This window comes from Pseudophryne corroboree, chromosome 2, assembly GCF_028390025.1.
Source record: "Pseudophryne corroboree isolate aPseCor3 chromosome 2, aPseCor3.hap2, whole genome shotgun sequence".
NCBI classification, from domain to species: domain Eukaryota; kingdom Metazoa; phylum Chordata; class Amphibia; order Anura; family Myobatrachidae; genus Pseudophryne; species Pseudophryne corroboree.
This window is the reverse complement of record NC_086445.1, coordinates 611,827,329-611,971,507: the sequence shown is the minus strand read 5'-3', so window position 1 is coordinate 611,971,507 and position 144,179 is coordinate 611,827,329. Positions and strand designations below refer to the sequence as shown.

At 44.2% G+C, this 144,179-nt stretch overlaps 1 protein-coding gene across 1 annotated transcript; it reads right to left on the bottom strand.

Moving 5' to 3' along the window:
* Nucleotides 1-37,138: 37,138 nt before the first annotated feature.
* LOC135051018 (uromodulin-like) lies at nucleotides 37,139-101,947 on the bottom strand. The gene is made up of 10 exons (XM_063957217.1): nucleotides 101,698-101,947; nucleotides 99,713-99,895; nucleotides 92,013-92,120; nucleotides 89,321-89,535; nucleotides 82,406-82,563; nucleotides 80,778-81,026; nucleotides 69,562-69,721; nucleotides 69,389-69,455; nucleotides 40,162-40,200; nucleotides 37,139-37,352 (listed from the first exon to the last, which is right to left on the bottom strand). The coding sequence occupies exons 1-10, from the start codon at nucleotides 101,708-101,710 to the stop codon at nucleotides 37,282-37,284; spliced, it is 1,263 nt and encodes a 420-aa protein (XP_063813287.1). The 5' UTR covers nucleotides 101,711-101,947; the 3' UTR covers nucleotides 37,139-37,281.
* Between the last annotated feature and the right edge of the window lie 42,232 nt (nucleotides 101,948-144,179).

Below are 144,179 nucleotides of genomic sequence, written 5' to 3'. Positions count from 1 at the left end.
ATCTATATTTGTTTTTTGCATATTTCCTTTTTTTTTTTTACCATGGTGCTAATTATGGAGAAGTATGTGGCCAGATCTGCCAGAGGCACTAAGGGGGGCTAGACGGGCAAGGGTCGAGGCAGCGACATGCCATCTTCCGCATCACCTGCCTCTCCTGGTAATAGACGGGGCAATGTTGCTAGAGAGCAGGCCTCTGATGACGCTCCTCGTGCCTTTGCGGCCTCTCTCACCTCTCAAGAACTGACCTCCCTTCTAGCTTCACTTTTGGATCAGAAATTGGCACCGCTTAAAGATTCTATCAACTCTGCACTCACACAACTCACGAAACACGATCAACGTCTCTCTGAAGCGGAACAGCGCAAATCGGATTTGGAAGACGAGCTTACAGCGGCTAAAGCCACTCTCTCTGATCAGGAGAAATCGGTATTGTCCATGGTGGACAAACTAGAAGATTTAGATAACAGAAATTGTAGAAATAATGTCCGCATTATTGGGCTTCCTGAATCTGTCAAATATATGGACCTCATGTCGCTGGTTTCTGAATGGCTGGATCATTGTTGTTAGTGGAAAGGGTGCATCGGGTGGGCTCGGATAGACAGACTACTAGGGATCGCCCTCGCCCTGTAATATTGCGGATCCTTAATTATGCTGACAAAGTGCGTTTACTAGACGCTTATCGTAAACATGCTGATCTTCGTTACCACGGCGTAAAACTCTTACTATTTCAAGACTTTTCATACTTAGTGGCTATGAAACGACGTGAACATGCCCCGACCTGCAAGTAAAATTATTTGATTTGGGATGCCGATTCTCATTATTGTATCCTGCAAAACTTCGTGTTTTTCACAATGGCAAACCCCATTTCTTTGATTCGCCACAGGCGGGCAAGAACTTTGTGGACTCATTCTCCTCAAGATCCTCGACACATAGATCAGACGAAGATTGAGTAGTATTGTTTGTATTGTTATCTCATCACCCCTTTTGCATTCAGGTATTCTAGTCTTCTTTTCGGTCTCACGGCCTACACTACCTGTCTCTTTATGTCTGGTATAGTGTGGCTAACTGTGAGCTGTAGTTATACTGCACCTGAGTTTTATTTTTTGTTTTCATTGCTGCAGATGTTGCTATATGTGGCTTCACATTGTTTTATTATTTTATTATTATCGCTGTTGGATTCCTACTATTGTGTTATTCCATGCTTTACTTCTCCTTCACATGTCCCTTCTTCCCTGATCCTACTATTATTATTATTCTAGATACTGGCAATCTGATGGATTGCCCTCATGGGTTCAGAAAAGTTATAAGATGTTTTGGTTATAGATTATTTGGTTTATTGTTTTGGATGTGTGGTATTTCTGTACAGGTTTGGCACAATGCTCTGGGTACTCATATTACTGTCCCCGCCCGCTCGCTGGGACGGGCTGGATACGACTATTTTCCATACTCATGATCATTTTGTGGCCTAGAGTAGGTATTGGATAATATTGCTACTCATACTGATGGCTCCACGAGGACTCAATCCTCTTTAAAATTTATCACTTGGAATGTGGAGGGTTTAAACTCCCCTATCAAGAGACGCAACGTATTGTCACATTTAAAATGCCTTAAGCCGGATATTGCATTTTTACAAGAGACCCACTGGGATATAAAGGACCCCAACACCCTTAGGGGACCTTGGGTTGGAGAATGTAAAACTGCTTAATTTTCTGCAAAACGTAGGGGGGTTTTGATTTTATTCGGGAAACACTTGCCATACACAATCAAAGATACGTGGTCCGATCCAGATGGTCATTTTCTTTTTATTAAATTATCGCTTCTGGGTTCCTTGTATACATTAGTGGCGCTTTACGCACCGACAAGCTCGACTAGGCCGTTTATTACTACTGTATATTCTAAATGGCAGGAATGGGTGGAAGGAGAATTGCTACTTGGTGGCGATTTTAATTGTGTTATTTCTAGGGGCCTGGATCGCTCCTCTGGACGAGGGGTGGAGGGAGATGTCTCCTCGTTGACCTTTTTGAAAGACTCTTTAAAGTTGTGTGATCCATGGAGATGCCAACACCCGGTCTCATGGGAATATACTTTTTATTCTCACCCTCACCATACTTCTTCCCGTATAGATTTTTGGTTACTTTCTGACACACTACATAGTAGAGTGGTGGACTCAGGTATAGGCCCCATTGCTCTTTCAGACCATGCCCCGGTTTGGGTAACTCTATCTATTAAAGGTCCCTTGATTACCTCTTATAATTGGAGATTTCCTGCCTATCTCGCCAAGTCTACTGATTTTCGTAATCATCCGACAACTGCTTTCTGTAATTATGAACAGGATAATGCAGGTCATTTAGAAGATATTCAGCTGTTTTGGGCTGCGGCCAAGCCTGTAGTTAGAGGTCAGGTGATGGAGTATGTGGCCAGGAAACGGTGGAAACTTTCAAAGATTATTGAAGATCACAGTAAATTGTTGACGACAGCTTACGATGCCATGTTGCAATCGGACTCTGCAGCTTCTCGACAACATTACTTAGATGCCAAACATTCTTATGATACCTTATGTACTGAATGGGCCCAATTTGCCCATGATGTCCAGCGTAGTAAATATTATTATGGGTGCAATAGATCGGGGAGACTGCTTGCTAACCTTGTACGTTCCCATAATGCCCCTTCTCGTATATTGCAAATTGACCCTTCTAATAGATCCCCGTTTACTGATCCGTCTGAGATATCCGATCATTTCAGGGATTATTACCGGCTGCTATATACCTCTCCAATTGATTATCCATCTGAAGGTGACCAATTCCTTTCCAAGACGGAATTGCCTGTCCTAACTGAGGAGGAGAGAAATTTATTGACTGCGCCAGTAACTGATGTAGAATTATCTTTTTTTATAAAATCATTAGCGTAAGGTAAATCCCTTTGGAGCAGAATACTATCAACTCCTTTTAGATCATTTGTTACCCCACATGGTTACTTTGTTTAATTCCTTACTTTCTGGGGAACAACCCCTCTCTAAGTTTACTGAGGCTAGGATTGTGGTATTCCCAAAGCCAGGCAAAAACCCTGCACAGGTTCAATCCTATAGGCCCATTTCTCTATTAAATCAGGACCTGAAACTCTTTACTAAACTTTTGGCGCAACGTATGCAGAGTTTTCTCCCTTGGATATTGCACCCAGCTCAAAATGGCTTTGTGAAGGGCAGAACTTCAGTCCACAATGTACGTATGTTAGTAGCGGCATTGCATCGTTATCATCAATTGAACAACAAAGAAGCCATCATTGTCAGCTGTGATGCTGACAAGGCTTTTGATAGGGTTTCCTGGTCACATATTTCACGTATACTCCATGCCCAACAATTTGGCCCGACATTTATTGGAATTTTTAATATGCTGTACTCACATCCGATGGCTTATTTAACTATTAATGGACTAAATTCGTCACCTTTCCCACTATCTAGAGGCACCCGCCAAGGATGTCCCCTTTCACCACAGTTGTTTAATTTGGCACTGGAGGTGTTAGTTTAGGCATTTCAGAGATTAAAGTATCGGCCTTTGCAGATGATCTGCTTTTGTACTTTAGTAACCCAAAACAAGCCCTCCCCTCCTTACAACATATTTTGGCAGATTTTCAGTTGATATCCGGTTTCACTATTAATTTTACTAAAACAGAAGCTTTAGCTTTACACACTATGGCTAAATCTGGATGGGGTAACTCCTTTCTTTTCCGTTGGGCCCAGGACCATCTCTTGTATCTAGGTTTACGATTTCCCAGTGATCCACTATATATACTGTTAATTAGACACACTTTGTCACCCGAATGAGGTCAGATTTTGAAAAATGGAGATATCTGCCATTATCATATATTGGGAGATGGCATTTATTTAAAATGGTTTCTTTCCCTCGGTTTTTATATCCAGTCTAGATGCTGCCATTTTTAATGAATAAAAAAGATGTTGCCACTGTTAATAGATCCTTATCCAAATTCATATAGGCAGGCAAACGTCCTCGTATTTCACTTTTTAAACTGCAACAGCCAGTATCCTTGGGAGGAATCAATCTTTCCAACATACAAGACTATGCAATAGCTTCTAATCTGAGATATGCACTGGACTGGATAGGTGAAACCTCTGCTTTTGTTAATTTAGATATTGAACGAGGCTTTCTTATCAAAGGCTCTCTGATTTCCACTCTACACACCTCCCCGCTTTCTCTCCCTATAGAGGTTAAAGATAACCCACTATTGTGCACTCCATGTATGGCATGGCGTATATAACGTAAACATTTGGGATTATCCTCTACTCGTACAATATTTTCACCGTTATTACATAATAGTGATTTTCAACGGGGTGACCCTCAAGCGATATTTGAAACTTGGCGTCTCCATGGACTTCGATTAGCATATCATTTGATGGATGATGGTCTCTCCACCACCCACACCCTGGAGCGACTCAGGGAGTTGTTTCCTGATATCCAGATTCCCATGTTTGCTTATTTTCAGGCCCATAGTTTTGTAACTAGACTATTATCTGAGCTAACCCATTCAAATCCTTCTCTGGTATTTGATGTTTTGATAAAAACACGTTTGGGTACTTCCTTCCCTATCTCTTTATTATATGAACAGGTTAGAAAGAAAATTGACCTCACTACTTTATCGACAGGTATGGCAAAGTGGAAAGACTCCTCCCCTAATATCTCCATGCACACTATTGTTACGGCCTCGACTAAATTAAATAAACAGTTACTCTCATCCTCGTTTGCTGAAATGCAATTCAAGATTCTCTATCGAGCGTATTATACTCCCAAACTGAGATTTCTAACTGGAGTAGCAGAGGACTCCAATTGTTTTAAATGTTGCCTCCCTGACGCTGTCATTCTCCATTGCCTCTGGTCTTGTTCAGTAGTTCATGCTTTTTGGACCTCTGTTCAAAATTATATAAACAATGTCCTCCACATTCCCTTCACTATAACGATGCCATGGGCATTATGGAATTATTATACTCAACCTCCACACCTTACTAGAGGCACTACACTCTTACTTGCTAAAATAGCTGCAGTAGCAAAAAAAACTATTTTGTCTCAGTGGATACACCCTATACCTATTGCGCTTTCTCTTATGTTACCGAGATTGGCTTATGTTTACCAGATGGAGTGGATAGACTGTTCTTTAGATTTAGAGTCTCGAACACAATTTTTTTTTGATATTTGGCTGCCCTGTGTGCTCACATTATCAACTGAAGAGAAGGACTTCCTTCGTGGTATAGTACATCTTACTTCTTGGTATAACTTAACTACACAGGAGAAAGGCTACCCGCATTTCTATGTAGAGATTTATTTAATGGGCTCTAGATATCCACACTAAGTCAGTCTACTTGCTCTATCCTATTATATGATTTTCTTTTGTAGACCAGACATGTTCTCACTTGACTCCGCATGATCCCTCCTTTAGATATTTTCTTATTTCTGTATATGTTTCTGTTTATGTATACACTTCCAATGTCTTCCTATGGACCTACAGTTCCCATTTATTTGCTATTGACTGCCAACCTGTATGCGAGAATGTACTCAAACCAATTGTTCTGTTTATATTTTTCAATAAACATATTTGAAAAAAAAAAGAAAAAGCAGCCCAAGGTGGGTCTTGGTGTGCCGCCACCGGTACTGCAGGCTGACCAAGGGGTACAGAACCCCCAATACCTGGACCCTTAGCTGGAATATTTTTCTCAGATAAATCCTCGGCATCAGCACTGCATGACGCAGGATCAGCCACGGATCTCCCGCCCTGTGATGCAGACATTATTGGAGAATGTAGCGCTAGGGCGTAAGCCAGACACAGTACCTGACAAAAAACCCCTGTGGAGTATGATTGCAAATGCAGGTCACAAACAGAGGATTTAAGTGGTATATGGTGACTGAAATACACAGAGAAAAATACCAAACAGTATATCCTGTGAAACACTATATATATATATATATATAGGACCCTGATGCACTTAGCCCCCGTCAGGGTACAGAATATAGGGATAGCAATATGTGTGAGATACACGGAATAGGAACCACACAGCAGCTATTGGCACACATAGTCACATGTACAATGCAGAAATTATTACAGACAACACTGGACTATACTAAGTAAAGCTATGTATGTATACAGATATAACAATGCACAGTAAATACTGGATATATATCACAGGCTACTTGTGCTAAATATCCCTATAGTTATGCACTTGTTCTTAACTAACACTGTCTAAACGACATGTAGAATATTTAAGTGTCCAGTAAATGCACAGTGCTGATGAGGCAGGCGGCTTTACAGAGGAGACAGTGCCCAGCAGTCCCAGAATCAGCGCAGCTCTGTGTAATGGTGCCCAAACGCTGACAGGGAGTGAGGGAAAGAGAGAGATGCAGCTCCAGGGCGGGAACATCTGCTGTAGTTGGTGCCTGGGGCTGGGGGAGGGGCAAGAGAAATGCAGAGGCACACTCTAGGTCAGAGCCTTATCCCCTCTGCTGGACTTCACCACCGGGTACTATGGAGCCTATACTAAATGGATTTTAGTAAATCCGACCTGTGCTCCTTGCCCTGGTGGGTATAGTGCGGTCCCTGCACAGCCACAGTCTACACGCCAGCGCCGCAGTCCATGTCTGGAGACCGTGTCTGGATTGCGATTTCGTCGGGTCCCGCCCGGGGGACCCTCTTACCTCCTCTCTATCGTGCGGCCACGCGATCCTGGAGAGCAGCTCCGGTATGTGTGCCTGATGAGACCGGAGCGCCTCCGCTGTAAGTACCCAGCAACCAGTGTGCGGGAGTATACAGCGCCACTGGGGGAGGTGAGAGAGCCACAGCACAATATGTCAGTATGACATATAGCACCAAGTGCCTATGCTGCGGTCCTTGAAGTCTTCTTTCTTGTCAGAAAAGCTCTTTTCAGGGCTGTCTAGCGCAGCCCTCCCTGTTAGCTGCCTGCACTGTAGGCACCAACTTACAAACTGATCTCCAGAGCCTGGAGGCGGGGATATAGAGGAGGCGGTGCAGTGCATCTTGGGAACAGTCAAACCTTTAGCCTGTTGGTGCCTCAGATCAAGATCCAACTCTACACCCCCGATGCTATTTCCTGTGGAATACCAGTGTATCCCGCAGCAGAAATGCAGTTTTTGGAGGTTTGGCAGCTTACTGCATATGCACCAAACTCCAGTCTAGATGCAGCATGCAACACCCTCTTTAGATGGCATTACCCATTAGAAGTCTATGGACTTATTTCTGTACTTCCCTCTGAGAGGAATCCAATCGGATACCCCCAGCACCCTCCGCAGCATATGTGTCACTTGACAAAAGGACTCCTGGGTCCATAAACCTGGAAGTCCTTCTATCACAAAGTACAGCTCTTACCGTGTAAGATGTCCTTTGTGATTTTTTTCAAACATACCACGTTAGTAAACACCGTTACGCTTGCGTTAAGTGGTGGCATGCATCGCACCATGTATCCCACCCACAATATTGTACATACACATTAAACAGTCATCGTTCCTTAAGGGCCATATTCATGGCTCAATTTGGGGAGAGATGTGTACCTATATGAATACCATTTGCTGATATGTTTCCATTTCCATTTATAAATGGTCATTTGTTGCAGGGGTTAATGACTATTACCTGTGTAGTCAGTTAGCCAAAGAGAGGGATGAAGTAGCTAACTCAGAAGAACAGTGATGTCCACTTGGCTTTTACTTAAATATACACATACTGTATGTAACATATTATTCTTCTATAATATCACATAATATGAAATAATTATTATACCTTAATGTCAGTTTACCAGATGTAATACAAGCTTACATTTTATATATGTTTATAGCTGTGTATTTGTAAAATGTGTTTATAGCTGTGTATTTGTCAACGTATACTACCTTTCACTTCTGAACCTTATATATAGTTCATATAATTAAGTAAAATATATGTGTATATATATATATATATATATAAAAGAAAGAAAAGAAAGCAGCGACACTTCCGGACTTAAGGTGTGATACGGTTCTTGTATTAGAACATTATAAACACTGTTAAATCCAATGTTTCTGGGCCCGTAGCCCCTTTGTCAAGGTGAGTCACCTTGACAAAGTGGCTACGGGCCCCGAAACATTGGATTTTACAGTGTTTCCCTTTGGCATTGCCTGCCACGTCGGGTTCTTTTACTTCGGAGCCCTCCCTCTGGGCTCTCGTTTTCACACCTAAAGGGAGCTTGGAAGCTTTAGAGTTATTGGAAGTAGAAGGTTGGTCCGCCTCGCTGTTTGAGGCCCCACTACTAGAATCAACCTCCAACGGGAAACGTCTGTTCCTATTATAGGTTCTTGACCTATAGATTTTTTGTTTAGAAGTTAAATTATTGGGCCAAAAATAGACCCTGTTTTCCTCATAACCGGATGTAGCTACACGGAGCTCCGTGAGCACCTGCACTTGTGGTGATTTGATTCTGTTATTTAAGGTAAGATGTGTTTTACTCTGTTTGTTGTTGCTTCTGAAGACGGTCAATAAAGACCGAAACGTTAAGCTTGTCTAAACGGGGTGGTCTCGTTTATTCACCTGATCAAGTCCTTAGAGTGCCGCCGACTACATTTCTATATTGCTTCCTGGCTTTGGAGGGCACCGGGCATGCTGCACCAGTAATCATTATGGAGTGCCGAGGATCTTCTTTGTGTGTGTATATATATATATATATATAGTCAACTGTACTGGTCTATTTCCTCCAGCTATGGTTAAAATCCTTTGTAGGGATAGCAAAGGCTTGCTGTATCAAAATACCACTAGAAGAATCCTGACTAGGTGTTATATTCAGTAGAAGGCTACTTGTATCACTAGTTTCCTTTTTGTTATACAAAGATAAGTTATTGTATCCAAATAAATAACTCCTCCAATGGAGGTGTAATATATATCTGAGAGGATATTTCCAATTCTCCCCACTTGATATCACTGGCACTGTACTAGCTATCTCTATCCAAGTGATAGCTATACTGTATATATATTTATATCTATATATATATCTATATATATATATATATATATGTATTCCTTTTGAGTTAGGAGGTAATTATTAAGTAATTAAGTAACAGACTTAGGGGGTGCTTATTTATAGGTTGCCTGGTATCCCAGCGGCAGGAGAGCGCGACTGAGGACCCGGAGAAGCCACCAGGGGAGGAATGCAAAAGAGCTAACGAAGCTCCCCCCTGGTGCCTCTCCCAATGGACAAGTAGGCCCTCGGTGAGGGCACCTGTCACCTACCCCCCTCCCTAGACCAACAGGGTTCGGGCACTAGGCCCATGGGTACATTCATGCCTCAGGCCTGTGGGGCATGATAGGCTGGCACTAGGCCCGTGGCCATAATCAGGCAATAGGCCTGTGGGGAACAGTAGAGGGCATTAGGCCCTAGTTCCAGTGAAGACCCTCTGTTAGTTATATAAAGGTGACTCTGGGCATTAGGCCCAGGTCACCCAACCGGCCGCACGTTAGGCGGGCGCAAGGCCCGTGGGAAACAGATAGGCCTCTGGTCTGTGCGCAGTTAGGCGGCACTAGGCCCAATTAAGCAGCAAGGGGAAGTGGGTAGGCTGTACGGTGAACACTCCACAGTAATCTAAGGCAGATAGGGATTTAAAGGGACAGCACCATTTGATCTTGTACTGTTACCGTGCAGGGCAAAGTGCTTGTTTTAAATTTTGTTTACAGTTTGTGCATAGTTGTGTCCCACCACATACACCTGAGCTAGTTTGAGGGCTCTGTTCATGTAGCTAGTGTAGCGGACACACACTAGGGTAGAGTTAGGCCCTGTACCCCCAATTCAAATAACACCACACAGTAGCACAATCTTATTCACATTACACCACATGTAGTGCCCCTGATTCATATTGCACCACATAGTAGTTTACTTTATTCATGTTACGACAAACAGTAGTGCCACTAATTCATGTTATGCAGTGCCCCTTATGCACATTATGTCACACAGTAGTGCCGCTTATTAACGTTACGTCACACAGTAGTACCACTTATTCACGTTACGCTCCACAGTAGTACCCCTTATACATATGTTACATTGCACAGTAGTGCCTCTTATACACAATTCCCACTGTAGTGTCCATTATATACATAATGTCCATAGTAGTAGTGCCACCTGTCACTCCCACAATGATATGTTAAATAAGAAAAAAATAGAAAAACATATATGCAACACACTAGCGCACACCCCATTAACATGTTCACTTGACAAACACCTGGGATCTGGTCAGGATCTAGGCGGTTGGGATCCCGTCTGTCAAAAGCCCAATGCCGGAATCCCAACAATGATCACAATGCCACAATGCATCACAATGCATCCTGAATAGGATCACAATGCCTGTGCTGGCATCCTGACAGCTGGGATCCCGATCGACTGCCTGCCGTGATGTCTCAGAGGTAAGTCATGTGGGGGACGGGGGTTTGTATTAGGCTGCCAGGGGAGGGGTTACGGTTAGGTTGCAGGAAAATGTGGGTTAGGTTTAGGCTGTGGGAGGGAGGGTTAGGTTCCCCTGGGGAGGGTTATGGTTAGGCCGCGGGAGTAGTAGGGTAAGGTTTAGGCTGCAGGGAGGGGAGTAAGTTTCTAAGCACCACCGGGGAGGAGGGTAGGTTTAGGCCGCAAGGAGAGGGATTAGGATTAGGCACCACCGGGGAGGGTTAGGCTGCAGTAAGGGAGGGTTAGAGGGGTAAGGGGGTGAGGGTTAGCTTGCTTCCCAACCCTGGTCAGTATTCTAAATAGAGGGATGCTGTAGTTGGTATTCTGACTGCCGGTATCCTGCATGCCGGAATTTCAGCCGCAATCCCTAAACACCCAAGTGAACAACAGATAAAATGGTGCCCTAGATAACACCATAAGATCTGAAAAGTAATAATCACCCTTGAAAAGTCCTTGTTGTAATATGCAGTCCAGTATGTAGAATCCCTTCTAAAATCTCACCAAGCACTAGAAACTAGAGATGAGCGCCTGAAATTTTTCGGGTTTTGTGTTTTGGTTTTGGGTTCGGTTCCGCGGCCGTGTTTTGGGTTCGAACGCGTTTTGGCAAAACCTCACCGAATTATTTTTGTCGGATTCGGGTGTGTTTTGGATTCGGGTGTTTTTTTCCAAAAACACTAAAAAACAGCTTAAATCATAGAATTTGGGGGTCATTTTGATCCCAAAGTATTATTAACCTCAAAAACCATAATTTACACTCATTTTCAGTCTATTCTGAATACCTCACACCTCACAATATTATTTTTAGTCCTAAAATTTGCACCGAGGTCGCTGTGTGAGTAAGATAAGCGACCCTAGTGGCCGACACAAACACCGGGCCCATCTAGGAGTGGCACTGCAGTGTCACGCAGGATGGCCCTTCCAAAAAACCCTCCCCAAACAGCACATGACGCAAAGAAAAAAAGAGGCGCAATGAGGTAGCTGTGTGAGTAAGATTAGCGACCCTAGTGGCCGACACAAACACCGGGCCCATCTAGGAGTGGCACTGCAGTGTCACGCAGGATGGCCCTTCCAAAAAACCCTCCCCAAACAGCACATGACGCAAAGAAAAAAAGAGGCGCAATGAGGTAGCTGACTGTGTGAGTAAGATTAGCGACCCTAGTGGCCGACACAAACACCGGGCCCATCTAGGAGTGGCACTGCAGTATGTATGTATAAAGAAAGAAAAAAAAACCACGGTTAGGTGGTATATACAATTATGGACGGGCTGCCGAGTGCCGACACAGAGGTAGCCACAGCCGTGAACTACCGCACTGTACTGTGTCTGCTGCTAATATATAGACTGGTTGATAAAGAGATAGTATACTCGTAACTAGTATGTATGTATAAAGAAAGAAAAAAAAACCACGGTTAGGTCACTGGTATATACAATTATGGACGGGCTGCCGAGTGCCGACACAGAGGTAGCCACAGCCGTGAACTACCGCACTGTACACTGGTTGATAAAGAGATAGTAGTATACTCGTAACAACTAGTATGACGACGGTATAAAGAATGAAAAAAAAACCACGGTTAGGTGGTATATAATACAATTATGGTTGGACGGACTGCCTGCCGAGTGCCGACACAGAGGTAGCCACAGCCGTGAACTACCGCACTGTACACTGGTTGATAAAGAGATAGTAGTATACTCGTAACAACTAGTATGACGACGGTATAAAGAATGAAAAAAAAACCACGGTTAGGTGGTATATAATACAATTATGGTTGGACGGACTGCCTGCCGAGTGCCGACACAGAGGTAGCCACAGCCGTGAACTACCGCACTGTACACTGGTTGATAAAGAGATAGTAGTATACTCGTAACAACTAGTATGACGACGGTATAAAGAACGAAAAAAAAACCACGGTTAGGTGGTATATATTATAATACAATTATGGATGGACGGACTGCCTGCCGAGTTCCGACACAGAGGTAGCCACAGCCGTGAACTACCGCACTGTACACTGGTTGATAAAGAGATAGTAGTATACTCGTAACAACTAGTATGACGACGGTATAAAGAACGAAAAAAAAACCACGGTTAGGTGGTATATATTATAATACAATTATGGATGGACGGACTGCCTGCCGAGTTCCGACACAGAGGTAGCCACAGCCGTGAACTACCGCACTGTACACTGGTTGATAAAGAGATAGTAGTATACTCGTAACAACTAGTATGACTGACTATGACGGTATAAAGAATGAAAAAAAAACCACGGTTAGGTGGTATATATTATAATAATACAATTATGGATGGACGGACTGCCTGCCGAGTTCCGACACAGAGGTAGCCACAGCCGTGAACTACCGCACTGTACACTGGTTGATAAAGAGATAGTAGTATACTCGTAACAACTAGTATGACTGACTATGACGGTATAAAGAATGAAAAAAAAACCACGGTTAGGTGGTATATATTATAATACAATTATGGATGGACGGACTGCCTGCCGACTGCCGACACAGAGGTAGCCACAGCCGTGAACTACCGCACTGTACACTGGTTGATAAAGAGATAGTAGTATACTCGTAACAACTAGTATGACACTATGACGGTATAAAGAATGAAAAAAAAACCACGGTTAGGTGGTATATATTATAATACAATTATGGATGGACGGACTGCCTGCCGACTGCCGACACAGAGGTAGCCACAGCCGTGAACTACCGCACTGTACACTGGTTGATAAAGAGATAGTAGTATACTCGTAACAACTAGTATGACTGACTATGACGGTATAAAGAATGAAAAAAAAAACACGGTTAGGTGGTATATATTATAATAATACAATTATGGATGGACGGACTGCCTGCCGAGTTCCGACACAGAGGTAGCCACAGCCGTGAACTACCGCACTGTACACTGGTTGATAAAGAGATAGTAGTATACTCGTAACAACTAGTATGACTATGACGACGGTATAAAGAAAGAAAAAAAAATACCACGGTTAGGTGGTATATAATTATACAATTATGGATGGACGGACTGCCTGCCGAGTGCCGACTGCCGACACAGAGGTAGCCACAGCCGTGAACTACCGCACTGTACTGTGTCTGCTGCTAATATAGACTGGTTGATAAAGAGATAGTATACAACAATATACTACTATACTGGTGGTCAGGCACTGGTCACCACTAGTCACACTGGCAGTGGCACTCCTGCAGCAAAAGTGTGCACTGTTTAATTTTAAATTAATATAATATTATGTACTCCTGGCTCCTGCTATAACAACCTGCAGTGCTCCCCAGTCTCCCCCACAATTATTATAAGCTTTTATACATTGATGTGCAGCACACTGGGCTGAGCTGAGTGCACACAGACTGAGTCACACTGTGTGACTGCTGTGTATCGTTTTTTTCAGGCAGAGAACGGATATAGCAGAGAACGGATATATTAAATAAAAGTTAACTTAACAACAACTGCACTGGTCACTGTGGTAAACTCTGTCTGCACAATCTCTCTCTCTCTCTCTCTCTTCTAATCTATTCTAATGGAGAGGACGCCAGCCACGTCCTCTCCCTATCAATCTCAATGCACGTGTGAAAATGGCGGCGACGCGCGGCTCCTTATATAGAATCCGAGTCTCGCGAGAATCCGACAGCGTCATGATGACGTTCGGGCGCGCTCGGGTTAACCGAGCAAGGCGGGAAGATCCGAGTCGCTCGGACCCGTGAAAAAAAAAGTGAAGTTCGTGCGGGTTCGGATTCAAAGAAACCGAACCCGCTCATCTCTACTAGAAACTGGTCACATAAAGCTACATGCACTCAGCAAGCCCATAACTCTTTCTCTCCCTGGGCTGTGCTCCGGAGTCCCCTGCACTCTGCTCCATTGAAGCTCAGCAGGGACACACAGAATACACTGCTTTGCATACTACTGTACCTCTGCTCTGAATTTACCTGAACTTTCATCAGCCATGCCCTGTTCTGCTAGCAGTTTTTGAGCAGGGTGACGAGTGGGGGCGGGACAGATACTCTCAGCCGCTGCAGATCCTATCCAAACTCTGGCACCACTTGAGTAATCTCCAGCCTCCCCCATCAGCCTGTCAGCAGCAGCTCTCCCAGCGGCAGTGCGCCGGCCGGGTGTACTACAGCAGTTAGGAGACGGAGCTAAAGGAACCTGACCCTGAGAGCCACCGCTGCGCTTCCTGCTGCCGGCGCTGCTGCCTGTCATACAGTGTGACAGACGCAGCGGCAGCCAGCAGCAGCAGGGATGCAGAGCAGGTAGAGCACCTCCACACCTTGGCATCTACCTGCATTGCATACCCTTGCTGAGTGGGTTGCGCCGGCTCTGTTTGTGACCTTGCAAAATATTAGACACCTTGTTCTTGACATGATCTTTGTTGGTCGGCCACTCCTGGGAGGGTAATAATGGTCTGGAATTTCCTCCATTTCTACACAATCTGTCTGACTGTTGATTGGTCTAGTCCAAACACTTTAGAGATGGTTTTGTAACCTTTTCCAGCCTAATTAGCAGATGTGTAGCAAGGGTGGCTCTGGAGGAGTGCAAACTCCGGCCACTGAAAAAATTAGAGGGTGCACTGCAACTGTACTGGCTGCCACAGAGCAGGAGGAGAAGCAGAGGGGGCGCACACTGACTCAGACTCAGAGACTAGGTATGGGAACTGGGTAGGTTAGAGGCGACAGCAGGAGACACTGACAGCCAACACATGCTGGAGATCTGCCCGCCCTTTTTGTGGGATGCGTTTAATTTGCCAGCTGTCGGGATCCTGTCGGTCTGGATACCAACAATGCCGCCAGCCGGAATCCTGGTGTACCAGGGCTATTCCCACTCGTTGGTGTCCACAACACCCATACAGTGGGAATAGATCATGTGGCAAGTGCAGCAAGCCACCGAGCCTGCAAGATGACTCTTATCACTCGCCCCGATGCCGGCATTCTGGTGGCTGGGATACCGCTGTCTGTATATTGACAGCCGGCAACCCATCCGCCAGTAAAATCATACTGCTGCAGCATCTCTATCTGCATTAGAGGTTGCAGCACCTCCCTCTGCCCCTCAGGCTGCTGCAGCAACTCTGTCTGCCCCTCAGGTTGCTTGTGGCACAGTCTCTCTGCTCCTCAGGCTGCTGTGGTACAGCTCTCTCTGCCCGTCATGCAATTCTGGGACTTTACTTTCATTGAAGCATAGTCAGATTACCAGATCTGGGTTGGCAGTACCAGGGCATTATTTTCATTGAGGCATTAGACGATTAGCAAATCGGAGGGGGTGGGGGGTTTGGAGCGTGTTGCAATTTTCAATGCATTATTTTCATCGAGAGTTTGGGGGGGTTCCGGACTGGGGGCGAGGTCACATATGGGGCATTACTTTCATTGAAGCATTGAGAAATTTTCAGATCGGGGGAGCAATTTTGGGGCATTTTCATTTACGAGATTAGGGGGTTATCAGGTCTGTGTGTGTGTGTGTGTGTGTGTGTGTGTGTGTGTGTGTGTGTGTGTGTGTGGGGGGGGGGGGTCACATTTGGGATTTTATTATCATTGAGGAATGGGGTGATTACAAAGTCAGTCAGTCAGGGTACATATAGTGTGTTTAATTTATTTGAATTAAACAAGTAAATAGTTAAATACAGCTACTTCCATAGCGGCTCTACAAATGGTGTAATGTGTATAAGGGACTCCACTGTGTGGCATAATGTGTATAAGAGGCTCTACTGCATGGTGTAATTTGAATTCGTACTATTCTCTAGCCACGCACCTTCCAAATGAAGCCATTATTTTTTTTTTATTTTGAATAGTTTTATTGGTCGATTCACAGTGATACACAAGTCAGTGTGACACATAATAACAAAAAAAATTGCAGTACACGGATACACACAGAAAATATAGCGAATATATGAGTAAATCTTTTTTGTTTTTTTGGGGGATAACAGAAGTAGTACAAGAAAAGAGAGAATCCTCTAGGTCTACGGCGTGGCCAGCCAGCAAATAGGATTAAGAAACAGAAAGGAGCAAAACAGAGAGAAAAGAGAACAAGATAGAGGGCAAAGAGGTATACAAAAGAGAGAAGGGGGGCATGGTGTCCAATTTGCGGGGTCCGCGCAGCCTAAAGAAAAAGGAGGGAAAATAAATTGATTAGCTACAGAATGGGGAGGGGGCATTTTGAGAAACAAGCCAAGGTGCCTAGACTTTATCAAACGCCGTGGCAGATTGCCTATGTCAGGACAGGTGGTGTTTGTGGATCCGTTGGACTCAGTCCAACCGAAGGAGCAGATGCCCCTGAGTGCTGAAACAAGGAAGACGAAGGTAATTCCTTTTCATATATTTATTGAAGACAACAGATAGGAATGAATCTGTAGGGAGCTGGGGCTAACTGGTTCAGGATAGGGAAACTGCTGCGAATGAAGTCACTGAATGATATGAGGCCGAGATTGTATGACTGTGAAGAATGGACGCAAGTTGATAGAAGGACGAGACTGAGGAACTATGAAGTCGAGTTGTAGAATGATGCGGTGGCAAGGTTGAAGAACAGTGAAATCTGTGATGGTATGACGACAAGGGTGAAGAACTGTAAAAACTGGATGCTGGATGATATGAAGACGAGGGTGAAGAACTGTGAAAACTGGATGCTGGATGATATGAAGACGTGGACGAAGAACTGTGAAAACTGGATGCTGGATGATATGAAGACGTGGCCGAAGAACTGTGTAAACTGGATGCTGGATGATATGAAGAAAGTGGATGAAGAAATGTGTAAACTGGATGCTGGATGATATGAAGACGTGGACGAAGAACAGTGAAAACTGGGTGCTGGATGATGTAAAGATGTGGATGATGAACTGTGAAAACTGGATGCTGGATGATATGAAGACGTGGATGAAGAACTGTGAAAACTGGATGCTGGATGATATAAAGACGTGGATGAAGAACTGTGAAAACTGGAGTCGGCGAACCACTACAGGGTTCCTGTGGAATCCGAAGGCAACGGTGAGCGAGCGGGCGACTGTGACTGCACACGGGAGCGCTGGCGGGTGTTGTGCAGTGAGAGACGGCAGAGAGCTCGGAGAGCCTGATGGGACCAATTAACAGGAGAAGCACAGAACAAGCTGCGGGAGCACAGAGCTAAGGCACAGAGTAACTACAACAAAGCACTGGCACAGAATGTAAAAATCCCAGCCTACTTATGGGCAGCAGGGAATCAGGATTGGCTGTCACTCACCCATCGCTCATTGGTGCTGCACTTTGGTCTCCAACATGGCCACCCCCATACTGCAGACACCTCAGGGAAGCTGTGGCCATTAGGTCCTCCCTCCTGCCTCCAGGAAGCCGTCACTCCCATTGCCGACTGCGCCGCACTCTTCCGCAGCCCAGAGCACTGCAGACAGCCGCGCAAGCACGGACGGACCCCAGGACTCACCGCCGCAGCAGTAAGCGCCGCTGCCTGACTGCCTAATAATGCTAGTTATATATTCCATTCTATAGACGTACCAAATACAAGCGACGACAGAATGCAGGGATAGTGGGGAGGGCAATTTCCAGGCCTTTGCAATTTGGCATGTTGTAGCAGTAGCTACATGATGCAATAACTTATTTTGATGCTTAGTCAAAGTTGGGAGTTCTAATGGCAGAAGGAGGTATTTAGGGTCCAGGGGGAATGCAGTGGCAAATAGGATCAGGAGAAGTCGAATAACATCTCTCCATAAGGGCGCTAGTTTCGGGTAGTGATGTGCACCGGACAATTTTCGGGTTTTGTGTTTTGGTTTTGGATTCGGTTCCGCGGCTGTGTTTTGGATTCGGACGCGTTTTGGCAAAACCTCACCAAAAATTTTTTGTCGGATTCGGGTGTGTTTTGGATTCGGGTGTTTTTTTCCAAAAACCCTAAAAAACAGCTTAAATCATAGAATTTGGGGGTCATTTTGATCCCATAGTATTATTAACCTCAATAACCATAAGTTCCACTCATTTCCAGTCTATTCTGAACACCTCACAATATTATTTTTAGTCCTAAAATTTGCACCGAGGTCGCTGGATGGCTAAGCTAAGCGACACAAGTGGCCGACACAAACACCTGGCCCATCTAGGAGTGGCACTGCAGTGTCAGGCAGGATGGCACTTCAAAAAAATAGTCCCCAAACAGCACATGATGCAAAGAAAAAAAGAGACGCACCAAGGTCACTGTGTGACTAAGCTAAGCGACACAAGTGGCCGACACAAACACCTGGCCCATCTAGGAGTGGCACTGCAGTGTCAGGCAGGATGGCACTTCAAAAAAATAGTCCCCAAACAGCACATGATGCAAAGAAAAAAAGAGACGCACCAAGGTCGCTGTGTGACTAAGCTAAGCGACACAAGTGGCCGACACAAACACCTGGCCCATCTAGGAGTGGCACTGCAGTGTCAGGCAGGATGGCACTTCAAAAAAATAGTCCCCAAACAGCACATGATGCAAAGAAAAAAAGAGGCGCACCAAGGTCGCTGTGTGACTAAGCTAAGCGACACAAGTGGCCGACACAAACACCTGGCCCATTTAGGAGTGGCACTGCAGGATGGCACTTCAAAAAAATTGTCCCCAAACAGCACATGATGCAAAGAAAAAAAGAGGCGCACCAAGGTCGCTGTGTGACTAAGCTAAGCGACACAAGTGGCCGACACAAACACCTGGCCCATCTAGGAGTGGCACTGCAGTGTCAGGCAGGATGGCACTTCAAAAAAATAGTCCCCAAACAGCACATGATGCAAAGAAAAAAAGAGGCGCACCAAGGTCGCTGTGTGACTAAGCTAAGCGACACAAGTGGCCGACACAAACACCTGGCCCATCTAGGAGTGGCAGTGCAGTGTCAGGCAGGATGGCACTTCAAAAAAATTGTCCCCAAACAGCACATGATGCAAAGAAAAAAAGAGACGCACCAAGGTCGCTGTGTGACTAAGCTAAGCGACACAAGTGGCCGACACAAACACCTGGCCCATCTAGGAGTGGCACTGCAGTGTCAGGCAGGATGGCACTTCAAAAAAATTGTCCCCAAACAGCACATGATGCAAAGAAAAAAAGAGGCACACCAAGGTCGCTGTGTGACTAAGCTAGTATACTTGACGACACAGAGGTAGGTAGAGCAGTGGCCTACTGTACCGTAATGCTATATATTATATACTGGTGGTCAGCTAACTGTGCAAAACTGAAATGCACCACAGGTATGGATGGATAGTATACTTGACGACACAGAGGTAGGTACAGCAGTGGCCTTCCGTACCGTACTGCTATATATACTGGTGGTCACTGTGTCAGCAAACTGCAAAACTAAAATGCACCACAGGTATAGAATGTAGATGGATAGTATACTTGACGACACAGAGGTAGGTACAGCAGTGGCCTTCCGTACCGTACTGCTATATATACTGGTGGTCACTGTGTCAGCAAACTGCAAAACTAAAATGCACCACAGGTATAGAATGTAGATGGATAGTATACTTGACGACACAGAGGTAGGTACAGCAGTGGCCTTCCGTACCGTACTGCTATATATACTGGTGGTCACTGTGTCAACAAACTGCAAAACTAAAATGCACCACAGGTATAGAATGTAGATGGATAGTATACTTGACGAAACAGAGGTAGGTACAGCAGTGGCCTTCCGTACCGTACTGCTATATATATTGGTGGTCACTGTGTCAGCAAACTGCAAAACTAAAATGCACCACAGGTATAGAATGTAGATGGATAGTATACTTGATGACACAGAGGTAGGTACAGCAGTGGCCTTCCGTACCGTACTGCTATATATACTGGTGGTCACTGTGTCAGCAAACTGCAAAACTAAAATGCACCACAGGTATAGAATGTAGATGGATAGTATACTTGACGACACAGAGGTAGGTACAGCAGTGGCCTTCCGTACCGTACTGCTATATATACTGGTGGTCACTGTGTCAGCAAACTGCAAAACTAAAATGCACCACAGGTATAGAATGTAGATGGATAGTATACTTGACGACACAGAGGTAGGTACAGCAGTGGCCTTCCGTACCGTACTGCTATATATACTGGTGGTCACTGTGTCAGCAAACTGCACAACTGAAATGCACCACAGGAATAGAATGTAGATGGATAGTATACTTGACGACACAGAGGTAGGTACAGCAGTGGCCTTCCGTACCGCACTGCTATATATACTGGTGGTCACTGTGTCAGCAAACTGCAAAACTAAAATGCACCACAGGTATAGAATGTAGATGGATAGTATACTTGACGACACAGAGGTAGGTACAGCAGTGGCCTACTGTACCGTAATGCTATATATTATATACTGGTGGTCACTGGTCAGCAAAACTCTGCACTGTACTCCTACTATATAATATTATACTGGTGGTCCCCAGTCCCCACAATAAAGCAGCACACTGAGCGCAGATATGGAGTGTTTTTCAGGCAGACAACGTATACTGGTGGTGGTCACTGTCAGCAAAACTCTGCACTGTACTCCTGCTATATAATACAGCTGCTCCCCAGTCCCCACAATTAAGCAGTGTGAGCACAGATATATGCAGCACACTGAGCACAGATAAGGAGCGTTTTTTTCAGGCAGAGAACGAATAAAACTGGTGGTAAAACTCTGCACTGTACTCCTATATTAATATAAAGCTGCTCCCCAGTCCCCACAATGATATAAGCAAGCACAAATATTTGCATCAACTCAACAATGAATAAACGGAGAGGACGCCAGCCACGTCCTCTCCCTAACATTTCCAATGCACGAGTGAAAATGGCGGCGACGCGCGGCTGCTTATATAGAATCCGAATCTCGCGAGAATCCGACAGCGGGATGATGACGTTCGGGCGCGCTCGGGTTAACCGAGCCATACGGGAGAATCCGAGTATGCCTCGGACCCGTGTAAAATGGGTGAAGTTCGGGGGGGTTCGGTTTCCGAGAAACCGAACCCGCTCATCACTAGTTTCGGGCAAGCCCACCAAATATGTATATAGGTCCTTTCAGTAGCACAACCCCTCCAACATCTATCTGAAACATCAGTACACATCACTTTTAAACGAGAAGGTACATAGTACCAACGGTATAGTAGCTTATAGACATTTTCCTTTATCTTAACACATATAGAGCTGGAGGATGCATTACCCCACATCTCTCCCCATTCCTCTTCACCCAATGTGACTGCCAGATCTTTCTCCCAGGCCATTTCTCTGTAATTACTGGAAGGGGCAGAGCTCTGTAATAGCAAAGCATAGAGATCAGAGCTGAGACCTTTCATAGAAGAGCGTCTCACACATATGCTTTCGAGAGTGGGAAGAGGCTTGGAGGAGAGAGTGGTATGGACCTTGGAATGAAAGTGTTTAGGTTGGAGTTATCGGAAAAATTCACTATGAGGGAGAGAGGATTGTGTCTGGACCTGAGCAAAGGATGGGAAAGCCGCATTAGAGGTAACATCATTAAGAAAGAGGGAGAAAGCATTACTAATCATGCCTGGAGAAAAGTCAGGGTTGTGGAACAGTGGTATGAGAGGGGATAGGCTAGGGGCCAACTGCAGTTTCCTCACTACAAAATCCCAAACATACAGGGAGTGGGCCATCACTGGGTGAGATGCTATAGTACGAGGGCAGGAGGGTCTCAGAAGCCATAAGAGGAAGCAAAGTGTGGAAACTCCCAACTCACCGGCCTCTATAGTTGTCCAAACCTTTTCCACCCCAGAACAACACCACTGAACACAGGAAGCCATCTGAGCTGCGTGATAATAGTATTTAAAGTTGGGTGTACCTAAACCTCCACACATGGATGGCCGTTGTAATAACAAAAGTTTAATTCTAGGATGTTTGTTGTCCCACACAAAATGGGACGTTTGATGCTGCAATAATTTAAAGATGTAGGAGGGGACATAGATCGGGAGGGTTTGGAAAATATATAAAATTCTAGGAAGATTATTCATCTTTACAGAGTTGGCACGACCTATCCATAAGATAAAATAGGAGGACCAAGTCTGAAGATCAGAATGTATTTGGTCCAAGAGCCGTGGAAAGTTTGCTTGAAAAAGTTGATGGTGTCTGTGAGTTAAATAAATACCTAAGTACAGGTTGAGTATCCCATATCCAAATATTCCGAAATACGGACTTTTTTGAGTGAGAGTGAGATCGTGAAACCTTTGTTTTTTGATGGCTCAATGTACACAAACTTTGTTTAATACACAAAGTTATTAAAAATATTGTATTAAATGACCCCCAGGCTGTGTGTATAAGGTGTATATGAAACATAAATGAATTGTGTGAATGTACACACGCTTTGTTTAATGCACAAAGTTATAAAAAATATTGTCTAAAATGACCTTCAGGCTGTGTGTATAAGGTGTATGTATATGTGACATAAAAGCATTCTGTGCTTATATTTAGTTCCCATCACCATGATATCTCCTTATGGTATGCAATTATTCCAAAATACGGAAAAATCCGATATCCAAAATACCTCTGGTCCCAAGCATTTTGGATAAGGGATACTCAACCTGTATTTGATTTTTTGGGTATGCCAAGAAAATAGGAATGATGATTCAAGTTGAGTCCTAGATGTAGGGGTAATATAAAAATCAAGTACTTCTGTTTTAGTAGTGTTAATCTTGTAACCAGAGTATTGCGAATAAAGATCAATCTCAGAGAGGGGAGGAGAGAGTGACGATGTAGGATTCATAATAGAGACTAACACTGCATAAAGTGCAATTTCAAGGGTGAGAGCGGGCATCCCTGCCTGGTACCATTGGCTATTTCAAAGCATGAGGAAGCGACCCCATTGACAGAGTCCCGCGCTGAGGAGTTACGATACAATGCCGAAACACCATCATAAAACTTTCCGGAGAAACCCATGCATTGGAGAACATAGAAGGCAAAAGGCCATGAAATACAGTCAAATGCCTTCTCTTCGTCCAAGGCCAATGAAAGGGAGGAGGACTTTCTCTGATGAATAGAATAGATAATATCGATTGCCCATCTGGTGTTATCAGAGGCCTGTCAGCCTGGAATAAAACCAACTTGATCGGGGTGGACCAATACAGAAAGAAGGGGGGCTAGTCGTATAGCCAGAATTTCCACATAAATTTTAAAATCGACATTGAGTAATGGGATAGGCCTATAATTACCACACTGAGTGGGGTTTCTGTCAGGTTTAGGGATCACTACAATATCTGCCTGAGTAGTTACAGGAGCAAAGGAGGCACCCCTCAAAATCTGGTTAAAGAGGGATGTAAGGTGAGCGGCTACGTTTTTAGTGAAGTGCTTATAATAGTGTGCCATGAAACCGTCGGGGCCATGGGCAGCTGAAGATCGCATGGATTTTATGGCTGCTATCGTCTCCTCTACTGAGATATCCTGATTTAATGTTTCTAATTGAGTTGCTTAAATACTCGGTAAAGGGGCCGCGGACAGATAGGAACGTAGTCCTTTGGGGTCCAGGAAAGGGGAGTGTGTGGGGGGGAGGGGTTGCCAAATTATAGAATGAACTATAATAGTCTTCAGATTCATCAACCATCTGCTTATGGTCATAAGTGAGCCCACCCAAAGATCGGGACTGTAGTTTGTCAACTGTGCCAATCACTTGTTTGTGTCTCAATTTACTTGCTAATAGGGAATCCAATTTGTCTGCCTTGTCATAGAATTTCTGATTCAACTTTCGGAGAATGAGGTCTGCACGACGAGATAAAAGCACATTCAATTGGCCATGCAAACTAGTCATTTGCGCAAGTAAAGTGAGGCAGGGAGATTGTTTATGTTGAGTGGCTAGAACAGCTATTTGAGATTCTAATAACTGAATCTCCTGCGCTGCTTTTTTGCAAAGCGAGGAGGTCCGTGCCACAAGAAGGTCCCGCAAAGTGGCCTTGTAAGCTTTCCAAATAATACCAGGAGAAATGTTAGGTGTGGTATCCTCTGTAAAATAGTGTTCTATCACCAGTTGTAGTTCCGCGAAAACTGACAGGTGAAGCAATAGGGATTCATCGAATCACCATTTGCAAACAGTGTGTACGGAATGATAGAGATCTATTAAAGTATAGACATCCGAATGGTCAGTCCACGTGAAAGGGGTCATATCCGCCTCCGTAATTCTAGAGACAATGGAGGATGAAACATGTAACATATCAATCCGGGTGTAGTGACGATGCGTGGCTGAATAATGGGTGTAGTCTCTAGCGCCAGAGTGGCAAAGACGCCATGAGTCCCGTAGGTCATGAAATTTTAGGGAGGCTGCAAGCGTGCGTGAAGCTCTGGAGGCTAAGTAGGGACCAGTCCTATCTAATATGGGTTTAAGAATGGTGTTAAAGTCCCCACCCAAAACGATATGACCCTGCGCAACTCTGCCAATGTGCCGGAAAAGGGAGTGAAAAAACGGAGGCTGATCCTGGTTAGGAGCATATATAGAAATAAATGTTGGAACTTCAGAACGGAGGGTACCAATAACCATCAAGTACAGACCTTCTGGATGTGCCACAGTTTTACTATGGATAAATGGGACATGACAATTAATTAAAATAGCAACCCCACGTTTTTTACAGTCAGCCGAAGCAAAGAAAGTCTGTGAGAATTGCTCACCGCGGAGTCGAGTATGGGAGCCCATGAGATGAGTTTCTTATAGAAAAACTATGGGGGTAATTCAGACCCGACCACTGCTGTGCATTTTCACACAGCGGGCGATCAGGTCTGAACTGCGCATGCGTATGCACCGCAATGCGCAGACGCATTGGACCGCAGCGACGGGGTGCACCGGGCAGTGATGGGATGGTGCGAATAAAGCGATCGCATGGGCGATTGCAAGGTGACTGACAGGAAGAGGCTATCTGTGGGTGGTAACTGTTTTAGAGGAGTGTCCGGAAAAACGCAGAAGGATCCAGGCGTTTGGAAGGAGGGTTTCTGACCTGATCATCGCAGTGGTTGAGTAAGTCCTGGGCTGTGCAGAGACTGCACAAACTTTTGTTTGCGCAGCTCTCTGCACATGCAATCGCACACCTGCACAGCGATTTCCTCCTCCACTGTAGGTGGCGACTACCTGATCGCAAGGATGCAAAAATGCACCCTAGTGATCAGGTCTGATTTAGGCCCTATGTCAGCTTTCTCACGTCTGCAGGCACCCAAAAGCACCGCCCGTTTTTGGGGGGAATTAAGGCCATTTACATTAACAGATAATATCATCAAGGGCATAATGGGCTAATTAACATAATCACAATTAAAGTCATAGCGGAAAAAAAGGGTACACAAACAAAGGCCTCCCAGTTCTAACCCACCAATAAGGGAACAAAGGCTAATGAAAGGGGCACCCGGAACCCACTACAAGGACAAATATGGAAAAGGAAATTGAGGGAAGAGAAGGCCACAGAAGAAAAGCAAGAAAGAACAAGAAGAAAGGAAATAAAGCCCATGCGGGCAGAAACCCTGTAACAGTGGGGCCCATGACAGGACCGCCGAACAAAGAAAAAGCACAATCAACAGAACACTAAAAAAAGGGAGCATGGAGGTAGTGGCACGAACCAACATATCGGACTGTGCAGCCTGACCGAGAACATAAAATGGCCGAGGCCAAAAGAATATAAAACAGTCCCAGTAAATGGGGCTATAACCTGTGTAAAAAAACAAACAAAAAAAAACGTAAAAGGAGGGAAGGGGGAGAGAGAAAAAGTGAGGAGGGAGGAAAGAAGGGAAAGGGAAAAGGAGGAGAGGGTTAGGGGAAAGAACTGGAACAAAAAAAAAAAGGGAAAGGAGAGGTTGGTAGCAAGGGGAAACGTGTTGCAACTACATGTAGTCCACATAGGTTAAATATCTGAAAACCAAACAATGAAATAGCCAGTCATCATGTGACCAAAAGCATAAAGGCAAAATGTGCAGTAATAAACATAGTAAGTGGATCATCATAAGAGCAATCAGACATAAGGCCTGAAATGAACAGATGGGGTCCATGGTGCTGGGACCAGCTCAATCGGCTCCATGGAGGGCCCTCAGTAAGCATAGGGTCTAAAATTACGAAATACACAACATTAATAACATCAAAGCATCGATTCAACAGAAAAAAAAAAAAAAGGAAACAAACGATAGGACATAAAGAGGACAAACGGCGGGCAGTCCATTTCAAAGGGAACCTCCTATAATCAGATGCAATGGCATAGGGAGAGCACTGGAAGAAAGGAGGGCAGGAGTTCAGGGGGGATCACAGTCCTTGTCATGATGGCAAGACACTCTTGCCCAGTCCGGCTGGGGCAGATGAGGTCACTGTGTTTCCGGGGAAGCGGATGAATTGACAGAAGAAGATGATGACTCCTGGAGAAGATTAAGTTCATGAAGCAATTCCTGCCCTTGTACCAGGGTCTTAATTGCATAGTTGGTGCCATTAACAGAAAGCTGCAACAGGAAGGGGAATCCCCACCGATATCGAATTTGATATTGGTGAAGGAGCCTAGTAATCGGTAGGAGAGCTCGCCATTTCTGAATGGTCGAAGGAGACATATCCTGATAAATCTGCAATTGCATGCCCTAAAAGGAGATGTCAGAAGAGTCCTGGACAAAAGAAATTATTTGTTCCATGAGCGATAGTAATGGAGACGAGCTATAATGTCCCGAGGAGGCTGCAATGTTGACGGTTTAGCCCACAAGGCCCTGTGCGCCCTGTCAAAGAGGAAGTCTTCATCGGATAATTCCGGGATCAAATGCTGGAAAAGGTATTTTAAGAAGGAGGACAGTGTAGAGCTCTGGACTGACGCCGCCACGTTATGAATCCACGGGATCAGTTCTCTTGGTCCTCTTGGCACTCTTTCTAGGCCTCAACTTTTGAGTGCTCTTTGTCTAAGCGCAGTTGTGAGCGACATAAATAATCCGTCTTAGTCTCCAAAGTATCCATCCGGTTCCCAAGCGAGGCAATCTCTGTTTTAAAATCCAAGACGGTTTTAGACAGCTCCTATTTGAAAGCCATTTGCACGCCCTCTAGGAGGTCGGTCATCACTGCCTGTATTTGAGGGTCAATACCCGTCTCCGAAGAATGAGGGGAGGAAGGAGATTCTGGAGAATGTGCCAGGTTTTGGGAACCTCTAGCCTTACCGCCAAAGAAGTTTGCAGAAGCCTGGAGTGCCTTCTTGTTACTTTGTGCTATATTGAAAGCAGGCATGGGGAGGACTGTCTTCTTCTGTAAAATTGCAGCATATAGGGGTAAGGTGTAGAAAAGTAGAGGATGGGAGTTGACACAGGTATGTTATTAAGTGGTCAGACCGGCCATGGGGTATTATTCATCCTGACATCATCACGACCAAGAGGAGCACAAAGGGCGGACTCCGTAGGTTGCTAAATTGAAAAGAGTATATTGCCGCTGTGGATGGGAGGTAGCACCGCCAGATATAGATGCAGCCACACCAGTACAGAGTCATGCAACACCACACGTGGCCAATCAATGAGTGAGACAATAGAATAGAGAGGAGTGCGGTAGTTGGCACTGGCTGATGGAGTCGTAGAAAATTTCCACAGTACAAGGCCAAATCTTCACCAGGGGGAATGTACAGCTATGTATCGTATAATAGAGAGAACAGTAATAAAGATAATATGAAGCTGCAATCCAGAACAGCCACAGGAGGGAGCTCCAAGAACAACAATTGCACTGATAGATAAACCTGAGACGATCCAGCTGTAGGCGAAACGAAGAGAAATTTTCTTGTTTAGTACATAAAGCCGCCCCAGGTCAGTGGGTAAGAAACAGTAATCCCTGTCTAGGACAAGTCTGATCAGCAGAGCAGGGATGCAGGGAAAATGTGAGGTCACTGAAACAAGGGTGTAGGGCATCCACTAAGGAAATTGAGGGAAGAGAAGGCCACAGAAGAAAAGCAAGAAAGAACAAGAAGAAAGGAAATAAAGCCCATGCGTGCAGAAACCCTGTAACAGTGGGGCCCATGACAGGACCGCCGAACAAAGAAAAAGCACAATCAGCAGAACACTATAAAAAGGGAGCATGGAGGTAGTGGCACGAACCAACATATCGGACTGTGCAGCCTGACCGAGAACATAAAATGGCCGGGGCCAAAAGAATATAAAACAGTCCCAGTAAATGGGGCTATAACCTGTGTAAAAAAACAAACAAAAACAAAAACGTAAAAGGAGGGAAGGAGGAGAGAGAAAAAGTGAGGAGGGAGGAAAGAAGGGAAAGGGAAAGGGAAAAGGAAAAGGAGGAGAGGGTTAGGGGAAAGAACTGTAACAAAAAAAAAAAAAGGGAAAGGAGAGGTTGGTAGCAAGGGGAAAAGTGTTGCAACTACATGTAGTCCACATAGGTTAAATATCTGAAAACCTAACAACGAAATAGCCAGTCATCATGTGACCAAAAACATAAAGGCAAAATGTGCAGTAATAAACATAGTAAGTGGATCATCATAAGAGCAATCAGACATAAGGCCTGAAATGAACAGATGGGGTCCATGGTGCTGGGACCAGCTCAATCGGCTCCATGGAGGGCCCTCAGTTAGCATAGGGTCTAAAATTACGAAATACACAACATTAACATCAAAGCATCGATTCAACAGAAAAAAAAAAAAAAAAGAAACAAACGATAGGACATAAAGGATAAGAGGGAGATCCAGAGGACAAAGAGTGGGCAGTCCATTTCAAAGGGAACCTCCTATAATCAGATGCAATGGCATAGGGAGAGCACTTGAAGAAAGGAGGGCAGGAGTTCAGGGGGGATCACAGTCCTTGTCGTGATGGCGAGACACTCTTGCCCAGTCCGGCTGGGGCAGACAAGGTCACTGTGATTCCGGGGAAGCGGATGAATTGACAGAAGAAGATGATGACTCCTGGAGAAGATTAAGTTCATGAAGCAATTCCTGCCCTTGTGCCAGGGTCTTAATTGCATAGTTGGTGCCATTAACAGAAAGCTGCAACAGGAAGGGGAATCCCCACCGATATCGAATTTGATATTGGTGGAGGAGCCTAGTAATCGGTAGGAGATCTTGCCATTTCTGAATGGTCGAAGGAGACCAATCCTGATAAATCTGCAATTGCATGCCCTAAAAGTAGATGTCAGAAGAGCCCTGGACAAAAGAAATTATTTGTTCCTTCGAGCGATAGTAATGGAGACAAGCTATAATGTCCCGAGGAGGCTGCAATGTTGACGGTTTAGCCCGCAAGGCCCTGTGCGCCCTGTCAAAGAGGCAGTCTTCATCGGATAATTCCGTGACCAAATGCTGGAAAAGGTATTTTAAGGAGGACAGTGTAGAGCTCTGGACTGACGCCGCCACGTTACAAATCTGTTGGATCAGTTCTCTTGGTCCTCTTGGCGCTCTTTCAAGGCCTCAACTTTCGAGAGCTCTTTGTCTAAGCGCAGTTGTGAGCGACATAAATCATCCGTCTTAGTATCCAAAGTATCCATCTGGATCCCAAGCGAGGCAATCTCTGTTTTAAAATCCAAGACGATTTTAGATAGCTCCTATTTGAAAGCCATTTGCACGTCCTCTAGGAGGCCGGTCATCACTGCCTGTATTTGAGGGTCAATACCCGTCTCCGAAGAATGAGGGGAGGAAGGAGATTCCGGAGAATGTGCCAGGTTTTGGGAACCTCTAGCCTTGCCGCCAAAGAAGTTTGCAGAAGCCTGGAGTGCCTTCTTGTTCCTTTGTGCTATACTGAAAGCAGGCATGGGGAGGACTGTCTTCTTCTGCAAAATTGCAGCATAAAGGGGTAAGGTGTAGAAAAGTAGAGGATGGGAGTTGACCATACCTCCCAACATGACCCTCTCTAGGAGGGACACAATGCTCTGCTTCTGGACTTTTTTTCTTAATTTGTGATAGCCAGCACCTGTTTTGGACAGGTAAATGGATAAGAAAGGTATTACACCACAGATGATGGCAATCATAAATTAAGTGGGAAGTCCAGGAGCAGAACATTCTGTCCCTCCTGGAGAGGGTCATGTTGGGAGATATGGTTGACACAGGTATGTTATTAAATGGTCAGACCGGCCATGGGGTATTATTCATCCTGACATCATCACGACCAAGAGGAGCACAAAGGGCGGACTCCGTAGGTTGCTAAATTGAAAAGAGTATATTGCCGCTGTGGATGGGAGGTAGCACCGCCAGATATAGATGCAGCCACACCAGTACAGAGTCATGCAACACCACACGTGGCCAATCAATGAGTGAGACAATAGAATAGAGAGGAGTGCGGTAGTTGGCACTGGCTGATGGAGTCGTAGAAAATTTCCACAGTACAAGGCCAAATCTTCACCAGGGGGAATGTACAGCTATGTATCGTATAATAGAGAGAACAGTAATAAAGATAATATGAAGCTGCAATCCAGAACAGCCACAGGAGGGAGCTCCAAGAACAACAATCGCACTGATAGAAAAACCTGAGACGATCCAGCTGTAGGCGAAACAAAGAGATTTTTTCTTGTTTAGTACATAAAGCCACCCCAGGTCTTAAGCTGAATGGTCAGTGGGTGAGAAACAGTAATCCCTGTCTAGGACAAGTCTAATCAGCAGAGCAGGGATGCAGGGAAGATGTGAGGTCACTGAAACAAGGGTGTAGGGCATCCACTAACACCACCCAGGTACTATGCCAGCCCTGCAATGCATGTTTATTTTTTGTCTCATTTGTTTGATTTGGTTTTCTTTATCTATTTTTAGGACTTGTGTGACCATCCAGAGGGTATTGTACTCCTATGACATCTGTAGACAACTACCAGCACAGCTAACCACAGCATCAACCAGCCCAGATAAAAAAGACCACAGCGGCAAGATCAGCAGATCTACCAGCATGCCTTTTGTCTCTGGTGTATATATGTCCCCTAGCAATGCAGAGGATGTTTATTCTAGCTTGTTGGATCCAGTGAGGGTGTCCAGTACTTTGGTGGTGAGTGTAAGTGACCACACTGACCCTAACTAGACTTAAAGAGAAGGAGTTCGTTTTTGGGGGATAAATTAGCGCACTGGGTATGACTAATAGAAATAATATGTAAACTGGTATATAGAGAGATTAATAGATCACAATCAAATATTTGCCACTTCCTAAGAGTGGAACAGAATACACGTTTGTTATTTTACAGAGCCGGCGGTGCTCCCTAAAGTTGTAGAAATAGATCACTGGTAATACAAAGAAAAAAGACAACTCTTTTTTATGGGGTACTTATAAATAATTAAAACTTAACTTTTAATTAAATCACCAAGACTCACACTAACATACAAACACATAACATATAATTCTAAAAAACGATTTCAGATGTTAATCATTGGACCTTTCAAAAGATTCCTATATTGTAACAAAATTGTCTTGTGACCTGATTGTGTGATGATTCAGTTGGTATAATCCTTCCTCATATCACCACATGGTAACAATATGATTCTTCCTCCATATGAACACATAGTATCAGTCTTTTTCAGGAAACATTTTAGCAATCCACCGTTAGAAACAATATTGCCAATTGTATCCTAGTTCTACAACTGCCCTATGCAGCGGAAAATAGTGTATATATATACATATATATATATATGATGGCAGTTTACAATCCACAAACCTTAATAGGTAATTGTAATACTAATTTGGTTGTAATAAGATATAGATACTGTAATTGTATAAAATTGCAGTGTCACAAGCAATAGTATCAATTTTTGATTCCGAATATATTATAGTAATATTATTAGTGATATTGCAAACTAATAATCCTGGGGGAAAAATGGAATCAAAGATCTTAAATATAGACAAGATGCATATGTAAATCTAAAATATATATATATATATATATATATAGCAAACGGATACTGGCGGCACTCACGGTCTTGTATGGACACAAAGAAATGAGATGACCCAAATCTGTGTAGCTTAACGTTTCGGTCTTTATTCGACCGTCATCAGAAGTCACAATAAAAATGTTACATAAGCTTACCTTTATACAAACAAAATATCACCACACGTGCAGCGTCCCCGGTTCTCACGGAGATTCACTTCCGGTTGCGTCATTCCTCATGGACAACAATGTCCTGCAGGCGTCGCATACCGGTGTGCGTATATCCCATCACCATAGTAACTTATACACAAAGGGTTGGCCCAGTGTCCCAGACAATAACACTGTTTAGAGAAAGCAAAAGTAATGCACATATAGCAGCTTGGGACATACTGAAAAAATTAAAAAAATAATACATCAAGAGGCGTGCATGTGCTGCATGTGAATAACCTTATATACACCTTAACAATATGTATGAGATGCAGATTATTACATATACAGCAAATGTCATGATAAATTATAAAAAGCAAGCAAATGAAAGAGTTTCATTGAGCCCGTTGGGTGACACCGTGTTTAGCCGGTGTATCCAGCGGGCTTCTTTCTGTAAGAGAACTCTATGCCTATCACCTCCCCGTTTGGAGAATGGGACCTGCTCTAACATTTTATAACGTAGAGTGGCCAAACCATGCTGATGCTGTTTAAAATGTTTGGCCACCGGCTGATCAATGTGCTTACCCTCTAAAATTTGCTTGATCGCACTTCTGTGCTGCGACATCCTCTCTTTAAACTGACAACTAGTTTTGCCTATGTAAAGGAGCCCACAGGGACACCGGATACAATAAATTACAAATTTACTAGTGCAGGTTAAAACCTGCCTAATCGCAATTTTATTGCCATTATGTGGATGTAATATATACGTTATAAAATGTTAGAGCAGGTCCCATTCTCCAAACGGGGAGGTGATAGGCATAGAGTTCTCTTACAGAAAGAAGCCCGCTGGATACACCGGCTAAACACGGTGTCACCCAACGGGCTCAATGAAACTATTTCATTTGCTTGCTTTTTATAATTTATCATGACATTTGCTGTATATGTAATAATCTGCATCTCGTACATATTGTTAGGGTGTATATAAGGTTATTCACATGCAGCACATGCACGCCTCTTGATGTATTATTTTTTTCATTTTTTCAGTATGTCCCAAGCTGCTATATGTGCATTACTTTTGCTTTCTCTAAACAGTGTTATTGTCTGGGACACTGGGCCAACCCTTTGTGTATAAGTTACTATGGTGATGGGATATACGCACACCGGTATGCGACGCCTGCAGGACATTGTTGTCCATGAGGAATGACGCAACCGGAAGTGAATCTCCGTGAGAACCGGGGACGCTGCACGTGTGGTGATATTTTGTTTGTATAAAGGTAAGCTTATGTAACATTTTTATTGTGACTTCTGATGACGGTCGAATAAAGACCGAAACGTTAAGCTACACAGATTTGGGTCATCTCATTTCTTTGTGTCCATACAAGACCGTGAGTGCCGCCAGTATCCGTTTGCTACATTACCTGTTTTGTGGATGGCACCGGGCAAGTTGCACATTTGAATTTATAGGAGTGCCGAATACTGTCCCTTTGATATATATATAATGCATCTAATTTGCTAAAAGCATCTAACATGTATGCCACCATTTTACACATATACAGATGTCGTTTTTTTCAAAATGTATAAAACTACTATCCCACAATTAAGAAAAAAATCTCTATTAATTAAATGTGTGAGTATACTGCTGTTAGGAAATGAAACTTAATCTGATGTGGTTATACACGATCCCCATATGGCGTGGGACACTGGAGACACTCGTAGCTACTTGTACCCGGTGGGCGCGGCAGATGCGTTTTTCCATTCCCTATCTGCCCTTCACTGGGGATATATAGCGTGTTCTCCAAGGGCACTCACTTTGTACCCAGCGGGTGCAGCAGATGCGGCTCTCCATTCCCCGTCTATTTGTCACTGGGGGTAATCCTCTGTATTGGTACCGGTAACATGCGGTATCACCGCTGACGGTTCGGACCTGTGTATAGGAGCAGCAGTGGTGGCGTGCACGTGCACTGTGTATCCTACGTGCACGTTTCACTTGGGCGGCTTCATCAGGGACTGTGATTTTATACAATTATCTATATCTGATTACAGACAAATTAGTATTACAATTACCTATTAAGGTTTGTGGATTGTAAATTGCCACCATATATATACTATTTTCCACTGCATAGGGCAGTTGTAGAACTAGGATTCAATTGGCAATATTGTTTCTAACGGTGGATTGCTAAGATGTTTCCTGAAAAAGACTGATACTATGTGTTCATATGGAGGAAGATTCATATTGTTACCATGTGGTGATATGAGGAAGGATTATACCAACTGAATCATCACACAATCAGGTCACAAGACAATTTTGTTCCAGTATAGGAATCTATTAAAAGGTCCAATGATTAACATCTGAAATCGTTTTTTAGAATTATGTGTTATGTGTTTGTATGTTAGTGTGAGTCTTGGTGATTTAATTAAAAGTTAAGTTTTAATTATTTATGAGTGCCCCTTAAAAAAGAGTTGTCTGTCTTCTTTGTATAACCCAACTAGACTTATCCTAGGAGGCAGGGGAAGGCCACAACCAGCATTGGTCGGCAACCAGACACTGTCACTGGCCCACATTCCTGAAAAAGATACTGTGGGGCCTTATGGATGAGATATCCCTCACTTTAATTCTGTATTGACATCCCTTATACTGTATATGGGACTAGTATGTGTCTTCCCAAGTGATTAGATTGGAAACCCGCTTGTGAGTTGGCATTCCAGTCATTTAAGGAGGCTCTGGTACTAGCTACAGTGCTGATTGCGAAAATTCATGACCAGGACATTATGTCCCTGTACGGACTGGGAATAGTGAGACAAAAGGGGCCAAATGGGCAGGAGCATCCTGTGGCCTATTTTCCACAATTGGAACAACATGGTTGGAAATTATGTGTGCATTGCATTTATGCCCTGTTTGTTCAACTCGCCTTCCTCATTGATAACTGACCACAGTCCTTTTGAGTGTCTGCAAAATACCAATGTGGAAACTTACAGACTGGTGTGGTGGAATTCAGGTTTAAAATGTGGACATTATTTACCAACAAATAAAGGCCTCTGCAATATGGATGAACTGTCTAGGCCCAAGTGAAAGCTCCCTAGGTAGCTTCCTTTAACTCCAAGAGACTGTGGGAACAAGAGCCAAATGGTTGGGACATGGCCAGCATGGATGGGAAGAGGGGTGTGTGGCTGAAGACATGGCCCATGTTGTCAAGGTGGCAGCCACAGCACTGAGGGACGTAATGTTTCAATTAAAAAAGATTGAAGATTTACATCTTGGTTGCATGTTTTTTGGCATTGCATTACTGTATGTTGAGTTTAGCATTACAGCTACTTATAAATTGACTAAAAGATAGTACAGATGGAGCCATCTTTATCTTGGCCTTTAATAGGATTAATTGAGCCAGGGCAGTCAGACTTAATCCCCTACTGTAATGACTTAATCCTCTGATGTATTGTTCTCTCTGTATTGTATTGCAGCTGAGAACAATAGATGAAGGGCTTATACTAATAAACCATGGTGTGCCTAGGCGCAGCAGAGAAGTCAAGATAAGCGTGGCTCCATCTGTATGTAAAGTAAAAATGCAAATTAAACAGAAAACAATTGGATGAATATTCAGCACTGGTTGAATGAGTATTTAATACTAAATACATGGAGGAGGAAGCATGATAGTCTCTTGTTTGATCCCAAGTTGGCAACTTGTTTAGAATGACTGGCAATCTGAACCAAAAGGGATACCATGGCATTTTGCAGTGCATTTTGCATACAATACCCACTGGTCTACACCTATTTAGTCAAGAATTCATCCTGCAGCAACAAATGTACCCAAGGGATCAGTATGACTGTCCAACAGCAGTACCCATCCATCAAAATACCGATAGCCCCCACAGGAAGCACCCTAACCCTCACCTTTTCCCTACCCTAACCCTAACACTCCCTTGTGGGTGCCTAACCTTACCCCTCCCATGTGGTGCCTAACCTGCCTAAACCTAACCCTCCCCGCTTGGTGCGTAACCCTAGCCTCCCCTTCTATGTGCCTAACCCTTACCCTCCCTTCCCAGTGCCTAACCCTAACCTTTCCAGCACTGCAGCCTAACCCTAACCCCACTTCTGCAGCTTAAACCTAACCACCCACTCCTGTGGCAGGATGGCAGTTCATCCCGCTCTCAGGACGATTGGGATGACGGCTGTCGGTATTTTGACGCCGGCATCCCATTTGGTGTCGGTATAGTGACGCCAGGTTTCTGTCCTCCCACGGGATTCCATCGACGGTATATTGACCGCTGGGATCCCATTTGTCGGGAAGCTAGCTGCTTCCCGAACCCAACACATACAACCAGGCTACTTCAGATCTACTTTACAGGAAAAGCACAAGATGGTAGGCTTCAAAGCAAGGAATGACCAGCACAGCTTCCAGATTTGGGATGAACTGGACAGAAAGGTGAAAGCAAAACAATCAACAAGTGCAGCACATTTGTGATAACTTCTTCAACAGTGTTGGGAAAAAATGCCCAAACAGTAATTGTAGAAAGATTGTCATGAGTGTGTTTGACAGTAATCTGCAATTTGTGGCTACTTTGATGAGTCAAAAATTTGTAGTAAATTTTGTTATACAAAATAATCAAGATTTCTTTTTCTTTTCTTTTTTTTTTATCTCTAAATCCTTCTTTTCCATTCTATAGTTTGAGAGTACATTGAGACATTAAACTACTTTAATTTTTAAACTTTGAATCAGGAAAATGCTCAGAATTCTCTGAATTTACCCTGTTCCATACACACAACAAAACATGACTACGTTTAATTTTGAAAGTATGAGTTTTATGATTTATAGTCCATTTTTATTTTGCAAGCTTAGACAGTAGCAATATTAAGGAATAACGAAAAAATATAATAAAGTTCCTAGGATCTCCTCAGTCTGCATGAATGACTGACTAGCTGCATGACAGCTCTTTTCCTCCATTCCGATAGTTATTTTCCAACATTATACAATTTCAGATAAAAGCAGTATCCAAAGGCTCAATAGGCTCCCCAACAGTAAAGTAAAGGACAAACCTGAAAATAAAGGAATATACTTAATATAAATTGTCTGGACTGGCTGGTGTATCCACTTTGTTTCCTACCTTCTAGTGGTAGAAGGTAGGAAGGCATTAACATGTTTTATATATACAGTTTATGTCCTCAATGTTAGCAAATGATAGGCTGCAGACTCCCTCCAAACAAATGCTTCCCATGAGGAGACGTGTATACAGACCAGTTCAAGTGGCGGCACTCAATGCAGACAGAAAGACCAAGAAGCTAGTGTTTTGTCAATGTTTCAATGTTCAGACAGAACATGTGTGTCTGAACATATACACAACTGCAAATAGCCGGCCTTCCTCAAAGCCTGTCCTGTAGCCAGGACTTGCTCCAAATTATAAGTCGGTACTAGCGGCACTCCAGACGTCTTATTAATATACAATCAGGGTTCCTGTTACCTGTTTTATTAACGTGTCAAAACATTGGACATTGAAACATTGGCAAAACACTAGCTGCTTAGTCTTTCTGTCTGTATTGAGTGCCGCCACTTGGACTGTTTTAGGATGCTTGGAGCAGAGCTGTAACTAGACTTTTTGGTGCCCAGTGCCAGAGAGAGCATTGGTGCCCCCCCCCCCCCCCCCCCATTTTTTTCAATAGGAACATAAGTTGCATGCCTCATAGGGAAAAGGCATGACAAGGTTAATCCCAGAGAAAGCCCATGCTATGATGCCCCTTCTCACATTATATATATATATATATATATATATATATATATACTCAAAAAAAGAAGAATGGGGGTGCTCCATAGTGCATAATTCCTTTTTAAAAACAATTTTATTCACACATAAAATTGAGGTAATGAATGATGTACCAGAGACGGCGGTAAACCACCGTAACTATAACAGCATGTGATTTGATCCAAACAGTGGCAAGCAGCATACTTATCATGCACAGTCAGTGATTCCACAAGACTTTGTTCACGTCAGGCCACACCCTTACGCGTTTCATCCCTTGGATTTCGTCAGAGGGCTGACCCAACGTTACGCAACAACTGTTATACTTACAGTGGTTTACCGCCGTCTCTGGTACGTCATTCTTTACCTAAATTTTATGTGTGAATAAAATTGTTTTTAAAAAGGAATTATGCCCTATAAAGCACCCCCATTCTTCTCATTTTGAGTTATAGATTGACCTGATACTGGATACAGGATTAAAGGGGAAACGCCGACCGCAAGAAGTAAGGTCTTGGTGCAAAATAAGAACTGCCTAATACATTTAAAGAATTCAACTTCATTCAGTGAACATAAGGAACACACATTTATAGACCACTGCAAGAAAATGGGTTTGGACACAAATCCTATTTATACCACATTAATGCACTTAACTTGAGAGCTCGTTGTTATTCACTTAATACAATACCCTTTATTAAATAACACCTTTCAATATACTGCCATAACCAGGATTCAAACCTATAACCTGTTGAATTCTAACACTATATGATGCTACTGGTACTTTGTAAAAAAATAATAATCAGCATTGCAATTGAGCAGATCTACAGTATGTAGTGTGTAGCCACACATCTAATCCCTTGAAGCCACACACTACATAGATCTGCTCAGCCGCAATGCTGATCATTTGTCACAAAGTAAGCTTTAAAAATAGAATTCTCTAGTTTACAATTATCTATCTTTCTATGCAAGGGCAGATAGTTAAAGGAATAGATTGACTGGAATGCCACAGGCAAATAGTTAGAATCCCGGTTATGTCAGCATCTTGAAATGTAATAAAGGACAGTGTGACTGAATAACAAAGAAATCTCAAGTTAAGTTCATGACTGTTGTATAGGTATTAGCGACAGAAGGTGTCAGGGTAGGAGACAGGGGCGGTCAGGAGATGCTGGGCTTCAAAAAGGGGGGGAAGCTGTAAGTGAAAGTAATTAAAACAGATAATTGACAAGTGTCACTGACAGCACCCCCCAGCCTGCAGCGCTATGCACAGAATGTAGACAAGAAAGATGGCAGCACTCGGAGGATTGATTAATCAAACCAAACATTGGCCCTCATTCCGAGTTGATCACTCGCTAGCTGCTTTTAGCAGCAATGCAAACGCTAGGCCACCGCCCTCAGGGAGTGAATCTTAGCTTAGCAGAAGTGCGATCGAAAGGTTAGCAGTTCTGCAACTAAAAAATGTCATGCAGTTTCAGAGTGGCTCAAGACTTACTCCTAGCTTGCGATGACTGCAGTCTGTTTAGTTCCTGGTTTGACGTCATAAACACGCCCTGCGTTCAGCCAGCCACTCCCCCGTTTCTCCAGCCACTCTTGTGTTTTTACATGTCACGCCTGCGTTTTTTAGCACACTCCCTGAAAACGGCCAGTTACCACCCAGAAACACCCACTTCCTGTCAATCACTCACCGATCAACATAGCGACAGAAAAGCGTCGCTCGACCTTGTTTAAAACTGCATAGTTTTGTGTGAAAGTACTTCGCGCGTGCATACTGCGGCCCATACGCATGCGCAGAACAGCCATTTTTTAGCCTGATCGCTACGCTGCGAAAAACGGCAACGAGCGATCAACTCGGAATGAGGGCCGCTGTGCTAACAGGCAATATTACAGGGCTCGAATACCTTGCCTTGACAATAGGGCTTTTGGGCCCTGAAACGCTGGCTGTTAGTTTTAATGAAGCCTTCGAGTGCTGCCATCTGTCTTGTCTACACACTGTATATATATATATATATATATATATATATATATATATATTGTATACACGCACACACACGCACATTGTGTATTGAAATTCTACTGTCTGTTGGAATTGTAGTGTTTTGTAACTGTTACATATTTACCTCCATGAGAGATGGCAGAATTATCTGTATAATCTAAAGCTAAAAACAAAGAAAATAAAGAGACACTTTTTAAACAATTATGCAAGTGTTTGTTAATCTTACATGAATAGCACAGGCCTATTAAGCTTGCAGTCTCATTGTATTCTATTCTTAGAATTTTAGAGCTTTTCTTAAACCTAGCCACTTGTACAGGAGAATGGACAATTGGAAAATGCCATCGATATGACAACTCTGTTATTCAATGCTCCACATAATGGGATGTCAGTGTATGACACAAGATTCTGTTTATGCAGAACATACATCTGATCACAGTGGTCTTCTGTTCTATTGGAGAAGCTTATTTGAATGTTTATATTAGAGAGAATAGACTAAAAACTGATCACTTGTGCGATCACCTGTGTAATCTCCCGATTATCGGGAAACTGCACAGGTGCAGGACCCATTCTGTGCATGTGTAGTACAGTTCCTGCATTATCACAGGCAGCCCTCTGTAAGCCTCTTAATAATGCATATCCAGTATAGATAATAAATATGTTTTAATAGACAATACACACATGTTCACAAATAATAAATTTATAAAAAAATCACAAACAAACACGCAGCTGAGTATAAAATTATTCAATGAATGAATGAAATTGTAGTAGTAAGTGTAGATAACACTTATACAAATATAAAAGTAGCTGATTTTCCTATAGAGATATGAAGGCCTAGTGTTCACATCGCAAATGGTAATGCTGTTACACTATAAATGTGCCTCTTGACAAAGCCGCCCTTGTGCGGGGAAACACGTTGAGGACACAGAGAGCCGAAGGTCTAGAGCTATTGCCTATGGCTGCTACACAAATAAATCTCAAACACTGAGGATTGACGCATGCCTGACTGAGACATCTGATTGCCCACTGATGTCACAACTGAGGGCCTGAGCTGACGGGAGGCAGCCTCAGTTGTAGGGGCTGAGATGTACCGGAACCTGGGAGGTTGTATCAGACCCCTGGACATGTAAGTAACATGAATAATAACTGCCCGAAGGCGTGACCACGACAACTTGGATAAAAGTCAATGATGTTTATTATGACAACTCCGCAACACAGCAGCAGTAAAAGAAAACGTAAAAGTCAGCAAAGAATAAATACAGTTCCTGGGTACTACAGGATGGCAGGAGCCACAGGGCACTGGTAGTGTGAGATAGTTCTTATGATCTTCTAGATGGAAAGTCCTTACCAGGCCCGACTGTAGCAATGGAGATAACCCAGGATTGTGCCAGCTGGTGTTCCAGGAAAAGCTGGGTTGCTGAAGGTAAAACAGCTGCTGTGGATACTGGCTGGAACCAGACTGTTGTTAGCACGGAGTGGATACTGGCTGGAACCAGTTAAATAATAAATGAACTTGGGAGCGATGAAATATGAACTGAAATGTAGAACTTGAGAGCGGAGAAATAATAATACCGGTGGAGAGTGGTAAAGTGTAGAAAGGACACCGGCCCTTTAAGGGAAGCTGTACTCTGCTGAAAGCTGAGCTGGAAGCAGGTAATGTTGTAGCTGGAAACAGATGAATCCACAATGGATTGGAGAGTCAGGCTACACCGCAGGTGGAATGCTGGTGCGGGTCTCTATGGTGGAAGTCTTGAGACAGGAGCTGGAACCTGGAAGACAATCACAGGAGAGAGACAAACAGGAACTAGGTTTGACAACCAAAGCACTGACGCCTTCCTTGCTCAGGCACAGTGTATTTATACCTGCAGCAAGGAAGGGATTGGCTAGGCAATTATGCAGATTAACAATACTGACAACAGATTGGAGGAAATGATCAGCTGACAGAATCCAAGATGGCTGCGCCCATGCAGACACTTGGAGGGAAGTTTGGTTTGTAATCCATGTGGTAATGAAAACAGTAATGGCGGCGCCGGCCACTGGAGACAGGAGACGCCAGGCTGACAAGTGCACATCCAACCACGCGGACACAGCGGAGGCCGCGGCTGACGTAATCGCCACTCTGACACTCTGCATGCAGAAGCTCAGGGACGGCGGCGGAGGCCACGGGAGACGCCATGCCAGATGTAATATGGCGTTACTGTGACAGCGTCTCAGAGAGACAGGAGAGGATACAGGAATGTACACATCAGGATAACAGATGGGATCCGGTCCTGGAGCGCTGAGCCAGCCTTAGGAGGCATCTGATGGGTAAGAAATGGCGTCCAGATACCCGGATCGTGACAGCACCCCCCCCTTTAGGAGTGGCCCCAGGACACTTCTTTGGCTTTTGAGGAAACTTGGAATGGAATCTCCGGACCAAGGCAGGAGCATGGACATCAGAAGCATTGGTCCACGACCGTTCCTCAGGACCATAACCCTTCCAGTCAATAAGATATTGTAGTTGACCGTAATGGTGACGTGAGTCCAGGATCTTGGCCACTTCATACTCAACGCCTCGTTGAGTTTGGACTTTCGGAGTTGGAGGAAGTGAGGAATGAAACCGATTCAAGATCAGCGGTTTCAACAGGGAAACATGGAATGTCCTGGGTATTTTTAAGAAGGGAGGCAACTGGAGTCTGTAAGCAACAGGATTGATGACTTGTTCAATCTTGAAAGGACCGATATAGCGAGGTGCAAACTTCATACTGGGAACTCTTAACCTCAAATTCTTCGTGGATAACCATACCCGATCACCCACCTTGAGAGCAGGAACTGCTCGACGCTTCTTATCCGCAAACTTCTTGTACCTGAACGATGCCTTGAGCAGAGCTGATCGTACGCTCTTCCAGATATTGGCAAACTGATGCAAGGTGATATCCACTGCGGGAACAGAAGTTGCTGGAAGCGGTTGGAACTCAGGGACTTTAGGGTGGAATCCAAAGTTAGTGAAGAATGGTGTTGAAGCAGATGAAGAATGATACTGGTTGTTATGACAGAACTCGGCCCAGGGAAGTAATTGAACCCAGTCATCTTGAGAGGAGGACACATAGATGCGGAGGAAGGCCTCCAAGTCCTGATTCACCCTCTCGGTTTGACCATTGGTCTGAGGATGGTAAGCCGTGGAAAACTTTAGCTTGACTTGGAGGACTTGACATAAACTTCGCCAGAATTTGGCTGTGAATTGAACTCCTCGATCTGAGATAATTTCTTCAGGAAGACCGTGGAGTCGGAAGATCTCTTGTATGAATACTTGAGCCAACTTGGAAGCTGACGGAAGACCGGTGAGAGGAATGAAGTGTGCCATCTTGGTGAACCGGTCAACTACCACCCAGATGGTATTGAACTTGTTGCACATGGGTAAGTCTGTAATGAAATCCATCGACAAGTGGGTCCATGGTCGACGGGGAACGGATAGTGGAACCAGTTGCCCCGCAGGCGACTGGCGGGATACTTTATGTTGGGCACACTTTGGGCAAGATGCAATAAACTCCAAGATGTCTTTTTTCAGAGTTGGCCACCAATAGGACCTAGAGATAAACTCCAGGGTTTTTTGGATACCTGTATGTCCGGCAAAACGGGAAGCATGGGCCCAATGCATGAGCTTCTTCCTTAGCATCGGCTTCACAAAACTTTTCCCTGATGGGGGCGTAGAGTCCATCCCTACCATGGAGAATGCCAACGGATTTATAATAGGATGCTTGTCTGAAGACTCTGACTCATTTTCTTGCTCCCATGAGCGGGAAAGGGCATCGGCCTTGCGATTCTGAGAGCCCGGACAGAACTGGAGTTTAAAGTCGAACCTGGAAAAGAAAAGTGCCCATCTGGCCTGACGAGGGTTGAGACATTGTGCGCCCTTCAGGTATAAAAGGTTCTTGTGGTCTGTAAGTATGGTGATTAAATGAGAAGCTCCCTCCAACAGATACCTCCACTCTTCTAGAGCGAGCTTGATGGCTAGCAACTCCTGGTCGCCAATGGCATAGTTGCGCTCAGCTGGGGAGAACTTCCGGGAGAAGAAACTGCAAGGATGTAAATGGCCATCTTTTGCCCTCTGAGATAACACCGCTCCTACTCCAACGGAGGAGGCATCCACCTCTAGGATGAAAGGAGAGTCGATGTCAGGCTGTTTCAGGACAGGCGCAGAGATGAACCTCTGTTTTAAAAGATGAAAAGCTTGATGGCTTCTTCAGACCACTTGGACGGGTTAGCACCCTTCTTGGTGAAAGCAGTAATAGGCGCCACAATGGTGGAAAAGTCTCGTATAAACTTTCGGTAATAATTGGCGAACCCTAAGAACCTCTGGACCCCTTTGAGGGTTAAGGGTACCGGCCAATTCTGAATTGCTTGTAGTTTCTCAGGATCCATCTCTAGTCCGGAACCGGACACAATGTACCCTAGAAACGGAATGGACTTGACTTCAAAGACGCATTTTTCTAATTTGCAATAGAGATGATTGACACGGAGACGGGACAGAACCTCTTTAACCCAAAAACGATGTTCCTCTAAATCGTTGGCAAAAATTAGGATATCGTCTAGATAGACCACGACATGACGGTATAGAATGTCTCTGAAGATCTCATTGACAAAATGCTGGAAGACAGCTGTAGCATTGCTCAATCCGAAGGGCATGACGAGGTACTCATAATGTCCGTCACGGGTGTTAAATGCGGTCTTCCACTCGTCACCCTCACGGATCCGGATGAGATTGTATGCACCTCGCAAGTCCAGCTTTGTAAAGATGGTAGATCCGCTAACTCTGTCAAAGAGCTCAGTAATCAGGGGTAAAGGATAACGGTTCTTGATGGTAATGTCGTTCAAACCTCTGTAGTCGATGCACGGCCGCAGACCACCATCTTTCTTTTTTACAAAAAAGAAGCCTGCACCGGCTGGGGAAGAAGAAGGTCGAATGAACCCCTTTGCTAGGTTCTCTTTAATGTATTCCTCCATAGAATGCGTCTCAGGCAGAGACAACGGATAAGTTCGGCCTCGAGGTGGAACCTTCCCTGGAACGAGATCAATCGGGCAGTCCCATTCTCTATGAGGAGGAAGGATATCAGCAGAAGCTTTACTGAACACATCCGTGAAATCTTGATATGGAGGAGGTGGAACATCAGACGACCTGGGGGAGGAAGAACAGACAGGCAATACTTTAAACAAACATGTCTCTGCACAGGAGGAACCCCATGCCAGGATTTGCGTAGTCGTCCAATCAATTGTAGGATTGTGAAGACGGAGCCATGGAAGGCCCAGGACCACAGGATGTGTGGCTCTTGGAATCACTAAAAGTGAAATAAGTTCGGAATGAAGAACTCCCACTCTCAGACGAACTGGTAGAGTCCTTAGAGCAATAACAGTATCAAAAATTTTACTGCCATCCACGGCAGTTAAGGAAAAGGAGGAAGGAAGTCTCTCGGTGGGTAGGGACCACCGTTTAACATAGGCTTCAGTAATAAAGTTCCCAGCTGCTCCGGAATCAAGGAGAGCAATGACGTTCCGATAATGTTGAGCAACTTGAAGCGAGACTGGGAGATTACAATCATGAGGAGATGGAGAGGAGATCATTACTCCTAGCCGGCCCTCTCCTGGGCGAGCTAGGGTTTGGAGTTTTCCCGGACGTTCGGGACAGGCATTGATGGTGTGAGACGGAGCTGCACAGTAAAGACAAAGAGACTCAGAGAGACGTCTTCGGCGCTCAGCAGGAGTTAAACGGGAACGGCCAATTTGCATGGGCTCATCTTTAGATGGTGACAGTTGACGAGGAGGAGGAGCAGAAGATTTTGGAGCAGATGATCTTCCACGCTCAGTTGCTCTCTCTCTGAAACGTAAATCAACTTTCGTGCAGAGTGAGATTAGCTCATCTAACTTAGAAGGTAAGTCTCTGGTAGCTAACTCATCTTTAATAAGCTCAGATAAGCCATGCCAGAATGCAGCATACAGGGCCTCGTCGTTCCATGTCAGTTCGGATGCCAGGATCTGGAACTGTATCAGATATTGTCCTACAGTACGTGACCCCTGGCGTAAACGGAGAATCTCGGATGAAGCTGAGGTTACCCGGCCTGGCTCGTCGAAGATGCGCCTGAATGTTGACACGAATGCAGTGTAAGAAGATAGCAGGGTGTCGGACCTCTCCCATAACGGTGATGCCCAGTCAAGGGCGGAGCCACTGAGAAGAGAGATGATGTAGGCAATTTTTGTACGGTCACTGGGAAAATTGCCAGGTTGTAGCTCAAACTGAATCTCACACTGGTTGAGAAATCCCCTGCAGAATCTTGGAGATCCGTCAAATTTTGCTGGCGTTGGAAGATGAAGACGTGGAGCAGAAATGGGTAAGGTGGGTGGGGTTATAGCTGGAGTCACTGTGGTTGACGCACCAGATGCGCCTGATCCACGGAGAGTTGTCTGAATCCCATCCAGCCGAGTAGAGAGATCCTGGAGACAGCGGATGATGTGGCCCTGTGCAGCCTCCTGATGTTCTAGTCGGGCTGCCAGTTCTTGCATCGGCCTGGCCGCTTGATCCTGGTCTCCGGCTGGATTCATTAGGTCAGTGCTTACTGTCACAACTGAGGGCCTGAGCTGACTGGAGGCAGCCTCAGTTGTAGGGGCTGAGATGTACCGGAACCTGGGAGGTTGTATCAGACCCCTGGACATGTAAGTAACATGAATAATAACTGCCCGAAGGCGTGACCACGACAACTTGGATAAAAGTCAATGATGTTTATTATGACAACTCCGCAACACAGCAGCAGTAAAAGAAAACGTAAAAGTCAGCAAAGAATAAATACAGTTCCTGGGTACTACAGGATGGCAGGAGCCATAGGGCACTGGTAGTGTGAGATAGTTCTTATGATCTTCTAGATGGAAAGTCCTTACCAGGCCCGACTGTAGCAATGGAGATAACCCAGGATTGTGCCAGCTGGTGTTCCAGGAAAAGCTGGGTTGCTGAAGGTAAAACAGCTGCTGTGGATACTGGCTGGAACCAGACTGTTGTTAGCACGGAGTGGATACTGGCTGGAACCAGTTAAATAATAAATGAACTTGGGAGCGATGAAATATGAACTGAAATGTAGAACTTGAGAGCGGAGAAATAATAATACCGGTGGAGAGTGGCAAAGTGTAGAAAGGACACCGGCCCTTTAAGGGAAGCTGTACTCTGCTGAAAGCTGAGCTGGAAGCAGGTAATGTTGTAGCTGGAAACAGATGAATCCACAATGGATTGGAGAGTCAGGCTACACCGCAGGTGGAATGCTGGTGCGGGTCTCTATGGTGGAAGTCTTGAGACAGGAGCTGGAACCTGGAAGACAATCACAGGAGAGAGACAAACAGGAACTAGGTTTGACAACCAAAGCACTGACGCCTTCCTTGCTCAGGCACAGTGTATTTATACCTGCAGCAAGGAAGGGATTGGCTAGGCAATTATGCAGATTAACAATACTGACAACAGATTGGAGGAAATGATCAGCTGACAGAATCCAAGATGGCTGCGCCCATGCAGACACTTGGAGGGAAGTTTGGTTTGTAATCCATGTGGTAATGAAAACAGTAATGGCGGCGCCGGCCACTGGAGACAGGAGACGCCAGGCTGACAAGTGCACATCCAACCACGCGGACACAGCGGAGGCCGCGGCTGACGTAATCGCCACTCTGACACTCTGCATGCAGAAGCTCAGGGACGGCGGCGGAGGCCACGGGAGACGCCATGCCAGATGTAATATGGCGTTACTGTGACAGCGTCTCAGAGAGACAGGAGAGGATACAGGAATGTACACATCAGGATAACAGATGGGATCCGGTCCTGGAGCGCTGAGCCAGCCTTAGGAGGCATCTGATGGGTAAGAAATGGCGTCCAGATACCCGGATCGTGACAACTGAACATCGGTGAGCAAGGCTGCATGTGTTTGTGACTATTTGACCGGCACTACACGTGAAGCGCTGTAGCATTTAACCTACAGCATCATACCAGCGTTTATGGAGCCGTCCATTTAGGTTTGCATAGCATACCTTCTTCCACACTTGCGGCAAAATGCTGCAGTGATACCAATATCTGGAATACTCACTAAAACGCAACCAACAATCAAGCGGAAGCTTACGAGCGTAGAGACTGACTGCATAAGAACTGAGAGTCTCCGCTCATCAGACAAACTGGTAACTATGCCAACATATTCCATACAGCTTTCCACCTAATTATAGTGTAACAGCATTGCCATTTGCAGTCTGAACTCCAGACCTTTATACCTCTATAGGAAGATCAACAACTTTTATATTAGTATAAGTGTCATCTATACTTACTATTAATATACACAAAAGATTGGCGCTCTACAATACACACACTATATGTGGTTGGATTCAGACGGCTGCTCACCAGTTGTGGGCGGGCTGCCCCAACAATGGATCAAAGTAAGTGTGAAAAAAGAAAGAGTGGGAGCGCAGAATGAATCCAATATATTGTTTTATTTAAAATATTAATATGTCATCCACATAAAAATGCAGTACATGAACTAGCCTAAGAATAAACAATTGATATTATATAAATGTAAACGAGACTGCCATATCTCCTGAACAAATATGAATAAAAAACCTTTAATAAACCCTTCAGCAGAATTAAACAACCGTGTTCATCTGGATGGTTCACCGGTGACGAGACCAGCTGTACGTTCACTGCACAGAGCCGCTGCAAACCCGGCTCAGTACAGCGCCTTTGACGGAGAGGCTTCTACATCAGGTGATATACCACAAAGTGAATTTGACCATCACTATCCATTTGCCACATAATACTACAGCACGGTTGTCCGCAAGTCCAGTACTGGGACACTCTCTACCAATGAGATTCTATTGTGTATAAGGAGGACAGTGACTTATAACAGAGGCACTTTTTATCAGTCTCCTTTTTACAATCATTTCAGCTCGTGGACGCACGGCTGATTTTCATGAAGCATTAATGCAGCCCTAACTAGGGTTTATTAAAGGTTTTTTATTCATATTTGTTCAGGAGATATGGCAGTCTCGTTTACATTTATATAATATCAATTGTTTATTCTTAGGCTAGTTCATGTACTGCATTTTTATGTGGATGACATATTAATATTTTAAATAAAACAATATATTGGATTCATTCTGCGCTCCCACTCTTTCTTTTTTCATACTTACTATTACAATTTCATTCATTCATTGAATAATTTTACACTCAGCAGTGTATTTTTATAATTTTTTTTTTATATTTGTGAACTGTCTATTAAAAAATATTTATTATCTATACTGGATATGCATTATTAAGCGCCACCTAATTAGCTCTATATCTTGTTCCTGGTAACCAGGAGAGACCTGTTATCTCTCCATTAGGTGGCTGCTGATTTGTATAATTACCTACCCACTTACGTGCACAGCGCCTCTAAACCTTAACTATTTCTTTCACTGCAAGAAAAAAGGCAATTGTTTCCCCAGCACACTGAATGGATAACAGTAACCAGATATAAATCCCACATGATAATAGAATTCAGAGATCTTCGTTACACATATTTGCGCAAATGTGTGGTTAAGCCCCAAAGCCGCATCAAGGCCTCTCTGTATATTTGGGGTCCCTAGCGCTATATCTAGGTGCAGGGTGTGGCACCCCAAAACACCAGAATGAGCCAGAAAGCACAGCGTGACATACCAGTGTAAAAAACTATAGTGTTAATAAATTAGTATTTAGGAAGCCGAAGCTATAGAGGGGGTGATACAAACATGAAATGTAATTAAAATAGAGAAATAGTGTTAGAAAATTAATAAGTGAAAAGTGTTAATAGAATGTAAAGGTATGCCACACTAAAGCCATCCAGCTCAGCCAGTCCAGAGGCACCACACCTCACACTTCCATTACCCCAATCTGGGTCTAATATTAACCAGCAAGGAGTCACATGATAATGGCTCCTTACTAAAATATGTCTAAGCTAAGAGCTACTTACCTTGGAGCAACCCCATAATGCTCCATGTGGCATGTCAGGGCCTGCACCTCCTCCTAATGCAGAAACCTCTCTGCCTCTCACAACAGACATATAGATTGGTAAATGCTCAATTAGCTTAGTGATATCATTCAGGTGCTCGAAAGGAAGGGGTATTTCTGAGCAAGAAAAAAGGCAATTGTTTCCCCAGCACACTGAATGGATAACAGTAACCAGATATAAATCCCACATGATAATAGAATTCAGAGATCTTCGTTACACATATTTGCGCAAATGTGTGGTTAAGCCCCAAAGCCGCATCAAGGCCTCTCTGTATATTTGGGGTCCCTAGCGCTATATCTAGGTGCAGGGTGTGGCACCCCAAAACACCAGAATGAGCCAGAAAGCACAGCGTGACATACCAGTGTAAAAAACTATAGTGTTAATAAATTAGTATTTAGGAAGCCGAAGCTATAGAGGGGGTGATACAAACATGAAATGTAATTAAAATAGAGAAATAGTGTTAGAAAATTAATAAGTGAAAAGTGTTAATAGAATGTAAAGGTATGCCACACTAAAGCCATCCAGCTCAGCCAGTCCAGAGGCACCACACCTCACACTTCCATTACCCCAATCTGGGTCTAATATTAACCAGCAAGGAGTCACATGATAATGGCTCCTTACTAAAATATGTCTAAGCTAAGAGCTACTTACCTTGGAGCAACCCCATAATGCTCCATGTGGCATGTCAGGGCCTGCACCTCCTCCTAATGCAGAAACCTCTCTGCCTCTCACAACAGACATATAGATTGGTAAATGCTCAATTAGCTTAGTGATATCATTTAGGTGCTCGAAAGGAAGGGGTATTTCTGAGCAAGAAAAAAGGCAATTGTTTCCCCAGCACACTGAATGGATAACAGTAACCAGATATAAATCCCACATGATAATAGAATTCAGAGATCTTCGTTACACATATTTGCGCAAATGTGTGGTTAAGCCCCAAAGCCGCATCAAGGCCTCTCTGTATATTTGGGGTCCCTAGCGCTATATCTAGGTGCAGGGTGTGGCACCCCAAAACACCAGAATGAGCCAGAAAGCACAGCGTGACATACCAGTGTAAAAAACTATAGTGTTAATAAATTAGTATTTAGGAAGCCGAAGCTATAGAGGGGGTGATACAAACATGAAATGTAATTAAAATAGAGAAATAGTGTTAGAAAATTAATAAGTGAAAAGTGTTAATAGAATGTAAAGGTATGCCACACTAAAGCCATCCAGCTCAGCCAGTCCAGAGGCACCACACCTCACACTTCCATTACCCCAATCTGGGTCTAATATTAACCAGCAAGGAGTCACATGATAATGGCTCCTTACTAAAATATGTCTAAGCTAAGAGCTACTTACCTTGGAGCAATCCCATAATGCTCCATGTGGCATGTCAGGGCCTGCACCTCCTCCTAATGCAGAAACCTCTCTGCCTCTCACAACAGACATATAGATTGGTAAATGCTCAATTAGCTTAGTGATATCATTCAGGTGCTCGAAAGGAAGGGGTATTTCTGAGCAAGAAAAAAGGCAATTGTTTCCCCAGCACACTGAATGGATAACAGTAACCAGATATAAATCCCACATGATAATAGAATTCAGAGATCTTCGTTACACATATTTGCGCAAATGTGTGGTTAAGCCCCAAAGCCGCATCAAGGCCTCTCTGTATATTTGGGGTCCCTAGCGCTATATCTAGGTGCAGGGTGTGGCACCCCAAAACACCAGAATGAGCCAGAAAGCACAGCGTGACATACCAGTGTAAAAAACTATAGTGTTAATAAATTAGTATTTAGGAAGCCGAAGCTATAGAGGGGGTGATACAAACATGAAATGTAATTAAAATAGAGAAATAGTGTTAGAAAATTAATAAGTGAAAAGTGTTAATAGAATGTAAAGGTATGCCACACTAAAGCCATCCAGCTCAGCCAGTCCAGAGGCACCACACCTCACACTTCCATTACCCCAATCTGGGTCTAATATTAACCAGCAAGGAGTCACATGATAATGGCTCCTTACTAAAATATGTCTAAGCTAAGAGCTACTTACCTTGGAGCAACCCCATAATGCTCCATGTGGCATGTCAGGGCCTGCACCTCCTCCTAATGCAGAAACCTCTCTGCCTCTCACAACAGACATATAGATTGGTAAATGCTCAATTAGCTTAGTGATATCATTCAGGTGCTCGAAAGGAAGGGGTATTTCTGAGCAAGAAAAAAGGCAATTGTTTCCCCAGCACACTGAATGGATAACAGTAACCAGATATAAATCCCACATGATAATAGAATTCAGAGATCTTCGTTACACATATTTGCGCAAATGTGTGGTTAAGCCCCAAAGCCGCATCAAGGCCTCTCTGTATATTTGGGGTCCCTAGCGCTATATCTAGGTGCAGGGTGTGGCACCCCAAAACACCAGAATGAGCCAGAAAGCACAGCGTGACATACCAGTGTAAAAAACTATAGTGTTAATAAATTAGTATTTAGGAAGCCGAAGCTATAGAGGGGGTGATACAAACATGAAATGTAATTAAAATAGAGAAATAGTGTTAGAAAATTAATAAGTGAAAAGTGTTAATAGAATGTAAAGGTATGCCACACTAAAGCCATCCAGCTCAGCCAGTCCAGAGGCACCACACCTCACACTTCCATTACCCCAATCTGGGTCTAATATTAACCAGCAAGGAGTCACATGATAATGGCTCCTTACTAAAATATGTCTAAGCTAAGAGCTACTTACCTTGGAGCAACCCCATAATGCTCCATGTGGCATGTCAGGGCCTGCACCTCCTCCTAATGCAGAAACCTCTCTGCCTCTCACAACAGACATATAGATTGGTAAATGCTCAATTAGCTTAGTGATATCATTCAGGTGCTCGAAAGGAAGGGGTATTTCTGAGCAAGAAAAAAGGCAATTGTTTCCCCAGCACACTGAATGGATAACAGTAACCAGATATAAATCCCACATGATAATAGAATTCAGAGATCTTCGTTACACATATTTGCGCAAATGTGTGGTTAAGCCCCAAAGCCGCATCAAGGCCTCTCTGTATATTTGGGGTCCCTAGCGCAAATATGTGTAACGAAGATCTCTGAATTACCCCTTCCTTTCGAGCACCTGAATGATATCACTAAGCTAATTGAGCATTTACCAATCTATATGTCTGTTGTGAGAGGCAGAGAGGTTTCTGCATTAGGAGGAGGTGCAGGCCCTGACATGCCACATGGAGCATTATGGGGTTGCTCCAAGGTAAGTAGCTCTTAGCTTAGACATATTTTAGTAAGGAGCCATTATCATGTGACTCCTTGCTGGTTAATATTAGACCCAGATTGGGGTAATGGAAGTGTGAGGTGTGGTGCCTCTGGACTGGCTGAGCTGGATGGCTTTAGTGTGGCATACCTTTACATTCTATTAACACTTTTCACTTATTAATTTTCTAACACTATTTCTCTATTTTAATTACATTTCATGTTTGTATCACCCCCTCTATAGCTTCGGCTTCCTAAATACTAATTTATTAACACTATAGTTTTTTACACTGGTATGTCACGCTGTGCTTTCTGGCTCATTCTGGTGTTTTGGGGTGCCACACCCTGCACCTAGATATAGCGCTAGGGACCCCAAATATACAGAGAGGCCTTGATGCGGCTTTGGGGCTTAACCACACATTTGCGCAAATATGTGTAACGAAGATCTCTGAATTCTATTATCATGTGGGATTTATATCTGGTTACTGTTATCCATTCAGTGTGCTGGGGAAACAATTGCCTTTTTACTTGCTCAGAAATACCCCTTCCTTTCGAGCACCTGAATGATATCACTAAGCTAATTGAGCATTTACCAATCTATATGTCTGTTGTGAGAGGCAGAGAGGTTTCTGCATTAGGAGGAGGTGCAGGCCCTGACATGCCACATGGAGCATTATGGGGTTGCTCCAAGGTAAGTAGCTCTTAGCTTAGACATATTTTAGTAAGGAGCCATTATCATGTGACTCCTTGCTGGTTAATATTAGACCCAGATTGGGGTAATGGAAGTGTGAGGTGTGGTGCCTCTGGACTGGCTGAGCTGGATGGCTTTAGTGTGGCATACCTTTACATTCTATTAACACTTTTCACTTATTAATTTTCTAACACTATTTCTCTATTTTAATTACATTTCATGTTTGTATCACCCCCTCTATAGCTTCGGCTTCCTAAATACTAATTTATTAACACTATAGTTTTTTACACTGGTATGTCACGCTGTGCTTTCTGGCTCATTCTGGTGTTTTGGGGTGCCACACCCTGCACCTAGATATAGCGCTAGGGACCCCAAATATACAGAGAGGCCTTGATGCGGCTTTGGGGCTTAACCACACATTTGCGCAAATATGTGTAACGAAGATCTCTGAATTCTATTATCATGTGGGATTTATATCTGGTTACTGTTATCCATTCAGTGTGCTGGGGAAACAATTGCCTTTTTTCTTGCTCAGAAATACCCCTTCCTTTCGAGCACCTGAATGATATCACTAAGCTAATTGAGCATTTACCAATCTATATGTCTGTTGTGAGAGGCAGAGAGGTTTCTGCATTAGGAGGAGGTGCAGGCCCTGACATGCCACATGGAGCATTATGGGGTTGCTCCAAGGTAAGTAGCTCTTAGCTTAGACATATTTTAGTAAGGAGCCATTATCATGTGACTCCTTGCTGGTTAATATTAGACCCAGATTGGGGTAATGGAAGTGTGAGGTGTGGTGCCTCTGGACTGGCTGAGCTGGATGGCTTTAGTGTGGCATACCTTTACATTCTATTAACACTTTTCACTTATTAATTTTCTAACACTATTTCTCTATTTTAATTACATTTCATGTTTGTATCACCCCCTCTATAGCTTCGGCTTCCTAAATACTAATTTATTAACACTATAGTTTTTTACACTGGTATGTCACGCTGTGCTTTCTGGCTCATTCTGGTGTTTTGGGGTGCCACACCCTGCACCTAGATATAGCGCTAGGGACCCCAAATATACAGAGAGGCCTTGATGCGGCTTTGGGGCTTAACCACACATTTGCGCAAATATGTGTAACGAAGATCTCTGAATTCTATTATCATGTGGGATTTATATCTGGTTACTGTTATCCATTCAGTGTGCTGGGGAAACAATTGCCTTTTTTCTTGCTCAGAAATACCCCTTCCTTTCGAGCACCTGAATGATATCACTAAGCTAATTGAGCATTTACCAATCTATATGTCTGTTGTGAGAGGCAGAGAGGTTTCTGCATTAGGAGGAGGTGCAGGCCCTGACATGCCACATGGAGCATTATGGGGTTGCTCCAAGGTAAGTAGCTCTTAGCTTAGACATATTTTAGTAAGGAGCCATTATCATGTGACTCCTTGCTGGTTAATATTAGACCCAGATTGGGGTAATGGAAGTGTGAGGTGTGGTGCCTCTGGACTGGCTGAGCTGGATGGCTTTAGTGTGGCATACCTTTACATTCTATTAACACTTTTCACTTATTAATTTTCTAACACTATTTCTCTATTTTAATTACATTTCATGTTTGTATCACCCCCTCTATAGCTTCGGCTTCCTAAATACTAATTTATTAACACTATAGTTTTTTACACTGGTATGTCACGCTGTGCTTTCTGGCTCATTCTGGTGTTTTGGGGTGCCACACCCTGCACCTAGATATAGCGCTAGGGACCCCAAATATACAGAGAGGCCTTGATGCGGCTTTGGGGCTTAACCACACATTTGCGCAAATATGTGTAACGAAGATCTCTGAATTCTATTATCATGTGGGATTTATATCTGGTTACTGTTATCCATTCAGTGTGCTGGGGAAACAATTGCCTTTTTTCTTGCTCAGAAATACCCCTTCCTTTCGAGCACCTGAATGATATCACTAAGCTAATTGAGCATTTACCAATCTATATGTCTGTTGTGAGAGGCAGAGAGGTTTCTGCATTAGGAGGAGGTGCAGGCCCTGACATGCCACATGGAGCATTATGGGGTTGCTCCAAGGTAAGTAGCTCTTAGCTTAGACATATTTTAGTAAGGAGCCATTATCATGTGACTCCTTGCTGGTTAATATTAGACCCAGATTGGGGTAATGGAAGTGTGAGGTGTGGTGCCTCTGGACTGGCTGAGCTGGATGGCTTTAGTGTGGCATACCTTTACATTCTATTAACACTTTTCACTTATTAATTTTCTAACACTATTTCTCTATTTTAATTACATTTCATGTTTGTATCACCCCCTCTATAGCTTCGGCTTCCTAAATACTAATTTATTAACACTATAGTTTTTTACACTGGTATGTCACGCTGTGCTTTCTGGCTCATTCTGGTGTTTTGGGGTGCCACACCCTGCACCTAGATATAGCGCTAGGGACCCCAAATATACAGAGAGGCCTTGATGCGGCTTTGGGGCTTAACCACACATTTGCGCAAATATGTGTAACGAAGATCTCTGAATTCTATTATCATGTGGGATTTATATCTGGTTACTGTTATCCATTCAGTGTGCTGGGGAAACAATTGCCTTTTTTCTTGCTCAGAAATACCCCTTCCTTTCGAGCACCTGAATGATATCACTAAGCTAATTGAGCATTTACCAATCTATATGTCTGTTGTGAGAGGCAGAGAGGTTTCTGCATTAGGAGGAGGTGCAGGCCCTGACATGCCACATGGAGCATTATGGGGTTGCTCCAAGGTAAGTAGCTCTTAGCTTAGACATATTTTAGTAAGGAGCCATTATCATGTGACTCCTTGCTGGTTAATATTAGACCCAGATTGGGGTAATGGAAGTGTGAGGTGTGGTGCCTCTGGACTGTCTGAGCTGGATGGCTTTAGTGTGGCATACCTTTACATTCTATTAACACTTTTCACTTATTAATTTTCTAACACTATTTCTCTATTTTAATTACATTTCATGTTTGTATCACCCCCTCTATAGCTTCGGCTTCCTAAATACTAATTTATTAACACTATAGTTTTTTACACTGGTATGTCACGCTGTGCTTTCTGGCTCATTCTGGTGTTTTGGGGTGCCACACCCTGCACCTAGATATAGCGCTAGGGACCCCAAATATACAGAGAGGCCTTGATGCGGCTTTGGGGCTTAACCACACATTTGCGCAAATATGTGTAACGAAGATCTCTGAATTCTATTATCATGTGGGATTTATATCTGGTTACTGTTATCCATTCAGTGTGCTGGGGAAACAATTGCCTTTTTTCTTGCTCAGAAATACCCCTTCCTTTCGAGCACCTGAATGATATCACTAAGCTAATTGAGCATTTACCAATCTATATGTCTGTTGTGAGAGGCAGAGAGGTTTCTGCATTAGGAGGAGGTGCAGGCCCTGACATGCCACATGGAGCATTATGGGGTTGCTCCAAGGTAAGTAGCTCTTAGCTTAGACATATTTTAGTAAGGAGCCATTATCATGTGACTCCTTGCTGGTTAATATTAGACCCAGATTGGGGTAATGGAAGTGTGAGGTGTGGTGCCTCTGGACTGGCTGAGCTGGATGGCTTTAGTGTGGCATACCTTTACATTCTATTAACACTTTTCACTTATTAATTTTCTAACACTATTTCTCTATTTTAATTACATTTCATGTTTGTATCACCCCCTCTATAGCTTCGGCTTCCTAAATACTAATTTATTAACACTATAGTTTTTTACACTGGTATGTCACGCTGTGCTTTCTGGCTCATTCTGGTGTTTTGGGGTGCCACACCCTGCACCTAGATATAGCGCTAGGGACCCCAAATATACAGAGAGGCCTTGATGCGGCTTTGGGGCTTAACCACACATTTGCGCAAATATGTGTAACGAAGATCTCTGAATTCTATTATCATGTGGGATTTATATCTGGTTACTGTTATCCATTCAGTGTGCTGGGGAAACAATTGCCTTTTTTCTTGCTCAGAAATACCCCTTCCTTTCGAGCACCTGAATGATATCACTAAGCTAATTGAGCATTTACCAATCTATATGTCTGTTGTGAGAGGCAGAGAGGTTTCTGCATTAGGAGGAGGTGCAGGCCCTGACATGCCACATGGAGCATTATGGGGTTGCTCCAAGGTAAGTAGCTCTTAGCTTAGACATATTTTAGTAAGGAGCCATTATCATGTGACTCCTTGCTGGTTAATATTAGACCCAGATTGGGGTAATGGAAGTGTGAGGTGTGGTGCCTCTGGACTGGCTGAGCTGGATGGCTTTAGTGTGGCATACCTTTACATTCTATTAACACTTTTCACTTATTAATTTTCTAACACTATTTCTCTATTTTAATTACATTTCATGTTTGTATCACCCCCTCTATAGCTTCGGCTTCCTAAATACTAATTTATTAACACTATAGTTTTTTACACTGGTATGTCACGCTGTGCTTTCTGGCTCATTCTGGTGTTTTGGGGTGCCACACCCTGCACCTAGATATAGCGCTAGGGACCCCAAATATACAGAGAGGCCTTGATGCGGCTTTGGGGCTTAACCACACATTTGCGCAAATATGTGTAACGAAGATCTCTGAATTCTATTATCATGTGGGATTTATATCTGGTTACTGTTATCCATTCAGTGTGCTGGGGAAACAATTGCCTTTTTTCTTGCTCAGAAATACCCCTTCCTTTCGAGCACCTGAATGATATCACTAAGCTAATTGAGCATTTACCAATCTATATGTCTGTTGTGAGAGGCAGAGAGGTTTCTGCATTAGGAGGAGGTGCAGGCCCTGACATGCCACATGGAGCATTATGGGGTTGCTCCAAGGTAAGTAGCTCTTAGCTTAGACATATTTTAGTAAGGAGCCATTATCATGTGACTCCTTGCTGGTTAATATTAGACCCAGATTGGGGTAATGGAAGTGTGAGGTGTGGTGCCTCTGGACTGGCTGAGCTGGATGGCTTTAGTGTGGCATACCTTTACATTCTATTAACACTTTTCACTTATTAATTTTCTAACACTATTTCTCTATTTTAATTACATTTCATGTTTGTATCACCCCCTCTATAGCTTCGGCTTCCTAAATACTAATTTATTAACACTATAGTTTTTTACACTGGTATGTCACGCTGTGCTTTCTGGCTCATTCTGGTGTTTTGGGGTGCCACACCCTGCACCTAGATATAGCGCTAGGGACCCCAAATATACAGAGAGGCCTTGATGCGGCTTTGGGGCTTAACCACACATTTGCGCAAATATGTGTAACGAAGATCTCTGAATTCTATTATCATGTGGGATTTATATCTGGTTACTGTTATCCATTCAGTGTGCTGGGGAAACAATTGCCTTTTTTCTTGCTCAGAAATACCCCTTCCTTTCGAGCACCTGAATGATATCACTAAGCTAATTGAGCATTTACCAATCTATATGTCTGTTGTGAGAGGCAGAGAGGTTTCTGCATTAGGAGGAGGTGCAGGCCCTGACATGCCACATGGAGCATTATGGGGTTGCTCCAAGGTAAGTAGCTCTTAGCTTAGACATATTTTAGTAAGGAGCCATTATCATGTGACTCCTTGCTGGTTAATATTAGACCCAGATTGGGGTAATGGAAGTGTGAGGTGTGGTGCCTCTGGACTGGCTGAGCTGGATGGCTTTAGTGTGGCATACCTTTACATTCTATTAACACTTTTCACTTATTAATTTTCTAACACTATTTCTCTATTTTAATTACATTTCATGTTTGTATCACCCCCTCTATAGCTTCGGCTTCCTAAATACTAATTTATTAACACTATAGTTTTTTACACTGGTATGTCACGCTGTGCTTTCTGGCTCATTCTGGTGTTTTGGGGTGCCACACCCTGCACCTAGATATAGCGCTAGGGACCCCAAATATACAGAGAGGCCTTGATGCGGCTTTGGGGCTTAACCACACATTTGCGCAAATATGTGTAACGAAGATCTCTGAATTCTATTATCATGTGGGATTTATATCTGGTTACTGTTATCCATTCAGTGTGCTGGGGAAACAATTGCCTTTTTTCTTGCTCAGAAATACCCCTTCCTTTCGAGCACCTGAATGATATCACTAAGCTAATTGAGCATTTACCAATCTATATGTCTGTTGTGAGAGGCAGAGAGGTTTCTGCATTAGGAGGAGGTGCAGGCCCTGACATGCCACATGGAGCATTATGGGGTTGCTCCAAGGTAAGTAGCTCTTAGCTTAGACATATTTTAGTAAGGAGCCATTATCATGTGACTCCTTGCTGGTTAATATTAGACCCAGATTGGGGTAATGGAAGTGTGAGGTGTGGTGCCTCTGGACTGGCTGAGCTGGATGGCTTTAGTGTGGCATACCTTTACATTCTATTAACACTTTTCACTTATTAATTTTCTAACACTATTTCTCTATTTTAATTACATTTCATGTTTGTATCACCCCCTCTATAGCTTCGGCTTCCTAAATACTAATTTATTAACACTATAGTTTTTTACACTGGTATGTCACGCTGTGCTTTCTGGCTCATTCTGGTGTTTTGGGGTGCCACACCCTGCACCTAGATATAGCGCTAGGGACCCCAAATATACAGAGAGGCCTTGATGCGGCTTTGGGGCTTAACCACACATTTGCGCAAATATGTGTAACGAAGATCTCTGAATTCTATTATCATGTGGGATTTATATCTGGTTACTGTTATCCATTCAGTGTGCTGGGGAAACAATTGCCTTTTTTCTTGCTCAGAAATACCCCTTCCTTTCGAGCACCTGAATGATATCACTAAGCTAATTGAGCATTTACCAATCTATATGTCTGTTGTGAGAGGCAGAGAGGTTTCTGCATTAGGAGGAGGTGCAGGCCCTGACATGCCACATGGAGCATTATGGGGTTGCTCCAAGGTAAGTAGCTCTTAGCTTAGACATATTTTAGTAAGGAGCCATTATCATGTGACTCCTTGCTGGTTAATATTAGACCCAGATTGGGGTAATGGAAGTGTGAGGTGTGGTGCCTCTGGACTGGCTGAGCTGGATGGCTTTAGTGTGGCATACCTTTACATTCTATTAACACTTTTCACTTATTAATTTTCTAACACTATTTCTCTATTTTAATTACATTTCATGTTTGTATCACCCCCTCTATAGCTTCGGCTTCCTAAATACTAATTTATTAACACTATAGTTTTTTACACTGGTATGTCACGCTGTGCTTTCTGGCTCATTCTGGTGTTTTGGGGTGCCACACCCTGCACCTAGATATAGCGCTAGGGACCCCAAATATACAGAGAGGCCTTGATGCGGCTTTGGGGCTTAACCACACATTTGCGCAAATATGTGTAACGAAGATCTCTGAATTCTATTATCATGTGGGATTTATATCTGGTTACTGTTATCCATTCAGTGTGCTGGGGAAACAATTGCCTTTTTTCTTGCTCAGAAATACCCCTTCCTTTCGAGCACCTGAATGATATCACTAAGCTAATTGAGCATTTACCAATCTATATGTCTGTTGTGAGAGGCAGAGAGGTTTCTGCATTAGGAGGAGGTGCAGGCCCTGACATGCCACATGGAGCATTATGGGGTTGCTCCAAGGTAAGTAGCTCTTAGCTTAGACATATTTTAGTAAGGAGCCATTATCATGTGACTCCTTGCTGGTTAATATTAGACCCAGATTGGGGTAATGGAAGTGTGAGGTGTGGTGCCTCTGGACTGGCTGAGCTGGATGGCTTTAGTGTGGCATACCTTTACATTCTATTAACACTTTTCACTTATTAATTTTCTAACACTATTTCTCTATTTTAATTACATTTCATGTTTGTATCACCCCCTCTATAGCTTCGGCTTCCTAAATACTAATTTATTAACACTATAGTTTTTTACACTGGTATGTCACGCTGTGCTTTCTGGCTCATTCTGGTGTTTTGGGGTGCCACACCCTGCACCTAGATATAGCGCTAGGGACCCCAAATATACAGAGAGGCCTTGATGCGGCTTTGGGGCTTAACCACACATTTGCGCAAATATGTGTAACGAAGATCTCTGAATTCTATTATCATGTGGGATTTATATCTGGTTACTGTTATCCATTCAGTGTGCTGGGGAAACAATTGCCTTTTTTCTTGCTCAGAAATACCCCTTCCTTTCGAGCACCTGAATGATATCACTAAGCTAATTGAGCATTTACCAATCTATATGTCTGTTGTGAGAGGCAGAGAGGTTTCTGCATTAGGAGGAGGTGCAGGCCCTGACATGCCACATGGAGCATTATGGGGTTGCTCCAAGGTAAGTAGCTCTTAGCTTAGACATATTTTAGTAAGGAGCCATTATCATGTGACTCCTTGCTGGTTAATATTAGACCCAGATTGGGGTAATGGAAGTGTGAGGTGTGGTGCCTCTGGACTGGCTGAGCTGGATGGCTTTAGTGTGGCATACCTTTACATTCTATTAACACTTTTCACTTATTAATTTTCTAACACTATTTCTCTATTTTAATTACATTTCATGTTTGTATCACCCCCTCTATAGCTTCGGCTTCCTAAATACTAATTTATTAACACTATAGTTTTTTACACTGGTATGTCACGCTGTGCTTCCTGGCTCATTCTGGTGTTTTGGGGTGCCACACCCTGCACCTAGATATAGCGCTAGGGACCCCAAATATACAGAGAGGCCTTGATGCGGCTTTGGGGCTTAACCACACATTTGCGCAAATATGTGTAACGAAGATCTCTGAATTCTATTATCATGTGGGATTTATATCTGGTTACTGTTATCCATTCAGTGTGCTGGGGAAACAATTGCCTTTTTTCTTGCTCAGAAATACCCCTTCCTTTCGAGCACCTGAATGATATCACTAAGCTAATTGAGCATTTACCAATCTATATGTCTGTTGTGAGAGGCAGAGAGGTTTCTGCATTAGGAGGAGGTGCAGGCCCTGACATGCCACATGGAGCATTATGGGGTTGCTCCAAGGTAAGTAGCTCTTAGCTTAGACATATTTTAGTAAGGAGCCATTATCATGTGACTCCTTGCTGGTTAATATTAGACCCAGATTGGGATAATGGAAGTGTGAGGTGTGGTGCCTCTGGACTGGCTGAGCTGGATGGCTTTAGTGTGGCATACCTTTACATTCTATTAACACTTTTCACTTATTAATTTTCTAACACTATTTCTCTATTTTAATTACATTTCATGTTTGTATCACCCCCTCTATAGCTTCGGCTTCCTAAATACTAATTTATTAACACTATAGTTTTTTACACTGGTATGTCACGCTGTGCTTTCTGGCTCATTCTGGTGTTTTGGGGTGCCACACCCTGCACCTAGATATAGCGCTACGGACCCCAAATATACAGAGAGGCCTTGATGCGGCTTTGGGGCTTAACCACACATTTGCGCAAATATGTGTAACGAAGATCTCTGAATTCTATTATCATGTGGGATTTATATCTGGTTACTGTTATCCATTCAGTGTGCTGGGGAAACAATTGCCTTTTTTCTTGCTCAGAAATACCCCTTCCTTTCGAGCACCTGAATGATATCACTAAGCTAATTGAGCATTTACCAATCTATATGTCTGTTGTGAGAGGCAGAGAGGTTTCTGCATTAGGAGGAGGTGCAGGCCCTGACATGCCACATGGAGCATTATGGGGTTGCTCCAAGGTAAGTAGCTCTTAGCTTAGACATATTTTAGTAAGGAGCCATTATCATGTGACTCCTTGCTGGTTAATATTAGACCCAGATTGGGGTAATGGAAGTGTGAGGTGTGGTGCCTCTGGACTGGCTGAGCTGGATGGCTTTAGTGTGGCATACCTTTACATTCTATTAACACTTTTCACTTATTAATTTTCTAACACTATTTCTCTATTTTAATTACATTTCATGTTTGTATCACCCCCTCTATAGCTTCGGCTTCCTAAATACTAATTTATTAACACTATAGTTTTTTACACTGGTATGTCACGCTGTGCTTTCTGGCTCATTCTGGTGTTTTGGGGTGCCACACCCTGCACCTAGATATAGCGCTAGGGACCCCAAATATACAGAGAGGCCTTGATGCGGCTTTGGGGCTTAACCACACATTTGCGCAAATATGTGTAACGAAGATCTCTGAATTCTATTATCATGTGGGATTTATATCTGGTTACTGTTATCCATTCAGTGTGCTGGGGAAACAATTGCCTTTTTTCTTGCTCAGAAATACCCCTTCCTTTCGAGCACCTGAATGATATCACTAAGCTAATTGAGCATTTACCAATCTATATGTCTGTTGTGAGAGGCAGAGAGGTTTCTGCATTAGGAGGAGGTGCAGGCCCTGACATGCCACATGGAGCATTATGGGGTTGCTCCAAGGTAAGTAGCTCTTAGCTTAGACATATTTTAGTAAGGAGCCATTATCATGTGACTCCTTGCTGGTTAATATTAGACCCAGATTGGGGTAATGGAAGTGTGAGGTGTGGTGCCTCTGGACTGGCTGAGCTGGATGGCTTTAGTGTGGCATACCTTTACATTCTATTAACACTTTTCACTTATTAATTTTCTAACACTATTTCTCTATTTTAATTACATTTCATGTTTGTATCACCCCCTCTATAGCTTCGGCTTCCTAAATACTAATTTATTAACACTATAGTTTTTTACACTGGTATGTCACGCTGTGCTTTCTGGCTCATTCTGGTGTTTTGGGGTGCCACACCCTGCACCTAGATATAGCGCTAGGGACCCCAAATATACAGAGAGGCCTTGATGCGGCTTTGGGGCTTAACCACACATTTGCGCAAATATGTGTAACGAAGATCTCTGAATTCTATTATCATGTGGGATTTATATCTGGTTACTGTTATCCATTCAGTGTGCTGGGGAAACAATTGCCTTTTTTCTTGCTCAGAAATACCCCTTCCTTTCGAGCACCTGAATGATATCACTAAGCTAATTGAGCATTTACCAATCTATATGTCTGTTGTGAGAGGCAGAGAGGTTTCTGCATTAGGATGAGGTGCAGGCCCTGACATGCCACATGGAGCATTATGGGGTTGCTCCAAGGTAAGTAGCTCTTAGCTTAGACATATTTTAGTAAGGAGCCATTATCATGTGACTCCTTGCTGGTTAATATTAGACCCAGATTGGGGTAATGGAAGTGTGAGGTGTGGTGCCTCTGGACTGGCTGAGCTGGATGGCTTTAGTGTGGCATACCTTTACATTCTATTAACACTTTTCACTTATTAATTTTCTAACACTATTTCTCTATTTTAATTACATTTCATGTTTGTATCACCCCCTCTATAGCTTCGGCTTCCTAAATACTAATTTATTAACACTATAGTTTTTTACACTGGTATGTCACGCTGTGCTTCCTGGCTCATTCTGGTGTTTTGGGGTGCCACACCCTGCACCTAGATATAGCGCTAGGGACCCCAAATATACAGAGAGGCCTTGATGCGGCTTTGGGGCTTAACCACACATTTGCGCAAATATGTGTAACGAAGATCTCTGAATTCTATTATCATGTGGGATTTATATCTGGTTACTGTTATCCATTCAGTGTGCTGGGGAAACAATTGCCTTTTTTCTTGCTCAGAAATACCCCTTCCTTTCGAGCACCTGAATGATATCACTAAGCTAATTGAGCATTTACCAATCTATATGTCTGTTGTGAGAGGCAGAGAGGTTTCTGCATTAGGAGGAGGTGCAGGCCCTGACATGCCACATGGAGCATTATGGGGTTGCTCCAAGGTAAGTAGCTCTTAGCTTAGACATATTTTAGTAAGGAGCCATTATCATGTGACTCCTTGCTGGTTAATATTAGACCCAGATTGGGATAATGGAAGTGTGAGGTGTGGTGCCTCTGGACTGGCTGAGCTGGATGGCTTTAGTGTGGCATACCTTTACATTCTATTAACACTTTTCACTTATTAATTTTCTAACACTATTTCTCTATTTTAATTACATTTCATGTTTGTATCACCCCCTCTATAGCTTCGGCTTCCTAAATACTAATTTATTAACACTATAGTTTTTTACACTGGTATGTCACGCTGTGCTTCCTGGCTCATTCTGGTGTTTTGGGGTGCCACACCCTGCACCTAGATATAGCGCTAGGGACCCCAAATATACAGAGAGGCCTTGATGCGGCTTTGGGGCTTAACCACACATTTGCGCAAATATGTGTAACGAAGATCTCTGAATTCTATTATCATGTGGGATTTATATCTGGTTACTGTTATCCATTCAGTGTGCTGGGGAAACAATTGCCTTTTTTCTTGCTCAGAAATACCCCTTCCTTTCGAGCACCTGAATGATATCACTAAGCTAATTGAGCATTTACCAATCTATATGTCTGTTGTGAGAGGCAGAGAGGTTTCTGCATTAGGAGGAGGTGCAGGCCCTGACATGCCACATGGAGCATTATGGGGTTGCTCCAAGGTAAGTAGCTCTTAGCTTAGACATATTTTAGTAAGGAGCCATTATCATGTGACTCCTTGCTGGTTAATATTAGACCCAGATTGGGATAATGGAAGTGTGAGGTGTGGTGCCTCTGGACTGGCTGAGCTGGATGGCTTTAGTGTGGCATACCTTTACATTCTATTAACACTTTTCACTTATTAATTTTCTAACACTATTTCTCTATTTTAATTACATTTCATGTTTGTATCACCCCCTCTATAGCTTCGGCTTCCTAAATACTAATTTATTAACACTATAGTTTTTTACACTGGTATGTCACGCTGTGCTTTCTGGCTCATTCTGGTGTTTTGGGGTGCCACACCCTGCACCTAGATATAGCGCTAGGGACCCCAAATATACAGAGAGGCCTTGATGCGGCTTTGGGGCTTAACCACACATTTGCGCAAATATGTGTAACGAAGATCTCTGAATTCTATTATCATGTGGGATTTATATCTGGTTACTGTTATCCATTCAGTGTGCTGGGGAAACAATTGCCGTTTTTCTTGCTCAGAAATACCCCTTCCTTTCGAGCACCTGAATGATATCACTAAGCTAATTGAGCATTTACCAATCTATATGTCTGTTGTGAGAGGCAGAGAGGTTTCTGCATTAGGAGGAGGTGCAGGCCCTGACATGCCACATGGAGCATTATGGGGTTGCTCCAAGGTAAGTAGCTCTTAGCTTAGACATATTTTAGTAAGGAGCCATTATCATGTGACTCCTTGCTGGTTAATATTAGACCCAGATTGGGGTAATGGAAGTGTGAGGTGTGGTGCCTCTGGACTGGCTGAGCTGGATGGCTTTAGTGTGGCATACCTTTACATTCTATTAACACTTTTCACTTATTAATTTTCTAACACTATTTCTCTATTTTAATTACATTTCATGTTTGTATCACCCCCTCTATAGCTTCGGCTTCCTAAATACTAATTTATTAACACTATAGTTTTTTACACTGGTATGTCACGCTGTGCTTTCTGGCTCATTCTGGTGTTTTGGGGTGCCACACCCTGCACCTAGATATAGCGCTAGGGACCCCAAATATACAGAGAGGCCTTGATGCGGCTTTGGGGCTTAACCACACATTTGCGCAAATATGTGTAACGAAGATCTCTGAATTCTATTATCATGTGGGATTTATATCTGGTTACTGTTATCCATTCAGTGTGCTGGGGAAACAATTGCCTTTTTTCTTGCTCAGAAATACCCCTTCCTTTCGAGCACCTGAATGATATCACTAAGCTAATTGAGCATTTACCAATCTATATGTCTGTTGTGAGAGGCAGAGAGGTTTCTGCATTAGGAGGAGGTGCAGGCCCTGACATGCCACATGGAGCATTATGGGGTTGCTCCAAGGTAAGTAGCTCTTAGCTTAGACATATTTTAGTAAGGAGCCATTATCATGTGACTCCTTGCTGGTTAATATTAGACCCAGATTGGGGTAATGGAAGTGTGAGGTGTGGTGCCTCTGGACTGGCTGAGCTGGATGGCTTTAGTGTGGCATACCTTTACATTCTATTAACACTTTTCACTTATTAATTTTCTAACACTATTTCTCTATTTTAATTACATTTCATGTTTGTATCACCCCCTCTATAGCTTCGGCTTCCTAAATACTAATTTATTAACACTATAGTTTTTTACACTGGTATGTCACGCTGTGCTTTCTGGCTCATTCTGGTGTTTTGGGGTGCCACACCCTGCACCTAGATATAGCGCTAGGGACCCCAAATATACAGAGAGGCCTTGATGCGGCTTTGGGGCTTAACCACACATTTGCGCAAATATGTGTAACGAAGATCTCTGAATTCTATTATCATGTGGGATTTATATCTGGTTACTGTTATCCATTCAGTGTGCTGGGGAAACAATTGCCTTTTTTCTTGCTCAGAAATACCCCTTCCTTTCGAGCACCTGAATGATATCACTAAGCTAATTGAGCATTTACCAATCTATATGTCTATTTCTTTCACTGTAAGTCTCAGCCTGATTGACAGGCAGATGCATTTGGGGGGTGGGGATGGCCATCGTAAAAGGAGCTGTATAAGGTAACACATGCATGATGTACTATTCAAGTGCACAGTCTGGAACCTGATCTCTAGAGGAGGAGGTGGGCCCGCGTGCAGTGGGGCTCACCGGGGGTTTCCCCAGTACACCTGTGGGCCAGTCCAACCCTGGGTAGGGGGTAGGGGAGGGTTAGGATACTTTCTGGGGGGCTGCCAGGATTCCAATGGTCGGGATGCCGCTTTCTGTACTCTGACCGCTTGCATCCCGTCCATTAGGATAACATACAAGGGGGCAGATGTATTAACCTGGAGATGGCATAAGGAAGTGATAAACCAGTGATATGTGCAAGGTGATACACGTACCAGCCAATCAGCTCCTAACTGTTAATTTACATATTGGAGCTTATTGGCTGGTGCGTGTATCACCTTGCACATATCACTGGTTTATCACTTCCTTATGCCTTCTCCAGGTTAATACATCTGCACCTCAGTTTCATCACCTTACATGCAGACTTGGAATTAAGTAGAATACCATATATTGGTAGTTTCACTAAGTACTACTAAGCACTGTCCCTATCTGTCATAACTGCCAATACTAAAGATGAAACAAAAAATCCAACCAGGATTACTTTGATATTTAAGTGGGCCCAGGGCATTAGAAGTGACAAGTACACAGCAAAAGTCAAACCAAGGCTATCTTAGGATATTATTGCATAGCAATTTACTAAAGTAAAGACAATCTCTATAAAATAGGGACATCAAGGGGCTAAGCTATTTAAGGAACACATGCTATACTGCTAGGTACACCTGATAGTAAGCTAAGTATTCTGGTGGGTTATGGCAAATTGCTTGTTGGCTCCTTTAATAAAGTGGCCCTCAGTAGAATGTCCTGATGTCTATTCAATAATTCTAATGTTTTTTCATATGCTAGGAAGCCAGTATACAGTATTATTAATTGTTGTTTTACCAGTGAATATGAAAGGTCCTAGAGTGAACTGTGCAGTCCCTTCAGAAATATCACGAGATGATGAACACTGCAAGGAGTAAACAAGATACATAAACAATAAGTAACGGCATAAAAACACAGAAATAAGATGGGGGGTTTTATGTATGGGGGTAAATAAAAAGAAGATCACTCACTGATGAACATTTCTCACTTGCAGTGTTACACAGCCGAGCATCACAGAATATATAGACATTACTAAATCCACGGAAGGCGAAAGTGGTAACACTGAATCTGACCTCTTTGGAATCCCCATTCTCAACCACTTGGATACTTGGTCCACTAGTGCTTGAACAACTGCACAATGAAATGTATTAGATTTAAACACATGGAATGCTTACTCCAACTCAAAGCATAGGAAGCAAACATTTTTTTTTTAACTCTTTTCTACTTTACCATTCACGTTCACTATGATTGGGAATAGCAACCTTGCCCAATGCATGGCGAGTGAAGCAAGCCACGTGAGGGGACGCAGTACACTAATTTTTTGTGGCAGAAGAGTGATAACATACCCCAAAAGACCCCCAAAAATGATGTCAACTTTTTTGTGTCGACCATTTCCTTTTTGATCTTGTCAACTTTTTCTGCTGTCTACCTGTTCCATGTTGACCTTTTGATCCCGTTGACCTTTTGCATGTCGATCATTTGGGGTCGACCTATTGACTGTAGACTTTTTTTTAGTGTGTAGCTAATGATCCACACCCAAATTGTTATTATGAAGCAACTCTAATTTCCAGAGACAGAGCAAGGTTTGAAATGTTTGTCTCTAGACCGCTTTTGGATATTTGTCAATTGGAAATGTTCCATTATTTTAAAATCAACTCTTTTAGACATATTGCTTGGAAAAATATCTTTGAATATGTAATTTATTGGCAGCACGGATGGTGTAATGGTTAGCATTGCTGCCTCACAACACTGAGGTCATGGGTTTGTATACTCTCCCCCTGCTACCGTGGTTTTTTTTCCGTGTACTCCAGTTTCCTCCCACACTCCAAAAATATACTAGAAGGTTAATTTACCCCCAACAAACATAACCATAGCACGAATGTGTCTGCATGTATATGTGTTAGGGGAAATAGATTGTAAGCTCCACTAGGGCAGGGACTGCTGTGAATGTACTGCCAGTTTTATAATGGGTGCAGTGTAGTCCAGGAGGACCCACACCACACATGCTGCACTGATTTTTTTTTAATACTTACCCCTAGTCCCGCGTCGATGGCAGTAGTGCTGCAGAAATTGCTGGGAAAATGGTCTGTGGCCATTTTCCCGCAGATCTGTCCATGCGCATTAGTGTCTGAGCACTCTAGTGCTCAGACTCTACAGCGTTGTGCCGATGCTGGCGCCCGGCAGGGAGGAGAGGGCCTGGGTGAAGAAGGCTACATAGGAGCCTCCTCCTCTCTTAAAACTCCCCTGTGTGAACAGCCAGATATTCTCAGTAAAGCGCTGCAGAATATATGTGCGCTATATAAATAACTGGTAATCAATAATAAATACATAAATAAATAAATAAATGAATAATACAGGTTCTGTAACTGAGGATTCCTTCATGTGTTGGAAGAGCATCTAGATTTGCAAACCTAGAATGTACAGAATAGCTAAAAGTAACTATTCACCCAAAGATATCTACTCATATTTACCCCAGTATAATTTATTTGATTGCATTTTGGGTGGTGACAATTATTATTATTATTTAACATTCATTTATATAGTACCAGCATATTCCTTTGCGCTTTATGATTTGGAACAAGACAGTAATAAAGTGAGACTGGGTAATAGGAAATAGACAGATGAGTAAGTGGGGCCCTGCTCAGGGCTGTAACTAGGTGTGTGCCAGAGGTGCCTTGATGAGCTCTGTGGGCGCAAGACGGCCGGTAGAACCTGCAGGGCCACTCCGCACTTCTGTCTATTATGAAAGGCAGCTCCACAGCCACTGCCGCTAGCTGTAGTGCTGCCTGTCGTGAGGTGCGCCCAGCTCCTTCTCGCACCTCCATTACACACCTACTGTAGCTGGGCACGCTCCACCCCCTCACTGCAGCTCTTCTTGTCACCGTTAGTGGGCAGACAAAGCCCCGCCCACTCCCTCCCTCGTGCTCTGGATCCATACCAGCAGCACGGAGAAAGTATGCTTCCCATGCCCCCTGGTACCTCCAGTAGTGTGTGGAGAGAGACACTTGCGGGGAACAGAAGACTACATGGAACTAGGTCTGCCATTGATCTGGAGGCAAGTCTCCAAAACCATACTCTTAAAGCAATGTTCATTGAGGTTGTTTGCTCAGTTGTGTTTATGTCTTTGTTTTAAATTGTGTTATTATTTGTCACATTAAACATTCCACTGTCTCCCCATTGTGGCACTGCTTGATTTGTGATCCCAGGAATATTTTTGATAATATTAATACCTTCAAAATCAATTGTATTGTGCAGCAGAATAGGCTGTTGCTATATAAATAACAGGTCATAAATAAATACCTACCAACACTTAGATGAATGACTTAAGGTCAAAATAAGCCCTGCATTTGACTTTCCCAAACCATGCCAATCTGTCTAAGCTTCGCCCCAAACCAACCAGTAACGTCCACTACTGTGGGGGTGTAGTAGGGTATGCCGGCGGCCGGGCTACCGGCGACCAGCATACCGGCGCCGGAATCCCAGCCGCCGGCATACCATCAGCTGGGCGAGTGCCAATGAGCCCCTTGCGGGCTCGCTGCGCTCAACATGCTGTGGGCACGGTGGCGCGCTATGCGTGCCACGCCATCTATTCTCCCTCCTGGGGGGTCGTGGACCCCCAAAAGGGAGAAAAAGTGTTGTATGCCGGTATACTGTGCGCCAGGATCCCGACAGTCGGCAAACTGAAGACCACCCACTACTGTATTGTGTAATATGACTAATGGAGAATACTATGTTGTGCAATGTGACTAACGGACGCTACTGTCTTGTGTAATGTGACTAACGGATGCTACAGTGTTGTGTAATGTGACTAATAGACACTGCTGTGTTATGTAATGTGACTAATGGACGCTACTGTGTTGTGTAATGTGACTAATGGACGCTAGTGTGTTGTGTAATGTGACTAATGAATGCTACTGTGTGGTGTAATTTGACTAAAAGGCGCTACTGAGGGTTGAATATGACTAACAGACGTTACTGTGCAGTGTAATGTGACTAATAGATGCCACTGTGCGGTGTATTGTGACTAACGGATGCTACTGTGCGGTGTAATGTGACTAACGGACGTTACTGTGCTGTGTAATATGAATTGGTACTATTCTGTGACCACGCCCCTTTCCCATAAAGCTACACCCTTATATTTTTGATGCGTACTGCCCTTTTTTAAATGTGAAAGGAAGAGGGGGCACCAATTTTCAATCTATAAGGACATAGGAATAGGAACTTGATATAGTACATGAGGATTAGTGCTGCATATTGTTAGTGGTCCAGCCAGATGGATAAGGTTCTAAGGGGTCTATTTACTTAGTGTTGGATGGAGATACAGTGAATGGAGATAAAGTACCAGCCAATTGGCTCCTAACTGCCATGCCACAGGCTGTGTTTGAAAAAATAGGATTTTAATTACCTACCGGTAAAGCCTTTTCTCGTAGTCCGTAGAGGATGCTGGGGTCCACATTAGTACTATGGGGTATAGACGGGTCCCTTGGGAGCCATAGGCACATTAAGACTTTAATAGTGTGGGCTGGCTCCTCCCTCTATGCCCCTCCTACCAGACTCAGTCTAGAAACTGTGCCCGAGGAGACGGACATACTTTGAGAGAAGGAAATACACAGATAGTGGTGAGATTCACACCAGCTCACACATAACAGCAGAAAACCAAGCTAACCAGCTTGACACAATTCAGCAACAGCCGAACAACAGTACTTAACCAAGTAACAATGCAGTACTCAACCAAGTAACAAGGCAGTACTGAACCAAGTAATAACTGCAGGAAAAATGAAACGCTGGGCGGGCGTCCAGCATCCTGTTTGGACTACGAGAAAAGGATTTACCGGTAGGTATTTAAAATCCTATTTTCTCTTACGTCCTAGAGGATGCTGGGTCCACATTAGTACCATGGGGATGTACCAGAGCTCCCAGTACGGGAGGGAGAGCGCGGAGGCTCCTGCAGAACCAATTGACCAAACTTTAGGTCCTCAGAGGCCAAAGTATCGAACTTGTAGAACTTAGCAAACGTTTTCAACCCCGACCAAGTAGCTGCTCGGCAAAGCTGTAAAGCCGTGACACCCCGGACAGTCACCCAGGAAGAACCCACTTTACGAGTAGAGTGGGCCTTAACCGATTTCAAACACGGCAATCCTGCCGTAGAATAAACATGTTGGATAGTAAACCTGATCCAGCGAAAAAAATCGTCTGCTTAGAAGCAGGACACCCAATCTTGTTGGGATCATAAAGGACAAACAGAGCGTCCAACTTTCTGTAACGAGAAGTTCTCTTCACATAGATCTTCAAAGCCCTCACAATATCCAAGGACTTTGAGGTCATTGAGGAGTCAGTAGCGCCTGGCACCACAATAGGTTGGTTGATATGAAAAGCCGACACAACCTTCGGAAGAAATTGCTTATGTATCCTGAGCTCAGCTCTATCTTCATGGAAAATCAAGTAGAGGCTCTTGCAGGACAATGCCCCCAATTCTGACACACGTCTAGCAGATGCTAATGCCAACAGTGTGACCGCCTTCCAAGTATGAAACTTGACATCAACCTCCTGTAAAGGCTCAAACCAATCCAACTGCAGGAACTGCAGCACCACATTAAGATCCGAAGGTGCCATAGGAGGCACAAAGGGGGGTTGGATGTGCAGAACCCCTTTCAAGAAAGTCTGAATCTCAGGGAGGGCAGCCAATTGTTTCTGGAAGAAAATGGACAAGGCCGAAATATGGAGCCCAGGTGCAGGCCCACATCCACTCCTGCTTGCAGGAAGAGGAGAAACCGTCCAAGTTGAAATTCCACCATAGGAAAATTCTTGGATTCACACCAAGACACATACTTTTTCCAAATCTGATTGTAATGTCTTGACGTTACTCCTTTCCTAGCCTGTATCAGGGTGGGAATAACCTTGTTTGGAATGCCCTTCTGAGCTAAGATTTGGCGTTCAACCTCCATGCCGTCAAACGTAGCCGTGGTAAGTCTTGATAAGCAAATTGCCCCTGTTGCAGAAGGTCCTCTCGAAGAGGAAGAAGCCTCGGATCTTCCAGCAGTAACTCCAGAAGATCTGCATACTAAGCCCTTCTTGGCCAGTCCGGAGCAATGAGGATCTCCTGAACTCTTGTTCTTTTGATTAGTTGAGAATCCTTGCGAATAGCGGAAGTGGAGGGAACACATACACTGAATTGAACACCCACGGAGTTACAAGGGCATCCACTGCCACTGCCTGTGGATCCCTCGACCTGGAACAGTACCGCCGAAGCTTCTTGATGAGGCGTGAGGCCATCATGTCTATTTGAGGTACGCCCCAAAGACTTGTCACCTCTGCGAACACCTCTGGGTGGAGGCCCCACTCTCCCGGATGGAGATCGTGTCTGCTAAGGAATGCTGCTTCCCAGTTGTCCACTCCCAGAATGAAGATTGCTGACAGCGCCACTGCATGCTTTTCCACCCAGAGGATGATTCTTGTTACCTCTGACATTGCAGCTCTGCTTTTTGTCCCGCCCTGTTGGTTTATGTAGGCCACCGTCGTTACATTGTCCGACTGAACTTGAATGGTCTGATCTTTCAGAAGATATACCGCTTGTAGAAGACCGTTGTACACGGCCCTTAGTTCCAGAATGTTTATTGGAAGGATGGATTCCAGACTTGACCACCGTCCCTGGAAGTTTTCCCCTTGGGTGACTGCTCCCCAACCTCTGAGACTTGCATCCGTGGTTAGGAGGATCCAATTCTGAATCCCAAACCTGCAGCCCTCTAGTAGGTGAGAGGTTTGCAGCCACCAGAGGAGCGAGATTCTGGCTTTCGGAGACAGACGTATCCTCTGGTGCATGTGAAGATGAGATCCCGACCATTTATCCAGGAGATCAAGTTGGAAGGACCGTGCATGAAATCTGCCGTACTGTAGAGCCTCCCCAGAAGGCGAATACACTGATGAACCGATACCCAGATTGTCTTCAAGACATCCCGGACCATTGATTGTATCACCAACGCTTTCTCCACTGGTAGAAACACCCTCTGCACCTCTGTGTCAAGGATAATCCCTAGGAAAGACAATCTCCTTGTCGGCTCCAAATGTGACTTTGAAAGATTCTGGATCCATCCATGATCCCAGAGTAGTCGAGTTGTGAGAGCAATGCTCTGCAACAACTTCTCCCTGGAAGATGCTTTTATCAGCAGATCGTCCAGGTATGGAATCATGTTCACTCCCTGCTTACAGAGGTGTAGCATCATTTCTGCAATTATCTTGGTGAACACTCTCAGTGCCGTGGAGAGGTCAAATGGCAGCGCCTGGAACTGATAGTGACAGTTCAACAGCAATCTGAGATAAGCCTGGTGTGGCGGCCAAATCGGAATGCAGAGGTATGCGCCCTTGCCATCTAGGGATACCGGGAATTCCCCCTCCTCCAGACCTGAGATCACCGCTCTCAGAGACTCCATCTTGAACTTGAATTCCCTCAAATAGGGGTTTAAAGATTTTAAGTTCAATATTGGCCTGACCGAACCGTCCGGTTTCGGTACTACAAATAGGTGTGAGTAGTAACCCATGTTTTCCAGATGATGTGGAACTGGAACAATGACATTTGCCTTTTCCAATTTTTGAATGGCTTCATGTAGGATAGCCCTTTCTGTCAGCAAAGCTGGTAAGCCTTATTTGAAGAATCTGTGAGGTGGGAGTTCTTGAAACTCCAGTATGTACCCCTGGAACACTGTATCTTGCACCCAGGGGTCCAGGCCTGATGACGCCCAGATGTGACTGACATTTCTTAGTCGTGCTCCCACCTGCTCGATCTCCAGGCTGAGAGGTCCACCGTCATGTTGAGAATTTTGAGGAAGCAGAACCAGGCTTCTGTTCCTGGGAACCTGTTGGTGCAGGTTTTCTGGATTTTCTCTGACCACCTCTGAAGAAAGTGGAAGGGGGCTTGGACTTTTTAACCTTTGCGGTCCGAAAGGACTGCATTGTAGACGTAGGAAAAGATTTTCTCGTTGGCGGAGTGGCTGAGGGAAGAAAGGTTGACTTACCCGCAGTTGCCATGGAAATCCACGCATCCAATGCCTCCCCAAACAGAGCCTGACCTGCGAAGGGTAAGTTCTCCACACTTTTCTTGGATTCCGCATCCGCAGACCATTGGCGTAGCCAGAGTCCCCTGCGTGCCGAGACAGCCATGGAAGACGTCCTTCCATTCAGATGACCAAGGTCCTTCATGGCGTCCACCATGAAACCTGCAGAATCCTGTATGTGACGTAAAAACATTTCAATGTCACTTAAATCCATAGAATCTATGGCTTTAGAAATCCATGCACAGGCAATAGTGGTCCTTAACACCATACCTGAAGCAGTGTATATTGGAGGTCATTCCGAGTCGTTCGCTCGGAAAATTTCTTCGCATCGCAGCGTTTTTCCGCTTAGTGCGCATGCGCAATGTCCGCACTGCGACTGCGCCAAGTAAATTTGCTATGAAGTTTGGATTTTTACTCACCGCTTTTTCTTCGCTCAGGCGATCGTAGTGTGATTGACAGGAAATGGGTGTTACTGGGCGGAAACAGGCCGTTTTATGGGCGTGTGGGAAAAAACGCTACCGTTTCCAGAAAAAACGCGGGAGTGGCTGGAGAAACGGAGGAGTGTCTGGGCGAACGCTGGGTGTGTTTTTGACGTCAAACCAGGAACGATAAGCACTGAACTGATCGCAGATGCCGAGTAAGTCTGAAGCTACTCTGAAACTGCTACGAGATGTGTAATCGCAATATTGCGAATCTTTCGTTCGCAATTTTAAGAAGCTAAGATTCACTCCCAGTAGGCGGCGGCTTAGCGTGTGCAATACTGCTAAAATCGCCTTGCGAGCGAACAACTCGGAATGAGGGCCATTGATTTGAGCGTAGTCTCAATATTGCGGTCTGCCAACTCTTTCAAAGTGGTAGACCCAGGGACAGGTAAAACCACCTTTTTAGACAATCTAGATACAGAAGCGTCTACTATGGGGTGGGGGTGAGGGGGTTCCCACTTTTTCCTATCCTCTTCAGCGAAGGGAAAAGCAATGAGAACCCTCTTTGGGATCTGGAATTTTTTCTCCGGGTTTTCCCATGATTTTTCAAATAATGCGTTTAATTCCTTAGACGCAGGGAAGGTAAGGGAGGCTTTCTTATTGTCTGTAAAGTAAGCCTCCTCAACATGCTCAGGTACCTTGTCAGTGATGTGTAAAACATCCCTAATGGCCTCAATCATGAGTTGCACCCCATTAGCCAGGGATGCCTCCCCCCCCAGTATATCCTCATCACCGTCCCCCGTATCAGAGTCGGTATCCGTGTCGACTTGCATTATCTGGGAAAGAGCACGCTTTTTTGGGTATATACCAGGGGATTTTGAAGAGGCAGTGGGAGCAGAATACGAATTTCTCAAAACCTGTGTTTCAGTCTCATTATGAGCTATCGTAGATGAAATCTGGGATATCATTCCCTTAATAGAAGCCACCCACGGGAGTTCGGATTCAGAAGGCTGAGACAGTATATTATATTCCTGAGTACATGGAATAGACTCCTCTGAAGAAGATACACACTCTGCAGCACAAGATACAGAGTCCCTAGACATGGTAATGTGAGATATATAGCATACACACACACACACACACACACACACACACACACACACACACACACACACACACACACACGAAAATGTCAGACACAGTTTCCCCCAAAGTACCTTCAGAGAGACACAGAGTATAAGGAGCCAGCACACACAGCGCCCCAGTAGGCAGTTATATGATAAATGGCTGGCGCTGACTGAGTAACCCTAATAGATTAAACAGGTAATAACATTCCCCCCCCCCCACCCCCTTCTATAACCCCCTGGTACCGCACAGGATAGCTGGAGTAATGTGGCGTGTCAGCGCTCCCTGACAGCGTCTCTGTATGTAATCTGCAGGGAGAAAATGGCGCTGGTGAGTGCTGGATCTGCTCTGAGGATAAGCCCCGCCCCCTGTAATGGCGTGTCTTCCCGGACTTATTAGTTTATACTGGCCTGAGGTTTGCTGCAGCTAACAGTGGGATTAGCCTCTGTTAGCATAGTTTGACCAGTGTTAGGGTATTGTACTGGCCCAGGGCGCCCCTCACAGCGCAGCACACTAAGGTACCACTGAGCCCCCCAGAATGCGCTCCATCCCTTATGCCGCCATTCCCGCTGGCGACCCGCTTATCTGGGTGCCGGGGTCATACTCACCACTCCATCTTCTGGCTCTGTTAGGGGGTGGCGGCAGTGCTGTGGGAGTATGCGGTCGCCTCAGGGGGTTGAGATCATCACCCTCAGGAGCTCAGTGTCCTGTCAGCGGAGATAGGGGCCATTAACCTCAAGGGTTGTATCCTACTCCCCCCCTAAGTCCCACAAAGCTGGGAGACTGTTGTCAGCAGTCTCCCTGTACCTAACTCTTTAAAAAAACAATAAATCTAAAAGAACTCCTAGGAGCTCCCCTAGCTGTGACCGGCTCCACCGGGCACATTTTCTAAACTGAGTCTGGCAGGAGGGGCATAGAGGGAGGAGTCAGCCCACACTATTAAACTCTTAAAGTGCCTATGTCTCCAAGGGACCCGTCTATACCCCATGGTACTAATGTGGACCCCAGCATCCTCTAGGACGTAAGAGAAATGACAGTTAGGAGCCGAAGCTTAGTAAAGAGACCCCTTACTGGGCTATATGATCCAGTCACATAGCAATGTTGGCCTGGTGTCAATGGGTTGTGGTATATATGTAAATGTTAATAAATAATTATAATCTCACATTCTCCTTTGTTTTATGTATTATGCCAGCGGCAATGCTTTAAAAGGTATAGGTCTATATGTCAAAAATGCGATAATTTTCATATTTTTTATTGTCAATTAACGGGTTTTTTTCGCGTTTTTTATCGTTTTTTTTCGACATATGTATCTTTTTTTTAATCGAAAATGTGATTGTGATAAAAGCCCTAAAATGTGATAATTATCGCTCTACTTTTCGGTCGTTTTATCACATTTTTTATTGCATTTCAAAAAAATTTTATTAATTGTGCATGCTCTGTTTCAGAGCCAGACATGCACAGTGAGTTCCTTGGTGGCATTCAGCACATACCTGACCTACAGCAGAAAAGAATAGCTACTGTAGTTTACTATGGGACACTTATTAGACTGAAAGGGGGGGGGGGGGGGGGGGGAACTTATACAAAGTCAATTTGATTGGTTATTCTAATGACTGTTATAAACATGTTACTAAGATGAATTTCCATTAGCCTTTAGTAGTGTGTGCTGTTTACTTCCAACAGAACTATTAAGAGTCTCAAAAACAAAACACACATATATATATATATATATATATATATATATATTATAAATATAAATATTATGAGATAATTTTTATATGTATATAATATAAATCTCCAGCAAACAACATATAGAAAATATTAGTAAATTTTTAGACTAGTTCAATATATATAAGTATAATTTAGATAAAGGGAGATATTTTTAGCATATTCTTTTTGTAAAAAAAGTAAATTTAGAGATGGAATTACAAGAACAATCATGGCCTATTGCTAAACACGCCAGTAAAAGCTGGCAAAAAAAAGATATGAAAAGTTTCAGACAATTTTCACGATAATACAATTTTACATAAGGGTCCCATTCATTTTCTGAGGTTGGAAAAGTTTGAAAAAAAATGCGAAAAGTAGATTTTGGCAAAAAAACCCTGATAAATAAAATCTAAAAACTTACATACATACAGACGATACTTAAAAAATGTGAAAAGTATCAAAAATTAAAATTTTTCTCATTTTTTAATGCAAAAAACTGTTGATGCATAGACCCCACAGACCCTACAGTTTGGAAAAATGCTATGGAACAATGCTTACAAAATCAATAAATTTAGGATATTGTAGTAGGTAAGGCTGGGTTTATATGGTATTACTATGTGAAATGTATAAACATATACATTTCTTAAAATTATTATGAGTATTCAAAGTACAAACAAAAACATTCAAGTTCAGTAAACCTATAATAATCGAGATAGTAGCACTCAAAAAGTCATAATTAGACTGTACTGCACCTATTATGTTTGTATGTTCTTAAAATTTCTTTTCAATTGCTGCCAACAATTTACTTTATAAGCAAAAGAATAATCAGATTTTAAAGTGATCTATAAACCGTTATTACATAGTTAATCTGGTATCTTTGTTCCTTACCCTCCTTGGAGCAGTTGTATTTTAACTGAACCGGAACCGTCACTAGTAGGAGTAGAAAAACACTGTTCTACCCGCAGAACAAAGGCAGGATCAGCGAACGTTGTGCTCATCCCAAAATACAGGGTTGATCCCACAGCTACGTTTTGCATTTGTGATTCCACCAAGGGATCAGTGTATGTTGGGCTGACATAGGCTGCAAGTGTTGTGGCAGCCTCGCCAGCTGTGCTTCCCGTATTCAGGTTCTGTGTACTGACAAGTCATAGTTGGTTAAAATATCTTTCTTGATATTAGAGGCACTATGCAACACAAATCAATTTACAGTGTTTAACATGATTATTCACAAGTATGAAAGTACCAATGGTTTTTAAACTCAACCCTCAAGTTTTGTCAACAGGTCATGTTTTCAAGAATTCTGTCTGGGGAAACAGGTGGGGTAATTAAATATTCAGTGAAATATATTAACTGACCTGTGCATGATTAAAGAAATCCACAAAACATGACCTGTTGGAGTACTTGAGTTCTAGAGTTAACAACCCCTGCTTTATACAATTACAGGTTGAGTCTTCCATATCCAAAATACTTAGCAGCTCTTTCACCACATCCATGAGGTGGCTGCCCCGTGTATTTTTTGGGGTTTGGGGTGTTGCCAGTGGCCCTAATCCCCAGCTTTCCTTTCAGTTCAGTTTTATAATCACTTTTACTTGCAAGATGGGTTTAAAGTTTCCCTTCTGATATCAATGTTGCTTTTCCATGGCTTTTGGGTACACTACACCTCCATTTGTGTCAGTTAGTTTAGTTCAATGATATATGGTTATTTCAGACTGTTATTTCAGGTCATTGAATTATGGTTATTTCTGTCAGTTATTACAGTTCATTAAAGTTTTCATCTAAATCCATTCAGTGGAAGGCCCAGAACAGGCTCTCTGTGTCAAAGCTTTATCTGCTGTACACCAACGGGAGGCTTGACCAGGTCCTCAACCCTTTAGTATGTCTCCTTGGACCCAATGTTATCATTCTGTGAAGTTTTCATCCAAATCCATCCAGTGGAGGGCCTGAACAGGTTTCCTGGGTCAAAGTTCTGCCCAGTATACACCAACAGGTGGACCAACTCGGACCTCAACTCCCTAGTATGTTTTTTTGGGATCGAATGTTAATGTTACCACTTTTTAAAGTTTTCTTTCAAATCCATTCAGTGAAAGGCCCACAACAGGCTCAATGGGTCAAAGTCCTGCCTGATGAACACTAACAGGAGGTCTAACCAGGACCCCAACCCCATAGTATGTCTTCTGGGATCCAATGTTACCACTCTGTGAAATTTTTGTCCAAATCATCCAGTGGAAGGGTCAGAACAGGCTCCCCGGACAATCAATCAATCAATCAATCAATCAATCAATCAATCAGACCACTGAATTTTATATATAAGATTTTTAATATCTTTGAGCATGAAACAAAGTCTGTGGACAATAATACATCAGAAAGCTATGGTGTCACTATATCAGTTACGCTCACAAATGTTTGGATTTCTGAATTTTTTGGATATCAGATTTTTGGATAAGGGAGACTTAACCTGTACTAGCATTTTATTACCACATTTTAAAGAATGCTGAGTATAAAGTAGATGTACATACCTCAGAACTGGATTGAACACGGTGTACAGAGATGTCTCCATGGTAATATTGTATGTGCAGGAAAACTGAGCGCTGATGTTTGAGACAGTGATAATTCCATTACTGATGTTTCCAGGAATATTAAGAGTGTTTGTGTATTTTACATGGGTTGCATTTTTCTGTAAATAATATATAAATATATACATATTACACAGTAATTTATTTAAAGAAAATAAAACAATTGAGTTTTGTCTGACACAACCCTTCCTATCAGGGCCCTGACCTGGATCCCTCCAAGGTGAAAATTATACCAACCCCCTGCAGTACAGAAACTTGTTTCAAGGGGATGGTATCGGGATCCCAAAGCTTGGTTTGCTGGCGGTCAGAATACCGATACTGGCATCCTGATGCACAGAATACTAAACCTGCTAGGTGAGTATTTTAAACCTCCCCCTCTACCCCCCCAACCCTTCCTTCCCACAGCCTAACCCTAACCTCCCCCCCACTGCAGCCTAACCCTAACCCTCCCCGGTGGTGCCTAAACCTAACCCCCCCTCCTTGCAGCCTAACCCTCTCCGGTTTTGCCTTGTAAGTGATTGCCCCTTTAAAAAACATTCGAATTAGGCCAGCATCCCGCATGGCCGCCGGACTCGAGCGGCATTACATCCCGCCGCATGTCTCGCTGTGTGTGTATAACCCATATTAAACATATATCCCTCAAATGTAGATTAAGGGGGACATTTACTAAGCAGTGATAAGAGCGGAGAAGTGAGCCAGTGGAGAAGTTGCCCCATCAACCAATCAGCACTGAAGTAACATCTATAATTTGCATACTATAAAATTATACAGAGCTGCTGATTGGTTGATGGGGCAACTTCTCCACTGTCTCACTTCTCTGTCACTGCTTAGTAAATGCCCCGCTAAGTCCATACTAAAGATTCAGATATAAGGTTGCTGTGTTATTTAGTACAAAAAAATAAATTTTAGGTGCCTTTCTACCAGTGAAGAAAATCTTTCAAATGTATATTTGCAGTAAAATGTACTGTATAATAGTGACACATGTAAAAAAGACGGTCCCAATGTTCTACCACTCTTTCAAATTTAAATAAGGTTTAACTGAGCTGAATTTTAATCCCTTCACTGCGGATGGTGAGTGGGACTTCTAGTCTGCATACACAGTACATTTGTTACACATCTTTGGTACATGTTTTTGAGGAATACATACTATATGCCGTCGGTCGAGATGCCAACATTGAAGATCCCGACATCGGAGGGGGTAAGTATTTCTACCCCCCGTCCCCTACCCTAACCCTGGGGGTGGTGGGTAGAGCTAACACATCAAGGGTGTCTGCTACGGCTAACCCTTGGGGGGTGACGACTAAGGCTAACCCCCCTAGTGCCCAATCCAACCCCCCCACCCCCCTGGCCATTAACTCTAACCAGTACACCAATAGTCACCTTCGGGAAGTTGGCTGTTGGTGATCCGGCGCTGGTCTACTGAGTGGGTCAGGATTCCAGCGTCAGTCACATGACTGCCAGCATCCTGACAGGCGGGATACTAAATGCATCCCATTTTTGGAGGGAGCCATGTACAAGTGATGCCCATGTAGCAACTAAATTCTCATGGTTTCTTGGTTTACTGAATCTATACAGACCTCGGGGGGTAATGAACACGACATCAATCAACTCAGGAAACCTCTGGTCATCCGTCCACTCAGGAAACTTCTTCCCCTCCACCCCTAACCTTTTATACTTGACCAGTATGTACCCCACAATGTTTGTTAACAAAACTGCAACAATTTATATGTGTAATATCCAGGGGCATAGCCAGACCTTTGTGGGCCCCATATCAACATTTTGAAGGGGCCCCGTCCTAATGCTTCTAGAAAGACACTTCTCTGCAGCAGTTGTAATTTTATGCCCTATAATAGTGCCCTAGTTCATTTTCTGAACCATAGTACAGCCTTATTTAATGTTATGCCCATAGTAGTGCCGTAGTTTCTTTATGAATCGCAGTAGTGCTTAGGTTCACCCTATGTCCCATTTCAGAGCTGCCAGTACACATTATGCCGCACAGTACCCCCAATTCACATTATGATATATAGTGTTCCCCATTCAAATTGTGCCTCATTACAGTGACCTGGTTCATATTATATAACATTAAAATGTCCTCCAGTTGATTTTATACCACACTACAATGAGCAGGTCCAGGGGCATAACTATGTTATATTGCAGGCCTCAAGTTTGAAAGAACCCCTATGTACCACTCCAATGGCAAAAAATGTATATGACATGTAACTTTGTCAGGGAAGGTGGGCCCCTCTCAGCTCTGGGCCCCATAACAGCTGCACTGCCTGCACCTGTGGTAGCTACGCCCTTGTTTATATTAAATACTGTACAGAAAAGTAAGTGGCAACCTCGGAACTATCAGTAGTGTAACATTGATCAGCATTAGCAATCATAATAAAACAAACTGTGCAACAAACACATTGATTTGACATAGCAAGGAAATAATTATATAGGTAGAAATAAATTAGGCTCACAAGTAGATAGGACATAGAAAAAGAAAAAATAGACAATGCACAAAAATATCAATAGACATTGATGGAAATTGATGATTGGTAGTACTTGAACTCACCAGCGAAGAATAATATTGAGCAACAGACATGCAGTAATTATCTAACGTAGGCATTCACAATGCAGTATAAATGTTTAGCACAAGTCTTCAAATAAAATCGGTAATAGGTAGTATAGAGAGTTGAATAAAGGAGGAGGTAGACATGCATAGACAAAATTGTAGCAATACTATTGATTAGAAAGACTGTGACAATAGACAACACACAGTTAGCTCTTATGACTCCCTTAACTCTAAAAAACACAATACAATCCCATAATCTCTAATAATCCCTACACAGTATTATAACCACAGCCACACACCACTGTTACATACACAATAGTGCAGCAGAGAATTACCCATTTGCAATATATTATCGTTGCAAGCAGGGGCGGATTGGGAACAAAAAGCGGCCCTGGAAAAAATTTGTACTAGTGGCCCCACTTTGGCAGCACCAGAGGTCCATGGCAGCAGCACCCTCCCCCCAAGACTTTCCAGATAGGGGGGATGTCCAGCATCAAGGGGAAGTTAAAAGGAAATAAAATTAAATGTTATGAGCACATTATATGATACACCTTCAGAATTTAGGAAACTATGTAATTCTTTAGAAAGATATATTTTCTTGCTTATTACACCAACCATATCCCAATCACTATTCACTCAATCTTATATGTCAGCCAAGCAGGCAGACAGAGCATACACTAGATCATCTGCAATCACAGACTAAGTGGCAAAGTCATTTTCATATATGCAAATTGTTTGGCATCTTATTCATTATGTCTATAAATAGGATCACATGTCCTCAAACGAAATAGGCCCCAAGGGTGCGTCGGCCCACCGGGAATCTTCCCTGTAGACCCTATGGCCAATCCGCCTCTGGTTGCAAGTCAGGTTTCTCGGTGGGTACCATGGAGGTAATTCCGAGTTGATCGCAGCAGCAAGTCTGTTAGCAGTTAGCCAAAACCATGTGCATTGCAGGAGGGGCAGATGTAACACGTGCAGAGAGAGTTAGATTTGGGTGGGTTATTTTGTTTCTGTGCAGGGTAAATAGTGGCTGCTTTATTTTTACACTGCAATTTAGATTTCAGTTTGAACACACCCCACCCAAATCTAACTCTCTGCACATGTTACATCTGTTCCCCCTGCAGTGCACATGGTTTTGCCCAACTGCTAACAAATTTGCTGCTGCGATCAACTCGGAATTAGGCCCCATAAGCATTGGCATACATACAGTATGTCACAACTGTAGCCATGATATATGTCAGGTGAAATAGAACATATACTGTACTCTCGGATGTAATTAAGATCAGGACCGTTTCTTGGGGCAGGCGAGCAGTGCAACCGCACTGGGTGCCCGCCGCGGCACTAACTGTGGCTCCCTGCTTCCCCCTCCTATTTCTCCCCGAGTAACCCACTCGGGAGGCGGAGTTTCACAGAATGACGCGGTTGCGTCATTACGTCACAACGCAACCCCATCACTCCGCGAAACTCCTACCCCCCCCGAGCGGAGTACAGAGGGGGATCCAAGTTAGGAAGAGGGAAAGGCCGGCGCGAGTAGCGACTGGTGAGGCGGGCCGAAGAGCGGTAATCGCCTCTGTAAGTATTCTCTCTCTCTCTCTCAATGTGTAAAATGGGGACACCTGCCGTAATGTGTGAAATGGGGACTCTTGCCTGCCGTAGTGTGGGGATTTAATGTATCAAGGGCATTGCGGTGTGTGGCATAATATGGTGCAGGGGCATTATTGTGTGGGGCTTAATATGGTAGAATTTTTTTTCCTGTGGTAGTCGTGATCTGTTGGAGCAGGGTCAAAAACTGGATTGTGAGGTAGTCTTTTCAGACGAGGCCATGCCCATTTAAATGAGACCACGCCCATTTATATGAGGCCACGCCCCCTTGTCGAGTGCGCACGCAAGTTTTTTTTTTTTTATCTAGGTGTGTGTGTGTGGGGGGCCCACATTTTTTATGTCATGGGGGGGCGCATTTTTAAATCTCGCACTGGGAGCCAAATTGGCTAGAAACAGCCCTGATTAAGATAAATGTAATACTCTGATGCTCTCTGGCAAGCAGCTTGTATGACTCACATAAACTGAGATACTGTACTTTGAAAGCAGCTTGTATAAGCTTACAAATCCCAAAACAGTATGCGGTTAAATTACCGGCTGTCGGGATCCCGGCGGTCAGGATACTGATGCCGGAATCCCAGCAGCCGGTGAAATTGCCGGCAGTCAGAATCCCGGCCGAAGCCCGGTATTCCCATTCAGGTGGTGGTACACACCGCCACCCGATAGGGAATATATTTATTATAGTGTGGCGCCCAAAGCACAGGGAGCGCAGCGAGCCTGCGAGGGGACACACTGTGCTAGCTGACGGGATTCTGGCTGTTGGGTTCCCAGCGTAGGTCTCCTGACCTCCAGGAACCTGACTGCCGGGATCACATACCGATCCCCCGAAACACTCGAAATGCAGCTTGAAACTGTAGCACGTACTGTTAGAGTTCTGTACCGACAGTCACACTCAGCAACGGATTGGGGCCTTGATTCGGCCCTGGCATTTGTGAACGCGCGCTCGCCTAAGGCACGTGCATCATGGGGGGGCGCATGCACACGTCACAGGGGGCACGCTGTATGACGTATGGGGGCGTGCCGCGAGTCATGGGGGCATGGACTCGTGTCACGCCCCCATTACCATGGCGACGGTTGCTGGGGGGGCAGGACACGCCGCGAGACCTGGGGCGTGGACTCTATGGAGACCATGGAACCAGAGAGCCGGAGGCTGCGCTGCGTGCGGCCTTCCCGGCTCTCTGAGCGACCGATTTGGCCCACCTGCCCATCGGCCCTTCTGGCATGTGCCAGAAGGGCCAGATGGCCAGTCCGGCCATGGTCCCACTGTATACTAATCCTCTGTGGCACTAATTTATCAAACAAAGTTTACTAAGGGGCATTTTCAATTAGCCACGTTACCACGATTTGAGAGTTACAGCAGTCAGCTGTGAGGTTTTTGGTATGCAATTAGCCACAGAATGTTAGCCACAGTGATTTTCAGTAGGATTTAAAAAAGTTTTCTCACAACCCAGAACCAGAGCAAAGACAGGGAAAATCCCTATTCTAAGGTAACAATTTCGAGATTTGGTTCATAACCCTTTGAAAACCCTCCTACCAATGATTGATTTTATAATTAGAAGAATTTAATTAGCTTAATTAGGTTAATAATGACATGTCGTTTTTGGGGTGATAATCTGCAATGTGCAGAATAATGGTTTAATCACTGGCGTATCTATAATAGGTACAAGGTGTGCGGTGCATATGGGCCACTGGGTCCAGTTGGGCCCACATACCGCACACCCTGTACCCATTTATTTCTACTCACCTCTCCATCGGCCTGGCACTGGCTGCAGGGCGGAAAATATCACTTGGAAAATTTGCATATGCGAAGTTGAGATGTCCCCATGCTGGAGGGGTCCAACAGGGTTCGGGACCACCGTCACCCCCCTAACCTCCTTAAGTATAAATTTACGTTGTGAAGGCAGGCCAGTCTCTTCGCTGCGGCGGCGCCATCTTCCTAGTGACATCTTTAGGGAAGAAGGTGCCACACAGGGAAAGCAAGGACTCTGGCACTGTGCCAAACACTTTGCTCCCTAATGCACATGCGCCATCTTCCAGAATATCACTGGGAAGATGGTGCTGCCACAAAGGAGGGTCCGTCTGCCTTCACAAGGTAAGAATAAAGCACTGATCACCCCCTCCTTCCCAGATAAACAGCGCCCCCCCCCTCCCCCTATGATTAGTATTTTAGATATTTTGTTTTATAACGGCACATGGCCATGCCCCCGATCAGGCCAAGCCTTCAATCAATACCTGGGTCCGGTACTGCTCTCTGTGGCTCTGTGTGGTATTACAAAATTGGGGTGTGATTGGCTTCCCTAGTGTAACCTGCAACGTAGCCACAAATGGAATTCTGACTGAGATACATACAGTATGACTTATGGGTCTGAATCATCCCTGTATTTATATGCCTGGATGCATAGCATGTGCACTGAAAATCAGACTTTAATGACTACTTAAGAAATGTTTAAACAATGCATATATGTTATTGTTATGTATCGTCACTGCATATCATTATTTTAGAAGGTTAGTCAATATACTGCTTAAGTATTCGGTATAGTGTTCGAACATGAAAAATTGTGGAAGCAATGTGAACCTTTGCATAAAATTTACATCTTATGTTTGGTGTAAATTGTAAAATGGTATCATTATAGCACAGAAGAATGAGCAGTAAAACATCTTATATTCTATAATACAGCCTCATTTATTTCCCAACTTACTGTCATCGTATTTCCACATGTACCATAACTGCTTTGCACAGTCAGTGAGTAAACACGCTGGCCTTCCAGTGTGCTGACTACTGCACCTGTACAGGTGTACTGTGACAATGTAGATGCAGCAGGATTGTAATGCAGAGCCTCCAGCAAATTCTTATTCACAGACACTGTCATGTTGGAGCCTTTGCAAGTCACTATAGCGCTCAAATTCTGCACACCTGCCAAGAAGAAACACATCATAAAAATATCATTAGACATCATGAGACTGTTACAGAGATGAACTACAGGATACTTGTCTACTTTTATTATGTCCACTCTGGGAGAAGCCCACAGAGGAGATGCAAGTGGAAAGTGATGGGGACAGGGCCGGATAATTCCCCCGTGGGTAGAATGCCACAAATCACGCTAATATGGAGAGGGATTGGGGCCAAATAATGTAATTATCACAGACACACATCGTATTGACTACACTTCACTAGGAGGTGGGCAGAATGCTGGAGAAACACCCGCTCTTCCAGGGGACTACCTGAAAAATCAAGTTTCTCCTGCAGGTTCTGGAAACACAGAGAAGTATAACTTGAACACACACCTGTTTGTGGAACATATCATTTATGTTATTGCATTATACATAGGGCCTGATTCATGTTTGTAAGTAAAGCAAAAAAGGAAGCAACTGGGCAAAACCATGCTGCACTGCAGGTGGGGCAGATATAAAATGTGCAGAAAGAGTTAGATTTGGGTGGGGTGTATACAAACTCAAATTTAAATTGCTGCATAAAAATAAAGGTGTATTTGTGGGCTACATTCAAAAGCAGCCAGCATATACCTTGCACAAAAACAATATAACCCCCCAAATCTAAATCTCTCTGCACGTTACATCTGCCCCACCTGCAGTGCACATTGTTTTGCCCAGTTGTGTGCTTTATTTACAAACATGAATCAGGCCCATACTTTGAACCTGAGTGCACCCAAGTACAAGTCTTACTCATTTCATTTACATCCCCACTTTCAACTGAACTCCGTATTTTTCATTATCCTTTATTTGTATGGTGCCACAAGGAATTTGCTGCACCCAATTACAGTACATAAACAGATAAGCAAAACAAGAAAACAATGACTTACAGTACAAGAACATATAGGACAAGTACAGGGTATAAAAGCATATGAATATCCTTACAAAGAAATAAGGATCAAAAAAAGTTGAGATTACCTAAGGATAGGTGCAGACTAGATGGGCAAAGTGGTTCTTTATCTGCCGTCAAATTCTGTGTTATTATGGGACAGATGTATTAAGCCTGGAGAAGTGATAAAGCAGTGATAAAGACGTGATAAGTGAAAGGTGATAATGCGCCAGCCAATCAGCTCCTAACTGTCAGTTTTCAAACCTGTAATGATTGGCTGGTGTGTTTTCACCTTCCACCTATCACTGCTTTATCACTTCTCCAGGCTTAATACATCTGCCCCTATGTTTCTATAAATATACCTGCATCAGCAGATGACACTGAAATAAGTATCTGGGTGGCAGAAAACCGAGGGATTTGGTTCAGTTTAAAGGAGTATGGAGTAGAAGATAGTTTAAGCAAGAGAAGGAAAAGTACATGAGGGAAGAGGGTCCTGCTCATCATATAGGCAAAGCTCAAAGAGTGCAAGCTGATGGAATGTGGGCTATGCAGAGTCGGACATAAGCATAAATATGCCTGTTTAAAGGCATATTTTCTCTGCCATGTACTGTATAAGTTGGGGCAAGATCAGCGTGCAAGTATGCGGGTACGCTCGGGTACGGAGTACCCTATAAGTATTTGGCAGCGGGTACTCAGTACCACCTGCCACACACTTTGCCATGACCACAATTATAATGTGCCACAAAGCAACAAGACCATGGTGCTTGGCAGCATGACTGCTCCTCCCACTTTGTCAGGGTCACTGGGAGTGCGACAGTGACTGTATTTTCCTGTTATAATGGAGGCATTACTATATATTGTTATTAAATTAGGGGCATTACTATATATTTCTATTATACTGGAGGTTAGCTCAATAGATTTCTATTACACTGGAGGCATTACTATATATGTTTAGCCTTGCCTCCAGATTAAATAAAAAAGGGTCTGTCATGTGGCCACACCGCTAGTGACATGTAGCCACTCCTACTAGCAGCATGTGGCCACGCCCCCTCATAACACATGACCACGCCCATTTTGGGGGGCACTCAATACCACTAAGAAAATATTTCTACTTGCACCACTGGGCAAGATGCATATACTGTAACTGTATATACAGGGGTGTAGGGAGGGTGGCTCCAGTGGAGCTCGAACTCCAGGTGCCAAAAGGGTTAGAGGGCATGCTGCAGTGTGAATGCGGCACCTGCCGGCCGCCTGCAGCTCGCAGCTCATAGCTGTCTCCTCACGGGCAGCCTGAGCCATGTAAGCTTCCTCCCTCTGCACTCCCAAGTTGTTCGTGTGGCATTATTATGATGTCACATGAACGTGCATATAACATCAGGCGGGTGGAGATAACAGAAGCCATGAGCCTGCTCGGGGTGCCATGGCTCCACGCTACACCTCTGTGTATATACTGTAACTGTATATGCATTTAATTGGGTGCACTTGTGGCAGACTTGAATGCATCTCTGCATCAGCCCCTATGTGTACCTGGTAGCTGTATTGTGTACAATGAAAGGGCTAATAAAACAACTTACTAAGGTCCAGGGTTTGGTAGAAGGTTGTATTAGCTGCACAGACTGCAGTGCTGTTTGCATATTGGCACACTTCATCTGACAGACATGCTGGGGTACAGTATGGCTCCTCTGTTAGTGAAAGAAAAATATTGAAAATTAAGATTGACATTTATGGTACAGTGTACAGTATGCCGGACTATTTTTAATAGAAATAACTGCTTTTGTAGTTATCCAGCTTTTTATTTTTCAATATGCAAAAAAAGCAGCGCTGGAACACTGGAAAATAGAAAAGGTATGCCTAAACTAAAAATATTCAAGTGAAAAAACAGATAAAACTGAAAAATTTAATTAGCCATAAAAATGAGGGTTAATAAATAAAAAAAAACATGTGAAAGAACATTTAAGATAAAGGGCCGGATTCAAATGATATAGCACTCTCTATCTCCCTTCTAAAGTGACGGGAGATAGAGGGGCGATATTCAAATGTGCCCCGTTATCAAGTCTGGTTTAGGTGTGTCATGCACCTAAACCCGACTAAAGTAATGGTTGCGATCGTCACATACATTTCAGCTCGCTACCTTCAGGGGGTACCAAGCTGAAATTAAGTTGTCGCACCCATCGCCAGTAACATAAGAATACCGCCGGCGGGCATGGTAGGGGGCAGGAAGGAGGCTTAAATATTTCAATCTGGCCCTTACAGACTAATAGAAGACATACATGTGGATCTGCTGACATAAATAATATATATAATACAAAGTATTCATACTGTATGTAGCAATACGTATATAAAACAGGGCAAAAAAAAAATCCTTGAAAAAACTTTTGGCAGTGGTATACATTTGAATAACAGAGAGTTTAATCACCCAGTATAATGCAGCTGACCAAAAGATTTTTTAGGAAGTCAGTACTGACATCCTAATGATTTATTAAAAGTGTTTTGGAAGGTGAGTGGTCTCTTCATGGAGTGATTCATAAGTACTGCTATTAAATTATGTCCAGGAATGTTACATTCTCCCAGGAGAGCAGCTAGAAAAAAGCATGTACAGGCAGGTGGAACCCACTGCAGCCTCTTATCCACATGTACTTATGGCTTGAATATCAGGACCAGCGCTTACTGGAAACTCCTTCCTGAGTCAGAGCATTAGCCTGTATCTGATTCACTACCTGCAAGGTCCGCTCACCAGTGGCGGAACTGTGGGAGGCAATGGAGTCGGCTGCCGCCGGGCTCCATTGCCTCCCACTGCCCGACAATCCATCGCCGCATCTGACTGGACGGAGGAGCTGTGTCAGTGTCATGACACAGCAGCAGCAGCTGCTGCTGCCTCCTCGTATCCACAAAGAGAGCTCAGCTGACAGCTGGCTGCAGCTAGGGGGAGCTCCAGCGCTCAGCTGCTCACAGGGACTTCTAATAAAGCTGGCCGACTGAAGCTCTCTCTTCCTCGGTCCAGGGGATAGCAACAGGTAGGCACGGGTGTGTGTGAAGGGGAGGGGGTGATTACCGGGGGTATCTTTAATAAATGTTGGCAGCACTGTGTTTATGTGTGTGAATGTTTTTAAGTGGGGTGTGTATGTCTGTGTTTTTTAAAGGAAAGTTTTGTGTTTAAGTGGAAGAGGCAAGTGTGTGTGTGTGTGTGTGTGTGTGTGTAAGTAAAAGTGGCGTGTGTGTGTAATTGTGTGTGTAAGTGAAAGAGACGTGTGTGTGTATAATTGTGTCTAAGTGAAAGTGGCGTGTGTGTAAGTGAAAGTGTTGTGTGTAATTGTGTGTGTGTGTGTGTGTGTGTGTAAGTGAATGAGGCATGTGTGTATGTGTAATTGTGTGTGTGTAAATGGAATGTGTGTGTAATTGAAAGTGGCGTGTGTGTGTGTAATTGTGTGTAAGTGAAAGTGATGTGTGTGTGTAATTGTGTGTAAGTGAAAAAGGCATGTGTGTGTAAGTGAAAAAGGCGTGTGTGTAAGTGAAAAAAGCGTGTGTGTGTAAGTGAAAGAGGCATGTGAGTAAGTGAAAGAGGCATGTGAGTTAGTGAAAGAGGTGTGTGTGTAAGTGAAAGAGGCATGTGAGTTAGGGAAAGAGGGGTGTGTGTGTGTAACATAGTAACATAGTATCTAAGGTTGAAAAAAGACAATTGTCCATCGAGTTCAACCTATTTGTGGTCTCCTATGCATGATTATTTTGTATAAAATTTTGACTGAAGTTGATGACTGCCGTTACGTTTTACCCCTCTTTTTTATAATAACCATAGTGCGTGACTATGCCCCGTAACCCTGGATATCCTTATCCATTAGGCATTTATCTAACCCATTCTTAAAGGTGTTGACTGAGTCGGCCATTACAACTCCCTCAGGCAGGGAATTCCAAACACGTATCGTCCTTACCGTAAAAAAGCCTTTATGCCGTATTGTGTGGAATGTGTGTGTGTGTGTAAGTGAAAAACGCTTGTGTGTGTGTGTAAGCAAAAGAGGTATGTGTGTAAGTGAAAGAGGCGTGTGAGTTAGTGAAAGAAGTGTGTGTGTAAGTGAAAAAGGTGTGTGTAAGTGAAAGAGGTGTGTGTGTTTTAAGTGAAAAAGGCATGTGTGTGTGCAATAAAAAGAGGCATATGTGTGTGTAAATGAAAGAGGTGTGTGTGTGTGTATCTATAGTTCTATACTATTGTGAAAGGCACCTGAGTATGCTGCTACTGTTTACCCTGAGTACCAGATATCTACATATGGTATATATATATATATATATATATATATATATATATACACTGCTCAAAAAAATAAAGGGAACACTTAAACAACACTACAACACTAGGAATGAAATATTCTTATTAAATACTTTGTTCTTTACACAGTTGAATGTTCTGACAACAAAATCACACAAAAATTATCAATGGAAATCAAATTTATTAACCCATGGAGGTCTGGATTTGGAGTCACACTCAAAATTAAAGTGGAAAAACACACTACAGGCTGAACCAACTTTGATGTAATGACCTTAAAACAAGTCAAAATGAGGCTCAGTAGTGTGTGTGGCCTCCACGTGCCTGTATGACCTCCCTACAACGCCTGGGCATGCTCCTGATGAGGTGGCGGATGGTCTCCTGAGGGATCTCCTCCCAGACCTGGACTAAAGCATCCGCCAACTCCTGGACAGTCTGTGGGGCAACGTGGCGTTGGTGGATGGAGCGAGACATGATGTCCCAGATGTGCTCAATTGGATTCAGGTCTGGGGAATGGGCGGGCCAGTCCATAGCATCAATGCCTTCGTCTTGCAGGAACTGCTGACACACTCCAGCCACATGAGGTATAAGCATTGTCTTGCATTAGGAGGAACCCAGGGCCAACCGCACCAGCATATGGTCTCACAAGGGGTCTGAGGATCTCATCTCGGTACCTAATGGCAGTCAGGCTACCTCTGGCGAACACATGGAGGGCTGTGCGGCCCCCCAAAGAAATGCCACCCCACACCATTACTGACCCACTGCCAAACCGGTCATGCTGGAGGATGTTGCAGGTAGCAGAACATTCTCCTTGGCGTCTCCAGACTCACGTCTGTCACATGTGCTCAGTGAGAACCTGCTTTCATCTGTGAAGAGCACAAGGTGCCAGTGGCGAATTTGCCAATCTTGGTGTTCTCTGGCAAATGCCAAATGTACTGCACGGTGTTGGGCTGTAAGCACAACCCCCACCTGTGGACGTCGGGCCCTCATACCACCCTCATGGAGTCTGTTTCTCATCATCTGAGTAGACACATGCACATTTGTGGCTTGCTGGAGGTCATTTTGCAGGGCTCTGGCAGTGCTCCTCCTGTTCCTCCTTGCACAAAGGCGGAGGTAGCGGTCCTGCTGCTGGGTTGTTGCCCTCCTACGGCCTCCTCCACATCTCCTGATGTACTGGCCTGTCTCCTGGTAGCGCCTCCATGCTCTGGACACTACGCTGACAGACACAGCAAACCTTCTTGCCACAGCTCGCATTGATGTGCCATCCTGGATGAGCTGCACTACCTGAGCCACTTGTGTGGGTTGTAGACTCTGTCTCATGCTACCACTAGAGTGAAAGCACCGCCAGCTTTCAAAAGTGACCAAAACATCTGCCAGAAAGCATAGGAGCTGAGAAGTGGTCTGTGGTCACCACCTGCAGAACAACTCCTTTATTGGGGGTGTCTTGCTAATTGCCTATAATTTCCACCTGTTGTCTATTCCATTTACACAACAGCATGTGAAATTGATTGTCAATCAGTGTTGCTTCCTAAGTGGACAGTTTGATTTCACAGAAGTGTGATTGACTTGGAGTTACATTGTGTTGTTTAAGTGTTCCCTTTATTTTTCTGAGCAGTGTCTATCTATCTATCTATCTATCTATCTATCTATCTATCTATCTATCTATCTATCTATCTATCTATCTATCTATCTATATCCTATATGTATACGGGGGTGGGGTGGGGGGCACCAACATTTTATCATACCTCCGGGCAACTGGGGCAAACTTACGCCACTGCTGCTCACCAATACAACACTGCCCCCTGGATTGTTTCCAGTCAGCGCAACTTAAACTCTTCATATTTTGTGGCTAATTCACTAAGGATTGCAATGTGGATCACATGCTGGGGGCCGCCCATCACAAGGCAAGGCTGCCCAGCATGCTGACCGCCTCCTCCCCTCTTGTTGAAGCAGAAATTGTGATTGCATCGCAATTTCTGCTTCATTGCAGAAATTAGGGATGCCTCCTGCGCCCGGAGGTGGACCGCCACCATGTTCCCCATCACGGTGGCTGGGTGTGATGTCATGCAGCAGCTGGGATCACGCCCCTGGCACGACCCCATTCGCACTGCACCCCTCCCCTCCCGTTTGACCGCCTCTGCCCCTGCAATGCTCCTTTTCTGCCCTGGAAATAGAGCACTGCCGCCCCCTTCCCCCCCCAGACCCACGTCCGCCCGTGCCTAACTGAATTGACAGATAGAGGAAATTACATTTTCTACGCCCCGCCCCAGAAAGTGCTGGCAGATGCGCCGGGCGATCGCAATAATTCCGTTTGGATCGCAATTTGCGATACAACCTGAATTAGACCCTTTATCTTTTTTTTTTTTTAGTCTAGGCATACCACCTCTATTCTAGAGTGTTCCAGTGCTGCGTTTTTGTATAATATCAGTGATTCTGTGTGTTGGTGGTTGCAGTCACCACTTAGTAGGAGCTTTCTCACTTGTTTCCCCATTCTCCTATCCCCTCTACCATGTGTCGGGCTATCTGTATATACTAATACCCCTTTCAGACGTAAGACCCGGGAAAAACACCCAGGCTTATCAACCCAGGAAATTCCAAGTTGATCGCAGCAGCAATTTTGTTAGCAGTTGGGCAAAACCATGTGCACTGCAGGGGAGGCAGATATAACATATGCAGAGAGAGTTAGATTTGGGTGTGGTGTGTTCAAACTGGAATCTAGATTGCAGTGTAAGAATAAAGCAGCCAGTATTTACCCTGCACAGAAACAAAATAACCCACCCAAATCTAATTCTCTCTGCAAATGTTATATCTGCCTCCCCTGCAGTGCCCATGGTTTTGCCCAATTGCTAACAAACTTGCTGCTGCGATCAACTCAGAATTACCCCCCTGGTACTGCAAGTATAAAACAGAAATGCACAGCATTTCTAACAGCTATCCCATCTCCTCATCCCCTATTGTTATGTTGCTGTCACATCCATCATCATTAGTAACTATACTTACACCAGTCCCATGTTAGGTGCAAGATATCTGACTTTTACAGATGTCCATCTCCATCTGCCCACGGAAGTATTTCAACATGCCCATGACACTCCCACAATATGGATCTGTTCCATACGGTTTCATGGTCACTACCCAGTTACAGTCCAGAAACATTTCAAGGACAGTGTTATTGTTGGACAGATTAATCAATACGCACTAGCGATCGCCACGGGGCCGGTTCTATGATTTGTGGCGCCCCGGGCAAAATATGGGGGGCGTGGCTTCGATTGGGGGCGTGGTCAGCGCGCTGAAAGAAAAAATAAAAATAAATAAAAAGTATACTTACCATCCCCGTTCCTGATCCAGACCCCCTCCGCCGGCGCCGCCGCTCTTCTCCTCTCCTCCTCTCTTCTGTTCTCTTCGATCTATGGGAGAGACGTTATTACGTCTCTCCCATAGAACAGCATAGACACTAGAGGTCAATTATGACCCCTAGTGTCTGTGCCACTATGCTGTGCGGTGCGCGATGACGTCATCGCGCATCGCACAGCAAAGGTCCTCTAGACGAAGGGAAACTAGACTGTAGCGTCTAGTTTCCCTTCATGGAGAGGACCTTTGCTGTGCGGTGCGCGATGACGTCATCGCGCACCGCACAACTAAGGTCCTCTCCATGAAGGGAAACTAGACGCTACGCGTCTGGTTCCCTTCAAAGCGGGGGGGCACAGCAGGGCACTACGGGGGGCACAGTGGCGGATCTTGCCTTGGTGCGGCGCCCTCCGGATGGCGCCGGCGCCTTCCGGAAGGCGGCGCCCCGGGCAAAAGTACCGCTTGCCCGTGGCAAGAACCGCCACTGGTCATCGCCATCCATGTGTGGGTACTGCATCTGGCACATGCGGAGAAGCTAATTTCTTTCTTTGGCACATGTGCAGTATTCTGACGTTGGCAAGATTCATGTGCATTTTGACTTTGGTGTGTTAGGATCAGCTCCTCTGCTCTTCATTTTTGACAAAAGGAAAGCCCCCAGGTTTTATCGATATGGCCCCCAAGTTTTAATCCAGCTCCAATCATGTAATCAGTGCAGGCTGTGATTGCTCAGGATTGCGGGGACGTACACAATCATGTCAGGACTTTAATATCTCAGAGGGACATATTTATTATAGATGTGCTCTGTCCCCCCAAATTAAGATTCATTTTCAGCAATAAAGAATCTTTTTTTTCATTGGAACCAATTATGGAAGAATCACCATGACACAGGCTCCGATCCTACCCTGGTAATCCATAAGGAGTAAAGTCTGTCTGCACATGTGCAAGTGAATATAACCTGATAGGTGATCCGAAATTTTTTTCTGCTTGCAGTAATGTAGCCCATAGGCTAAAATGGCTATTGCCATCTAAAGCTGCTGTTAACTATCTAGAGCAGAGGTTCTCAAACTCGGTCCTCGGGGGCACACACAGTGCAATGTTTTGCAGGTCTCCTCACAGAATCGCAAGTGAAATAATTAGCTCCACCTGTGGACCTTTTAAAATGTGTCAGTGAGTAATTAATACACCTGTGCACCTGCTGGGTTACCTGCAAAACATGCACTGTGTGTGCCCCCGAGGACCGCGTTTGAGAACCTCTGATCTAGAGTGACATTTAATTTTTACCAGCCCTCCTAGAAGATGCAGTGAAAATTGAGGGACATCAAATCACTGCAGAACCCCGTCTTGCATCCTGAGGATACTTAATTTTCGCTGCTGTTTTCAGAAGATTTCCTGCAAATTAGGATTAATAAATAATGCCACATAATGTTTCTTATTAGGTTACTATAATATATGTATAAAAAAACTGCCTGCAGGTGTCACTGTTTCCACCTCCTTATGCAAAATAAATAAAATAGCCGTTAGCCACATGTTTCTACAAACTGCAAGTGCTACAGTAACTGCTTTAAAATTATACTGAAGAAGAGCAAATATAAAATAAAACCAAAATATTGCAGGTCTTTTAATTAATTGTACATTTCAATATGTACTGTATACAGTATATATACAAATACTGACCTATACAGCAGGCCAGTGGTGGGTACCAGGAGAGGCCTGAGAGGCAGCAGGCTGTAGAGTTTAAGAGACAAGTTTGGGAATCTGGTAGGCATGATGCCAAGGTTGTTGCACACGTGCACCCAGAATTTGCAGTACAGGTCCCACTGCATGTGGAACAAAAAGGAGGGGTCCCATTTATGCCAGCTGAAAGAAAATTAAACATAATATTTTTACAATAAATGGGATCAGTGAATGTATTCTATTTAGCTACATCTTGTAGCTAGTGCAAAACCATTTAAAAAATTCTAAGCATTGCTTACTTTTCCTACTGAATAGTTTTCAGAATCTTAGGGGTAAATTTACTATGCTCTGAAATCCATTCCCGTCCGAAAAATGCATCTCGGTAATTCACTAGGCACCAAACACGGCACAGTTTAACCAATTTGTATTGAGATACACGGCTGTCCACAAACAAATAGACCATTGGCCAAACACGGTTGGATTTTCACATATACTCATAGAACACGGAAATTTACCAAGGATTTGTTTTCTTAATCACTGCCGACATTACACAAACACTGCCGTAAAACGATGGAGTTCATACAGGGATAGAACATTCAAATAAAACACCTTTTGGCTGGCCTGTTTGGAGAATCATGCATGGATCAGTGTTAAAGTGTAAGAAATAGTTACAATTAAAGGAAATAAAATTGCGTGTGGTCTCCCCCACTAAACATAACCAGCCCCAAGCTCTTTGAGCTGGTCCTGGTTAAAAAAATACTGGGGAAAAACAGCATGAGGTCCGCCAGTATTTAAAGAACCGTCACCGGGCTCTTGGACCGGTCCCGGTTCCAAAAATATGAGGGGAAATGGACGTAGTGGTCCCCCGTATTTTTAAACTAGCAACGGGCTTTACTAGGCAAGGAGATAATGCTACAAGCCAGGGACATGTTTATACTGGTCCCTACGGCCATAGCATTTCAATCTCACCTCGTCAGCCCTGGCCGGGGTTTCCTGGAGGAGAGGGTCACCCAATAAAGGGTGAAGGCTGAAGCCCAGGGCTATCCTCGCCATCCGTGGGCTGTGGATGGTGAGTTTACAGTTAATCAATTGTGTGAAAATAGATTTATTGTCTTTTATAGTGTAACTACAGGTCCCAACGAGTCACCCACATGCTGGTACTTGGTGAAACACAAGTACCAGCATGCGGGGCATTAAAGGGCCTGCTGTTACCTTTAGTTCTACACTGAAATAAATAATGTAATAAAGATAAAACTCACACACCTTAGACAGTACAACTTTAATAAAACATTCTTGCACACTCACATACATACTTACCTACTGTCCCTCATAGTGTCCAGTAGTAATGCATAGGTTACCTGTAAATAAACAACAACAAATACTCACCTAAATCCAGTGGAGATCGGTCCTTTTCTGTCCAAGTAGGCATTCAGGGGTTAAAAACAAACAAACCGTACAACCTGATCCAAGCAGACTTAAGACAATCCACGTGTATACACATGGATTTTCTTTCCTGAATGGTGGGCCTCCACATGACATTTTTGACTTGGGGACCCGCCAGCCAATCAGGGAGCGACACAAAGTAGCGCTCTCCTGATTGGCTAAGTGCTCCTGAGCTGTCAGTTAATCAGGGCAAATAGACTTCAATGGGGAAAAATCTTCATTGAAGTCTATGGGTGGTAATCACAAGATTGACCTCAATTAACCTTGCGGTCTGTGGTAGACTGCCGGCTCCCACCCATAGCCATGCAGTGGGATGATTGCAGTGGGATGATTGAGAAGAGTTCCTGGTTGTGAGTTAGACAAGCCCAACTTCTTCTGTTGACCATCTTATCACAAGGACAGCAGACAGTCAATGAGAGGGTTAAGCCAACTCCAAAGCACAGTGTTTTTCTGCTGTCAGTATTCACCTAATTATAAAAGCTGTGAATGAGCTGTTTACCGTTTGGAGAACACTGAAGGAGAGACGATGTAAGAAGTGATACCTGAGTGGTGCATACAGATCTCTCCAGGAGTTGGTAAGGGATCCTGTCTGCACACCACACGAAACCCAATTGCAGGCAAAAACCAGCCAACTTATGTTTCACCAATACATGGCTCTGTCAAGGAGCATTACAGTCCTGTGTGGCATGCGCACAGGATCCCTTTGTGTTGCTGGGAGACAGCCATATGCAGCAGCCTCTGCAGCTGATCAAAAGGTCAGAATTACATCACATGACCAGTGTCAGGCGGTGAGGCAAGTGACAGTTAATATTGAGTGATGGTTGACACAGAGCTGCATGATCCAAAGGATATACTGTATAAGAGAGCAGGCACTGTCCATGAGGGGTCTCTCCTGAGGTAAACAATGAGAAGAGTGACCTGTGCTGATGAGATGCTGCTGGCAGTGACTGTCAGGGAAACACGACTTGAAGACCAGGGGGCTGGCAAGGAGGTTGAACATACTCCAAAAGTGAGACACTCATTCACAGCATCTGAAGGGTAGGTTCATCTGAAACAGGTCTGTTTATTCCTAAATACACCTTTTCACATCATACAAGCACCCCTAGCATTACAAAGCAGAACATACTAACAATACCGCTGCATAGAAAGTGTTCTGTGTAATACTCTGAGTAACTCTGTTGCTTCTGACAAGTACCTAAACCCATTGAGCAGCATTCATACTATTAATACAAAACACATAGCAATCAAATTTATCCTCATTAAGTGCACCAATGAAAGCCTGGCCAGGGAATATTAACAGGATTGCCTATGGGAAAATATATGTTTGCTTAAGGGAAGTCTTGTTATATACATATTAATATTCTGTATAGTTGTAGTAATCTTTGGATAATTATCCATAGTTTGTAATTGAAAGGTTAAGTTATGTAATTAGTAGCATCATTGCTTAACCAGAGTATTGTTAGTTTTACCACTACTTGGCAAAGGAAACGTTATTTAAAGTGGCAATCGAAAATAAAAAATCCCAAGTATTGGTACTGTTATATGTTTATATCTGTTACATGCTGCGTATGTACATGTATATACTATTGTGTGTTCTGCGTTATTACAAACATGTTGCTTAAGGCAACCCAGTAACTGTCATAAAGGCAACCCAGTAACTGTCATAAATAAACCCAGTAACTGTCATAAAGGCAACCCAGTAACTGTCTTAAATAATTAATAATAAGTAATTAATAAATAAATAATTGTTTTATTTATTGTGTCATTACTGAGGTGGGGTTTGGGGACCGCCTGTCTCTCTGCTGTGGCGTGGGAAAAGAAGAAGCGACTGGAATGTCTAAAATGGTGAAAAAATCCCACACCAGTAGATTCTCAATCACAGTGAGGTCCAGCACTTACACCAGGAAAGTTACAGGAGAACAGAGGGAGCAGAGCTAGAGATGCACAGCAAGGGCAGTCTTCTCTGTGTGCTGTGTTGTCTGTAACCAAAGCAGCGCTTCATTACACTAGCCACTAGCAACAAGCAGTATGGTCCCTGCTCCAGCTATACCGCCTGGTATGTAGTTTTATATTTTCATCCTTGGATTGCTCTGGCTCCTGAACTTTGATCCCCAAGTCCCCAGTACCTCCTGAAAGGTGGGACTCTCTAGTTTTATATTACATTGAAAGCTAATAAATCTATTTCCAGGAATTGGAGATATCTGCAGTCAAGCAAGCTGCCCTCCCACCAGAAAATGATGACTATTAAGCCAACTCCACTATCCACCCCTCCCCTACATATTAAACACCCTCTACTACCCTGGAAGTCATGTACCAGGGCCCCTTCATTCAGCCCAATGCCCCCTTCTACAGTTTAGTGTTCTCCCTCGAGCCCCATTTCCCACCAGCTGTGCAGTAAAAGGAGTAATTAGCAGAAAGGACTGCTCCAGGTCCTATATTCTGAGCTGAAGATAGAACACCCCCTACTGCCCACAGGACATCAAAGCTGCCGCTGATATCACCCCACACCTGTACCGCTGGAGGGTAGGTAGGGGCCCCAGTGCATTGCTTTGCTCAGGGGCCTACACTGCTGTTAAGACGGCCCTCCTTGGAGCCAAAGAGAAGGCGGGCTGGAGCATAAGAGGAGGTGACCAGGAGCCGAAGACTGATAGGGGAGGTGGAACAATGCAGATACTGAGGGGCAAAGCTGACTGTGGCTGTTCCATTCCAGGCTCCAGTGTTCCAGATGACAGCCCTGTCAGTCCACCCCTTGAGCTGCCCCTGCATCTATGCACATCTTTTGGGATTTCTCCTGTTTGATGCCCTGGAACATGATCTCAGAGTCAGTGTACCTAAGGTTAGCTTTCCTGAAATGTATGGAAAGGAAACACCTCATATTGAAAAGTGAGAAGTGGGCACAGGACTGTTGTATATTGCTGATCCTTCATAGAGACTACAGTATTCCACATGACTATTCCACATATTCTAGCATGCCACATCATGTGCTCTCATATGCCATATACGTGGCCAGTATAATACTACTTAGCGTGAGACAAAAAAACAAATAAATAACAGCCGTTGGTATGTTGCTTATATGCTAACAGCAGGTTGTATTAGCTTTGAGTTTGTAAATCCCAAGCATTGATTCTCACTAATAAGGTGTTGTTCACAGCACCCACAGTGAGTAGCTGTTCTTGTGTGTAACAAACCCATACTGTTATCAATTAGCTTTAGCAACGCAACTGAGCAGATCTCAAAGTAAGTCATATAACACAAGTTGTTGGGGGTGTTTACTTAACTATAAATCACTTTGTATCTGGAAATACAAAGTTAGCTTCTTGTCCTTAGCAAAATGGACTTGAACATAGTGGGCAAGACTCGGAAGCAGATGCTAATGTATGCGTGGCTGTATTTTTTGTGTGCAATCTCATTAATATGCAAATACTAGTTTCAGTCTTCCCATTGTGTAATAGCATGCGCCAAACTGTTCAAGCCCACTTCCATTGCCAGTAGACTGTACAACTCCACTTGTGCCTGTTAACACTCCACCATCAGTACACTACAACATTGGGTGTGATACAGGTGACTGGCGTTTGGGATGCTGGCGGTCAAAAGACCGACAGCGGCATCCCGATAGTGAGAATCTCAACAGGGGTCTGGTTAGTATAATTACCTTCCCCCATACCCACCCTTCCTGCAGCCTTATACCCCCTCCCTCCCCTCCACAGCCTAACCCTAACCCTTCCCGGTGGTGCCTAAACCTAACCCCTCTTCCCCGCAGCCTAACCCTCCCCGGTGGTGCCTAAACCTAACCCCCCTCCCTGCTACCTAACACTAATCTTCCCTTCCCCCAACCTAGCCCTAACTTTCCCCGGTGGTGCCTAATCCTCCCCCCCCCCTTACCTGTGGCCTAAACCTAACAGTACCTGGCTGGCATACTTACGATCAGGATGTCGGCAGTCGGGATTCCATTGTCTGCATTTCCACTGATGTTGGTATTCCGATGACGCCATTCTGGCCGCGTGTTGGGATTCTGGCACTGGGATTTCAACTGCTGACATCCCGACCGCTGGAATCCTGAATTCGCCATGGATACTTGCACCGCCTATGGCAGGCACAGTGTTTCCTTCTGAAATTCCTCTAAACTTGGCCTCTGTGGCTGTGGATCTGTGTTTTGGAATGCAGCCTTGTTCACTTACAGAGCCATGACTTTCTATAATTTACCCATAAGATGCCCTTTTTTTGCATTCACTTCAGGTCACCTCCCAGGCATTGCCCAGAAACTCACATGGTTTTGTGCTGCCAGTTCTAATGCCAGCAACATCATATGCAACAGCGATCTCTTCATACAGTCAGGGGAACTCGTGCTGTAGGGGTGTCAGATACATATTTAAAAAGTTGGCACTGGCAGACTGCCAGTGAGTCTCTGGAAAAAAATAGGTAACAAATGTGAAGGGCAGAGGTTTTAGCTAAGAAAGGCAAGCTGAAGTATTGAATGCTGGGACTGATCACTGAAGGTAGGAATGACTAACTGAATGTGGGCACTGGAGGTAGAAATGGTGGGCTGAGGCAGTGAATGTGGGCACTGGAGGTAGGAATGGTAGGCTGAAGCAGTGAATGTGGACACTGGTGGTGGGAATGGCAAATCTAATTGGTGCACATGTTTATTTATTACTGGCTGACACATTTTAAAATATCGACAGTTGGTGCTAATCATTTCATTTGCAATACTGAGGCAATTTTTAAAACATGCACTGTTAGGTTTCCCTGAGGAACATTGCTAAAAGGTACAATACAGAATACCTTATCCACTATACTGTATGTGAAAAATGAAAACACATTTAATCCCCACAGCACATGCATTTATCATGTATGTAAGTATGAATGAGTATTAGATGTCAACATAGGAGTGTTGTATTGAGAGTAGGTTTGTGCCTTTACAACTTACCATAACATGATGGGGTGGATCCTATCAAGAAAAGAAGAAACAGAATAAATGCTATGGTACTATATAAATTGTCCAAATGTCAGAGGTATAATACTATTTAAGTTAAGGAAAAGATATTGCACTCCAGGAGATATACTAAAAACTAACTAACTAACTAACTAACTAACTAACTAACTAACTAACTAACTAAGGAGTCTAAAAGTTCCAGTACTGGTCAGGCAAAGCCTTTCACCAGGTCTGGAGAGTAACCCGCACCGAGATTTATGAATTATGTTGAAATATGTTGGAGTGCCTATAATTATTTCTCATTAAACCCTATTATAGGGATTTACATGCACGCATAAAAGGTTCAAAGGCTCATAAAGGTGCTACCAACTGGTTTAAACAAGGATATGGAGTCAAATCCCCATAGGAAGGGGAAAAGAAAGAGAAACCAGATACATTTAAGGTGCACTCATCCAACTACTGAATCATTAATACAATTATTATTATGACACATATATATCCCCAGTAACAGTATCAAGTAAGGGCTTAAATGCTCAGTAACCTTAATTACTATAGAGGTTTGTTTAATTATATATTTATATGAGACTCAATTGTCCTTTATTGAAAACAGAGCGAAATATTAAAATTCATAGAATAAAGGACAGTAAATAGAAGGTGACAGAAAATAAACTAATGTGAATAAAGATTTAAAAACAAAGCTAATGTGTTTCTCCCTTCATATATTTTCTTGTGTTTATTACAGTTGTGCATTCACATGCATATATTTGCGCAGCACTGTACCAGTGCTATACTTATATGAGACCTGCAGTTTTCATATTCATTTGAGCCTACTGTGCTGTGATAGAGGGAGATATGCTGTCTTACTAGAAAGTTGCAAATTGTTACATCCAATTGTAACCAAGTTAATTTTAAGTGAGAAAGTGCAACAAAAGATCTCCACTCCTGCCCCTAAGGCTGTGAAAATGGTTACTTAATTCTAATATTATAAATTAAGGAGTGACACAATGTTGCTAAATATGTAACTTATGCCTGAAACTCTAGAATGTCATATGGTGCAGGAAATGCTGACATAATATTGTGTTAGAAGGAACTAATGGGGATAAACCAGGGTGGGTAATTCCACTGACCTTTATTCAAAGCTATTTCAATTATAATAATCTCTGACATCAATTACTGTTGTTACTGATGCTCAGATACATGTACAAGGTAAATGGATTACAATATATCCCATGTGATGTTGATACCACAGTGTTACACACCGTTCATGTAAGTTGGTATTACGTATATATTTAAACGGCGGTCGTTACTGGTACTATGCAAAATTAAATTATGTCCATGCGGGGCATATTAGTAACATTTAAGTATTCATAGTCACAATCAGATATGTTACAAATTGTACATGTCCCAGAGGATCATGCCCCAATTTACCAGCAGACTGCAGTATACGTGCAATGACATTAAATATCCACTATATACAGGGACAATCCAGTGTCTGGCATTGACACCTGTGATCTCTCTTATTTATTATTAATGTCAGCTCTCCCACAGCATATAAATTTCAGGTATATGAATATGTTTACAAACTCCTCTCTAACCACTAAGATCTCTCTTATTTATTATTAATGTCAGCTATCCCACAGCATATAAATGGAGCTTCAGGTATATAAATGTGTTTACAGACTCCTCTCTACTATAAGCAGGTTTGGCTTCTATTACCACACTATAGGTCTCATAGGTATGCTGTATACCGTTGGCACAACATTAAACATGAATACTAAAACGGGAACACATAGCTGAAGCCTATGCGCATTTCACTCCTAATGAGCTTCCTCAACGACCGCTGTTTAAATATATACGTAATACCAACTTACATGAACGGTGTGTAACACTGTGGTATCAACATCACATGGGATATATTGTAATCCATTTACCTTGTACATGTATCTGAGCATCAGTAACAACAGTAATTGATGTCAGAGATTATTATAATTGAAATAGCTTTGAATAAAGGTCAGTGGAATTACCCACCCTGGTTTATCCCCATTAGTTCCTTCTAACACAATATTATGTCAGCATTTCCTGCACCATATGACATTCTAGAGTTTCAGGCATAAGTTACATATTTAGCAACATTGTGTCACTCCTTAATTTATAATATTAGAATTAAGTAACCATTTTCACAGCCTTAGGGGCAGGAGTGGAGATCTTTTGTTGCACTTTCTCACTTAAAATTAACTTGGTTACAATTGGATGTAACAATTTGCAACTTTCTAGTAAGACAGCATATCTCCCTCTATCACAGCACAGTAGGCTCAAATGAATATGAAAACTGCAGGTCTCATATAAGTATAGCACTGGTACAGTGCTGCGCAAATATATGTATGTGAATGCACAACTGTAATAAACACAAGAAAATATATGAAGGGAGAAACACATTAGCTTTGTTTTTAAATCTTTATTCACATTAGTTTATTTTCTGTCACCTTCTATTTACTGTCCTTTATTCTATGAATTTTAATATTTCGCTCTGTTTTCAATAAAGGACAATTGAGTCCCATATAAATATATAATTAAATAAACCTCTATAGTAATTAAGGTTACTGAGCATTTAAGCCCTTACTTGATACTGTTACTGGGGATATATATGTGTCATAATAATAATTGTATTAATGATTCAGTAGTTGGATGAGTGCACCTTAAATGTATCTGGTTTCTCTTTCTTTTCCCCTTCCTATGGGGATTTGACTCCATAACTAAGGAGTCTATTTACTAAGCCTTGGGTGGAGATAATGTAGATGGAGATAAAGTACCAGCCAATCAGCGCCTAACTGTCATTTTTCAAACACAGCTTGTGACATGGCAGTAATGAGCTGATTGGCTGGTACTTTATCTCTGTCAACTTTCTCTACACACAAGGCTTAGTAAAAAGACCCCTAACTAACTAACTAACTAACTAACTAACTAACTAACTAACTAACTACTACTACTACTACTACTACTACTACTACTACTACTACTACTACTGCTGCTGCTGCTGCTGCTGCTGCTGCTGCTGCTGCTGCTACTACTACTACTACTACTACTACTAATACCAAATAGCAATGTTTGGATCATAAATGGCCCTTCTAAGATTTTTATAACTATTAATTCCCCATCAGTGTAAATGTCTAGTATACTGAGCAAATTACCACAGATAAACAATATGTCAAATATTCAACATAAAATGATTAGTTGCATAAAATAAAATTTTAGGCAACACAACATTTTCATTGACAGAATAGTCACATATTAGTACATATTTTCAATGTCATATATACTGCATGTCTTTTTTGTCTAGTTAAATATCTACAGTATGTATAAAATAAATATAGATTGGAATGATCAGTTTACTTTCTTTGGTAATGTATAATTACTGGTAGAGTGTGTGAAACATTAAATATTCAGCCTACTATTGAGCCTATTGACTTAATCTTTGTTAATGCCTTCAAAATTATATTTCATTTACATGTTTATGCTGAATATATGTTATGACATAGACATCTGTTACACTTTGTCATGCATTTTAAAATAAATAAACCCTTTGTCTCTCTCTCTCTCTCTCTCTCTCTCTCACACACACACACGCACGCACACACACATATATGAAATAAAGTATGTTGTGCTGTTGTGCTACTGGAAAACGTATGGGTCATGCAATGGCAATGCCCTAGCCAGTAGTCTGCTTATTTATTTTATATAATTATTTGATCATTATTAATTAAGTCAGGATCATTTAAAGTAGGTTAGTGTCGATGAATCATTATCATACAGTCCCTTCTCCAAATATGTAGAATGACGTCATACAGTACCTACAGTCCCCAGTAGAGCCAGCAGCACCAGAGAGCCCAGCAGCAGCAACATTCTTTAGTGTCTTCTGTCAGCTCATGCAGATCGAGTAACAAAGTATCTGTCGCTTATACTTGATATTCTTGTGTAGCAGGAGGGGTGGTTCTGTAAGGGATTACCGTCATTTAACTTAAAAAGCTGTGATTTGGCCGCAGAGAACACAGGGGTAAAGTACAACAGGCAACTGTATGTGATTCCAGGCAGTGACGTGCGTTGGGGTGAGACAGCTGTTCTGACTATTTAAAGTATATAACAAAAGTATAAAGAATATATTAGATATATCTTCTTTGTATTATTCTAATTATTTTTGTAGTCAAAACTCTGGAGTGAAAAGTCTATGACAGGTAGGGCAGTGCCACACCTGCCTACCTTTTCTGCACATCTCTGATCAACACTCCAAATATATGCTGCTGCACCTTGTGTATAATGTCCACATGCAACCATTGGCTCATATATTGTGGTGTAAATCTGTCTCTGGCACTAGCCAATGCCTCCTGAGACATTTACTTCATGTCCCTGATTCCAGGAACTTTTACATTTTTCAAAGATTTGTCCCTGAAAATGTCTCTCATTATGGGCCTCATTAATGGATGCTAACTGAATGCAATGGAGATGTTTGCGTAGTATGCCGATTTTTTGGGTACTGCACATGTATCTGAGTCACGCTGTGCAGATGTTGTTATTAATTACCGACAGCGATCGCAGTGAGGATTTGGACACAGAGTAATTGACAGTGAGTGTGTTTATGGGACGAAGCAGGGAGCGGAGCTGGCTGGTCAAACGCAGGGTGTCGCGAGCATTTTGTGCGCATGTCACAGCCACTGACTGCGTCTTTGTATGCAGTTGCAGAGGCTACAGTGGCTTTGTGCCAATGGACATTCTGAATAACTACAGTGTGCGGCCAACGTGCCACTGATGGTCTGTCATTGTACGCAAGGCAAGCCATACCTCCCAACATTATAAAATGTGGAAGCAGGACTCTCATGCGTGCACGCAGCATGCGCATCCAATAAGGGTGTGTGGCCTATAGGAATGGGACGTGGCATCACAGCATTGCTGTGATTACGGGCCATGTCCCCGTTTTCCATCACTGAGGGGGCATGCCCAGCGCTCTGTGAGCAGAGCAGCGATTGACAGGGGCCTTCCAACTGCCCCCCCACCACGGGACACTGCGGACCACGGGAGGGACAGCAGGACAGACCCAAAAAATGGACAGTTGGGAGGTATGCTTAAGTGGTGGATCAGAGACACTGCCAGTGACTATGGCTTTAACATATTTTGACAGTACTGCTATGTACAAAGAAGCAGTCATGGAAAAATTTTCATCCACCTCTGAATGCCCTATGTTCCTTTTTAAAGCATTCGTTCATGAGCACCTTCTATATTCAACTACACACACACACACACACACACACACACACACACACACACACACACACACACACACACACACACACACACACACACACACACTCATATAGCTTGGCCATAACTGAAAGTCAAAAACTCACATTTCCCTCATTTATACCCTTTTTCCACTAGCTAAAAAAAATGGGTTTGGTAGTGGAAACGGCTCCCTGAGAAAAAACCCGGGTTAAGTGACCCGGGAATCCTACCTGGGTAGCTACCTGGGTTGGACCCGGGAATGACCCAGGTACGAGTGTAGTGTAGACGGGTTACCCAGGTCATCCGACCCGGGACACATTTACAGCATGCACAGAGCCCATACCTTCCTGACCGCAGTGTCCCAGGGGTGGTCAGGAGGTTGGGGGGGACAAGGCATGCTGTCCCCCCCAACCTCCTGACCACCCGTGGGACACTGCGGTCAGGAAGGTATGGGCTCTGTGCATGCTGTAAATGTGTCCTGGGTCGGATGACCCGGGAAGCTACCTGGGTTGGTGGCTGGTGTGCCTCTGATGCTGCACACCAGCCTCTGATGCTGGTGTGCTGGCGGCCAAAGCGTCTACTACAGTATGTCCATTCTTGCTTGTCGGATCCTGTGGTTGTGGTCCTGGTTTGTGGATCTGGACTCTAAAAAGACCTTGAAGGTGATCCCTTTTAAGGGAAGCATCCTTTTTGGGGAAGATCTGAACAAGATAGTTGCTGACTTAGCGTCTGCTAAGACTGCATGTCTGCCGAGTACTAATCCTTCAGCTCCGAAGGCTAAGAGTACCACCTTTCGTTCCTTTCGACTTCCAAGTAAAGCAAAGGGTCAGGTGTACCCGAAACAGGCTCGCACTTCCAAAGCCTCTAAGCACAAACCAAAACATTCCTAGGCTGCCTGTCAGCCCGCTTCCAAACCAGACAAGCCTGCTGCATGAAGGGGCGGGCCTCCCCCTGGGGTACCCCAGGGTGGAAGCCCGACTTCTGTGGTTCACCCAGGTATGGTTACAGACCACTTCAGATGCCTGGGTGAGGGAAGTCATCACTCACGGTTCGCCATCTCTTTCAAGAAACGTCCCCCTCGCCAGTTTTCCTCGACAAATATCCCTTCGAATCCGTTGAAAGCAAGAATTCTACATTTTGTGGTAAAATCCCTCCTGGACACAGAGAGGCAGGGGGTACTATTCAATGCTGTTTCTAGTTCCGAAACCGAATGGATCCTCCCGGCCCATTCTCAACCTCAAGTCTTTGAACAAATTTGTGAAGGTATCCAAATTCCATATGGAATCTCTTTGCTCTATTGTTATGGCCTCGGAACCCAAGGACTATATGATATCCCTGGACATACAGGACCTACATATACCTATTGCCATGTCACATCAGCAATATCTGCGGTTTTGGACTGACCACTGCTCTACGAATCTTCACCAAGGTCATAGCGGTCATGACGGCCTTTCTCCGCCATCAGGGTATCAGGGTCCTTCCGTATCTGGTCGACGTGTTGATCCTGGTGAACTCCCCAGATGTTCTCCTCCGTCATCTGGAACTGACGGTCCAATTTCTGCAAGTCCATGGGTGGCTGATCAACTGGAAGAAATCCACACTGGTCCCTGCTCATGGACACACACAACCAATGGTTGTTCTTGTCAACGGAGAAGGGCCTGAAACTTCAGGACAGGTTAAGATGCTTCCTCTCTCGACCACGTGTCGATACACTCGGCGATGCAAGTACTAGGCCTCATGGTATTTTCGACATGGTAGAGTACGCTCAATTTCATTCCCGCCCTCTGCAGAGGTTGATACTATCCCAATGGGACAGCCTGCCTTACCAGATCAGAACTCACATGATCTTCCTGACTCCGGAAGTCCGCTTGTCACTGAGCTGGTGGCTACAGGACCAGCAACTGAGCAGGGGTCGTCCCTTCTGGGGGATCAGTACTAAATGCCGCCGGCCGGAATCCCGGCGGTCGAAATACCGATGCCAGAATCCCGACCATACAATCCCGACAGGGGTGGCGAGCGGAAAGCAGCCCCTTGCGGGGTCGCTTCGCACGCCACGCTGCAGGCACGGTGCCTCGCTACGCTCGGCACACTATTATATTCTCCCTCTATGGGTGTCGTGGACACCGACGGAGGGAGAATATGTCGGGATTGTGGCGGTCGGGATTGTGGCGGTCGGGATTCCGGCGTCGGTATTTCGAACGCTGGGATTCCGGCCGGCGGCATCTTGACCGCATCCCCCTTCTGGATCTCCAACTGGGTCCTTCTGACGATGGATGCCAGGGTGTGGGGTTGGGGCGTGGTGTTGGAGCAACACTCTCTTCAGGGTCGGTGGACCAGGGAGGAGTCTCTTCCGATAAACATTCTGGAGTTGCGGGCAGTGTTCAATGCTCTGAAACTGGCCCTGCCTCTAGTACAGAACAGGCCTGTTCATATATACTCGGACAACACCACCACGGTGGCGTACATAAATCATCAAGGCGGCACTCGAAGCCGCATGGCAATGATGGAAGTATCAAAAATCCTTAATTGGGCGGAGCGCCATCTGCCAGCCATATCGGCAGTGTTCATTCCGGGAGTCCTCAACTGGGAAGCAGACTTTCTCAGTTGTTAGGACGTACATGCCAGAGAGTGGAGCCTTCATCCAGAAGTCTTTCAACTTCTAGTGGACAAGTAGGGCCTACCAGATGTGGACATGATGGCGTTTTGACACAAACACAAGGTTCTGGTCTTCGGAGCAAGGACAAGGGATACTCAAGCAGCGTTCGTGGACATGCTGGCAATTCCATGGAACTTTCGGCTGCCATACGTGTTATCGCCAATGTCACTCCTGTCTAGGGTAATAAGGAAGTTCAAACAAGAAGGAGGAATACTACTTCTAAACGCTCCAGCGTGGCCCAGAAAGCATTGGTCCTAAGACCTGCAGGGTCTCTCGATAGAGCATCCTCTTCTACTTCCTCAACGCCCAGACCTACTCGTTCAGGGCCCTTGTTTCTACCAGGATCTGGCCCGACTGGCTTTGACGGCTTGTCTCTTGAAGCTTCTGTCCTGAGGGCCAAAGGATTTTCTGAGGCAGTTATTCAAACTATGTTGAAAGCCCGTAAACTGGTTTCGGCTCAGATTTATTATAGGGTCATGAATTCTTACTTCAGCTGGTGTGCGGCTAAGAATTATGATGCATACAAGTCCAGTACTGCCAAACTTTTGGCTTTTCTGCAACAGGGCCTGGACTTCCTCAAGGTTCATATTTCAGTCTTGTCAGTTTGGTTTCAGAGAAAAATTGCGACTCTGCCTGACGTTCATACTTTCACTCAGGGTGTTTTACGGATTCAGCCTCCCTATGTCCCTCCTGTGGCTCCTTGGGATTTGTCGGTTGTTCTGGATACCCTACAAGAGTCTCTGTTTGAACCTCTTGGGTCTGTGGACCTTAAATGGCTTACGCTTAAGTTCTTGTTTTTACTGGCTATTGCCTCTGCTCAAAGGGTTTCAGACTTGGGTGCCTTGTCCTGTCGGTCACCCTTTCTGATTTTTCACCATGACCGAGTGGTTCTTAGAACTCACCCTGGTTATCTACCTAAGGCAGTGTCGTCTTTCCACCTTAACCAAGAGATTGTGGTTTCTGCCTTTATCTCTCCTGTTTTGTCCTCCAAAGAGCAGTGTTTGGATGCGGTACGGGCTCTCCGTATCTATGTGAAGAGAACCGCCTCTCTTAGGAGATCTGATTCTCTCTTTGTCTTTTTTGGTTTTCACAAACATGGCTGGCCTGCGAATAACCAAACCTTGGCCAGATGGATTAGAATGGTGACTGCACAAGCTTATGTGCAGTCTGGACTTCCAGCTCCTGCTACTATCAAGGCCCATTCTACTCGGTCTGTTGGAATTTCTTGGGCAGCCCGCTGTGGTGAGTCCCTAGAACAATTGTGCAAGGCGACTACATGGTCCTCAGTGAACATGTTCATAAGCTTCTATGCCTTTGATACTTCCGCCTCCCAGAATGCTTCCTTTGGATGCCTTGTTCTTGTGCCCGCTACAGTGCATCCCCTGCCATGAGGAACTGCTTTAGGACATCCCTGATGTTATTCCCTGTCGAATGCCAGTGCACCCCGCTGCAGAAAAGGAGATTTATGGTAAGACTTACCATTGTTAAATCTCTTTCTTCGAGGTACACTGGATTCCACAGGGCACCCACCCTGACGCACTTAGCTTCTTTGGGTTTGTATGGCATTAGCCGCTGGTACCTTCTACTGTCGTGAGAATGTGGTTCTCTGTGGCTACTAACTACTGTTGTCTCTTTTACCTGTTACTGCATTGGTCTGGTTAACAAAACTGAGCTCCAGTGCCTGGAGGTGGGGTTATAGAGGAGGTGGTGCAGTGCATCCTGGGAACAGTCAAAGCTTTAGCCTGTTGGTGCCTCGGATCAAGATCCAACTATACACCCCCCAATGTTATTCCCTGTGGAATCCAGTGTACCTCGCAGAAAGAGATTTAACAATGGTAGGTCTTACCATAAATTTTCTTATTTCACGATGACCTGAACCAAAATGCAGTGTGACAGCTTTATGATATCACACGGGCCCTCATTCCGAGTTGATCGCTCGCAAGGCGATTTTAGCAGAGTTACACACGCTAAGCCGCCGCCTACTGGGAGTGAATCTTAGCTTCTTAAAATTGCGACCGATGTATTCGCAATATTGCGATTACTAACTACTTAGCAGTTTCAGAGTAGCTTCAGACTTACTCGGCATCTGCGATCAGTTCAGTGCTTGTCGTTCCTGTTTTGACGTCACAAACACACCCAGCGTTCGCCCAGACACTCCCCCGTTTCCCCGGCCACTCCTGCGTTTTTTCCGGAAACGGTAGCGTTTTTTCCCGCACGCCCATAAAACGGCCTGTTTCCGCCCAGTAACACCCATTTCCTATCAATCACATTACGATCGCCGGAGCGATGAAAAAGCCGTGAGTAAAAATACTATCTCCATTGTAAAATTACTTGGCGCAGTCGCAGTGCGAATATTGCGCATGCGTACTAAGCGGAATTTCACTGCGATGCGATGAAAAATACCGAGCGATCAACTCGGAATGAGGGCCACTGTTTCCAGCTTTTTGCCAGTGTTTTGCTATTATTGGAGCCTATCTCCTGGATAGAACAGAACAGTAAATTTGCATGAAAATATTCATTTTCATATTGTGAATTTATACAAATAACTTTTACCACATTTGCATTAATAATCTGAATTTGTGCTAAATATTACAATCACAATTCCTTTTCTGTGAACTGCCATGGTCTGCAAGGGAATGCATTAAACTGGGACCCATCTCTTTACTACAAAATTCTTACTCCAGCACAGTTTGTAGCTCAATACAAATATGGTCAGTGGCGGATTGGGGGGCTAACGTTATTGGGAATTTCCCCGGGAGGCCGATCGGACTGCCCCCCCGAATGCTGCATATGGCCCCGCCCAGTCGGGCATGTAGCCCGCCCACAGTTGCGTGTCAGTGACAACTCGGCTGGGAGGCCTGCAGGACAATAGGTGTTGAATCATGGATGCCGTTCAGCAGCTCAGCCCAGTCTCGCATGTGGCCCCACCCACCGATACGCATCACTCAATTTGTCATGGAAGCCTACCTGACATAAGGCTGCCTGCCGCTGAATGCTGCATGTGGCTGCTCAGCCCAGTCGCACGTGTGGCCCCGCCCACTCACACTGACAGCGGCAGCAGTCAGCAGAATACATGCAGTGCGGAGCTCTGAGCTTGCTCTCGCGAGTTCAGAAGCTCAGAGCTTCTCTGTGCTGCATGTATGCTGCAGACTGCTGCTGCTGTCAGTGTGAGTGGGCCTGCCGGTGCCCGCCGCCTACCCGCACCCCGCTCCCTGGCTGCAGCAGATGCCATGGGTTGTGTGGGCTTCCGCTGCAGCCGGCGCACCTGTCAGACGCTAGAGGTCATTATTGACCTCTAGGGGTTTATTTACTAAAGTCACGATTTTTTATGAACTTGATTGTTTTATTCTAGGTTTCAACACGGGAATTTACTAAGTTTTTGGGCTATTCGTAATGGTTCACGGCAGAGATCAGAAATATGAATGAATAGACCATCAGTCAAATGTGGCTGTTTGTTCATACAACATGATAATTTACTATTTACTATTCATTCGTATTTGGATGTTTGTCCGTGAATGCTCAATTGTGGTCGTATTTTTTTGCGATTTGTAAAAAAAAAGCATCAAAAAAATAGACCTGCTTTGTCCTGGCGTGTTTACTTGTGTGGCAACTTTCACATCAATCACACCTGAATTAGGATGCCTATAAAAGGACCCTAGGCCCATTTCAATCAACCCACACTCAGAAATGGTTGCTGGACTATAGTGCAGTGATGTTATGTGTGCTGTGGGATTCCTGAGACTCAGACATCAGCCTGGAAGAAACTAGGGCCAGGAAACTGAACATGGTCAGCAGGTTGTACAGGTTCCACGGAGGCTGCGCAGGCCTCGTTTTTTTAGGGGACGTTTAAACCTAAACGCATTGGCCGATGACAAGGTCATCCAGATGTTCCGTCTAAATCGTTCAAACATTTTCCGTCTGTATGACCTTGTCAAACTGGACCTAGCCCATGAGACAGCACGTTCTTGCTCTGTCTCAGGCCTGCACAAACTCCTGGCTTTGTTGCACTTTATGGCTACTGGTAGCTTTCAGGCTGTGTCTGGCGATGTCACTGGGATCTCACAGCCCACCTTTTCCAGAATCCTAACACAGGTGACGTATACCTAACAACCTCATCTGTTAATTTGTTGGTTTTAGTAATGTCAGTGCCCAGTGATGATGTTATGTAATTTAATCTCAGTACCCTTTTTTTCACAAATATACACACAGGTGTTGGATGTTTTGCAGCCCCACATCGATGCCTCAGTCTGCTTCCTTACCCAGGAGTCTCAGTGGCATGCCATCATGGTAGCTTTCTATGGCCTTGCTGGCATGCCCAATGTGCTGGGAGCCATAGATTGCACACATGTTCAGCTGAGACCACCTAGGGGCAGGCAGCATATATATATACCAATAGACATCTTGACCACTCTACAAATGTGATGCAAAACTCAAAATCATGAGTGTTGTTGCTGGTTACCCTGGTGGCTGCCATGACTCCTTCATCCTCAGTCAGTCATCCCTCTTTGATAAATTTGAGGATGGACAAATGCCAGATGGATGGCTGCTGGGTATGTGATTTGATATGTGTAGGACTTTGTATACTATGCCAAATCCACTGTGTTAGTTATGTATATGTGTTAGGATCTCCTGCTCTGTGCTGCCACGTCGCCATGGCAACCGGGAGGCAAGTGTTAGCGAAGTAACCTGAGCGCAGCTGATACTCCGGTCCGGGTTTTTACTGTGTAGTGGTTACAGGCTCTGTGCACGGCAGGGAATCCGGCGCTGGTTTTGTGCTCACAGTCTGTGAGGTCTGAGTGGTGCGTGGACAGCACCTGCTATATAAACCATCCCCTCAGGCTAGGTAAATGCTGCTGAATCTTTGTTTGTTAGTCAGTTCCTGAGAGTTAGCTAGTACTGTGTGACTTTGTATTTACTTGTTGCTTACTGCGAATAGGCCTTGGGATTCAGTACTTCATTCTGCCAATCCGGACCTAGCAGTAAGACTGGAGTCAGTTGTTTGACCTGCTGGGGTTCTTTTGCTATTCTGTGAACCCAGCAGGTTTGCGGCTGTACTCTCAGACCTGCTTGCTTAATCCTCCCTCACTGTGCAGGGCGTCCAGGTGTCAGTTTAGTGGCAGTAAGCTGAATCTGTGCCCTGCAAGTGGGGGTTAGGATTGTGGATACTCTCCTTGTGTCTATATTTCTATCTCTGACCAAGGAGTTTATTCCCACACCCGTTGGTAACCCTTTGGGGTTTTTTCTGTTGCTCTTAGCAACATCATTTCAGGTGCTCCACAAGTTAAATCACTACACCTCGCTTCATTGTCCGCTCTATTCCATCTGAGCATTCCTGACACTAGGGAGACACCCAATTCCTGAGCCTTTGGGCTTCTCCGTTCACTTTGTGTTTATTAGTTATTCCATCACCTCCTGTGTATGGTATGTTATGTTATACTGTCTGTGAGTTCGTTTGCTTCGCTTCCCTCTCTGTTCATACACCGGTATACTCCTGTTAGCACTGGTGTGCGTAACATATTCAGCAGCCCTACTTCTGTTGAAATTTTGTGGGAATATGGAGCATACCCCTCAAAATACTTTGCAACAGGTGGTCGATCAGGTGCAGGTCCTGACTCGACAATTTAATGAGATGTCCATTAAAATGAAAACCCCGCAGGCCGCTAGCGGAGCTCCCGCAGCAGCAGCGGCAAGTTCAGGGGTTAAGGAGCCGAAAGTAAATCTCCCAGATCATTTTTCTGGAGATCGCTCGCATTTCTTTTGTTTCAAGGAGAGCTGTAAGCTATATTTCAGGCTTAGGCCCCAGTCTTCTGGGTCGGAGATTAGGCGGGTGGGCATGGTGATTTCCTTGCTACAAGGAGACCCACAGGTCTCGGCATATGGGTTACAGCCTGACTGTCCATCGCTTAAAAGTGTTGATGCTTTTTTTACGGCACTGGGCATTTTGTATGATGACCCTGACAAGATGGCTTCAGCCGAGGCTCAGATTACGGTTCTTAAGCAAGGGCGACGGCCGGCTGAGGTTTATAGTACGGAGTTTCGGAGGTTGGCTCATGATACCCAGTGGAATGACCCAGCCCTGAGAAACCAGTACCGAAGGGGCCTTTCTGACCAGATAAAGGACCAACTGGTACAATATCCCTTGCCTGATAGCTTAGATCAGCTCATGCAGTTATCCATCCCGGTGGATAGACGGCTGAGAGTGCGCAGGCTTGAAAGGGAGACCGCAGTTTCCTTTTTTCCCAAGGGAACCTCAGACTCTGAGGAATATTCCGAGGAGCCTATGCAGATTGGGGCTACCCGCCTCTCCTCGCGTGAGAAGACGCGGAGGAGACAGCAGGGTTTGTGTTTGTACTGTGGGAATAAAGGTCATGTTGTAGTATCATGCCCAGAAAAAAACGGAAAACTTCAGGGCCTGAGGGTGATGGGAAATATCCTGTCAGGCCAGAAGTCAGAATTTCCCAAAAAGACTTTTCTCATTCCGGTGACTTTGGATATCCTCGGTCAAAATGTCAAGACTGAGGCCTTTGTTGACAGTGGGGCTGATGGGGTTTTCATGGACCGTCAATTCGCCCTGGAACACTCTGTTCCCTCAGTACCTTTGGCATCAGAGATTGAGATCTGTGGGTTAAACGGGGAACCATTGTCCCAGGGTAAAATTACCTCCTGCACCAGCCAAATTCCTTTGTTTATTGGAGCCACACACTCTGAAAAATTGTCTTTTTATGTGACTGTCTGTTCTTTTGCCCCATTGGTTTTGGGGTTACCCTGGTTAAGGGCCCATAACCCTCAATTTGACTGGGTCTCTGGGGAGATTCTTAGTTGGGGTAGTGATTGTTTCAGGAGTTGCTTGAGCCTTCCAGTCAGGCTCTCGCAGCTAAGTTTGCCAGGATTGCCAGGATGTTATGCAGATTTTGCGGATGTGTTCTCCAAAAAAAGTTGCGGAGGTACTACCTCCCCATCGCCCCTATGACTGTGCCATTGATTTGTTGCCGGATGCTAAGCTTCCCAAGAGCAGGTTGTACTCCCTGTCACGTCCTGAGACTCAGGCTATGGCAGAGTACATTCAGGAGAACTTGGCTAAGGGGTTTATCAGACCCTCACAGTCCCCAGTTGGGTCGGGGTTCTTCTTCGTGGGTAAAAAGGACGGTTCGTTACGACCCTGCATCGACTTCAGGGAATTGAACCGTATAACGATTAAAAACTCGTACCCACTGCCTCTCATTTCGGTTTTATTTGACCAGCTTCGTACTGCCACCATTTTTTCTAAGATTGACCTACGCGGTGCTTACAATCTAATCCGAATAAGAGAGGGGGATGAATGGAAGACTGCCTTTAATACCCACTCAGGGCATTATGAATATTTGGTGATGCCTTTTGGGCTCTCTAATGCCCCGGCAGTCTTCCAGGAATTAATGAACGATGTGCTCAGGGAATATTTGGATAGATTCTTAGTTGTTTATCTAGATGACATCCTAATCTTCTCTCATTCCCTGGAGGAACATCGGAAGTATGTACGCTTAGTCCTCCAGAAACTCAGAGACCACCAGCTTGGGGCGAAGCTGGAGAAGTGCGAGTTTGAAGTCCAGCAAATCGCATTTCTAGGGTATATTATCTCCTCAGAAGGTTTCCAAATGGAGGGTTCTAAGGTACAGGCAGTCCTGGATTGGGTGCAGCCCACTAGTTTGAAGGCGCTTCAGCGTTTTCTGGGCTTTGCAAATTTTTATAGACGGTTTATCGCTGGATTTTCGTCTATAGTGGCCCCCTTGGTGGCACTCACTAAGAAAGGGGCGGATGTTGCTCACAGGTCTTGTGAGGCCAAAGCGGCCATTGCCCGTCTCAAAAGGGCATTTGTCTCGGCCAAGGTGCTGCGACACCCAGATCCAGAGCGTCCTTTTGTGGTAGAAGTGGATGCCTCTGAGATAGGTATTGGGGCAGTGCTCTCTCAGATGGGGGTGTCTGATATTCGCCTTCATCCCTGTGCTTACTTTTCCCCTAAATTTTCGTCTGCCGAGATGAATTATGATGTGGGTAACCGGGAATTGTTGGCTATAAAGGATGCACTCGGGGAGTGGAGACACTGGCTTGAGGGGGCTAAGTTTGTGGTCTCAATTCTCACCGACCATAAGAATCTGGCATATTTAGAGTCAGCGAAACGGCTCAATGCCAGGCAGGCAGGCACGATGGGCTTTGTTTTTTGCTCGCTTTAATTTTTTGATAACATAATGCCCTGGGTCAAAAAACATCAAGGCTGATGCGCTCTTGCGGAGTTTTGTTCCAGTTCAAGAGACCACCGAGGAGCCATTGCCCATTGTGTCCCCATCATGTATTAAAGTGGGCATTACCCAGGACCTCTTGTCATTAGTCCTTAGAGCACAGGAGCAGGCTCCTCCAGACCTTCCGGTAGGTCTCTTGTTTGTGCCTCCTAGGTTAAGACAGCGAGTGTTCCTGGAATTCCATGCCAAGAGGTCGGCAGGGCATCCGGGTATTGCCAGAACTCGGGAGTTGCTGTCTAGGGCGGTGTGTGGCCCTCGGTGGCTAGGGATGTGGATCAGTGGGTTCGGGCATGTGACGTTTGTGCCCGAAATAAAACTCCTAGAGGGGTTCCTGTCGGCCCATTACATCCACTCTCTATTCTGTCTAAGCCATGGACCCACATTTCCATGGATTTTGTGGTGGACTTGCCCAAATCCTCGGGGATGACAGCCATTTGGGTTGTCGTTGACAGGTTTTCGAAGATGGCGCATTTCGTTCCACTGGTTGGGTTGCCATCAGCCAGACGCCTGTCTGAGTTATTTATGCAGCATGTTGTGCGCCTCCACGGGTTGCCACTTGATGTGGTCTCTGACCGTGGATCCCAGTTTGTGGCCAAATTCTGGAGGGCATTTTGTTCTGATCTCCAGATTTCTGTGAGCATGTCGTCAGGCTACCATCCACAATCTAATGGGCAGACTGAGAGGGTGAACCAGTCCTTGGAGCAGTTCCTCAGTTGTTATGTCTCCAAGTGTCATACTGACTGGGTTGCTCATCTGTCCATGGCGGAGTTTGCCTATAACAACGCGGCTCACTCTGCTACAGGGATCTCTCCCTTCCTTTGTGTGTATGGGCATCATCCTAAGGCCAATTCTTTTGACCCCCTGGATTCCACGCCTGGTGGTTCCTCTGTTGTTTCGGTCCTTAGGGGTATTTGGAGGAAAGTGAAGAAATCCCTTGTGTCTGTGTCATTAGTGACCAAAAGGGTTTTTGATAAGCGGAGAAGACCCTGCAGCTTCAAATTAGGAGACTTCGTCTGGTTGTCCTCCAAGAATTTGAAGTTGAGACAGCCATCTCATAAGTTAGGCCCCCGGTTCATCTGCCCTTATAAGATCACCAGGGTTATCAATCCGGTGGCATTTCAGTTAGATCTGCCCCGTTCATTGGGTATCAATAAATCATTTCATTGTTCCCTTTTAAAACTGGCGGTTAGTAATCCTTCTTCCAGTGGAAGACCTTCTCCTCTTCTGATACGGGGTCAGAGGGAGTTTGTGGTTGAAAGGGTTCTTGACTCCAAGATGGTTCGGGGTCGGCTGTCATTTTTGGTGCACTGGAAGGGGTATGGCCCGGAGGAGCGGTCGTGGGTGCGCAGTTGTGATCTTCATGCCCCCAGACTGATACGCTCTTTCTTCTCGCAGTTCCCCGATAAACCCGGTGGTAGGGGTTCTTTGACCCCTCGTCAGAGGGGGGGTACTGTTAGGATCTCCTGCTCTGTGCTGCCACGTCGCCATGGCAACCGGGAGGCAAGTGTTAACGAAGTAACCTGAGCGCAGCTGATACTCCGGTCCGGGTTTTTACTGTGTAGTGGTTACAGGCTCTGTGCACGGCAGGGAATCCGGCTCTGGTTTTGTGCTCACAGTCTGTGAGGTCTGAGTGGGGCGTGGACAGCACCTGCTATATAAACCATCCCCTCAGGCTAGGCAAATGCTGCTGAATCTTTGTTTGTTAGTCAGTTCCAGAGAGTTAGCTAGTACTGTGTGACTTTGTATTTACTTGTTGCTTACTGCGAATAGGCCTTGGGATTCGGTACTTCATTCTGCCAATCCGGACCTAGCAGTAAGACTGGAGTCAGTTGTTTGACCTGCTGGGGTTCTTTTGCTATTCTGTGAACCCAGCAGGTTTGCAGCTGTACTCTCAGACCTGCTTGCTTAATCCTCCCTCACTGTGCAGGGCGTCCAGGTGTCAGTTTAGTGGCAGTAAGCTGAACCTGTGCCCTGCAAGTGGGGGTTAGGATTGTGGATACTCTCCTTGTGTCTATATTTCTATCTCTGACCAAGGAGTTTATTCCCACACCCGTTGGTAACCCTTTGGGGTTTTTTCTGTTGCTCTTAGCAACATCATTTCAGGTGCTCCACATGTTAAATCACTACACCTCGCTTCATTGTCCGCTCTATTCCATCTGAGCATTCCTGACACTAGGGAGACACCCAATTCCTGAGCCTTTGGGCTTCTCCGTTCACTTTGTGTTTATTAGTTATTCCATCACCTCCTGTGTATGTTATGTTATACTGTCTGTGAGTTCGTTTGCTTCGCTTCCCTCTCTGTTCATACACCGGTATACTCCTGTTAGCACTGGTGTGCGTAACAATATGTACTTTACACATGTTACTATATATGTCTCTCAGGTGATGGGGGATATGGCTGTTTCCCTTGGCTTCTGACTCCATTGTCCTGCCCTGATTCCCCTGCTGAACACAATTACAATAATGCACATAAGTCCACGCGGAATGTGATAGAAAGATGTTTTTGGGTGCTAAAATCTAGGTTTTGGTGTCTGGATAAGTCTGATGGGCTATTGTTGTATAGTCCCTTAAAGGTGACCAGAATTGTGTTCTGCTGCTGTTTTCAACAACATCTGCCACATGATGATGAGGAGGAGGAGGATGAAGAAAGCAGTCAGCAAGCAGAGGAGTTAGAGACATCTGGCAACACTTGGAGTAAAGATGTAGGGAGGCAGGTAAGGCAAGAGCTTATAAATCTACATTTTTAAGGTAAGTATATGTGTATCAGAATTTTTTTAATTTTTACTTTGTAACATAATTCTTTTTTTAAACCAAGTCAAACATGTTACTCCGTCAGAATGTGTATGATTCCAAAGACATACAAACATACACTTAGTGGCATATAAATGCAGCATGTGTATTGTGTGTTTCTGTTTTGAGTACACATCATATTATGATGCACATGTATTAAGGCTGGAGAAGTCATTAAGCAGTGATAACTGGAAGGTGATAAACCACTAGGTAATCCTGATTGTTTTATTAAAATGCTAGTTACTATCTGAATGTCTGCTACGTATTAACTTTACACTTCGCCATGTTTTTTTAATCTTCTCGATGCCGAATACATCTGGCCCTATGTGCGGTGTTCCATGGTATTTAAGGGACACAAACTTCGTATCATCCAAAATGTTGTATTTGTTTCTGATAGCTTGTTCAATTCTGCATGTTTTATAGACACAACACAAGAAACAAAATGTATCCATTATTGCATACATTACTTTTGCAGTTGCAAGGAAAAGTGTGATTTCTTTGAAGCTTCAAAACAAATGCTCCCATAACGCCTTTTTAGCACACACAAACATGACAGGACATTAATGACAAACCTCTAAAAAATAAATAAATAAATAAATAAAATCTACTATTATTGTTTGCACATATTCGGACACTTGCTTGTTGAACAATACTGTTATTGTCCTAATGGCGTGAAGTATTAAACAACTAACCACACAAAGACAAAAATTAGGTTGTATGGGTCATGTGTTCATCTGCATGGCTGTGCAGTAGTCAGGCTGCTATATATGAGACTGATTAGCATCTGGTAATAATAATTAGATAATCAAAGACTGTTGGCTCACCAATGCATACACCTCAGAATGTACATGCCTGTGCAGTAGTCAGGCTGCTATACAGTATATGAGACTGATTAGAATCTGGTAATAATAATTAGATAATCAAAGACTGTTGGCTCATTAATGCATACACCTCAGAATGTGCATGCCTGTGCAGTAGACTGGCTGCTATATATGAGACTGATTAGACTTTGGTAATAATAATTAGATAATCAAAGACTGTTGGCTCATTAATGCATACAACTCACAATGTGTAGCACAGATAACATTTCCCTGCCCCAAAAATTGACAAAGACTGGTAAATAGCAGTGTGCATTAGAAATACACTTGTAAACTTAGTTTAGGGATAATCCAAGCGGCTGCTTGGATGCTGCTTTGCCTTTACCACTGTCATGTGGGCGTGTTCTGGTGGAGCGCCTTGGTGGTGACGCCACAGGCGATACAAGTGGAGTTGTCGTACCAGAACTGGTGCTTTGTTGCTGTTGGGAACTGAGTGTTTCATTGAGGTTAGTGAGGGTGGCATTGAGTTCATGTGTTGCTGCAGTGTGATTTTCCATGATGCGGGATATAGATTCAATGACCATTTGATTTGTTTCTAAAATGTTGAGGTAGCTTTGCTGTTGCCTGTGATGTTCATCCATTAGGCGTTGCAAGTTTCCCATTACATGTGTCATGGCTGCCCGCATTATTTCCATGGTGTTTGCCATTCGCGTGGTTAGTTCAGTTTGTCGGCTGATATTTCTGCTGATTCTTTTGAGGTGATTAGGCAGGCTTGAGAAAATTTGTATCTGTCTACGCAGGCAATCCTGATTAGTGCCCTGCTGTGTAGCCCAATTGTCCCAAAACACTTGATCAGGCCCTTGTGCTACTGGTGTTGTTGGGCTGTGTTGTGGTGGTGGTGGTGTGTTTAGCGGGGTTGGTGTACTCACAGGTGCTGGGGGTGTGTTTGCTTCAATTATTGGCTGAAGTTGTAAAATGATTGTCTCATCCATGTCATTATCTTGCTGGTGTGTCGGAGGGATGCTGGTAGCGTTAGTTGTTTCTGGAAGGACAAAGCATTTTTGGTTAGCTAGCCATATATGTTTGACAAATGTTTCACAAACAAAGGCCACTCTACACATGTATGTGAACGCATATTGGGAGTCATTCCGAGTTGTTCACTCGTTGCCGATTTTTGCTATGCTGCGATTTGTTGCTAACTGCGCATGCGCATGGTACGCAGAGCGCATGCGCTAAGTTATTTAACACAAAACTTAGTAGATTTGCTGGTGTTCGAGCGACGATTTTCAGTCGCACTGCTGATCGGTAAATGATTGACAGGAAAGGGGCGTTTCTGGGTTGTAACTGAGCGTTTTCCGGGAGTGTGCTAAAAACCGCAGGTTTGTCAGGGAAAAACGCGGGAGTGTCTTGAGAAACGGGGGAGTGGCTGGCCGAACGCAGGGCGTGTTTGTGACGTCAAACCAGGAACTAAATGGACTGAGCTGATCGCAATCTAGGAGTAGGTCTAGAGCTACTCAGAAACTGCAAGAAAATATTTAATAGCAATTCTGCTACTCTTTCCTTTGCAATTCTGCTTAGCTAAGATACACTCCTAGAGGGCGGAGGCCTAGCGTTTACAATGCTGCTAAAAGCAGCTAGAGAGCGAACAACTCGGAATGACGGCCCTTGTACATATTCTGCATTGCAACAACATCAAGACTGCGTAGGGAATATAATATGACAGTAGCAGCATAAACGCACCGTCTGGGCTTGCGGAGCGCTGCTCAGTGCATCACTTTGGCCTGGAAGGGGTTAAGGTTTTTGTAGTGGGAGGAACGTAGATGGAGGAACCGGGAGGCTATTGGCTGGATTGTGGATAGGGGCTGTACTGCCATGGATATAGGTTGCTAATCCACCATTTCCTGCCTCTTTCAGTGTCTTCACGTAACCCGCCCTCCCGCCCTGAAAAACAAAACAGAGTTGGTTTTGTTTTACTGTTGGGTTCATTGTGTCGGCTTTCGGTCGCCGGTTTTCTGAACGGTTACTTAAATTTAATGATGAGTTCACAGTTAGTCAGTTTGGGTGTACTTTGAGGTAATTTTATATCTTTTAGAATTAGTTTACGGGCATCATTTTACCAAGTGGGTCCATATAATTAGTATAAAACATATGTGGATGGCGGGGCCGGTGGCCCAATTTTTTTATTACGTAGGGGCGGAGCGTACCTCCTGAGAATGTCGATTTGATTACCTTATTAAACACTCTAAGAGGTTAAGAGACTTTGTACGCTATTGGAGTATGTAGCACCGTAAGGGTACGCTCTTAGCGTAGCGGACGCTGTATCGGGAGCGAGCCGCTCGAGCGACACAAACGCTCGCGAGAATACGCTGTTGGTATCGGGCACACAATAGTTGAGCGAATACCGTAATGCTACGCTATCAGCGTAGCGGATGCTCGAGACCACGAGGAGATCACGAGCGTCGCAAACGCTCACAAGATAACAATCATTAAACCTTGTATGTAACACACAGAAAAGATATTCTTATGCTGTAAACCTTGTGCTAGAACCAATGTAGCGATATAACGCTGTTTAACCTTGTTAATACTAAAGCTGTTTGAGCGATTGAGACGCTCTTATTACCCCTTGCAATATAATGAATACACACTACTGTGTTAAGGGTCCAAAACCTTTTACTAACAAGAGTCTTAAGTTATTTCAAAAAGGGGAAACAATTCACAAGTCATACGCTACAAACTAACATATAAATCTAACCGAATATCTAGACAGAAATATACAATAACGTTACAATCTTAAACTAAACCGAAAGAGAGAGAGAATGTGGCAAATACAAACAAAGAGCAATGATTACAGAGAATTACTTACATACACACACTGGGAACGATCGCAGCGCAGCCTGGTACCAGACCCCAAGTTTGTCAATATGATAACCCTTTGTGGAGAGAGTCTGGTCCCTGTTCAGGCTGGCTGACCTTATATACACTACACACAATACAGTACAATGGTCCCTACATTCTTATTGTTCATTGGACACAGGAATTCGTCTTTGCATTATAACAAAAGGTCATAGGTTGATTCATACAGGTGGGCTGTGTCTATTTCCAACTGCTCAGGTGGGTGGGAAACTAGGTTTCCCGCCGCATGGCTAAGTAAGTGCAAATAATAGTAAATGGACATAAACTTCTTATGTCCATAACTATTCGCACGAGCGATTAATCCGCTCCAAACCAACACCGGAATATTGCTAATTAAATACTCTTCCGATGGATACTAAACACCACTGTATGACTCCTGTTGGACCCTTCGTACAATACAAAGAGGGATCTCTCTGTCCAGGTACATGCTACATTAACTAAACTTTCAGAATCTATCAAAGGGACCATGATCTTTAAAATACATTATATAGTGAAAATATGTAACGATTGAGTCGCACGCTACGAACACATAAACTCTACCGTAAATACGCATACCGTGCACCTGCGGGTGCACGTAACAGCGGGTATGCGCACGTACGGGAGAGCGCACGCATGCGCAGCACGGACCTGTATGAGGTGCAAATATGGTAGTGTGCATAGTGTTATTTTTCTGACTTTGACAGTCCACCCTTTGGCAGTCAACAATAACTGCCACTTCCTAAAACATTTCAAAACGAGAAAAATATATGTCAGGGGTTAATACATTTCCATGGTTGGGTAAGGGAGGAGAGAGGAGAAGGTGTGAAGAGGGTATGACCTAGTGGGATAGTAGAAGCATGTGTGTATGAATCCATGTTTGGGGGTCATGTATCATCGTGCCGTACGTGTTTTAAATCAAGCTTCGAGGTATTGCGAAGTATACATTTGAATTCCTTCTTATCCCGTGGTACGGGTCTGTGGATGGGCTGTCAAACTTTACCGAGCTCTTTTCGGATTTTGGTTGCAACAAAATGGGGAGCACATTTTAGTTGATGATACATGAATGGGGGAATATGTGATTGCTGATATCTGTGCCTGTATTCCCTATCGACTATGTGTGTAATTACCTGAAGGTTGTAGAGATGAAGAAAAGACATAATTACGGTAAATGCAGTGGTATTCTATGTCAGGTTAATGTACATTTGTCGGTTGAGGTCTTGTTCGGTGTCTGTTGATTGCAGTCTTCTTTGTGCTTTTGCCCATAAGGTGCGAGCAAAAAGCTTTGTCAATGTCCATAGGCTTACAAAAGTGTTGGGCTAGCGTAATTTTAAAATTTCTAGGGAAACTGGGGGTCTATGGCATTGTTCATCAAAAATCTGTGTATAAGGTTGTCAAAACTTCTTCTTTAATCCATCTGTTGTCTGTATACAGGATTATCAAATTCCTCGTCCAAGTGGGTCTCTTTACCTTGGAGAAAAACGGAAAAACAGGTGAAAGAAACGGACCGTAGATATCGCATTTTCATCACATCATTGTTTCTACATTTGGGTCATAAATCAAATCCATTGGAATTACAATTTCCTCACTCCTTAAACTCATCACCCTAGTACTCCGTTTGCACTTCATTAAAGCATGACCGCATCTAAATATCAAGCCAATGGCTATGACAACACCTAAGATACATAGAAGAAACTTCCCAACATCCATTATGACTCCTTGAGCCCATTCTCCTAAACCAGAGAACCAATTTCGCGGGTTCAACCATGACACCCAACCAGTCAGCTCATTACCCACAGCAGCAAGGGTGAGATTGTGTCTCCTGCGAAATTCCCACTTTAATTGGAGAATATCATCCATCTTTTGGTCTATGACCTCGACCGGATCCTCGGTACTATTCGTTATATATGTGCAGCATTTCACGCCGTACTGCGTTGCCAGTGTGACACAATATCCGCCTGTCACTGCTGTGAGATAATTAAGAACCATTCTATGCTGGACCAGTTCTGTTTTATAAGCTTGAAGTTCTCTTCCAGTATACCTAAACGTGTCATCATACATTTCTGTGATATTATCTAACAAATTTGCGAGCGCAGATATGTATTTATAATTCAACACTCCTCTGGCGGTGCGAGTGAAATCTAACGCGATTAGAAACTGAATCCCGGTGGATTCATGGATCATGTCAGAGGCCGGATGCTCTGTTCTTTCTATCAGGTGCCGTTTAACTACGTGCTCGTAATGGGTATGAGTATAAGGAGCTTGGGCAACACGGTGTATATCTTTCATTTTGGCATGTGATACAGTCATTACCTCAGGCAGTACTTTTCCAATATAACACAATCCTTCAGAGTTTGGGGCAAGCCACTTATACACCTTCCTCCCGCATATGAAATATGCATCATCGGGGAGAACATAAGGGACAGAGTAGGACATAACCATATTACACATCCTCCATGTGAAATCTCCTACCCCTAATTCTCCCATCTGTTTAGTACACGTATCAGTTTGTACGATATGTGCGCAGTATCCTGGTGATACCTCTCCAACTCTCGTAATCCTACTTCCTAGGGTATACCTATATCGGAAAGATTTTTCTCTACTGGCTATGTGGCGTATAAGCTCTGTATCTGTCGGCATTCTATCTGCTCTATATGAAAAGGTCATGGTTTGGTTACTCCATGACACTTCCCAATTTCCCGGCTTTCGGGGATTGGAGATGTTAAAACATATTAGGGACCTATCCACATGATATTGGTGGAGCTTCAAACTAGGAGGACTGGAGATATTAAACCTCCTGTCCACCGGTCTCCCACCCTTTAGCTCAAGTACCTCCCCTACCGTTAAAGGAAATGGTACTAGCCCTGATTTGCTATGACCTTGAGGTACTTGAGAGCATACCCAACAATCTGTTTGATTTAACACACTACCCACTAAGGAGTGATAGTCACTCAATGGATGCCGGTCCATATGGATATTAAAACTGGATTGGCATTTCTTGATGCACCCATCCTCAACTACATTGTCACAAAGCCTACAGGTACAGTTTTCTTCAGCTAACAATCCTTCACAATGTTTACAAATAACATGGCTGCTAGATCGTTTCCGGTACTCGCCTTTGCTTGGTGATTGTGTTGCTATTGGAAATTTACACCTCCGTCTCAGTCATCAGAAACCTTTCTGGATCCTTTCTCGACCTCACTGGTACTCTCACCGAAACAGACTGCTCTGGTCAACATCAGGGTCAACAGGAAAGAAATCCATATCACAGTCTCTTGTGGCAAGTCCATCTTACAGGAGGAGAAAAGAAGAAATTTGTAATGGGGTACAGAAAATCAGTTTGAGGGGGAGAGAGACTTGTTACGATAATTAAGTTCTCTAGTCTTTGTTGTTCTTCCTGTTCTGTCGTCATCTCAAAGGTGCTGTCTCTCAGTCTTCCAAACGAACATTCCGGTGATGCAATATTTCTTCCAAACCAGCGATCTTTCTGTAAGGAGCAAAAATCTTGCATTACCATTTGTCTAACTGATGGGTGACATACCATCTTTAAATCATGAAAACATTAGAAAGAAGAGAGGAAACAAAAAAACAAAAGAGAGAGAGAACAATTCATATATGTATATATCACATAAATCAACAGTGAACAACAACAGGGGAAAAAACATTTTTCAAACATTTTAAAACATTGTCAGATCATCAGGCTGTCATATCTACATGTCCAATGGTTTCCTTGCGCAGTCCCTCCCACCAGCACCTCCATACCCTCTGTATCTGGCCAGGATACATTGATGTGGGTAGGTCATGCTGGGGTTTGGTAGACTTCTGCAAAGACCAAGTAGATATGCAATGTTTGAGTCCTATCAATGATCGTCAGAGATGGGGAGAGAAAAGAAACATTTCACAGATACATTTACAACGTTTCACCCGGTCATTCCTGTGTCTTCAGGGGATGACCTCCCAATTTATTAACTGTTACCTCAGGCTTACCATCAGTCCTAATGATCACCTTTCCTGACTACATGTTACAGGTGCGGCCTATGTGATCCCTGATTATAATTTGGGGTGTTATAACTTTGCTCGTATTCATGTCTAGGGGGTCTGACTTTATGTGGGCTGTTGCAGTTGCTGGCATAATGCCCTTCTCTTTTACAACGATAACAAACCCTGGGCTTCCTCCAAGTGTCAGTGAAATGGGGTCTTGGTTGATTTGATGCCTCCTCAAACGCTTGGATGCTCATCACCATCAACCGCTTTCCCTGTACCTCCCTGATTCCTTGGATACCATGATTATGTCGTTGTCTAGGGAGTTGATATACCTTCTGTGAATTTCTTAATCTACAATCTCTTGCATAATGGCCTTCCTTCTGGCAATTATAACACCTTATCACCTTGGACTTACCCACAGGGATCTGAGGCTCCTTACGTCTCTGCGTTTCCCTGTGCTTGCTGATGTTTTGCTCATGCCCAACAGCAGAGTCCCTTAATGCAGTTACTGATTTATCTCTCCAGTATGGATTGGTGATCTGTATCCTTGCTCTCAACACTTCCTTTAACCCATCCATTAGCACAGATACTGCTATTTCTCTGTGCGGTGCACTTGTTTCGATGTTTTCTATACCCGTATACCTAGTCATGTCCTGCAATGCCCGATGGAAATAATTAGAAGTACTTTCCCCTTCGTTTTGTCTTATGGAGAAAATCTCATTCCACTTGACAACGGCAGGGAAATATACTCCTAACTGTCGGTTGATCTGCTTAATACATTCCTGATTGTTTTCCTCCGTACGAGGTACCTCTGTGTTTAATTTACAATCAGCAATAAATTTCGCAGGGTCAACGCTGGAGGGCAAACATGCCCTCAGCACTGTCCGCCAATCTTTGTTGGTGGGTTCTGTGGAGTTTCCTAGTTCTTTAATAAACTTTTGACATGCATCTAGATCTTTCCTGGGATCAGGGAATTCAGACATGATTGACCTTAATTCTGTCCGGGACCAGGGACGGCGCAGTGCACTGTCCTTGACGGGAATGATTCCCTGATCGTCAGTCTTCCCGTTGGGGACTGTGATCACCCTGACAGGACTAAATTCAATCATATCATCTTGTGTTGGTTCTTCAATATGAGGTACATTTGTTTGTGCATGATATATAACATTGTACGTACCTGTGGACACAACCTCACCTGACCCTCCGTTAGGGGGTTTGATTATTGCCTTTACCGATTTGGTCGCGTCCACCTGGATGTCTTGTGTGATGGCTGCTGGAAGAGGTGCCGACATCGTTCTGGGCTCACTTTCTTGCTGATAATCCTGAGGGAAGTTTAACATGGGGTGCGACTTGCACAGGTTAACATTTGTACATTTAACACTTTCATTTTCATAAACATTATTACATTTTACACTTTCATTCTTAACACAGTTACTAAGTGCATTTTTATCATTCACCAGTGTGTCATTCTCTGTAACCACCTTCTCTTTCACTGCCACACTTCTCTCACCAAGGTGAGAGTCAGCTGTATGAGCTAGCTCTCCTTGTATTTCACTTTCCCGTTGCCATAACTGTAAACAATCATTTTGTCTAATCCTCTGCTTAGCAGATTTTATTAGACCTATCCTTTTTCGTGGGTTCTGCAATACCTCAGGGTTCAGACTGCCTACCCGGGGAGACTGTTCCCCATCATCCTCTGTCATAAGTTCCCATTCGTTGCATAATACCTGATACCTGGCGGACCCTTTGGGCCAGCAACTACCAACGTGAACCCTTGTTGGACGTCCCTTCTTTGAGCAACTGGCCCCCATCGTTTGTAGATATTGCTGTCTTAGCTAATTCTGACAAACAGACCAAATTGCCCGCGGTAAGGCGACGGTGAAAGTTCAACTAGTGCTTTCACTCACTCTGCGCCCCAATTGGCCTATCCAATCCGTGGGATCTTTTGTAACCTCTATTTACTGGGGCGCGTGGGAGTATGCGATCCCTCCCCAGTAAGTATTGGTCGTTAGAGATTTGCTTAGTGAACAGCGAAACTCCCTTAAAATAACAAAAACCTACACAAATCACGTTAGAATGTACAAATAGCGTTTATGATCCCACAATAAATTGTTGATGGGTACCAAGGTAACAAACTAATGCACACAATTACGTGCGGTCCAGTCGCACAGCGCATAAATAACTAAATATTTATACGCTTTACGACCAATGGAATCGGTTGTTTAGGCTGCGAAACCTTCAGCCGGAGCTTTAACTATATGGGTGCTACGCAAAACCCCCCCCCGGGGCTGCGCTTAAATACCTCGCAGTCCTTTTGTCTGCGGAAACTACTTGCTCCTTTACCTTATACAATGTTAACGTGGGCAAGCCAGTCCACGCCACCAAGTGTCCACTCACCTGATGTGGTCTCCGACGGGATCCCGATTTGTGGGTTCACAAAAACAATACCTTAAGTTCCACACTCACTCCTATTCAATCATATACACTTTTAATCTTTCTGTACAGAAATTCCTTTCATACAGGCAGGAGTCCAATCCCTGGGTTTGCAGTAGAAAAAGGTTTTCTTTTAACTAATACTTTTTTGTTGAAAACTGAACTGAACAACTGTGTGCTATTTATCAGGTGGCTATACTATACCGCCCACCCTAAACAAGGTTATTGTGTGATATGAGTCTCAATGGGCGTATCCGTACGCTCCGTTGCGTAAAACACGCCACGTGCGTATGCCTTTGCGTCACGTACGTGCTTTTGCACGTTGTCCGAGACAAAAGTGCAGATACGCCCACAGCGACACAATCAACACGCTTCTATCAATGTAAACAATACTCAACAGAAATCGCTTACCGTACACCACACAGTATTTGCTATGCTGTGTGTGTGTTCTTTACAATTATACCCTTAACAATTGTCCTGTCTTAATCTCAACTAAATAGCACCAGATTTCTTCAGCACGTGTTTAATAATCAATTTCTAATGGCAACAAGAAAGTGAGCTACAACAATGTAGATGCGTGCGTGCATGCGTGTGTGCGTATGCAAAAGCAGAAATAAACAGTTTTAAAAGATAATAGTGTATTGTTCTTACCTCCGGTTCCGGATTCCACCCCAGCACTCCTACAGCGTAGCGAAACAGACGCTTATCTAGTCAGCACTACTGTATCCCTCACCACCAATACGGATACGAAAGGATACTGCGTTCCCGCCCTTTGCTGACAGATAAAGTCTGTTTTAGCTAGTGCGGATGGATGTGTGGAGGGAGGACGAGCCCTCAATTGAGAATGTCGATTTGATTACCTTATTAAACACTCTAAGAGGTTAAGAGACTTTGTACGCTATTGGAGTATGTAGCACCGTAAGGGTACGCTCTTAGCGTAGCGGACGCTGTATCGGGAGCGAGCCGCTCGAGCGACACAAACGCTCGCGAGAATACGCTGTTGGTATCGGGCACACAATAGTTGAGCGAATACCGTAATGCTACGCTATCAGCGTAGCGGACGCTCGAGACCACGAGGAGATCACGAGCGTCGCAAACGCTCACAAGATAACAATCATTAAACCTTGTATGTAACACACAGAAAAGATATTCTTATGCTGTAAACCTTGTGCTAGAACCAATGTAGCGATATAACGCTGTTTAACCTTGTTAATACTAAAGCTGTTTGAGCGATTGAGACGCTCTTATTACCCCTTGCAATATAATGAATACACACTACCGTGTTAAGGGTCCAAAACCTTTTACTAACAAGAGTCTTAAGTTATTTCAAAAAGGGGAAACAATTCACAAGTCATACGCTACAAACTAACATATAAATCTAACCGAATATCTAGACAGAAATATACAATAACGTTACAATCTTAAACTAAACCGAAAGAGAGAGAGAATGTGGCAAATACAAACAAAGAGCAATGATTACAGAGAATTACTTACATACATACACTGGGAACGATCGCAGCGCAGCCTGGTACCAGACCCCAAGTTTGTCAATATGATAACCCTTTGTGGAGAGAGTCTGGTCCCTGTTCAGGCTGGCTGACCTTATATACACTACACACAATACAGTACAATGGTCCCTACATTCTTATTGTTCATTGGACACAGGAATTCGTCTTTGCATTATAACAAAAGGTCATAGGTTGATTCATACAGGTGGGCTGTGTCTATTTCCAACTGCTCAGGTGGGTGGGAAACTAGGTTTCCCGCCGCATGGCTAAGTAAGTGCAAATAATAGTAAATGGACATAAACTTCTTATGTCCATAACTATTCGCACGAGCGATTAATCCGCTCCAAACCAACACCGGAATATTGCTAATTAAATACTCTTCCGATGGATACTAAACACCACTGTATGACTCCTGTTGGACCCTTCGTACAATACAAAGAGGGATCTCTCTGTCCAGGAACATGCTACATTAACTAAACTTTCAGAATCTATCAAAGGGACCATGATCTTTAAAATACATTATATAGTGAAAATATGTAACGATTGAGTCGCACGCTACGAACACATAAACTCTACCGTAAATACGCATACCGTGCACCTGCGGGTGCACGTAACAGCGGGTATGCGCACGCACGGGAGAGCGCACGCATGCGCAGCACGGACCTGTATGAGGTGCAAATATGGTAGTGTGCATAGTGTTATTTTTCTGACTTTGACACTCCGTCCCTGCAACTGTTGGTGGACAGGGGTAGTGGCAGAAGGTCGACCCCTGTCCTTGGATTTTTGATTTTTCGATGTCTGGGATGGAGGCAGGAGGCCGATCCCGGAACATCTGGGGCAGGAGGCTCCCTCACACATATCTTTTTTATTGCTTGTTTTTATGTATTATAATGTTGATCACCCATGTTACGTTTATTATGTTTAACCGTTCTTCTCCCCGCCACCTTTAGTTAGAGAGGGAAGTCTGCATTTTAGGTTTAGTATTTAATAGCCCTCCCTCTCAGTCAGAAAATAAAAGTTGACCCCTTTCACGCCAACTACAGTTGTGGTGTCTTTATTTCATAACATAACGCTTCTGAGGAAGAACCCTTTGGTTCGAAATGCATTAAGCAGCTGTGGCTACCCTTGGATTGACTGGAATTGGAATCTCCTTGAGAAACCCCCTTGAGCATCCGGAACTCTGTGGGACCTCTGCGAGACTTATCTTTTGATAAGTATATGTGACTCCATCCATCCAGCACTTTATTACAAGCTTCTTTTTAATCTATGTTTGTGAGTGCATTTGGTGCTAATTAAATTGTTTATTTGCACATCAGGTTTTGCACTATTGCACTTTTTCATTATTTTCCAGCCTTCCTAATCTTGCCATAAGAAAGAAGTATGGAATTCACCAATTGTTCCTAACCGTGAACCACCTTTACTGTGATATGCTCTCAAAAAACCTGCGTTTGTGAGTTCAATATACAGATCATTAAAGGAAATTATCTATTATATTGGCGTACTTGCACTATTGTTCATTTTCTCTTATAGCTATACCATTCAAGGGATCATTCCCCTTTGGTTCATTGTTCCATGCATTTGATTATGTGAAAGCTTCGCATTCAGAACCTTTGCATCTTTGTACAGTGTAAGCGCAATTATACATTTTATTTACTATATACTGCAATTTGTGGAAAAATTGGTGATTTTTTCTGTAAGTGTATATGCTGCTAATTTAACACTGTACTTTTGCACAGTTATCACAACATCTATATTCCATAAGATAAGTGTGCTTGAGTGGCGCGTGGATGCATCTGACGTGTGAGGTTTATCACTACAGGCTTTAAAGGCTGCATATGCCTCTCTCATTGTTGCTTTGCTGTGTACATCAATGTAAAAGTAAGCAACCACATTATTTGTCTGGTATATCCTACATACTCCACGAGAAATGTGTGAGTTGTTTACAAAAGTGTTGCCTTTTACTGTGAGCGCAAATAACATCAGAATCAGAATCAGAATCAGCTTTATTGGCCAGGTGTACTCACGTACACTAGGAATTCTTTGTGGTTCAATGCATCGCCAAGCAGCAACATGGAGGAAAAAACGTAGCATACATTACAAACATTACACATATGAGTTCATACTGCACATATGCAACTGTACAGTAGACATATTATACATTTAAGACTAAAAAGTAAGGCTGCTTGGCAGAGCAGCACCGAGGCAGCCATCCGCGGCGCCAACTAGAACTCACACAATGCACATAATACAGAAGATTTAAGCATTACAACAAAAGATAAACCACACAGACAAAGACACAGAAAGAATGATTGGTGCATGATTGGTGTAGGCCAGGCATTCCCAACCGCGGTCCTCAAGGCACACCAACAGTGCAGGTTTTAGTGATATCCAGGCTTCAGCACAGATGGTTAAATCAAAATAACTGAGGAACTAATTAAGTCACCTGTGTTCAAGCCTGGATATCACTAAAACCAGGACTGTTAGTGTGCCTTGAGGACCGAGGTTGGGAAACACTGGTGTAGGCATTTTGAGTAATAACCTCCAGGGGTTGTGTATTCCACCATCACAAGGCACCAGGTGCGGCAGCCATCTTAGGCGCTCAGCGTAGGATTACCCACGGTGGAATAGTCCACCCCTAGAAGAGAACACAAAATGGGGAGATTGCAGAGTCCTTAAGTTCAGAGTAGGGTTCCAATAAAAACATCAGGTCCACGCATTTTTCATCCCATCCACAAGCGCACCAGATAAGGCAACCATGTTGGGCGCACTACAAGGTTACACAGTGGGAGATGAGCCATACAGGGGCCAAATGCATGTATGGGAGAACTGACACGTGTGTAGGCGTATGCTATACCCTGCATGGAAAGATCCAAATGAAGCACACCCCGCCCACAGGGGAACCATCCGAGGCAGCCATGTGGGGCGCACTGCATAGGTTACTGCTGGCAGGGTGTGCAAACAATGGAGGTACACATTACGGGAATAGCACACTGTGGGGTGGAAGTACAGTGTAAGAAGAAAGAGAAGAGAAAGACACATTTGCAGGAAAAAACTGTACTAACATTATTTTGTGAAAAAGATAAATGTCCTGGACTCATGAGAGCAGTGCGGGTGGGTGTGAGAATGTGGGGTGCACACTAATGTCCAATGGAACTGACCCAGCAAAGTCTGGTCCTGATGCGCACGTCCCTCAGTTCCCTGCTGAGCTTGAGGGGTAGTCCCGGGGGCAGTCATGATGTTCTTGGACACAGAAGTAGTAGGCATTGGTCCTGGTGTTCTCATGGCAGAGGTGAGGAGAGGCCACATAATGTTCCAGATTTCTTTCTTGATGCTGTTTAATGTTTGTTTAACTGTTTTTTTAACTGTTCATTTTCAAGACGCTTAGAGAAGGAACGCTTTGAGTATTGGAACGCACAGCTGACATGCACAGCTGTGCATGGTTGAAGTTACAGATATACTATCTGTATGTTTCTCTGACGTCCTAAGTGGATGCTGGGGACTCCGTCAGGACCATGGGGAATAGCGGCTCCGCAGGAGACAGGGCACAAAAGTAAAAGCTTTAGGATCAGGTGGTGTGCACTGGCTCCTCCCCCTATGACCCTCCTCCAAGCCTCAGTTTGGTTTTTGTGCCCGGCCGAGAAGGGTGCAATCTAGGTGGCTCTCCTAAAGAGCTGCTTAGAGTAAAAGTTTTGTTAGGTTTTTTATTTTCAGTGAGTCCTGCTGGCAACAGGCTCACTGCAACGAGGGACTTAGGGGAGAAGAAGTGAACTCACCTGCGTGCAGGATGGATTGGCTTCTTAGGCTACTGGACACTAGCTCCAGAGGGACGATCACAGGTACAGCCTGGATGGGTCACCGGAGCCGCGCCGCCGACCCCCTTGCAGATGCTGAAGAGAGAAGAGGTCCAGAAATCGGCGGCTGAAGACTTCCCAGTCTTCTTAAGGTAGCGCACAGCACGGCAGCTGTGCGCCATTGCTCTCAGCACACTTCACACCAACGGTCACTGAGGGTGCAGGGCGCTGGGGGGGGCGCCCTGGGCAGCAATGAAAGTACCATATGCTGGCTAAAAATACATCACATATAGCCTCTGGGGCTATATGGATGTATTTAACCCCTGCCAGGTTGTCAGAAAAACGGGAGAAGAAGCCCGCCGAAAAGGGGGCGGGGCCTATTCTCCTCAGCACACAGCGCCATTTTCCTACACAGCTCCGCTGCTAGGAAGGCTCCCAGGCTCTCCCCTGCACTGCACTACAGAAACAGGGTTAAAACAGAGAGGGGGGGCACTTATTTGGCGATATTATTATATATATTAAGATGCTATAAGGGAAAACACTTATATAAGGTTGTCCCTGTATAATTATAGCGTTTTGGTGTGTGCTGGCAAACTCTCCCTCTGTCTCCCCAAAGGGCTAGTGGGGTCCTGTCCTCTATCAGAGCATTCCCTGTGTGTGTGCTGTGTGTCGGTACGTGTGTGTCGACATGTATGAGGACGATGTTGGTGAGGAGGCGGAGCAATTGCCTGTAATGGTGATGTCACTCTCTAGGGAGTCGACACCGGAATGGATGGCTTATTTAGGGAATTACGTGATAATGTCAACACGCTGCAAGGTCGGTTGACGACATGAGACAGCCGGCAAACCAATTAGTACCTGTCCAGGCGTCTCAAACACCGTCAGGGGCTTTAAAACGCCCATTTACCTCAGTCGGTCGACACAGACACAGACACGGACACTGACTCCAGTGTCGACGGTGAAGAAACAAACGTATTTTCCATTAGGGCCACACGTTACATGTTAAGGGCAATGAAGGAGGTGTTACATATTTCTGATACTACAAGTACCACAAAAAAGGGTATTATGTGGGGTGTGAAAAAACTACCTGTAGTTTTTCCTGAATCAGATAAATTAAATGAAGTGTGTGATGATGCGTGGGTTTCCCCCGATAGAAAATTATTGGCGTTATACCCTTTCCCGCCAGAAGTTAGGGCGCGTTGGGAAACACCCCTTAGGGTGGATAAGGCGCTCACACGCTTATCAAAACAAGTGGCGTTACCGTCTCCAGATACGGCCGCCCTCAAGGAGCCAGCTGATAGGAGGCTGGAAAATATCCTAAAAAGTATATACACACATACTTGTGTTATACTGCGACCAGCGATCGCCTCAGCCTGGATGTGCAGCGCTGGGGTGGCTTGGTCGGATTCCCTGACTGAAAATATTGATACCCTTGACAGGGACAGTATTTTATTGACTATAGAGCATTTAAAGGATGCATTTCTATATATGCGAGATGCACAGAGGGATATTTGCACTCTGGCATCAAGAGTAAGTGCGATGTCCATATCTGCCAGAAGATGTTTATGGACACGACAGTGGTCAGGTGATGCAGATTCCAAACGGCACATGGAAGTATTGCCGTATAAAGGGGAGGAGTTATTTGGGGTCGGTCCATCGGACCTGGTGGCCACGGCAACAGCTGGAAAATCCACCTTTTTTACCCCAAGTCACATCTCAGCAGAAAAAGACACCGTCTTTTCAGCCTCAGTCCTTTCGTCCCCATAAGGGCAAGCGGGCAAAAGGCCAGTCATATCTGCCCAGGCGTAGAGGAAAGGGAAGAATACTGCAGCAGGCAGCCCCTTCCCAGGAACAGAAGCCCTCCACCGCTTCTGCCAAGTCCTCAGCATGACGCTGGGGCCGTACAAGCGGACTCAGGTGCGGTGGGGGGTCGTCTCAAGAGTTTCAGCGCACAGTGGGCTCACTCGCAAGTGGACCCCTGGATCCTACAAGTAGTATCCCAGGGGTACAGATTGGAAATTCGAGACGTCTCCCCCTCGCAGGTTCCTGAAGTCTGCTTTACCAACGTCTCCCTCCGACAGGGAGGCAGTATTGGAAACAATTCACAAGCTGTATTCCCAGCAGGTGATAATCAAAGTACCCCTCCTACAACAAGGAAAGGGGTATTATTCCACACTATATTGTGGTACTGAAGCCAGACGGCTCGGTGAGACCTATTCTAAATCTGAAATCTTTGAACACTTACATACAAAGGTTCAAATCAAGATGGAGTCACTCAGAGCAGTGATAGCGAACCAGGAAGAAGGGGACTATATTGTGTCCCTGGACATCAAGGATGCTTACCTCCATGTCCCAATTTGCCCTTCTCACCAAGGGTACCTCAGGTTCGTGGTACAGAACTGTCACTATCAGTTTCAGACGCTGCCGTTTGGATTGTCCACGGCACCCCGGGTCTTTACCATGGTAATGGCCGAAATGATGATTCTTCTTCAAAGAAAAGGCGTCTTAATTATCCCTTACTTGGACGATCTCCTGATAAGGGCAAGGTCCAGAGAACAGTTGGAGGTCGGAGTAGCACTATCTCAAGTAGTTCTACGACAGCACGGGTGGATTCTAAATATTCCAAAATCGCAGCTGTTTCCGACGACACGTCTGCTGTTCCTAGGGATGATTCTGGACACAGTCCAGAAAAAGGTGTTTCTCCCGGAGGAGAAAGCCAGGGAGTTATCCGAGCTAGTCAGAAACCTCCTAAAACCAGGCCAAGTGTCAGTGCATCAATGCACAAGAGTCCTGGGAAAAATGGTGGCTTCTTACGAAGCGATTCCATTCGGCAGATTTCACGCAAGAATTTTTCAGTGGGATCTGCTGGACGAATGGTCCGGATCGCATCTTCAGATGCATCAGCGGATAATCCTGTCTCCAAGGACAAGGGTGTCTCTTCTGTGGTGGCTGCAGAGTGCTCATCTACTAGAGGGCAGCACATTCGGCATTCAGGACTGGGTTCTGGTGACCACGGATGCCAGCCTGAGAGGCTGGGGAGCAGTCACACAGGGAAGAAATTTCCAAGGAGTGTGGTCAAGTCTGGAGACTTCTCTCCACATAAATATACTGGAGCTAAGGGCAATTTACAATGCTCTGAGCCTAGGAAGACCTCTGCTTCAAAGTCAACCGATGCTGATCCAGTCGGACAACATCACGGCAGTCGCCCACGTAAACAGACAGGGCGGCACAAGAAGCAGGAGGGCAATGGCAGCAAGGATTCTTCGCTGGGCGAAAAATCATGTGATAACACTGTCAGCGGTGTTCATTCCGGGAGTGGACAACTGGGAAGCAGACTTCCTCAGCAGGAACGACCTCCACCCGGGAGAGTGGGGACTTCATCTGGAAGTCTTCCACATGATTGTGAACCGTTGGGAAAGACCAAAGGTGGACATGATGGCGTCCCGTCTGAACAAAAAACTGGACAGGTATTGTGCCAGGTCAAGAGACCCTCAGGCAATAGCTGGGACGCTCTGGTAACACCGTGGGCGTACCAGTCGGTGTATGTGTTCCCTCCTCTGCCTCTCATACCCAAGGTACTGAGAATTATAAGACGGAGAGGAGTAAGAACTATACTCGTGGCTCCGGATTGGCCAAGATGGTACCCGGAACTTCAAGAGATACTAAGAAGGGACTTGC

What these genes read in the sequence shown, in the direction of transcription:
- LOC135051018 (XM_063957217.1), bottom strand. An exon ending in CATGTGGAAATACGATGACA is followed by an intron (nt 82,564 to 89,320) that starts GTAAGTTGGGAA and finishes TATTATTTACAG; the next exon opens with AAAAATGCAACCCATGTAAA. An exon ending in CAAGTGAGAAATGTTCATCA is followed by an intron (nt 69,456 to 69,561) that starts GTGAGTGATCTT and finishes TACTCCTTGCAG; the next exon opens with TGTTCATCATCTCGTGATAT.